The sequence below is a fragment of the Notolepis coatsorum genome (assembly GCF_963971535.1).
Source record: "Notolepis coatsorum genome assembly, chromosome: 13".
NCBI lineage: Eukaryota > Metazoa > Chordata > Actinopteri > Aulopiformes > Paralepididae > Notolepis > Notolepis coatsorum.
Window position 1 is genome coordinate 32215708 of NC_140177.1, and position 144179 is coordinate 32359886.

Consider the following 144179-nt stretch of genomic DNA (forward strand, 5'->3'; position numbering starts at 1 on the left):
GAACCAAGCATGTCACTGTAATGTTTAAATGTGACCAATAAAAACAAAACTTGAAAACGTGTAGAGCATCTATAACTAACTTTGTATTCGCTATGCCCGATATTCTTTTTACTTTTTTTTTTACTGTATGAAGCACAATCTCAGGGGGCTCATATTGATTGATTGATTGATTGATTGATTGATTGATTGATTGATTGATTGATTGAAAACTTTATTAACAGATTGCAGAATGGGTACAGTACAGCTCAATACATACAATTGTTAAGGGGATGCAGACCAGAGAAAGACTTTCGTCTTGTTTACATCAGGGTCCCCCATTTTCAATTCATCATAACATATATGACATACATGACATACAGATAGACAGTACTGCTACATCTATACATTTATGACATACCAGATTTGCAAATACAGTACTGTTTGTGATACGAAAAGAGTCCAGAAAAGAGAGTATATACATTTGATGTAGAAACTGTACATTGGAGGAGGTTGGGTAGGTGGGGGGGACTGTACATTGGAGGTGGTTGGGGGGGGGGGGGGGGAGATACTGTACAAGCAAAACTGTACATTGGAATATTGACAAAACCATACTTGGTCATTTACTGTACATTGGAGGGGGTTGTGTTAGGACATTTACAGGGGCCAGTTTCGAATTGCAGTCTCCCGTAGGCAGGGGTGTAGCTCCAGATTCTGGGCCCCATGAAAGAATGTATTTGTAGGCCCCCAGTGAATGCGAGCGCGTGTTAGCGGAATTTTTTTTGGCCATTTTTTTATTGATGAAAACACATAATATGGTTTTTACCTATACATTCGGATCAGCAGTTCAGCACCTGCACTGTTGGTGGGTGAGCCTAGTAAAGGATGTCGCATTGCGTTCATCTTCAATGAATGGACCAATGCAATAGTCTACCAAAGCCCCCCCCCCCTCTCTCTATATATCTCACACACACACACACACACTTCAGAAACAAACATAGTATCAATGAGAGCATCAATAATACACCTGAGTGATTTTGGCCCCCCCCCCCCCCAGTGCTGGGCCCTTGGAATCATCCTAAGCTACCCCCCCCAGCTACGCCCCTGCCCGTAGGTGTTCTTTGAGAGTGTTTTTGAAAGTGGTAGTGATTCACATTCCTTTACAGCTTTGGGTAGGGCATAATTGCGAAACGTGTTTAGTCCCTTGTTTGAGCCGAATCTGGGTTTAACATGATTTGTGGATCTCCCTCTGGTGTTGTGATCGTGGTATTCACTGACCTTTGGGAAGTATTTTGACATGTACATGGGTAGTGTATCTTGTAGACCAGGCCCATTGCAAGTTGCTGTACTCTGTCGTCTACTCTAAGCCATCCTAGGTTGTCAAAGTGGGCAGGGGTGAGGTGGATTCTAGGAGTAAGGTCAAGCAGTAGTCTGACCAGTTTGTTTTGAGATGTTTGTAATTTAGTTTTTAGAGCCTTTGAGGTGCTTTGGTACCATGAGGTGCAAGCATAGTCGTAGTACCCTTGAATGAGTGCTCCTGCCAGAGTCTTCAGGGTATTCTTGTTTACCAGTGAGGAGATCCGGTACAAGAATCGAGTTTGTTTGTTGACTTTTTTTTATTACATTGGATGCCATTTTGTCACAGGAAAGATTTGCCTCTAGGATGGAACCCATGTAGGTAATTTCTTCTTACAGAAATTCTTCATTTCTTCATACAGAACCAAGCATGTCACTGTAATGTTTAAATGTGACCAATAAAAACAAAACTTGAAAACTTGTAGAGCATCTATAACTAACTTTGTATTCGCTATGCCCGATATTCTTTTTACCTTTTTTTTTTTTTTTTTTTTACTGTATGAAGCACAATCTCAGGGGGCTCATACAGAACCAAGCATGTCAATGTAATGTACATTATATGTGACAAATAAAAACAAAACTTGAAAACTTGTAGAGCATCTATAACTAACTTTGCATTCGCTATGCCCGACCAACTGAAGTGCATGCATGTGGGGGTGCTGCAGGGCTGAAGTGCTGCAGCAGGGCTGCTGACTGACTCTCCACTGGGAGGGAGACTCCATCAGCCGCCCCCTCCTGCCCAGTATGCTGCCCCCGCCGCTGAATCCGATGCATCTCAAAATACATTAGCCTCCATGTTGCACACACAAGGCTTGTCGAACCCCAGGGTAGCTATGAACAATTCGTCTGAAACGCGTTTCCTTTAACGGTGGATTTACACAGTTTCACCTCACACACTTTTTTTGGACGATTTGTACCGCGAATCCGAACAACAGGAACCGTGTTCATCACGCCGCGCTCGGGTCGTGTTTCACCGCTTGTTCCAGCAGCAGGCAGGGCGTGTGGAGGGACTGGAGCTTCACAGCTAACGTGCTAATCGAGCTAGCCTGGCTATATAGCTCACCATAGCTACATCTTCTTTTATCTCACACTTTTGTCTTTGGATGTCACCAACGAATGAAACTATCTGCGGGTGTTTATAGTGATAAATGACTGTCCCCAACTGGCCTCAGTTGTTCTCTGTAACGTAGCGTAGCTGGCTAACAGCAACATCTCACCTCGGACGTTAGCCCGTTAGCTTCTTGGCTAACCGTCCGCTCGCCCAACGAAGCAAAGCTCGCCGCGCCAGTAGGACACATTCGGGGCTAAACAAAAGGAATTTACCATCCGTCTAAATGGACCACACGTCCATAATAACCCAAGTCTCCAATCCCAAAGAGGAGGAAATTATATCATTTAATCAGGAAAAAGGTAAGGAAAAAGTCGGGAAAGGGAACCGCTAGCTGGATGTATACTTGATGCCACTGGTTGCCTCAGTGTGTGGGATTTGGGATGGTCGTAGTAGTGGGGCCTTCTTCAGAAATAGCCAGGTGACGTTAGACTGGATGTTGGTGAGAAAACACAATATGGATGTGTTTTTAACATTGCATTATGTTATTAAATCATCTAGCTAACTGGCCGCTTGCGTAACTATGGCTGAACTACCATTAAACGTAGCTGGTTTTAGTTGTTGTCACCCTGTAGACGTTTTAAGCTGAGTCCAAAACAAGGTAACGTTAGTACTATTATATTCACTGTCGGGTCTTCAGCGTTGCCAACTTGCCACATTCCAGTTACTGTTTGTGTAACTCTGCTAACGCTACATATTTACATGATGGCTGGACAGTTAGCCTGTACTACGGACAGACTGAGGTAGGCGGTTTGAGGATAAACCAAATCAGCCCAAAGAGATGAGCCAAATTCTTGAATAAAATCGCATTTGTGATAGGCTACATGTAGTTATTATTGTCTAGGTCTTGCCTTCTTGTCAACATGGGCTTTTTGTGTTCACTAAGTTTAAATGGCCTTAAACTACCATATTTTGTGAGGTGTACAGTGCAGTCTATAAGTCATTTTTGTTGTTTTGGCTCTACTATGTACATATTTGAAATGGATCAATGACTATATGGTTAAAGTGCAGCCTTTAACCTTTACATTCACATGTGAACTGCGTAGGAACTGTAGCCCTTTTCATACATAGTCCCCCCCTCCCCTCTATTACCTCAAGTAATAGTACATTCACTTTTATAAAGTTGTCATATTTAGTCTAATTTGGATGCAATTCCAATGGCAGTCGATGACCGCCTGAAGTCTGCGACCCTTAAGTGGTCATTCGTGAAACAGGTGCAATTTCGGTTACTCAATTCCATTGATTTCCCTAGTAGACAGGAAAAAGTCAGTGAAATTGGACCCATCTGTACTTTCACTTGTAGCAACAGGAATGTGATAATTAATTAATATTTTATTTGAACCCTCGGGAACTAGAAAAAAAGAACACTCAGAAGTCAACTACATACTGTGTTCGAGTGTTCTGGTGTAGAATTTGCTGTACGCCGAGGGGCATTGGTCCCCGTTTTATTAGCAGAAAATACTATTATTTAGTCTAAATTAGTTCACGAATGACCAATCAAATGTTTTCAGACTTAAGGCAGTCATTGATTGGAAAGAATTAGCAACCAAATATGATTTTAAGTTAATGTTAATTTGTACAAAACTACTAAAATGGGCGATGTATAAAGGGCTACGATTCCTACATGGAATACGACTTATACACTGTACTGTAAGCCTATATGGTAAATGGAAATATTGGTGTGCAATGCTACCTTTGAGTGATCACCAGGTAGGCCTAGTGTGAAGGTGATGCAGATTGACAACACTTTTTATTATTTTTGAGTTACAGTTTTTTTTTACTGTAAATAATGAAAAGCCTGTTTCACTGAACCACTCACAAGTGCTGAGTTGAATTGTCACATAGTTTTCTTTCTAGACCGAAGGAGCTTTGCGTCTGCACACTACACTGGAATCCTTCTGACGTACCTATATCACAGCTCCGTTTTCTTTTGCATTACTATGTGGTGTAATCTGCATTGGAGTTCAAACCTCTCCATCAAGTCCATGGCTTCTCATTTCATTCATCCTCCTCTAAGTTCTGACTTCAGTGACTGGGTTTCCAGGTCACCCGGGCCCAGGAGGTTGCAATCAATATCCAAGTCTCAAGCTACACATGACAGATCATTAGTAATGTGAGAACCCACCGGTCTTTTAACCCCGAACAATGCGTTGTCCTCTGAAGGAGAGCATTGGGATCCCTCCACATTAACTCCTATGGATTCTGTATGCTTTGTGGAACTACGTGGCTATCATGGAGGGAGAGTTTACTTTAGGATTTCGACTCGATACATGCATACTACATAACATACTATAGGCAAAATATTTGGCAAGGAGAATTGTACACACTACTGCTTTGAATCTGTTCCATTTAGTAAGTGATTGTGTAAACAATCCACACAGCGCATGTCAGTCTTGACAATTAAAATGAAAAAGTCATGAACTCCTCAGTCACTAGTTGCCTTTCTATATGATCTGTGGCATGCTTTTTTCCAGACTTGAGGATTTGTGTTTTGTTGTCATTTGCTTGTCCTTTTCCATCTGTTTCGTCATCTTCTCGTGATGTTCATCATATGTTTTGTTTCTGCACGTCAACGATAACCACAGCAGCCTATAACCTAACCTGTGATTTGAAAGGTGACTGAACAACGATGAGTGTTTTGTCAGTGAGTTAGGCCACACTGGTTACCTACTCAAGGCTTTGTGTGTACAACGTGCCTCCGTTCTTCCGCTGGCCCCAAGGACCTAGTCGTTCAAACCGAACACGGCCATTTACAGGCATGGGGTCACGACATGTGACGTCAGTCTGGTAGTGACCGGCCATCAATGTCACTCACTCCTTGAAGTGACCTGACAGATGGACCCTTCCTAATCATCAGAGAATTGGAAGGAGCTGAAATAGCTGGAGGTGGACTTGTGTTGGCTTGTGTTCGCTGGGAGTCACACAGGTCCAGTCCTTGGCTTGGAGGCTTCATGTGATTGCTTGTGATCAGGAAAAAAATCTGTTCACTTGGTATTAGGGGGGGGGGGGTTACCACAGTCAGGAGTTTATTTTGATACATAGCGAGGAAGTACCCGAATTCCTTAAATGTTGAAATACCCTGAACCTTGAATGAATAGTCAAAGTAAATGTCGTCTTTTCAAAGTTCTACTTAAAAGTAATAAAGTGTCCAGTATCAAAAGTAAAAGTACTGTTTCAACATCACGTCCACATAATGTTTCTGTAAGAAGTCTAGTTCCCCCTACGAAGCGTTTAGCCTATTAATGCTCGCCCTGGTGGTGGTGTCTGTAAGTTGGTGGTGTGGTGGGATCAACATTAAGTCAAGTCAAGTCAAGAGTTTTATTTGTCACGGCATACAAGTATACAATGAAATGCGGGTGGTCTTGCCCGCAACGATGTGCAATAACATATAATAGAATCCAATAGAACAACATTGTGCATAAACAAGTAACATATTAGGGCATATCAGTATATGTACATAAGTTATTTACAGAGCATGGAGGACATGCTAGGTCCTTTGGTAGTGTTTTTCTGTACATGCTAAATTATACAATCTCCGGTTGTACTATTTTTAAAGTGACCTTTCCTTAGTGGCCATAAGTGTGGGCGTGTGCAGCATGAGTGTGTGCTTGCTCATGTTAAAGTGGCTGCTAGTGTGTGAGCGTGTACAGTGTGTGTGTCGTGTGTGTGCTCATGTGTGCTTGTGTGTGGAGAGTTCAGTGTTCAAGGCTCTGATGGCCTGGGGGAAGAAGCTGAGCCGAAGTCTCTCTGTCCTAGTAGCTGGTGCTCGCAGGCGTCTGCCTGACCTCAGCAGCACGAACAGGCTGTTATTGGGGTGGTGTGGGTCTTTCATTATTCTGCAGGCTCTGGATTTGCACCTCTTGTTGTATAGAACCTGCAGGGGTGGTAGTGCAAATACCCGTGGTACGCTCGGCTGAGCGCACCACTCTCTGTAGGGCCTTCTTGTCCTGTGCCGTGCTGTTTCCATACCAGGCAGTGATGTTTCCAGTCAAGATGCTCTCTACAGCTCCGGAGTAGAAGGACTGGAGTATCTTCCCAGATACTCTGAACTTCCTTAACTGTCTCGGGTGGTAGAGGCATTGCTTCGCCTTTTTTACGACTGAGTCTATGTGTGTTGAGTGTTGTCCATGTCAGGTCCTCTGCGATGTGGACCCCCAGGTACTTAAAGCTGCCCACCCTGTCCACGGTAGCCCTGTTTAAAGGATATCAGGAATTTAGGAATTAGTCAGATTTTCAACCTTCATTTGTGGAATATCATGAAAAAGGGGCAGCTAGCATGGAAGGTGGTGGTTCTGGGACGCTGGAACTAACTGTTGAGCCTTCCCGAGGTGTGTGGGCCTAATTTGACGAAACACCAGTGAAGGGATCTGTCCACTTGATAACCCTGGTGATATGCTGGCTGGCTCACACTGCCTATCTATAGCACGTTGTGTTGTGGTGGCCATTGGGGGCCATGTGGTAATCGGAGTATGTAGTATTGGCATAGTCAATTCCTGGAGCTCACATTTGAACCATTTCCTCCTGCACCCACAGCCCTTACCCTAAACCGGGTTCGTATCCTATTCCCTACCCTACCCCCCCCCCCCCCCCCCCCCCTTACTCTAAACACACACACATATACACATAATATGACCTTTTATTTGACCACTATGTAGCCTAGATACTTGGCAAGGGGATTGGGTTTCTTCATTGAGCACTTGTCCTTATTGTTAGGGCACAAGTATCTTGTGTTTTATTATAAAAACTCGTTCTGTTGTGAGGAGGACATGTGATAATGGGACATGTTCTGTGTCTCGAGAGCTCAGCCGCATTGCTCTTCTTACGGGTGATGTCATAGAGAGGAGAGCAGACCTCTTGCGAACTGCAGACACTATTTCCTCAACAGTTTCTTCAACTTTCCCTGGAGTTGGGCTCTACTACAGTTGCAACTAGTTGAGGAAGTAGTGTCTGCAGTTCACTAATAGGCCTTTCACACCGGCCGGGCTCCGTGCCGGAGCCGGTTCCCGAGCGTAATCTCGAACCGGCCGGCGCGTTCACACCGGGAATAATTGGAGGGCTGCAACGATTAGTCGACATAATCGACGATGTCGATTATAAAAAAATTGTAGACGAGGAATTGTTGCATCGATTAGTAATTAAAAAAATAAAAATAAAATTATTATATATATTTTTTTTATTTATTTTTTTTGTACTACCTATCTTTGTGAAAGTGGCTTCTCAGCTCTGGTCCAGCCAGCTGAAGACTTCTTAGCTTAACATAACAGACCGACAGTAAGTTTGGGGGAACTAATGGGATAACTGGGGATGTTGTTTGGTCCTGACGAGTCTCAAAGCAACTCTGAGGTCATGCTCAATTTCCAATCTGTTCCTCTGCTCTGTCTTCAGCTGGACCAGAGCTGAGAAGCCACTTTCACAAAGATAGGTAGTGCAAAAAAAATATATATATATTTTTTTATTTTTATTTATTTTTTATAATTTTTTTTATATAATTGTTTTTCGATTAGTCGACCAATCGAAAAAATTATCGACAGATTAGTCGACTACCAAAATAGTCATTAGTTGCAGCCCTAGTTCGGAACATGACGGAGGCTTTAGTTCGGCCCTCTAAGAAAACACTGAGCACCGATTTTTCATGTTCCGAACCAATTATTCCCGGTGTGAACGCGCCGGCCGGTTTGAGATTACGTTCGGAAACCGGCTCCGGCCCGGCCGGTGTGAAAGGCCTATATGCAGGCCTGTACATTGCGACATATATGTCGCACGTGCGACACTGACGTCAGTCTGTGCGATGAATGAATTGACTTCAGTAGCACTGGTGCGATGGCCCGTGGAGCAAGCAAAAAAAAATAAAGTGTGACGGTAAATTGAATGGACCACAGCGCCACGCTATCCACTTGGTACTTGTAGTCTCGTGCGATTAAAAACAATGTCCCGTCTCGCGTAGAGTCCATAATCAAACACCAAATCCCATAATCCCTAGCGAACAATATCCCCGCGACTAAGTTGCGAGCTCAATGTACACTGACTGGGTGACTTCGACAAGATGAAGCGCTTTTTTAAGGTATTAAATCCAACAAAAGAAGTACAAGATCAAAACCCCAAACGAGCCCGAGAGGGACCACCGTTAATAGAAACGAGACAAAAGGAGAAGATTAACAAGATGTACAGATATAACGCAGAGTGGGAAAATGATTTTCCGTGGATATTTTTTAATGAGGAAGCACAGCTATTATTATTCTGTCACTGGTGCCGGGAGACTCCGGAAAAGATCCGATCAGAGAATCCCTTGACTCGCGGGTAACAATATCCTAAAAAGGGATAACATTAATAAACACAATACGTCCCATCGACACATTCTTGCCCGGGATGCCTTCAACGCTAAACAAACTCCTGAGCGCGGGCCGGCACTCTCTTGCACTCGCTGAGTAAACAGACGACCAGAGCGGATGATGCTGATCTCCGTGAGGTAAAGTTTAAGATGAATGTGGCATATTGCATCGCCAAGGAAGAAATGCTGTTCACTAAATTTAAGTCGCTAATTTTACTCTGTAAAAAGAACTCCATCGTATGGCTACTTAAATTCCCCTCCGGGATCAATAAAGTATTAATTATCTATCAATCAATCTATCTATCTATCTAATAACGAGACAATATGCAAATAAGGTAATAATAATAATAATTCATTTTATTTATAAAGCCCTTTTCATTCATGCAGAGTTCCTTGTACTTAGTTCTGATTAATGCAATAGTGTGTGTGTGTGTGTGTGTGTGTGTGTGTGTGTGTGTGTGTGTGTGTGTGGATCTGAAAAAGTGGCCAGCAGACATGATGCTGGAACTGTGACACGTGTGCAGTGTGCACACACACACACACACGCACGCACACGAATAATTATAATAATAATAATAATAATAATAATAATAATAATAATAATAATAATAATAATAATAATAATAATAATAATAATAATAATAATAATACATTTATTTATTTGGTTCCACAAATATGTACAGGTGTTTGTATGCATTATATCTATTTGTTATGTTGGTTTCTAGGTGTTTCTAGGTTGGTTTCTAGCTTTCCCTGTAATCTGAGTCCACACCAGCGCTGCCTGGTCTCGGACTGCTTCATATCGGTTATATGGTTATGTCCTTGTTCTTTTTGTTTTACATTATGGGCAAATAAAGAAAGAATTTGTCTAAAAGCATTTCTTGTTAAAGTTTGGATTTTGTGTGCCCTGTATGCAAGATTCATGTCCCTTGCCAGTCACATACCTATTTAAGTAATGAACTGCACTACTTGTGGTTGTTTTTAGAGATTTTAGAGACGTTTTATACTCGTGCTACAAGATTTTGGCCTGTGCTACAAAACTATCAACCTCTGTAGCACCAGTGCTATGTGCAAAAAAAGTTAACGTACAGCCCTGCTATATGAGGTCTGCTCTCCTCTCGGTGATGTCACCTGGAAGATTTTATCGAGGTGCCTGCCTATGCGGCCGAGTCCTCGAGACACGGAATGCGTTGGTGAGTTACATGTCCGATTATCACGTAGGATTAAGGTTGAAACGGGCAGAGTGGGCCTTAAATTAAGGGTTGAAGTTGTTGTATGCCACTGTGGAGCTAAGTTAATAATATACTCATTATCACTAGGGCTGACCTTCGAAGCTTTTTTTGGCAATCGAAGCTTCGGGGCCGAGCTTCGATTTTAATTCGAAGCTTCGAGGAAAAAAAAAATATTTTTTATCTTTTTATTTTTTTTATTTTGTATCTTATGTTGTGGGACTTGTACAGCACTTTCATAAACTTTGTTGTTTTTAAATGTGCTCTATAAATAAAGTGGGTTGGATTAATTAATTAAGTAGCCCCTTTCGTGACTGAGCCAACAAGGTTTCACTCGGCTGTGTGATTTAATTCAAGGTGGATCGCTGTTGTCGTTTGAACAACTTCAGATTTCATGGGAACTACCAATCCCCCAAATCAAGAATGTTTAAGATGAATGAAGTAAGATTTTGATTATTTGAAATATGGCCTGTGTAAACTAAACTATGCACAGAATTATGTCAGTCTACAGGTCCGGATTCTACATGGTCCGGCAATGTAGACCTTGTAGACTCCACTACAGACCAATTATCAGTGAATGTTCATGCATTTTTAAGAAGGGCAACTTCCACAAAAAAACTAAGAACTCACCAAAACATCTCAGTAGCACCTTATCTAAATTTTATTTCCTATTTTGTTTATTCATCCCAGTATCTTTCTTTCTTATGTGTGGAATTCTACAAGGCATGTAGGCAGGGACCGAAACTAAAGCCCGCCGCCCGCCAGGGGCGGTCTGTTTTTACCTTTGGCGCATGACACTTAGAGGGCTGCCCGCCGTGTGGCGTGTAGACGTGTAGTTCATAAGCAGGCCCCTAAAAATATTTGTATGCAAACGGTAAAAATCAATTACGCGCACGCTGTGCGAATACAGATTATAGCCTCTCTCGTCTTTTTTTTCCTCCGCTGCGAGATCGTTAAAAAACTACAAGTCCCACATTGCACTCAAGCCAACGGTCCAATCACAGTAGAGTGAAGTGACTGGTTTCATGGGAAATAAAGCAAATGACCAATCGGAAGCTCTCATTTTTCTTGTTTACTTCCTGAAACTCCGCGATCAGGGCTCTCGTTTTCCGAGACACCAATTTATTATAGTCTCTCTTACCAATAGCAATAGATTTTAGAACACCTAGATTTATCGATAGCAATAGTAATATAACGTTAATGCAACAAAACGAATGCCTTGCTTTGTTAATCATAACGTTGATGCAGTAGCGTATGTCGGTGTGTTGGCTGTAACGGACATGACAATAACATAACGTGTACACATTAAAATTGCGATAATCTATTCTAACATTTTCAAATCGATGCAGTTGAATTTCCCCCTTAGGATCGATGCATTGTTACACCCCTACACCAAAGTCACTGGCCCACTGTGTATCTGTGTGTATAATAACTTGGCTAGCGTTATCAACAGCAGAGGTGGGCAATGGGTCCAGCTGCAGCACCGGAGTGCAAGCGATGTGATGTAATTGGCAGACTCGACTGTCAATCAATGGTCTACCTGACACGCAAACTCAAACAATGTTTCTGTACTGGAGGTGTGATTGATTGATTGATTGAAAACTTTATTAACAGATTGCAGAATGGGTACAATACAGTACAGCTCAATACACACAATTGTTAAGGGGATGCAGACCAGAGAAAGACTTTCGTCTTGTTTACATCAGGGTCCCCCATTTCAATTAATCAGGAAAGTGTACAGTAGGAAAGTGTACAGTATTTCAATAGGCAACCCTGAAAGGATTATTTTTCTAGAAGAGCAACACAGCCAAAACAGACAGTGGAGCTGTTTGCAGATAGCAAGCATTTTGACTTATTGCGTGGTGGCGATGTCTCGCAGATAATACAACTACAAGTATGATTATATAATATATATTTTATTTAAAAAAAAATTGTATATATAAAATATATATTGGCAGGTAAGAAATATGCTTGGCGGGTAGACTCTTCCCATCTACCCGCCACTGGCCGGTGAGTCAAAAAGTTAATTTCGCTCCCTGCATGTAGGTGTATATGTATTTGAGGATGATATCCTTCAAACAGGCAATAGTGATGATATAATTTGGGCAGTGCTGAGCTGGGTTACTTTCCTCCAGTGTATTTGTGCACACACACACACACACACACACACCACACACCACACACCACACACCACACACCACACACCACACACCACACACACATTTACATTTAGTCATTTAGCTGACGCTTTTATCCAAAGCGACTTACAAGTTCTGTACGACAAGACAGCAAGAAGGGTACAACTCTATCAGCTGAGTAACAATGTTTATCAAAGTGTTGCGTGTTACAGTGTAGGTTAGTTTATTAGGAAAAGTGCATGACAGTAAGGTTAGTCACGGTTAGATTTTTATTTTATTTTTTTTAATCATTTCAGATAATGGTTGAAGAAGTGAGTCTTTAGTCGACGGCGAAAGATTGGACGGGATTCGGCTGTCCTAACTGGGATGGGTAGTTCTCACACACGCACACGCACACACACACACACACATACACACACAAATCGAAGTAAAAAAAAATTGAAAAAAAAAATGTTTTTTTAACTTCGATTTTTTTTTAATGTTCGAAGCTTGTGCCATCGAACGAAGCTTCGAAGTATTTAAGACAGCCCTAATTATCACCATACATAATGCTTATATTGAAACACGTCGTTGACATTAGGGCCATTCTTTCAACCTAAAAGTGCACTTTCTTCAACCTCGAACCTAAATTCCTTAGCGACCCGTGTTGCCAAAGTAAACAAATCAGCGCGCACATTCGAGACACGCATATGAAACGAGTCATACGGAACAAATAACGTATAGGAGGCTGAAATTAGACCAATGTGACTCACAAACTCACGACAGTAGTACACAACTACACATACAGATGCACAAAATGTATTCTGTATTAATTAAGTGATAATCAAAACCCAGCTTAAGCCGTTAAACCCCTGTAGTGAATCGCGAAGCCAATACGCACACACACACAGTCGAACTGGAAAGCTTTACCAAACATATACTCCCGGCATTCATAACTCGTACGTTCATCTTCCATACGCTTAACCATAACATAACTTACTTACCGGTACCCAAACAACGTGTCCCCAAATCCATTTCAAAACGTTAGGAAAACGCTACGTTTCCCGATTCCTCAATCATCCAATGTCTGGAAGTGGACCCATGGTCCATCCATTCGATCTTAATAAACGGACGGCCATCGGTCCATAACCGCATTCTATAGAAGAATAAGTCTTTATTTGTCGTGCAGATTAACACATGCGAGATGGGCGACCGACAGGAACACGTGAGTTGCGTCACCTGCTCAGCTCAGCTCAGGTTTAGTGTGAGAGAGGGAAAGACAGACTGCCCTCTGCTGGCGCGTGCTGTGCACTATAACCAATGCCGTCCCTGTTATAACTCCGTGTCAGTGTAATAGAAGGAAACGCATCTGTGATTTGGCGCACAGTCTGTGACGTCACAGTATTGAAAATCATACCGATTTCGAAATACCCTGGTATACCGTCATACCGCCCAAGCCTAGTTGGCATTCAAATTCTAAATCAACATTCAAATTTGTAATAAAAAAATAAATAAAAAAATGATGTGTCTATTCATTCTGTTTAAACGAATGGGGGGTTTTCTTCACAGTTGCAGATAAAGATTAGGCTACACTAATATTATAGTATTAAAACTGATTCAGACTAATTTAATCAGATTAGTCACTTTATTCAAATTCAGGATTTAGTTTGAGGATATTTATAAATGTTTCTTTTTTTAAATTAAAAACGAAGGTTCAAACGTCTGTTAGAAAACCCCTGACGAAGTTTGAATCCCAAAAACAGACTTCGAGGACAGCCCTATCGTGTAGTGTACCACACATGCACACACACAGTTTGAATGAAGCTTGTTGGAGTTAGTGACTGCATTACCTCTTAAACTGCAACGTCCCTCATATGGGAAGTTTTTAGGATTCTTTGCAACCGGCACTTTGGTGACCCCTAGTGGCTCGGGTGTGCATATTTTGTAATACAATATATATATCGAATTGAAGGCTTATTTGTTGCCTGTCGATAGCGACAAAATCCGTTCAGCGGTTCTCGAGTTACATGCCGGTATTTGAGGCTTGTGCAAAGTACACGGTATTGCGCAAAATACCACTCCCGACTCAGGCTGCAGTAGCTCCGTCAATCTAGATCCGACCTCGAAAATGATTGTGGATCGTTGTAACCAATGAGTGTGGCTTTCCAATGATACCCCACATGGGGAACTAAATAAAAAACACTAAGAAACACAAACAGGAAGAGCAAAACAGCCGAATGAATTGAAGTCTATGAGAAAACTGAGTTTTTCTTTGTACACAGTTTACCAAAATCACTCCTATTTATCACTCATTCCCGAATGGATCTGTATGAAATTTGGATATGTACTACATAAGGCTTCAGGCTATTAGTGGTGTCACGATACTGGAATTTCGACTTCGATACGATACCTTGAAAAGTATCGATATTCGATATCATTTTCGATACCAAAATAATTTTTCTTTTAAATAAATAAATATATATATATATATTTTTTAACATTTTGCTTTTTTTGCTGGTTGATTCTCCTCAGCTTCTCTCTGGTACTATAAGAGAAGATAAATATAACACTTTTAAAACCCTTTGTTTATCTTTAGATCAGACATTTAAAAATAACAATGATCTAATCTAAATCAAACCCGGCCCCCTCTTAGAAACAAAAACCCGTTTAACCTAGCCATCTATAAAACATCATGCTAAAACTGAAACAAACTCCCCCAAAGAAAGAAATATATAGCAAACATGACTCGGAGAGAGAGAGAGAGATTTATTAACGTTACATTTTCAACAAGATTGCTGCTCATGAAGTAATTATAAAGGTGGCCAGCTAGCTAGCATAAGCTAACGGAGGAACGACTAGCTAACGTTAGCTAATAGCTGTATCGTTGGCACTGCTCTGTAACAACGCTTGCAAATGGGCATCGTGGCATCTTTAGCTTTTCCTTCGTCGTTTACTTCAAACCCGAAGTACTTCCAAACAGCACTTCAGCTGTTTTCTTTATCCACAAGCACAAGTTGCGGAGGCTCTGCACTTGCCATATTCGGAGCTAAAATCTTTGTTGACAAACTGTGAGGGGGAGGGCTGCAGCAGCGTATGTCTGTTGGTCTCTGAGGGGGAGGAGGAGGAGGGGCAAGCGTGCTCTGCAACAGCGTGTGTCTGTCTGTCAACAACTTGCGGTAGAACACTGCAAGCAAGCCAGCTGGTATCGATACCGCAGAAAGTATTGATATTGCGGGAAATGAGTATCGAAACCGTTTTAAATATTCAGAATCGATATGATACGACAGGCTATGGCTCTGTCTGGATTAAGCCATACCACCTTCTGGGGAAATACTACCTCTGGACTACTAACTACTACAGAAAAACTTGATTAACAAGTTTTTTTTACAACTCAAGTTCAGACCTATGTAACTCTATTACTTTAGCACTAAAAGTGATATTTTTTTGGAATCAGAAACTTCAGAATGTCATCTTTCAAAAGATACCAGGCTCATGCATGTGCTATAAATATAAAGTATGTTGTTTTGGTTTGCAAAAAAAGTATGCAGCCCTCAAGTTCAAATAAAAAAATTGCCACTTTTCTGCCCGCTTGTTAACACTTTGAGTGCCACGGGTCCGGTGCCCCGGAACCCTGTTGCGTGCCAACACCCACTTCAATGATAGAGCTCTCATTAGGGATGGGTACCGAATTCTGTACTTTTGAGGCACCGAACCGAAACACGTCGGTACTACCGAGTATCGAATCAAGTGAGAAACCGAAAAAAAATCTTTTATTATTTATTTTTTTACTTTCTTTAATTTTTTTTAACTTTTTTCTTTTCATGTCAACGTTCACACGCACAATATATGCTTACCTAGGATTTGACTTGATTCAACAACAAAGCAGTCGGAGCAATGACAAGCCGAAAACTGTCGAAATTGTAGTTATTTGAAGTTTGGATTTTCTTTTACGACTGAGGTAGGTAAATTTAATTTCTTGAGACTAAAGTACCGAAAAAAGGTACCGTTGGGTACCGGTATCGATTCACAGGTACCGGTACCGGTACCGGTTCAAATGTGAAAGGTACCCATCCCTAGCTCTCATATCTTAAATTATGGCTATGTGTATAATATGGCCATCGCTTATCAATGACTTGTTTGCAGTCAACATTGTCGAAACTGATTGTTTTTTAATCGGTTCATTTCCGTTTTATACCATTTTGAAAAACGCTAGTTTCTTGAAAGTTTCAGAAAATTTCAGAAGATTCTGTGATAATCGCCCTTTACTGGAATATACTGGAATACACAAAAAACGTTGTAATTTTTCGGTCTATTTATGAATAGTTTTCAAATAAACGCTAGATTATCGATAGTATGTACACACTTATGCACGGCTTGCACGCTATAGAAGCGGGCTGAAAAATCGATTATCCATTTCCTGATCAGCACACACACACACGCACACACACACATAGGGCCCACGTTGATATATCTGTGAAAAAAGCTCTGATTATCCTAAGACTGGTAAAATAGATTCCTTACCTCGGATCAGATGTTCTCCAAAAAGATTATTCCAATTCCTGATCGCCATTCCAAATATCGATCGCGTTTATTGATCCAACACTGGGTACTGGAAACACACATTATCCGCTGTTCTGCGGCTCGGCAATGACTTCGATCGTCTCGGGTTACTTGTCTGACAAGTAAAATGTGGAAGCAGGACTTTTTTTTCTCCATGCGTTTCATTCAATCCAATCCAAAGGGGTGCAGTACCATCCGGAGAGACGATAGGGGGCGGTATTTTCCCAATGGAGCTCAGAGAGTTCCAGTGGTAACGTGAGGCTAGATTGATGAAATATGAATGGAAATCGCTAATAAATAACTGTCTGGCACTGAACGGTTGGCATGAACTAACGAGAAGGTTGGCCTTAACACATTCCCTGCCATTGGTTATACCCATCAATATACCTAGTCTGCCACCACTGTAAGCCTATGGAGATGTTTACCTTCTTTGCAGGGCTATAACTTTTTAAATTGTATTGCTAAATTGACATTACTATGGCCCATTCAACATCGATTATCTATCGTTCAGGATGTAGGAACGTTATACTTTTTCATTCATACATTCATACAAAAATACCTTCTAGAATATAAGTGTTTTTATCGTTTTCTGCAGTAATTCCTAGAACGTGAGTTATAGGCCTAAACGCATAGATTATCGATTGCCGTTTGGCGTTTATTCCCTAGACGCTATATAAAAAAATTCAACTGTATATGATCGTATACGTTATGCTTCATCATGCGTGGAGGAAAGGGGGGGGGGTCGTTTATAATTCCCCGATCATCAGTAACGGCTTTATGTAGTATGGGTGAATAGCTGCCGCGGTATTGATGTTTTCCTTACCGCACACATTTGCAAAATATTTCCTACCGCCACGGTTATTACCGCACGCACACAAAAAATTAAAGAAAAAAGTTTGAATGCATTTTTTTTTTTTAGTAGTAGTCTACTCTTTATAGCATATAGCCTGCCTCTAGTCTAAATGTCTATCTTTAGAGGATGACTTTGCAGCATGAATATTGTTTGGGATTCGGCAAGCACGCATTAGTTATTGAAAGTGAAACACGGATTCGAAGTTTCCCCTCTGGTCGTGCGCAGTTCACTCGGTGTCGCGGGCAGGGGTGGTTACCCCTAACCCCCCCGACCCTTTCTTATTATTATTATTACTATAAAGTTACTACTTTATAATAAAGGCATTCGTTTTGTGGCATTGACATTATATAGTTATACGTTCAATAACATCAGCGTATTTACCGGACCATAGCAAGGGCAAGCAATACTCAATTCATATCTCAGTTCCTTTCTTTGCTCAGAGCGTGCTGAGTTGTCCCATTCTGCGGTCTGTTAATAAAGTTTTCAATCAGACAAGTGTATAGAACGATAAAGTTTTCAATCAGACAAGTGTATAGAACGAAGGGCTTTTATTATAACATTTGTTGCAGACAGTAAAATCATTATGTCTCGTTTAGTACTCCTTAGGAGCGATGGTAGTCCACTCCGGCGGAGAGTTAAAGCTAACGTTATTAGCCGTGTTGTGATGAGCTGGAAGTAAAAACCTAATACGCGCTTGCCGATTGGTGGTAACACACTGCATGACGCTACAACGTGTGACGCGTCTCTCTTCTGACCAATCAGTGGTCTGCAATGTTTCACGTGACTTTTCTGGTACCCAATAGGGTCGCTTGGAACCTCGATAGAGGAGTAGGGTATATCTGCAGAGCCGCAAGCCCAACGAGAGGAGGGTAATTTATTATTATTATTATTATAAAAAACAGCGGTGACGCGGTATTCAGCCTACTCTGCGGTGGCCGTGATGTAACAGCGATACCGCGGTAATGCGGTAATCGCGGCAGCTCTATGGGTGATATATTGATCAGATGGTTTGCAGTGAAATGAATAAACAATTGGGCTGAATATCACCGATGTTGCTTTGTTTGTGTCTGACCCCTTTCCCTCTTCCAGCCTGCCTTCCAATGAGTCATACAGAATTCTTCCCTCAGGGCCAAGTCAAACATTACCATGATTACAAGAATTGTATGTATGTCTGCACAGTCCTTACCTACCATTTGTGTCTGACATTTAGCAGACCGCCAGGCTTTTAAAGCGAGGGACATAGTTACAGACTATTAGGGTAGACTGTGACAAATATATCGGTCAGCAATGGCATATTATCAGCCGATCTCCATTTCAGCCAATATATTGTTAATGGCAAAAGAAAATTCCAAAAAGCACAGACTAGAATGTGTGCCGGCCGCAGGCAATATCATATGAACCTGTTTTTGTTTTTAAGATCAGCTGTGATCGGTCACGTAATCACTACTACTGTCAGGCAATGGCCTGATGGCATAATTCCTATATAATAATAATAATAATAATAATAATAATAATAATAATAATAATAATAATAATAATAATAATAATAATAATAATAATAATAATAATAATAATATAATAATAATAATAATAATAATAATAATAATAATAATAATAATAATAATAATAATAATAATAATAATAATAATAATAATAATAGTATAAGTATAATAGTCGGCTCACAAATATTCTACCATGTTGATCTTTCCTGTTTTAACAGGTAGGCTAGCGTTGCTTGAAAAGGCTCCAGATTGTGGGGCAGGAGTTGACCCTTAATTCACCTCTGCTGGCCGTCTTCCAGCAGGTATCTGCCTTTCACACTTTTGCATTTGGAATTGCAAAAAGTTGTATTGTATAAAACCTAGGCTGCTTGAGGTGAGGCCTAGTCCCAAGCAAGGTCTTGTGAATGATTGATTCAAGCTGGATTCATCTGGAACAATTGAAACCCTTGAGCATTTTTATTGAGGAGAGATACCAACTTGCTTAACTGAAAATGCCACAAGAAAGCACACCAAGGAAGCTTACTGGGAAGAAGAAATCTGAGCAAAGTAGGGCTGTCTTAAATGCTTCGAAGCTTCGAACGTTCGATTCGATGGCACAAGCTTCGAACATTAAAAAAAAATCGAAGTAAAAAAAAAAACGTTAATTTTTTTTTCATTTTTTTTTCATTTTTTTTTTTTTTTTTTACTTCGATGTGTGTGTGTGTGTGTGTGTGTGTGTGTGTGTGTGTGTGTGTGTGTGTGTGTGTGTGTGTGTGTGTGTGTGTGTGTGTGTGTGTGTGTGTGTGTGTGTGTGTGTGTGTGTGTGTGTGTGTGTGTGTGTGTGTGTGTGTGTGTGTGTGTGTGTGTGTGTGTGTGTGTGTGTGTGTGTGTGTGTGTGTGTGTGTGTGTGTGTGTGTGTGTGTGTGTGTGTGTGTGTGTGTGTGTGTGTGTGTGTGTGTGAACTACCCATCCCAGTTAGGACAGCCGAATCCCGTCCAATCTTTCGCCGTCGACTAAAGACTCACTTCTTCAACCATTATCTGAAATGATAAAAAAAAAAAAAAAATCTAACCGTGACTAACCTTACTGTCATGCACTTGTCCTAATAAACTAACCTACACTGTAACACGCAACACTTTGATGAACATTGTTACTCAGCTGATAGAGTTGTACCCTTCTTGCTGTCTTGTCGTACAGAACTTGTAAGTCGCTTTGGATAAAAGCGTCAGCTAAATGACAAAATGTAAGTGTGTGTGTGTGTGTGTGTGCGCGTAGGTGTGTGTGTGCGCGCACCTTGTAGAATTCCACACATAAGAAAGAAAGATACTGGGATGAATAAACAAAATAGGAAATAAAATGTAGAAATGCATGCAATACATAAATAAATATGAATCTCCATATATGAAATATAACATTTAGATAAGGTGCTACTGAGATGTTTTGGTGAGTTCTTTGTTTTTTTGTGGAAGTTGCCCTTCTTAAAAATGCATGAACATTCACTGATAATTGGTCTGTAGTGGAGTCTACAAGGTCTACATTGCCGGACCATGTAGAATCCGGACCTTGTAGACTGACATAATTCTGTGCATAGTTTAGTCTACACAGGCCATATTTCAAATAATCAAAATCTTACTTCATTCATCTTAAACATTCTTGATTTGGGGGATTGGTAGTTCCCATGAAATCTGAAGTTGTTCAAACGACAACAGCGATCCACCTTGAATTAAATCACACAGCCGAGTGAAACCTTGTTGGATGCGTCGGTCACGAAAGGGGCTACTTAATTAATTAATCCAACCCACTTTATTTATAGAGCACATTTAAAAACAACAACGTTTACGAAAGTGCTGTACAAGTCCCACAACATAAGATATAAAAAAATAAAAAATAAAAAATTTATTTATTTTTTATTTTTTTTTAAGCTTCGAATTAAAATCGAAGCTCGGCCCCGAAGCTTCGATTGCCAAAAAAAGCTTCGAAGGTCAGCCCTAGAGCAAAGGTGGCAAGTTTTTGCAGCTGAGGACCAAACCATCCCCAAAGAGAGCACGCTCTGACGTAGAAACCATCCCCAAAGAGAGCACGCTCTGACGTAGAAACATCCCCAAAGAGAGCACACTCTGACGTAGAAACATCCCCAAAGAGAGCACACTCTGACGTAGACTAGAAATTTAGAGCCATATGTAGAGCCAGTTTTTATTATTTTCCAAATTCCATTTTATTTTTTCCCAAATTCTGTTTTTTCCGTTTTAATATTTCAGAATTCTGTATTTTGCTTTTTATGCTCATTTTGCCACCAGAAATAGTGTCTAATAAGTGGGAATGAATAAATGTCCACAATTGAATAAGATATAACAGTCCATTTAATGTTTTTAAGTGCTGCAACTCAGAAATACAGTTAAATTTTACACAATATTTTTCAAATAATATTGTGACAAAATAAAAATGCACACAAAATAAAAATACACATTTCAAGTGTAAACAATAGATACAGCTACTACTGACATTATTAGTGATGCACCGATGTGAAAATTGTGGCCGATACCGATAACCGATATTAATATTGCTGTTCTGGCTGATACCGATATTTACCGATGTCGATATCTCTGTATAGAAAACACTTTTTTATGATAATCAAATAAAGAGCTATTTTCCAAAACGCATAATTTTTTTACTTTTGTAACTTATTTTCAAAAATGACTGATATTTTGAAACTATTTAAGGCCAAAACATGTAAAAAGAAAAAAGAAACATAATTTTTTTTTTAAATATCAGCCCTATCTTGATATCGGACCGATACCGATGTGTAAAAAAACGGCCATATCGGCCGATATTATATCGGCGGCCGATATATCGTGCATCACTAGACATTATCACAATGACAATGTCAGTAGCCTAGCTATATCTATTATATTGTGATGAAATATAGTAATGCATAATTTAGGCACCTTTAGTTTATTTCGTTTATAAAGGACAGTGTGTACTGACAATCATTTGCATTAAACAAATGGATGGGTGCACCAGATTTAGCTAGAAGCTATCATTTCCATCTATAGTCCTATGTACTGTAACATTATAGCTATTTAATCACAATAGTCTGCGGTACGTTGACAGAATGAGCAAAACACCTTATCGCCGGAGGCATAAAAGTCATTAGGATACTGCTCTGCTCTGAATTTAGGGCTTATTGCGGAATTTCTTAGCTTCTTGACGATGTTAACACCGAAGCAGTGAGACGGCAAACGCTTGGACACTGCTGTGTTGTGTGTAACACGCAGCGGTCCCCGCCTCCCCGGTCATGTTTGTTTTGCAACAAACGTTCCACCCAAAAACGGAATTTCAGTCCAGATTAGGCCAAATTCTGCAATATTCCACGTTTTGAAGTTGATTCCATTTTTATTGGTCAATTCCGTGATTCCGTCCGCGATTTTGTGAACGCGGATTTCATATGGCTCTACTAGAAACCACCCCCAAAGAGGGCACGCTCCAGGGTTAGAAAAAAAATTAAATAAATCTGGGCTTTTTTTGCCCCCCCTTAACCCTTTATCTGCCAGGGATTATTCTGATCTTAATCCACTGTCTGCCAGTACTGTAAATCTATGGAGATGTTCCCCTTCTTTGCAGGGCTATAACTTTTTTAATTGTATTGCTAAATTGACATTACTATGGCCCATTCAACGTCAAGTATCTATCGTTTAGGATGTAGCAACGTTCTACTTTTTCATTCACATATTCATACTAAAATACGGTCTAAAGTATAAATATGTTTTTATCGTTTTCTGCAGCATTCTGCAGAACGTGATTTATAGCCATAAATACATATATTACATCATCAAATGTAGTTTGATACCGATTGACGTCAGATTAAAATGTTCAATTGTACAAGGTCCTAAACGTCATGCCTCATCATCTGCTGGTGACCGGAGGGGGGGGGGGGGGGGGGGGGGGGGGTTATAAGTCCGTGGCCGACGTTAAATCATTTATGTAGTATGGGCGATACATAGATCACAGCAGTTTATATGGATCATAATAAGAAAACACGCTGAAACTTACCGCAGCTTCCTCTGACCGTTGGGTGGTCAGCGTGGAGCAGAAAGTTCGCTATTATGGGATGTTGATATATGCGATCCATTTCCAGGTTGTATAATAATATATACGTCCAAATCATGTTGTTTATCGAGTTATTGGCAACGGATCGCTATCCAGTGTGTCGAGTTCGAGTCGCGAGTGGCCGGACCGAATATGGATGAGCACCACTTCCTGCCGCTCATTTCCTGTTTGGGCGATCTTGAACCGTTGGAGAGTTGAGAGGAGATCAACAGGAGATCTCAAGTCTCCGTGGGTGAAATATGATTGACATGACAGATTTTTGAAATATTGATCTCAAAGACGCCTTACGGCGTCATTGGCAGATTACGCATGGCGGAGAATGACGTGGTAACACGTCATTGGCGAATAAATGGTTAATTGATTTTCGGGGGCTTTTTTTGTATTTCGGGGGCACATATTTATCATATTTTTATGATAAATTAACATAAACTTTTTTTTACAGTCTTCGTCCCCATGTTTGATAACGTAATGTTAATGTCTCCATATATAGGGCTCTACGCTAACCTTTTTCCCAAGGAGCACATGTGCTCCTAAATAAAATTTAAATAAATAAAATCTAAATAAAAATTTAGGAGCACACAAAGAAATTTAGGAGCACAGTGAAAATTGTTCAAGTAACACAAGTGTTTATTAACAAACGATTTAATTTATTTAGTGTGCCTGTGCATACTAAGGGATAAACATCTGTGCAAATAGCACATACCACCAAAATCACAAATTGGCCCATGCCTAGACGCAAAGGATATCGGTTGTCAAGCTGCGTTTGTATGTTGTAGTCTTGTCACGATACCAACATTTTGACTTTGATACAGATAGGAAAGGCAATGGAATATATTTTTAGATGACAGAATATGGAAAATTCTTTATACAATTATTTAATTCATTATAATTGAAACGCTATTGAATAATAGTTCATTAATAGTTAATACAATTATTCTGTTACAGCTACAACTGAGCTATAATTTATACATATATACTGTCCATCAATGTCTTCCTTTTGAATGAAATAGTTTCAGTAGAGAGATGTAGAGGGAGAGAGAGCGAGACACACACACAGATAGACACAGATATTCTCAGCCCCCCCGGGCCCTTTCCTCTGAGCGTTCCCAGTGATGGCTTACTATGTGTGTATGTGCGTGTGCAAACGGGAACGGGACACGCATCTGTGCAATAGCACACACCCGTCACACCACCAAAGTCACTGGCTGGCCCACAGACAGTGTGCGTGTATGTGCGTGTGCTAACTTCGCTAACGTTATCAGCCTCAGTAACATTAGCTGCCTCGCCGGATTCCGCTTTCTCCTCGTCTCTCTTTTGCTCAAAATAAAAATTAATGGCTTCATGGCTGGCTGAATCTTTAGCGTTGTCTGATTCTGAATGTATAACTTGGTGACTTTCTGTTCCAGCGTGTACTGTGTTTATCGTTTCATTTCTCTCATGAAACCAGCCGCATCACCGCAGGAAACTCTACTGTGATTGGACGTTTATGCGCCTTGTGGAATGTGGGACTTGTAGTTTCTGAACTATTAACAGCGGAGCTTGTAATCTTCACTCGCACACTGCGAGTAAATGATTTTTCCGGTTCGCACACACACATAGAGCTGCCGCGGTATTGATTTTTCCCTTACCGCACAAATTTGCTAAATATTTCCTACCACCGCGATAACCGGAAAAAAAAAAGAAAAAAAAGTTTGAAAGCATGTTTATTTTTAATTTTTTTTAGTCTACTCTTTATAGCATATAGCCTGCCTCTAGTCTAATGGCGCTTTTCCACTGCATAGTACCTACTCGACTCGACCCGCTTTAGGTACCTGGTACTTCGTTCCTTTTCCACTGCAGGTACTACTCTGTTTGTCTCCGTGTGGGGACGCAGGCGGGCCGCTTGTGTACAGCATGAAAGCTCCGTGAGCATAGCTATGTCCGAGGGCTTGCAGCAAGCCAGAGTTTAACACAGTTTCAATCAATCAATCAATCAATCAATAACAACATTAACCAGACTCTTGTTGTGTCTATTCTGCTAAAGCTAACGTTACCTCTCATTGTGTCTATTCTACAAGCTTTAACGTTACCTCTCGTGTCTATCTGCTGACGTTAGCGTTAGCATTAGGCTAACAACAACAACAAGCGTAACACATCAGCGATCTTTTTGTGACACTAAACTCTCCGCTCGGTGGTAAATTGGGTTAATGTCAGTTTTGTTTCATCAATAAATGAGGCAGAATACCAAGTAAATCCATCCCTTTTTGTTTATTGCACTTGATTGGTCCTGCTGCAAACAAATCCTGAATGAAATGAATCCTTAGCGAGGCGGCAGTAAAGATGGTGGCTTTCTGCTTTTGTGCAGGACGCTCCAACGTGTGACGCGTCTCTCTTCTGACCAATCAGTGGTCTGCAGTGTTTCACGTGACTTTTCTGGTACCACTTCTACCCAATAGGGTCGCTTGGAACCTCAACAGAGCAGGGTACTTTATTATTATTATAAAAAACAGCGGTGATGCGGAAAAAGAAATCTCAATTTGGTCAGTATTGTCATTTGGACAAGCAAAGCCATTACTTTAAGTTGCAGGCAAGAAAGACAAGTCTGTCCACTGTCTCTGGTTTTAAAACTGCCCTGTTGCAGGTCAAAATAAATAAATAAATAAAAAATTATTTTCGATATCGATTATTAACACTTTGGCTGCCTAAGGTTAAATTCATGATATACCATAGATTGCCAGCGCTATTTGTCTATGGAGAAAGTCCCCTTCTTTGCAGGGCTATAACTTTTTAAATTCTATTGCTACATTGCCATTATTAGGGCCCATTCAAAGTCCTATATGTATTGTTCATTGTGTAGCAACGTTAAACTTTTTCATTCACATATTCATAGTAAAGTATGGTCTAATGTATAAGTATGTTTTCATCTCTTTCTGCAGCTTTCTCCAGAACGTGATATAATAGCCCCAAATGCATTATATTGATGATGAAATACAGTTTGATGGCAATCAGCGCGATATAAAAAATTCCAACTAGACGTACTTCTAGAAGTTACTACACGTCATCTGATGTTGACCGGATGGGCGAGGGGGCGTTTATAATTCCGTGGGCAGCGTTATACCAATCATCTAATGTGGGTCAAATGTTGATAATAGCAGTTAGTATCGAAGACGGTAACGTTACACGCTGAAACTCACCCCAGTCTCCGCGCGCCGTTGGGCGATCATCGTAGAGTAGAAATCTTATCATTATGGGATATATTTTTACCCGGTCCATCTCCAGCTTGTATAATGGTATATACGTCCAAATCATGTTGTTTATCGAGTTATTGCCAATCGATCACGTGTAGCGTGACGAGCCAGAGTCCCATGACCTATAGCGAGCGCCCGGAAGTACTACGGACGTCTAGGACAACCTCTATGCAACATCCTGTTTGGCGATTGCGCCGATCGGCCACCAGATGGCGCTCCTGAACCGCCAGAGAGCTCAGTGGGTCCTGCTGGTGGATCTCAGGCCAGCGGAGGGGACATATGAATCCGATCGCAGATTTTTGAAATATTGATATAAGGACGACGTAACGCGTCCTCCGGCAACTTTAGCATGGCCAGCAAAGACGTCTAAAGACGGTTCCCGGCAGTCAAAGTGTTAAAATATATCGAGATAATTATCGTTATATCGCCCAGCCCTAATTTCAAGTGTAAACAATAGATACAGCTACTACTGACAATATCACAATGACAATGTCAGTAGCCTAGCTATATCTATTATATTGTGATGAAATATAGTAATGCATAATTTAGGCACCTTTAGTTTATTTTGTTTATAAAGGAGTGTGTGTAATGACAATCGTTTGCATTAAACGAATAGATGGGTGCACTAGATTTAGCTAGAAGCTATCATTTCCATCTATAGTCCCATGTACTGTAACGTTACATAGCTATTTAAGTTTATTTCGTTTATAAAGGACAGTGTGTAATAAGGCTGTCCCCAAAGCCTGTTTTTGGGATTCGAACTTCGTCAGGGTTTTACGAACGAACGGAAAAAAAATTTAAAGGTATAATTTTTTTTTTATAAATATCCTCAAACTAAATCCTCAATTTGAATAAAGTGATTAATCTGATTAACCCTTTAATCGCCAATGACGTGTTTAGATGTCATTCCTCGCCATGCGTAATCTGCCAATGGCGTTTTACAGCGTCTTTGAGATCAATATTTCAAAAATCTGTCATGGCAATCATATTTCACCCACGGAGACTTGACTGGTGCTGTAGATCTCCTCTCAACTCTCCAACGGTTCAAGACCGCCACATGGTGGCCGATCGGCGAGTTGCCAAAACCGGAAGTGAGCAGCCGGAAGTGGTGCTCACCCATATTTCGTCCGGACTCTCATCTCGACACACTGGACATGGATCCGTTGCCATAACTCGATAAACTACATGATTGGACGTATATTAGTATTATACAACCTGGAACTGGACCAACTAGAACGACATCCCATAATAACGATCTTTTTGCTCCAGTAGCATCCCCCATCGCTACGAGGAAGCTGCGGTGAGTTTCAGCGTGTTTGATTATTATTATCCATACAAACTGCTCTGATCTATATATCACCCATACTACATAAATGATTTAACGTCGGCCACGGACTTATAAACCCCCCCCCCCACTCCGGGCACCAGCAGATGATAAATCATAACGTCTAGGACCACGTACAGTTGAAATTTTTAGTATGGCGTCAATCGGTATCAAACTACATATTACATCTAATATATGTATTTATGGCTATAACTCACGTTCTATGGAATGCTGCAGAAAACGATAAAAACATATTTATACTTTAGACCGTATTTTTGTATGAATGTGTGAATGAAAAAGTAGAACGTTGCTACATCCTAAACGATAGATAATCGATGTTGAATGGGCCATAGTAATGTCAATTTAGCAATACAATTTAAAAAGTTATAGCCCTGCAAATAAGGTGAACATCTCCATAGACAAATAGAGCTGGCAGAGAGCCTACAAGAATGAGTCTTTTTTATTAAATCAACTTTCTTTAATGAATATAATGTTTTTTTTATACTATAATATTAGTGTAGCCTAATCTTTATCTGCAACTGTGAAGAAAAACCACATTGGTTCAAACAGAATGAATAGACACATAAAAGAAACGTAAAAAAAAAGTTATTAAAAATTCGAATTTTTATTTAGAATTCGAATGTTAACATAACGAACGAACGTTCGAACATTCGTGCTCAGCCTTAGTGTGTAATTACAATCGTTTGCATTAAACAAATAGATGGGTGCACTAGATTTAGCTAGAAGCTATCATTTCCATCTATAGTCCCATGTACTGTAACTAGGGATGCCCCGATCGATCGGCCACCGATCGTTATCGGCCACCGATCGTTATCGGCCGATATTCAGTATAAATATGCGATCGGTGATCGGTGGTGATGTTTTATTTTCACCGATCGCCAAACCCGATCACTCGCTGTCGCTGAGTTCTGTCTCAGACACCGGTGGTGCGGCGTCTGCTCTCAAGTCCAGCCCCTCCCGCACGCATGTAAACACGGGTCTAGTCTAGTGAGACACGGGAGGACGGCGTGTCGTCGGCGTCTCCCTGAGCTAACATTAGCTTAGCTACCGTTACAAAATGACCCAGTCAACTATTCACTTTTAGTTTAATACATGATGAGGCATTGTCTAACCGAACGGTATCTAGCCGGCCAGCTACCGATAGCTCCTGACATCAACAAACGCTCTAGCAAGTATAGTAGGTAGGTATGATACCTGTTAGCTGTTAGCTCACGTTAGCGCAAGTTAGTTCACTGTTAAAAACGAAATGTCCCATTGAACTAAATAATTCACTGAGGCGTTGTATTAACGTTATATATCCGGCTAGCAGTAGCTACAGATAGCTCCTGATATCAATGTCTTATAACACTGATTCGATGCGTATTCGAGCTGAGGGCTTGCTGAGCACAGTTAAGTAACGTTATACCAATAGGGTCCAGGTGCAGCGCCGGAGAATCCTGGCCGTAGCTCGAGGCTACTCGAGTATAGGTCCAGCTGCAGCTCCGGAGAATCCTGGCTGTAGCTGGAGGCTACTAGAGTACACACAGACAGTGGAGCTTGTTGCGTGGTGGCGATGTCTCGCAGATAATACAAGTACAAGTCTAATTATATAATATATATATTTTATATAAAAAAAAAATTATATAAAATTTTTTTTAATTTCTTTTAATCAAAAACGATCGGTATCGGATCGGTATCGGCCGATATGGCTCACGACGATCGGTGATCGGTATCGGTGGCAAAAAACGTGATCGGGGCATCCCTAACTGTAACGTTACATAGCTATTTAATCACAATAGTGTCGCACGTGTTTTTGCGGGTCCAGTCCACGGTACGTTGACAGAATTTGCAAAACACCGTATCGCCGGAGGCATAAAAGTCATTATGATACTGCTCTGCTCTGAATTTAGGGCTTATTGCGGAATTTCTTAGCTTCTTGATGATGTTAACATCAAAGCAGCCAGACGCTTGAGCACTGCTGCGTGTTGTGTGTAACCCGCTCTAGCGTCCCCGCCTCCCCGGGCATGTTTGCTTTGCAACAAACGTTCCACCCAAAAACGGAATTTCAGTCCAGATTAGGCCAAATTCTGCAATATTCCACGTTTTGCAGTTGATTCCATTTGTATTGGTCAATTCCGTGATTCCGTCCGCAATTCCGTGAAAGCGGATATCATATGGCTCTAAGAGAGCACGCTCTCATGTAGAAACCATCCCCAAAGAGAGCACACTCTGATGTAGAAACCATCCCCCAAAGAGAGCACGCTCTGACGTAGAAAGTGAGGAGGACCAAGCTGAACCGGTCTTGGAGGTTGAGATTGGGCTGCTAATAGGGATGCCCCGATCACGTTTTTTGCCACCGATACCGATCACCGATTGTCGTGAGCCATATCGGCCGATACCGATCCGATACCGATCGTTTTTGATTAAAAGAAATTAAAATTTATTTTATATATATATATTTTTTTTTATAAAAAAACTTGTACTTGTATTATCTGCGAGACATCGCCACCACGCAACAAGCTCCACTGTCTGTGTGTACTCTAGTAGCCTCCAGCTACAGCCAGGATTCTCCGGAGCTGCAGCTGGACCTATACTCGAGTAGCCTCGAGCTACGGCCAGGATTCTCCGGCGCTGCACCTGGACCCTATTGGTATAACGTTACTTAACTGTGCTCAGCAAGCCCTCAGCTCGAATACGCATCGAATCAGTGTTATAAGACATTGATATCAGGAGCTATCTGTAGCTACTGCTAGCCGGATATATAACGTTAATACAACGCCTCAGTGAATTATTTAGTTCAATGGGACATTTCGTTTTTAACAGTGAACTAACTTGCGCTAACGTGAGCTAACAGCTAACAGCTAACAGGTATCATACCTACCTACTAGACTTTGTGGAGCGTTTGTTGATGTCAGGAGCTATCGGTAGCTGGCCGGCTAGATACCGTTCGGTTAGACAATGCCTCATCATGTATTAAACTAAAAGTGAATAGTTGACTGGGTCATTTTGTAACGGTAGCTAAGCTAACGTTAGCTCAGGGAGATGCCGACACGCCGTCCTCCCGTGTCTCACTAGACTAGACCCGTGTTTACATGCGTGCGGGAGGGGCTGGACTCGAGAGCAGACGCCGCACCACCGGTGTCTGAGACAGAACTCAGCGACAGCGATCGGGTTTGACGATCGGTGAAAATAAAACATTATCACCGATCACCGATCGCATATTTATACTGATTATCGGCCGATAACGATCGGTGGCCGATCGATCGGGGCATCCCTAGCTGCTAATGTCAATTGACAATAGACTTTCTAAACTGAATGTGTCGGGAGGCTATGATTAAATACTTCAATCAAAGCAAGCAGTGAATACAGTTGATGGCAAATGTATATACTGTTGAGTGATAATAGGATCCTCACAACAATCTGTGCAAAATATGGAAAGCAAAGTTGATGTGCTTTAAATGGAGAACAAGCGCCTGACAAAAACCTTGCTTGACCAACAATGTCATTCAATGTGGGTCAACTTGGTAACTCTGCCAAGTGAAGTGGTAAAAACTCCTGAATCCATAGAATGGGTACGCTATTGAAAGACAGACCAAGAGCAATTCTTGCCAATCTTTTACTTTCTAAACACAAAAGAACTTGTTCAGGGAAAAGAACTAAGGGCACTACGTTTGGAGTAAGTGATGAATTTCCCCCCTAAATTATCAACAGGAGGAAGACGCTCTATCACACAATGAAAGAACACAGGCTTCTGGCTCTAAACGCTTCACAAAGTGTTCAACTGAAGTGACCAGCATGCTCCAATTAGGAAACAAACTGTTCAGGCCCGTTCTGCTCCACGGAGAGATGAGGAACTTGATGGAGAGAAAGGAGGCAAAAGCTGCATCTTCAAAAACAAATTTAGAATCAGGAGAATTTAGAACTTTTGCAACTGAATCGCAATAAGAAGGCTTCATTTTGTAAACAGGCGTTTCATGGAGTGCGGAAATTAGTATACTCCGTTGCAATACAGTTAGAGGCTTGCTGGGAACAAATATTGCACAATGCCCATCATTTGCTGAAAATCGATACGTAGTAGTATCTAGGGATGGGTACCTTTCACATTTGAACCGGTACCGGTACCTGTGAATCGATACCGGTACCCAACAGTACCTTTTTTCTGTACTTTATTCTCAAGAAATTTAATTTACCTACCTCAGTCGTAAAAAAAATCAAAACTTCAAATAACTACAATTTCGACAGTTTTAGGCTTGTCATTGCTCCGACTGCTTTGTTGTTGAATCAAGTCAAATCCTAGGTAAGCATATATTGTGCGTGTGAACGTTGACATGAAAAGAAAAAAGTTAAAAAAAAATAATAATAATTTTTTTTTTTATTTTTTTTTAAATTTTTTTCCCCTGTTTCTCACTTGATTCGATACTCGGTAGTACCGACGTGTTTCGGTTCGGTGCCTCAAAAGTACCGAATTCGGTACCCATCCCTAGTAGTATCGCGATACTTTGCGTGGTGATACTGTATCGATACAGGGACCAGCGTTTCCGTTAGAACATATTCGTGCCGGTCTGTTTGTCCTGCAAGATTTCTATCCCCGGACATATTCGAGAAATGCCGGTCAGCCTGGTTTTCCTTTTTACCAGCTGAATGCCACCATCGGCGCCAATGTTAACGTTAATATCGCCTAATCTATGTTTTAAATTATGGCTATGTGTCTAATCTGCCCATCGCATTATCAAAGACTATTTTCCAGTCAGTGCTGTCAAGGCTGTTTATCGCGTCGTTTCCGTTTCAGAGCAGTTAGAAAAGCCCCCGTTTTGATATAAAAAACAGCTCATTCTGGAGCATTCTATGAAAATCGTCTTTTAGTGGAATATTCCACAACGTTGATATTCGTCAGCCTTTTTATGAATCGTTTTCAAATAAACGCTAGATGATCAATATTTTTATATTATACGTGCACGCAAGCACATTACGGCCGCGCGTGGATAATCGCCCCGTTGATTTCCTCTCGGACTTTTAGTGAAAACGAAAGAAGACATTTCACAAAACAGCTTATAACTTCATCAAACTTACTCTGATTATCCTAACACTGATAACATAGAGTCCTTACCTGACATCAGATGGTATCCAACTGGTATATTCCAATTCCTGATCACCATTCGAAAAAATCGATACGTGTATGGATCCAACGCGATACTGTAGAACTCCATGATCAGCGGGGATCTGAGGTTCCAGAATGAACTGTGTCACTGGTAACCCTGGCTGGATCAGTGAACTGGAAAATGTGGATATAATGTCGCACCTCAGCCAGGATAATTAAACTTTCCACTCGGGCCTGATATACCTGTTTGTCGTTATGGTGGCCAGACAGGCTCAAAAAAAGAAAGAAAAAAAGATTCACATCCGAGCGGCGCCATCCGCGCTTTATCAGCGTGAAGCAACATGTAATGATTGTTTCGTTCATCGCATAGGCTATTTAATTTGAGCCTATTTTAATACAATTCAAATAATAAAATTGTGCTTAGAGAAATTATTTTCACCGGACATTATGACCGGAGATATTTAAATATTCGGACTTCAACATATTTTGCCAGTCAAATACCGGTAATTACCGGCTAACGGAAACGCTGACAGGGACGCCAAGTATCGATATTTAATTATTCATAAGATTTTTATTATTATTATTTTTATAAGGAAGTTGCATTGTTCATTTCAATACCTGTAATATTACAGTAGTCCACACACACATGTGCATTCAGTTAAGTTGGAATATGACTGTAATACAAACAGTTCAGTTTGTCAGGTACATGCAACACAGATTTGAGTGTTTACATCTGTCTGCTTGAGAAAATACCATGTTCTGCAATAAAAATGATTGAAGTGAGATGAACAGACTGAACTTTATTTTATTAGATAAAACATGTTGACAAAGTTTTACTTTGCAGTTGAAAAAAGGTAATAAATAAAAGTTGATAAAAAAAATGTATTAAAAATTAAAAACCTTCTTTTTGCAATACTCAGCGTATCGCGATATATTTAGTATCGCGATACTATCGTGACGCAAGTATCGCGATAGTATCGTATCGTGAGGTCTCTGGCGATTCCCAACCCTAATGATTCACAAAGCCTTCTGACACGGCCAATCATTATGCCGCTTGTTTTGAAAGCATAATTTACAGATTAAAACAATTAATATTAAGAAAATTACTGATTCTTCCGACTCCAAAGAATCTCATTAATCTGATTGACAATAATATCATGTCAAACTAAATGTGTAATTTTCCCTATCCTTGTTCACAACTGAAGAGGTTATGAAAGTGCTATGATTTAATGGACAAGAGTGTAGCACTCGAGCTCGGCATTGCTAGACGAACAATTTACGGTTACCATTAGCTGCCAGAGTTGTACCCTTCCTGCAGGGCTGTACGCTAAGCTTTTTCACTAGGGGCACACTTGCCCCTAAATGAGAAATTTAGGGGCAAAAAATATTTTTTAGGGGCACATTTTTAAATAACAATTTTACCATTATTAAAAAAATATGTTCCTCTTGCCTCATTACTGTGGTCCTTTTATTTAACATTTAAGTGCGTTTGTTTTCAGGTTTGTATCTTTTATAATGAACCAACTGAGAAAGTGTGTAAATCACTAATAGAACAAAAACAATGTGTGTGCGCGTGCTTGTGTAGTGCTCCTTGAATGAGATCACCACAACACACACACCATTGCATTAATCAGGAGGACAAGAAACTCTGCATACATTTGTTTCACAATGAAAAGTGCTTTAGAAATCAAATGAATTATTATTGTAAATAACCCCATGAAAGGTTTATTATTTGTATGGGTAATTACCTGCTTCATATTTGTGATGTTACTGGTTTCAGTGTGTGCCTAAAGTGATCAATGTGTTGGGCCGTTTATAGAGATCTATGCCAATTAATGTTTATGTATATCCGGGACTTTTTTTAATAAGAATTGAGAGGTATTTGTATATGTGACCTTTATTTTGAAAACCGTGTTGCGACGCAACCTTATTTACATTTGCGCTTTTGACAGTGAAATGTTCAGTCCAACTTAGCTCGAAGGAAAGACTAATCAAAAAGGTTTAATTGACCCGTATGAGGCTCTTACGGTAGGACTTTGATTGTTTATAGAAGTGGAATGTAATACTATGCTAAACGAGAAATAAACTGATTTTACCAGCAGTAAAGTTGCAAGCCACTTTCATTTCATATAGGGGAACCGTGACAATTATTAGTATTATCTTATTTGCATATTGTCTCATTATTAGATAGATAGATAGATAGGTTGATATTTTATAAATTTAAGTAGACAGTATTTCACGTCCTAATAGTGGGCTACTACTACTCACCTAATGAATGGCTGAACCTGAACGTTAGAAGTGTCCGTGTCCCCGTCAATCAATCATCACATCATCACGTCAATCATCATCATCTTATCATCTCTCCACGTTGGACGTGGTTGTCATAAGATGGACTGATCCACTCCGTTGTTCTTGCAGAGCAAAATTTGCATCTTAAATGTATTGAAAGGAGGTGCTTCTTTGGCGATGCAATAGCCCATATTGAAAGGAAGAGAGGCCACATTCAGTTTCGTTTTGCTAGGAATTATGGGATTTGGTGTTGGATGTATAGACTACGCAGATAGGGACATGGTCTTTAATCGCACGATAGACTACAAGTACCAAGTATATAGCGTGACCCAGATTCACTCCACACGCAAATCTTTTTTTTCACTCAGGCTATCGGTGATCGCAGTAAGTTCATTCATTGCCGACAGATTCTTTCATAGCACCACGACATTGTGTCGCACTGTACAGCCTTGGTTGTAGGCTAATGTTTTTTAAAAAATTTATCCAATTTGTATGGATTAATTTAGGAGTGAAATGCGAATGAAGGGTTGAAATCACAACTCGCAACGTTGCTCCCAAATAATATTTCCAACTCGCAACGGCCAAATTAAGGGGCAATTTACGACGAGATCGTCGCAGTGTACAGTTGTCCTGCTGACTTGTTGTACACAATTCGTAAGTCACTTTGGATAAAAGCGTCAGCTAAATGACATGAAGTGTTGAATGTTGTTACAGGTGTGCTGCTCCTTAGATTGCTGCCCCCTTGAGGTATTTGTATAATTGGTTAATTGAAATGGGGCAGTTCCCTAGGGCAGTGGTCACCAACCCGTCGATCTTGATCGACTGGTCGATCTTTGAGACTGTACCTGTAGATCTTTCCATGAAAATTAAAAATTAAAAAAAAAAAAAAAAAAAAAAATTAAGATCTTACCCTGAGAACATTACAGTTCTACTTTTGTTTTGATGTGAAAAGTGATGCTGCACTTAGCACTCACTGAGAAAGTACACATACAGTTCTACTTTTGTTTTGATGTGAAAATGATGCTGCACTTAGCACTGACTGCACTTAGCACTGACTGCACTTAGCACTGACTGCACTTAGCACTGACTGAGAAAGTAAACATTACAGTTCTACTTTTGTTTTGATGTGAAAAGTGATGCTGCACTTAGCACTGACTGAGAAAGTACACATTACAGTTCTACTTTATAAAATGCTAATTGTAAATATGTTTGTCAATGTTAATAATATGAGAAAGTCCACATTACAGTTCTACTTTTGTTTTGATGTGAAAAGTGATGCTGCATAAGATGACTGCACTTAGCACTGACTGAGAAAGTACATAATAGTTCTACTTTGACGTTTTAATGTTGGACCAAAGCATTGCATGTAATTAGAATACAGGCAAATAAAAGTAATTTAGTTTAAAGTACAATCTTGGCTGTCTTTTTCTCTCAACGCTTCAATAGGTAGATCTTGCCTTCATCAAAAAAAGTGATCTTGGGCTTAAAAAGGTTGGTGACCACTGCCCTAGGGTATGGAAGGAAGGTAAGCTTTTTTGTCCAACCCCCCCCCCCCCCCAAATAGCAAAGAACCTTTCTCACCAGAGAATAGTCGACCCATCAGTCTTTTACCCACACTCAGCAGCAAAATATTGGTACATATGTGTATGAGGTTACTAGAGTGTAGACATACAGACATTATTGCAACAAGACTTGGAAAGGAATGGGTTGATATTAACAAACTTGTTCTGAATATGAAGAAAATAAAAGTAATGCTTATGGGTTCTGTGAGGAATGTACGCCCCTGCTTACAGCTCATGGCAGATGGTGTAATGACTGACCAAGTAGACAGGAACAGACCGTTGGGTGTCCGACTTGATAGTTCATGGACACTAAGGCTGTCCCCGAAGCCTGTTTTTGGGATTCGAACTTTGTCAGGGTTTTTCGAACGGACGTTCAAACCTTCGTTTAAAAAAAAGAAATGATATAATTATTTTATATATATATATATCTCCTCAAACTTAATCCTCAATTTGAATAAAGTGATTAATCTGATTAAATTACTATTAATTAAATCAACTTTCCAGACCCAGACCCAGCCCAGGGAGAAGCCCCACCCCAACTAAATCAACTTTCTTTAAATACGGGCAGACAAGTGGCACTTTTTTAACTTGAACTTGAGGACTGCATACTTTTTTGCAAACCAAAACAACATACTTTATACTTATAGCACATGCATGAGCCTGGCCTCTTTTGAAACATGACATTCTGAAGTTTCTGATTCCAGAAAATAAATTCACTTTTAGTGCTAACGTAATAGAGTAACATAGGTCTGAACTTGAGTTGTAAAAAAAACTTGTTACTCAAGTTTTTCTGTAGTAGTTAGTAGTCCAGAGGTAGTATTTCCCCAGAAGGTGGTATGGCTTACAAATCCAGACTGAGCCATAGCCTGAAGCCTTATGTAGTATATATCAAAATCTCATAAAGATCCATTCAGAAATGAGTGATTACGAGTGATTTTGGTAAACTGTGTACAAAGAAAAACTCAGTTTTCTCATAGACTTCAATTCATTCAGCTGTTTTGCTCTTCCTGTTTTCGTGTTTCTTCAATCTTCATGTTTTATTTTTTTTATTTAGATCCCCATGTGGGGTATCATTGGAAAGCCACACTCATTGGGTACAACGATCCACAATCATTTTCGAGATCGGATCTAGATTGACGGAACTACTGCAGCCTGAGTCGGGAGTGGTATTTTGCGCAATACCGTGCACTTTGCACAAGCCTCAAATACCGGCATGTAACTCAAGAACCGCTGAACGGATTTTGTCGGATTTTGTCAACAGGCAACAAATAAGCCTTCAATTCGATATATATAATGTATTACAAAATATGCACACCCGAGCCACTAGGGGTCGCTAAAGTGCCGGTTGCAAAAAATCTGAAACACATCCCATATGAGGGACGTTGTAGCTTAAGACGTTTTAATGAATATAACTCATCAGTTTCTTTTAATACTATAATAATGAATCTAATGAATGAATAGACTTTTTTTTTTTTTTTTCAAAATAAAAAATTCAAATGTTGATTTAGAATTCGAATGCCAACGTAACGAACGAAGGTTCGAACGTTTGGGCTCAGCCCTAATGGACACCACATGTATGTTATCTTATGTAAGAAGGCGAGCTAGCTAGGATTGCTGGCACGGTTGGTAGAACAGCTACAGATTTACCCACAAGAATATTAACACTTTGAGTGCCGTGGGTTAATTCACATTTAGTCCCTTGAATGCCACCATCGGCGTCAATGTTAACGTTAATATCGCCTAATCTATGTTTTAAATTATGGCTATGTGTCTAATCTGCCCGTCGCTTATCAAAGAATCATTTTCCAGTCAGTGTTGTCAAGGCAGATTGGTTTTTTATCGCTTCATTTCCTTTTGAGAGCATTTTGAAAAGCACCAGTTTTCAGGTAAAAAACAACCTATTCTATGATAATCGCCTTTTACTGGAATATTCACAGAACGTTGATATTTGTCGGCCTATTTATGAATCGTTTTCAAATAAACGCTAGATGATCAATAGTATATGTGCACGCACGCACGTTCGAGCCGCACGCTGATAATAGCTGCTTTCATTTCCTCATGGATTTTACAGTGAAACAGCTAGAGCACATATCACAAAAAAGCTTATATCTCTGTGAAAACGAGTCTGATTATCCTAACACTGATAACATAGATTCCTTACCTGACATCAGATGGTATCCAAATTGTATATTCCAATTCCTGATCACTATTCGAAAAAATCGATAAGTATATTGATCCAACGTGTGTACTAGGGGTGCACCGATATATCGGTCGGGTATCGGTATCGGCCGATAAGTGCCTTGTTGACTGCAATCGGCCTGCAATCGGCCTATCGGCCGATAAGCTCGAATGTGCCGATGGCAGTAGCCGATAAATATCCATCAATTTGTGTCGCGTCAAAAGGCAAAACGCGTCGCGACCTGCACAACACCGCCCCCGGTCCCCGTTCTTTCAACCTAAAAGTGCACTTTCTTCAACCTCGAAGTAAACAAATCACAGAACGGTAGCCAGTTAGTAGGTATCAACGTGAGCTCCCGGGATGGTAGCTAGTTAGCTAGCACCATCCAGGCATCAACGTGAGCTCCCGGAACGGTAGCTAGTTAGCTAGCACCATCCAGGCATCAACGTGAGCTCCCGGTATGGTAGCTAGTTAGCTAGCACCATCCAGGCATCAACGTGAGCTCCCGGAACGGTAGCTAGTTAGCTAGCACCATCCAGGCATCAACGTGAGCTCCCGGTACGGTAGCTAGTTAGTTAGCACCATCCAGGCATCAACGTGAGCTCCCGGTACGGTAGCTAGTTAGTTAGCACCATCCAGGCATCAACGTGAGCTCCCGGTACGGTAGCTAGTTAGTTAGCACCATCCAGGCATCAACGTGAGCTCCCGGTACGGTATAATTAGTTAGCACCATCCAGGCATCAACGTGAGCTCCCGGTACGGTAGCTAGTTAGTTAGCACCATCCAGGCATCAACGTGAGCTCCCGGAACGGTAGCTAGTTAGTTAGCACCATCCAGGCATCAACGTGAGCTCCCGGAACGGTAGCTAGTTAGTTAGCACCATCCAGGCATCAACGTGAGCTCCCGGAACGGTAGCTAGTTAGTTAGCACCATCCAGGCATCAACGTGAGCTCCCGGAACGGTAGCTAGTTAGTTAGCACCATCCAGGCATCAACGTGAGCTCCCGGAACGGTAGCTAGTTAGTTAGCACCATCCAGGCATCAACGTGAGCTCCCGGTACGGTAGCTAGTTAGTTAATAACGTTATATAGTTAGTGTTACACGTTCAATATAACATCAGCATATTATTTACCCGAACACAGCAAGTAAGCAAGGCATTATTCTGTTCATAGCTCAGTTCCATTCCGTTGCTCATTCCGTACCCAACTACCCATTCTGCAATCTGTTAATAAAGTTTTCAACCAGACAAATGTATAGAAAGGCTTTGTTTTATTATAACATTTGTTGCAGTAAAATCATTATGTCTCATTTGGTCATGCTGTGGAGCGCTGGTCGGCGGGCCGGGCAGCTAAGGTATTGGCTACGTTAAGTTTGTTGTGCTCTCGAGTCGCAAGCAGATCAATGGCGGCATGCCAGAAAGTAGAAAATGAATAAACGCTTGCCGATTGGTAAGAACAGCAGGAGGTGGGTGCTAGCGGTGTGGCGTAATTGGCCGAATCGACTGTCAATCAAAATGGTTCTATTGCATTGGCTGAGAGCTCTGGTTGAGAGAATAGTATCCATCTGCAGGCCGCCAGACGATACTGGGAGAGAAATAGTGCTACATGGCATGGTGGAATTAATACCATAAACATATTTCTTGATGTTTCCTTTTTTTTAAGTAAAGAGGCCTACAAATACAAACATACACATACAAATATACAGTAGTTCCATTAAAAAAAAAAAAAAAAAATTACAAAAAATTACAAATACTTATATACAAATATACAAGTATCGGTATCGGCCGATAGTGTTAGTTGAACAATCGGTATCGGTGGCCAATTTTCATATCGGTGCATCCCTAGTGTGTACAGTATAACCCATACTCGCCGCGGCTCAGAGGCTCCAGAATGAACTCTGGTAACTCCGGCTGCATCAGTGGACTGGAAAATGTGGACTGGAATATCTTTTTTCCCCCATCCATTTTCATTGAGTCCATTCCAAAAGGGTGATTTACCATCTGGGAGACGATAGGGGGCGCTTTTTTCACATCTTATCGCCGGCGGCCCCTGGATTTCCAATGGTAGGCTCGGGTGATGCAATATGATTTCAGATCGCTAAAAAAAAAAAATCAGAGAAAAGCCGTGACGTGGCTTTCAACGTCACAATCGTAAACCCGAGATTAGCCGTGAGTGGCGCTCAAAGTGTTAAGACAAGTGAGTGACCCATGTTCTTATTGGGAGTCGAATTAATTATTGTGCTGCCGTTTGGGGTAATGCTGGAGTTGGAGAAATCAGCACCAAACTGCACAAAATATGATTATTTGACGTTCCATGCCCCTGTTGAAGAATGAGATAAAATACTGGCATGATCGCCAATTAAAGATATAATAGCCATGAGTGTTCATTTTATAACTTGCAGGTTAAAAAGAGGCCAAAACTGTTGAAAAGCGGGTTCCAGCAAATGAAAGACAGACATTTAGTTAACACAAGAGCAGATAACACAAGTGAGTATGTGCCACCCAGCACTAGGCTTGTAACTGCTAAAATAATGTTTTCCTATTGTGCCGTAAAGCTGTGGAATAGTTTACCTGATCCCATTAGGACCTTACAAAAAAGATTCTAAAATGCTCAGTATGACTACTATTATATTTTTGTAATATTTGTATTGACTGAGTACTGCTATGTAGGACCTTTTACATGGTATATTGGTGTGGGTGTATTTTAACTATAAGATTGAATGATTGGTGTGTCATGTATGCATTAGTATCCGTTAGGGGTGGAACGGTTCAGAAAATCTACGGTTCGGTTCGTATCACGGTTTTGGTTTCACGGTTTTTGGTTCGATACGTTACTTGTTTTTAATTGTTCTTTTAAATGTAACACTCCAAAAATACCATATACATCAGCATAAGATTTATAGCCTAAAGATAATCCAACTTTTCAGTTATTCTCAAGGACGTAGTCATGCAAAAACTGAAGGAATGAGGCAGTTTGACATCAGGCAAATTATCTTGACAGTGACGGTTGGAGCTAGGAGAGAGAGGGGAGGCATTGCTGATTTATACATGCTTCTCATTTATTTGGTAAAAAAAAAGGTTTACCTTTAATAATGTTTGGCACACAAAGACCGAACTGACTGAAAAATATAGGCAACATTTGTCAAAGTATTAACTTAGTGCAAACAAACAAACAAAATAATTAAACCTTTTCTATTTTTGTGGCCACATTATAGATAAAGGCAACATAAAGTATGCATATGCTCAACCAGCACTAGACTTTCTTATCAAAAAGGAAAAATCACTGTTATTTAAAATAAATAAATCATGTGTACTAAATTAGGGCTGGGCGATATGACTATATTATATAAATATCGGGTACAGTTCATTAACGATTAGGGATGGGTACCGAATTCGGTACTTTTGAGGTACCGAACCGAAACACGTCGGTACTACCGAGTATCGAATCAAGTGAGATACCAAAAAAAAAGAAATTACTTTTTTTCTTTTTTTTTTACTTTTCTTTTTTTCATGTCAACGTTCACACGCACAATATATGCTTACCTAGGATTTGACTTGATTCAACAACAAAGCAGTCGGAGCAATGACAAGCCAAAAACTGTTGAAATTGTAGTTATTTGAAGTTTGGATTTTTTTTTTACGACTGATGTAGGTAAAAAAAAATTCTTGAGACTAAAGTACAGAAAAAAGGTACCGTTGGGTACCGGTATCGATTCACAGGTACCGGTATCGGTTCAAATGTGAAAGGTACTTATCCCTATTAACGATACACTTTTTAAGCGTATCGTGGATATCGTGATGTTTTGCCCAAGAGGATTGTGTCGCGTCAATTCGGTCCACACCAGCGTTTCCGTTAGCCGGTAATTACCGGTATTTGACCGGCAAAATCTGTTGAAGTCCGACATATTTAATCTCTCCGGTCTTAATGTCCGGTGAAAATAATTCCCTGAGTCTAAGCACAATTTGATTATTTGAATTGTATTAAAATAGGCTAAAATTAAATAGCCTATTGCGATGAACGAAACGATCATTACATTTGTTTCCTCGTTGCTTCTAATAATGACAACGACGTTGTCAGCGAGAGCTTAGTGCTGGGTGTGCGAACTTTTGTGAAGCTTCAGAGCCGGAGCAGCAGCAGCACAATGCAGTATTCCAGCAGTACTCCAATTCAGCCATTTTCAATTCAATGTTGGGTGGGGGGCGCTGCTGTGCGGTCCCCAGAAAAGAGCCAATAACAGCTGAATCAGCTGCTCTGCAGCGCCATACTCTTTGCAAATAAGTCGTTGCGAGGTGGAGAGAGTCGTCACGCAAACCCACGATAATGTTGCCGTCTCTCTCTGCCAAATTTCTCAGTTCTTCGCTTGATATAATTAATACAAATGTCTAATATAACGGAATTCGTTAGCTCATAAAAATGTGATTATAACAGACTGTTGTTTATTAATGTCGGGCGACTGCCCACAGACACCTATTTGATTTAAAGTCGGCAGCAGCACGAGTCTCGGGACTTATTTTATTTGGAATATAATGACTTTATACGCAAAAGTAGCCTAGTTTTAAGTAAAAATATTATAAATCTAAATGCCTTGATGATGTCATTCTTTTGTTTTGTTGTCATTCTTTTGCCTATCAATTGTTTTTAAGCTCAATAAACTCTGACCGGAATTTCTGTCATTTGACCGGTAGATTGAAATCTACCGGACACTGAGGCCGGCAACAATTTTTTCTAACGGAAACCCTGGTCCACACGCTCAAACTTTTGAACAACGCCGCCCCACACACACACTACTGCATCAAAGTTACTACTTATGAAACAAAGGCATTCGTTTTGTGGCATTAACGTTATATAGTTACACGTTCAATAACATCAGCGTATTTTCCCGAACATAGCAACCTAGATAGATAGCAAGCATTACTCGGTTCATATCTCAGCCCGTGCTGAGTAAGTTGTGTCCATTCTGCGGTCTGTTAATAAAGTTTTCAATCAGACAGATATATGGAAAGGCTTTTATTATAACATTCGTTGCAGTAAAATCATTATGCCTCGTTTAGTCATCCTGCGGAGCTAAAAGCCAAACGTCGGCCGCGGGGAGCTAACGTTGTTGATGTTATTGAGCTGCTCTCGTCAAAATCAATGGCGGACAAAAGCGGAAGTAAAACATGAATACCCGCTTGCCGATTGGTGCTAAAGACAGCAGGGCGGGTGCAAGTGGTGTGACGTAATTGGCACACTCGACTGTCAATAAAAATTATTCTGTTTGCCGTCTGAATGAATGAATGAAAACTTTATTAACAGATTGCAGAATGGGTACAATACAGTACAGCTCAATACAACAGTGGACTGGAGGATGAAGACCAGAAAAAGACTTTCAGCTTTTTTACATAAGGGTCCTCCATTTTCAATTCATCAAAACATTTAGAGACATACAAATATACAGTAGTTTCATAAAAATGCTAAAATGCTATTGATTGATTGATTGATTGATTGATTGATTGATTGATTGATTGATTGATTGATTTAAAACTTTATTAACATATTGCAGAATGGGTACAGTACAGCTCAATACATACAATTGTTAAGGGGATGCAGACCAGAGAAAGACTTTCGTCTTGTTTACATCAGGGTCCCCCATTTTCAATTCATCATATTTCATATCTAAATCATATAATATCTCATTGCTAAATATATGCAATATATAATCTAATAATCCAATAATCTAAATCTAATATATAATATAAAAATGCTAAATGCATGGGTATTTTATTTTGTCTTTAATGTTAGCTTGCAAACTCAAATACTGTCTTGGTAAGCCTCATAATGAATTTTTTGGGGGAAAAAAGAAAAACATCGTGATGTGTATCGTGTATCGCCGAAAGGTCAGAAAATATCGTGATATCATATTTAGGCCATATCGCCCAGCCCTAACTAAATATATATTTACTTTTTAATTGCATGAAACATTATGAGGTATTCTCTTATGCTGCTTTTCACTGCATGGTACCTAATCGACTCAACTCGCTTTTGCTATTTGAGTGTCCTGGTAGCCGTATCTGAAGTGACGTAACACACAGCGTTGGAAGGAGAAGCCCTGATGATATACTATAAACCAACAGCCAATAAATGTGAAGTTATCTTACATTTACATTTACATTTAGTCATTTAGCTGACGCTTTTATCCAAAGCGACTTACAAGTTCTGTACGACAAGTCATCAGGAAGGGCACAACTCTATCAGCTGAGTAACAATGTTCATAAAGTGTTGAGTGCTACAGTGTAGGTTAGTTTATTAGGACAAGTGCATGACAGTAAGGTTAGTTAGGGTTAGATCTTTATTTAATAAAAAAAAATTATTCTTTGAACCTCTTGTCAAGCCTCGTCAATATACCCCCCCTTCCCCACTAATGGAACTAATTGAACACAGCGAAGTGACTCCACGGTTAGCTCACGGCTAACGCCAGTTAGCCTAGCTTGCGGCTATGTTATAACCGAACAATACCCACACGCCCAGAACCGCGGAGGTCGTATTGAACGGCAGGGCTTGACATTAAGGCTTGTCCTATTGTCCGGGACAAGTAAAAAAAAAAAATGGTCGGACAAGCATAATACAATTTAACTTGTCCGACTGGACAAGTAAAAAAAAATAAATAAATAGAAAAAAAAATATATATATATATATTCCCCAAATGAATAGTAACGTTATTCCATCTGATCAGAAAGTGCCTGTCTCACAGTGTCACACTGGAAACTAGGGGTGGGGGAAAAAATCAATACGTAGTAGTATCGCGATACTTTGCGTGGCGATACTGTATCGATACAGGGACGCCAAGTATCGATATTTAATTATTCATAAAAAAAATGTATATATATTTATTTATTTTTGTATAAAGAAGTTGCATTGTTCATTTCAATACCTGTAATAGTACAGTAGTCCACACACATGTGCATTCAGTTAACACTTTGATCGCCATGGTTAAATTCATAATTTACCATCCCTAGCCAGCTCTATTTGTCTATGGAGAAGTTCCCCTTCTTTGCAGGGCTATAACTTTTTAAATTCTATTGCTAAATTGACATTATTATGGCCCATTCAATGTCCTATATCCATTGTTCAGGGTGTAGCAACGTTATACTTTTTCATTCACATATTCATACTAAAATATGGTCTAAAGTATAAGTATGTTTTTATCGTTTTCTGCAGCTTTCTCCAGAACTTGATTTATAGCCCCAAATGCATTATATTGATGATCAAATACAGTTTGGTAGCGATCGGTGCCAGATAAAAAATTTCAACTGGAGGTACTTCTCGAAGTTACTACGTATCATCTTATGTTGACCGGATGGGCGGGGGGTCGTTTATAATTCCGTGGGCAACGTTATATCATTCACCTAGTGTGGGTCATATGATCATCAGAGCAGTTTATATGGAACCCGTTAGAAAATAACGCTGGATCTTACCGTATCTTCCTCGCGCCGTTGGACGATCAGCTTGGAGTAGACAGTTTTCGATTATGGGATGTTGATCTAGATGAACCATTTCCAGGTTGTATAATACTATATAAGTCCAAATAACGTTGTTTATTGAGTTAGGGCGAGCGATTGATTATCCAGTGTGTCGAGATGGAGTCCGGCTAACGATCGCGAGTGCCCGGACGAAATATGGATGAGCACTTCCTATTTGGCGCGTCACTTCCTGTTGGCCGATCTGTCGGCCAACAGCGCTCTTGAACCGTTAGAGAGTTGAGTGGAGATCAGCAGTATATCTCAGGTCCCCGGAGGAGAAATATGATTTCGATCACAGATTTTTGAAATATTGATATCAAAGACGTGTTACGGCGTCTTCGGCAGAATGAGCATGGCGGGCAATGACGAGTTACGGCGTTTCCGGCGATTAAAGTGTTAAGTTGGAATATGACTAATACAAACAGTTCAGTTTGTCAGGTACATGCAACACAGATTACAGTGTTTACATCTGTCTGCTTGAGAAAATACCATGTTCTGCAATAAAAATGATTGAAGTGAGATGAACAGACTGAACTTTATTTTATTAGATAAAACATGTTGACCGTTTTACTTTGCAGTTAAAAAAAATTTAAAAAAAAAATTGATAAAAAAAAACGCAATATTCGCGAAATATCGAGTATCGCGGCTCAAGTATCGCGATAGTATCGTATCGCGAGGTCTCTGGCGATTCCCACCCCTACTGGAAACTCTCGATCTCTGTACATCAATATTACTTGTCTTGGACAAACGGCGAGCGTCTTCTGAGTGCTCGCTTAGTTGACACTGTCAGTGGCACGAGACCGCGAAAATATCAGAATGTTTAATAGAATGTTTAATAAAAGTTAGTTGTTTTGTTGTTACCTGTTGATCTAATGTGCCTATTGTTAAAATAATTAATTTCAAATAAAAATACAATTATTTATTTGAATGGTGTTATTTATGGCAATAACAACTATACCGTAATAACAACTATACAACTATAGGCGTAGACCAGGGTTTAACCCCTGGTTGTCAAGAGAGAGGGGAGATGAGAAAGATGAGCTGGTGCTGATGGGGAGTGAAGATGAGCTGGAGGACTGATCATAAAGTATATACCCCACACACACAAATGCACACACGACTGTGTTTAAGTTATTAAATCATAATAATTGTCCAAATCTCTTGTTGGTTTAAAAAAAACTTTTTTATTATCTTTATTAGTTTTTCTTGGTCGCGCAGGACCGACAGCTTTTTTTGGCCACGCAGGACCGACAGAGGAGAGAGGGTGAAACGGGAGGAGAAGAGGGGAAGACATGCGGCATATGGCCACCGGGTCGGGGAATCGAACCCGGGGCGACCTCTTCGCGACTCAGTGTGCTATGTGGTGTGCTACTGGAGCACCCCATCTCTTGTCGGTTTTATACATTTTTTAATAGGCCTTTATTTTCACAAGTACATTTGTGAAAAGGACAAGTGGCTCAAAAAGTTAATGTCAAGCCCTGAACGGTGTACGGTTCGAATGCGTACCGTTCCACCCCTAGTATCTGTACAGGCTGTGTTATTGTGCGTATTGTGTACATGTATGCTTTTTCTGTACTTGTGTACTATATTCTGTTTGGTATTTGTATTAAATGTTGGAAGAATAGCCCGATACGGCTAAAAGAGATCCAAATAAACAATCAATCAGGCTGCCTTTAACTCTTTAAATGCCATGCCTGGTTTTCCATTTTACCGCTTGAATGCCACCATCCGCGCCAATGTTAACGTTAATATCGCCTAATCTATGTTTTAAATTATGGCTATGTAGGCTTGGGCGGTATCCTTATTTTCAAACCGGCAAACCTTTATGTTATAATACCCCGGTGCACGGTATTTGACGGTATGACTTTCATTTTCATCAGCGGGGGGGGGGGGGGGGGTTTACGTGTTACCAAGTAAACAAATCATCGTCAGCTCTCAGAATGGTAGTCCCGTCCCGCACCGGTAGAAGCCTGCACCGTTTTAGCGTTAGCATCTAGCCTATAGCCATGGCAGACTATTTGATTCCTTAAGGGCTAGAAATTGCCTGGGTTTTGGTGATATGCTCCCGAAATGCTCCCGTTGTTTGGCTACTTCTATGTGCAGTGAAAACTACTCGAATGCTTTATAACCTAGTCATTGATTTAGTTCAGGGTAATCTAAGATTAGCCGCAGAGCTAACGCTACTTAAACGTGAGCTAACGCTAGTTATTCAAGCTCAGTAGCTCACAGAGAGAGATAAACAGCTGACAGCGGATAGTACAGGACGGTACAAATACAATAAAAAGGCGGGTGGGGGCTGTTGTGTAAACCTTGTACTCTTTAGTTCACATAATTATAATAAGAGACGGATTGCCCCACAACAACACTGCTCTCGTCACAACGCTTTACGGTATTTTCACAGCACTGTCGTAACATTACCGTAAAACGTGAACACCGCTGTGACCCACTCGCTCCACTAGAGCGGTCTCGCCCTCTGCTGGCGCGTGTGTGCACTACACTCAGTGTGTGCACTACACTCAAAACTCCGTTTCACTGTTATAGAAACTGAAGCGCATCTGTGATTTTGACGGTGACGGACGGTATTGAAAATCAATACCGTAGGTATTTCTAAATACCCTGGTATACCTTAATACCGTCATACCGCCCAAGCCTATGGCTATGTGTCTAATCTGCCCATCGCATTATCAAAGACTATGTTCCAGACAGTGCTGTGAAGGCAGATTGTTTTTTTATCGCGTCGTTGCCGTTTCAGAGCAGTTAGAAAAGCCCCCGTTTTGATATAAAAAACAACTCATTCTGGAGCATTCTATGAAAATCGTCTTTTAGTGGAATATTCCACAACGTTGATATTCGTCGGCCTTTTTATGAATCGTTTTCAAATAAACGCTAGATGATCAATATTATACGTGCACGCACGCACATTACGGCCGCGCGCGGACAATCGCCTTGTTGATTTCCTCTCGGACTTTTACAGTGAAAACGAAAGAAGAGATTTCACAAAACAGCTTATAACTTCATCAAAATTACTCTGATTATCCTACCACTGATAACATAGAGTCCTTACCTGACATCAGATGGTATCCAACTGGTATATTCCAATTCCTGATCACCATTCGAAAAAATCGATACAAGTATGGATCCAACGCGACACAGTGGTTCTCCATGATCCGCGGAGATCTGAGGCTCCAGAATGAACTCTAGTAACCCCGTCTGGATCAGTGAACTGGAAAATGTGGAGTACCGGATTTTTTTCCCCATTCATTTTCATTGAGTCCATTCCAAAATCACTTATGTCATCTGGGAGACGACAGGGGGCGCTTTTTTCCACAGTGATCACCGGCGCAGCTCGGCAATACTCGGGTAGGCTCGGGTGATGCAATAATTTTTCAGATCGCAAAAAAAAAAAATTAAAAAAAAATCCGAGAAATCTCGTGAGTGGCTAGCAACCACCTATAAAAAAACACGAGAAATCTCGTGAGTGGCACTGAAAGAGTTAACACTGTTTGGGCTGCCAGGCAGCAGCCTAAATATAGATCCTCTGCCCTACTGGCCACGGTGCAGCTGACCTCACACTCACAGTCCAGGATAACTAGGTACTTGCAATGAGGACTGTTGTCATCATATTTATTCTTGCTTGCTAACTGCAGCTGGGCAAGTATAAAAAAAAACAATGAATGAATGAAACTCATAATATATAAATAATATTGGCTGTGTGACTTGTACAGATTTGCCACCTACTCTTCTGTCAAGTTGGGGTCCTTGTCTTACTGTTTCCTGGTATCAATCAAGACAACTATAAAAGAAGGAAGGGTCTTCAATAGGGATGGGTGTGAGTAATCGATTACTCACAGCTATGAGAAAAATCGATCTTAAATTAGTAATAACTTTTATGAAAAAAAATATTATTAAAAGAAATTATATAATATATATATATTTTTACATATTTGTTTCACATGTATGTGTAAGATTATAACTGTTTGTTGGTTTCATTAAACATATACGTGAATGAACAAAATTAAGTAAAAAAAATATATATAATTTTTTGTTTTGTTTGTTGTTTTTTTCCCCTTTACGAGTAATACATGACCACTCGAGTATAGCATGCAATCAATCTATCTGGATTTTTCTTTAAAATGCCAATCCCTAGTCTTCATTACGTCACTGTGTAGCACGGAAGCGCAAATTGGTGCCAAGTGTGGAAACTTTCATTTCGGCTGACATTGAGTTGAATGGGATCATGATTATGACCCGTCAATTACCTCGGATGTCAGAATCATCAGCAATTTGTTACATTGTTATTAGATAACCGGCTAACGTTTGATGTATTGGTTGATATTTCCTCAGAGGCTTCAATAGAACTGGCACCAACGTATGGCACCAAGCAGAGCATGGAACGCCGGTATATTGAGACGTGATGACCATTACTTCTTTTATAGTTTCCTTGTATGAATTGACCTATCTCAATCTCGGGAAGCAACTGTTGCGATTGGAGGATCAAGGAAAGAGGGCAGGGCATGATATAGGTCAATTGTGAGGTCTTTCAAGAGGCAGCTCGGGGATGAAGGGGGGTTCAGCTATTTAAAGCAGCTACTCCACTCGCTGGCCGGGACCTGGGTTTTGAATGGGCTCCTCTTACATGATCCCTTTACCCTTTACTCCTCTGTAGTAGAATAGCCTTCCTGAAATGTGTTTTAGGAGGAGCGGCATGTAACAAGCCCTCTGTGCTGTGGCCGCTCAGCCTATTGACTTTCCCTGTAGCACTTCCATAGCTTGAGTGCCCCGAGTCCCAAAGGCCAAGCCGACGTTCTGGAATAGGTTAGCCCAGGCTTCAAGCTATAGTCATTCTTAATCCTTTGTTTTTAAAGCAGTGATTGTTCTAATTGGGAACCTTTTAGCCTGGTTGAACTGGGGTGGGAATCGCCAGAGACGTCACGATATGATACTATCGCGATACTTGCGTCACGATACGATAGTATGGATCAAATTTAATTTATTTCCTTTTTTCAACTGCAAAGTAAAACTTTGTCAACATGTTTTATCTAATAAAATAAAGTTCAGTCTGTTCATCTCACTTCAATAATTTTTATTGCAGAACATGGTATTTTCTCAAGCAGACGATGTAAACACTCACTGTAATCTGTGTTGCATGTACCTGACAAACTGAACTGTTTGTATTACAGTCATATTCCAACTTAACTGAATGCACATGTGTGTGTGGTAGGGCTGCAACGATTAGTCGACATAATCGACGACGTCGATTATAAAAAATCGTTGACGAGAAATTGTTGCGTCGATTAGTCATTAAAAAAAAAAAAAAAAAAACTTTATTTAATTTTTTTTTTTTTTTTTTTTTTTGTGCACTACCTATCTTTGTGAGAGTGGCTTCTCAGGGTTCCAGACAACATCATAACATGATGATCCCATAGCAAATTTTGGACATTGAAAACATTGTTCCCCTGCAGGAGATGATGATCAGACTAGACACACAATACATTACACACGCACTCCTCTCACTCACACACAGCGATCAGAGTAAGACACACACATACACACTCCTCTCACTCACACACAGCGATCAGAGTAAGACACACACACATACACACTCCTCTCACTCACACACAGCGATCAGAGTAAGACACACACATTCACACTCCTCTCTCTCACACACAGCGATCAGAGTAAGACACACACATTCACACTCCTCTCACTCACACACAGCGATCAGAGTAAGACACAGACACATTCACACTCCTCTCACTCACACACAGCGATCAGAGTAAGACACACACACATACACAAATTACACAGTACACACCTCTCACTCACACAGCGATCAGAGTAAGACACACACACAAATTACACAGTACACACACTCCTCTCACTCACACAGCGATCAGAGTAAGACACACACACATACACACACACACGGACTCCTCTCACACACAGCAAACAAAAGTTATTTAAAGTACACTTCCACTTTAATTTGTATTATTTTATTTATTTATCTTGTTATGAGTGATTGCTGTATTGTTCTTCAAATACATTTTCATTTAAAGTGGCTTAAAGATCCAAATTCAAATGTTTCATGAGTCATTATTTTAATTTGCTATGGGATCATCATGTTATGATGTTGTTGTTTGGTCCTGACAAGAGTCTCAAAGTCTGGGGTGTAACTGCCCCCCGGCTTGGTCTTGAAATAAAGATGCGGTTATGTTTCGTACAGATGCTTTTATTTATTTTCTCTTTTTTCTCTTGCATTTCAGCTTAGCAGTACTGTAGCTTTTCTTTGGTACTTTGTACAGGTAGTGACGGTTGCCTCATTTGGTCCGTTTGCATCTCGTTTGCACCTCGTTTGCACCTCGTTTGCACCGTGAAAACGTATTCCGCTTTACCAAGGGTAGTTAATTTAACTGGAGTAAGGTCCTTCCATCATACAATTCGCTGCCTGCTCCGTCGTTATCTGAGTTACTTCCGCCTTGGTCACACAGAAAGCTGTGACCTTTATACTAAAGAAAGACGAGCTCTGCCCCCATGTGGACACTAAATGAAAGTGCACAAGTGGCTCCGAAATATTATTTTCTTAGATAGATAAATAGAGGGCTCAGTATTCTGAGCCCATACAGAGAAATTGATCATCTAGACCAACGCAAATCAAAGCTTACTGACCGTAAAGATGATAGGCATCTTTACCCTTGGCGGTCAGTTACACTCCCACCAAATCCTGCTATGACGGATAAGCACAAAAACAATTAATTTAGTCATACAGGATTTCCTGTTAGATTTCACATAGCATCAAAATAATATTTTTCAAGCATTTCTATACTAATTACTCTCGAGGAGGAGTACCAATTTCTGGATTGGTCGCTCGAGGACTGAAGGTCTGGTAGAGTGATCTTTTCGCTCCCCAGTCTGTATTTTTACTCGACGTACTAGACCGTCGCTCTCTGGAGTGGCTTCGACGACCCGACATAGTTGCCACTGGCTTCTTGGCAGGTTACTGTCCTTGAGGATGACTATGTCGTTCACCTTGAGGTTACGCCGTGGTACGTGCCACTTCTGGCGTGTAGAAATGTTCAGGAGGTATTCCTTCTTCCAGCGGCTCCAGAATTGTTCGATTAGGTACTGGACTCTGCGCCATCTCTTGGTTGCATACATGTCCTCTTTAACAAATCTCCCAGGGGGTGGAAGAGCGATTTTAGACTTCATCATGACGAGATGGTTTGGTGTTAAGGGTTCTAGCGCCATAGGATCGTTGATACCATCTACTGTCAGTGGTCGGCTGTTTACAATAGCTGTAGCTTCATAGAAGAGTGTTCTAAGAGAGGCGTCATCAAGTCTGCCTGGACACAGAGCGATAGTGGCGTTCAGCACATTTCTTACTGTCCTGATTTGACGTTCCCAGACACCACCTGCATGGCTGGCGGATGGAGCGTTGAAGACAAATTCACACTGTTTCTCTGCTAGAAAGATCTCCAGTAAACTGGCGTCACATTGTTTGAGTGCTTCTTTAAACTGGTTTCTAGCTCCCACGAAGTTAGTACCGTGGTCGCAATGAAGTTGCCGAACAGCTCCTCTGAGGCTGATGAAGCATCTCAAGGCGTTAATGAATGAGTCTGTTGATAAGTCTTCAAGCATCTCGATGTGGACAGCTCGTGAAGCTAGGCAAGTTAGTATCAGGCCATACCTTTTGTACTCCTTTCGAGCCTTTTTAATCAGAAAGGGGCCGAAGCAGTCCATGCCACTGTATGAGAAAGGCGGTGAGTCTTCCACACGCTCTTTAGGGAGTTCAGCCATTTGCTGCTCTTGAGTAGGTCGTCGGAGTTTCCTGCATCGTACACAGTTGTGAATCAGCTTGGCTACTAATTTGCTCCCACCAATGACCCAGAATCCATTTGCTCTCAGTTCCATTTGGGTTTGACTTCGGCCTTGGTGACAAACTTGAGCGTGGTGATGAGCCGTAATTAGCTTGGTGATAGGGCTGTCTTTTGGCAAAATGATGGGATGTTTCATTTCTTGACTGAGGGATGAGCGTCTCAATCTTCCACCCACACAGAGAAGTTCTTGATGCAGAATTGGATCAAGGGAATGGAGAGCACTTGAACTTGGGAGAGCATCTCCTTCCTGGCATCTCTTAATTTCCTGAGAGAAGGCTTGCTGCTGGACAAGCTTGATCACTATTTTGGCAGCTCTTTCTCGTTCTTCGACTGTCACCAGTTCGGTGTTGTGTACTTTTCCCGATCCCAGCCTCTTGATTCTTGCGACTACTTTCAGGATCTTTGACCATGAAGAGATCTGATTTAGGCGACTTAGAATGTCTGTACAACTGTTAACTTTGGTTGTGAAAGCTTGGACAGCCTTAACCTCAGGATCGCCTACGAGTAAGTCTGCGAAGGGATTCAGTTTGGGATGTACTTCTTGCTCCCAGAGAAATGTAGGACCTGACATCCAGTTTGTTGAAGGAATGTGAGATGCCTGAAGGCCTCTGGAGGCATGATCTGCCGGGTTCTCTGCTGTTTCGATATAGTGCCATTTACTTGGGTCAGTGTTTTCTCTTATCAGTTGGACTCTGTTCGCGACGAACACATGGAACCTTCTTGCCTCATTATTGATGTAGCCCAGAACTACTTGTGAATCTGTCCAGAAGAATTCTTCATCGATCTTCATCTGCAGTTCTCTTTTCAGCAACACACTTAATTTGGTTGCGACCACTGCCGCTGAGAGCTCTAGTCGTGGGATGCTTGAGACCTTGGTGGGTGCTACTCTTGCTTTGGCCATCACAAGACTGGAGTGTACTGTATTTTTGTCATTTTTGTACCTGAGGTAGGAACAAGCGCCATACCCCATGCTGCTGGCATCGGCAAAGTGATGCAGTTCCGTCTTGATGATGTTGCCGAAGTCATGTGGGTGATAGCATCTAGGGATTGTGAATTCCTTTAAGTTATGTAGCCCGATCTTCCATTCCTCCCACCGTGGCTTTAAGTCATCTGGCAGTGGATCGTCCCATCTTATGCCTCTGCGGCATAGTTCTTGGAGTATGCGTTTCCCGCTTAGGGTGAATGGGGCAACAAACCCGAGTGGGTCATAAAGAGAGGCGACGATGGAGAGGATTCCTCGACGGGTTGAAGGCTGGTCTTTCATGTTGACATTGAAGCTGAAGGTGTCGTTGTCTATAGACCACTGAAGGCCAAGTGCATGCTCAGTTGGGGTCGCTTCCAGCTTAAGTTCGAGAGGGTCAGTGATTGTTGCTCTTTCTGAGGGTTTCACACAGTTGAGGACGTCTTTGTGGTTAGAGTTGAATTTGTGGAGGCGCAGGCCTCCTCGTTTGCACAATTTTTGTGCCTCGATGATCAGTTTCTTGGCCTCTTCGACTGATGAAACGCTGGCTAACCCATCATCAACGTAGAAGTTCTTCTCAATGAAGGCTGAGGCTGCTGGGTAGTCTTCTCTATGTTGGTGTGCCATGTACCTTAGGCCAAAATTGGCACATCCAGGAGACGAAGCAGCTCCAAAGAGGTGAACTGCCATCCTGTATTCCTGTGGTTCCGTTTCCAAATCACCTTCCCTCCACCACAGGAACTTGAGGTATTTTCGAGAGTCAGGGTGGACGAAGAACTGGTGGAACATTCTTTCTACGTCGCAGATTATGGCCACGTCTTCCTTTCTGAAGCGGCATAGAACTCCTATTAGGGAGTTGATTAAGTCGGGACCGGTCAATAGACAGTCATTTAGGGAAACTGCACAGAATTTAGCTGAGCAGTCAAACACGACCCGTAGCCTGCCAGGCTTTTGAGGGTGGTAAATGCCGTGATGAGGAAGGTACCAAGCGGTCTCTCCATATGAAGTGGTATGGTCAAGTTCTGCGTCACCTTTCTCGATGATGTCTTTCATGAAAGCCTTATAGCGTTCGTTATACTCTTTATCCGTCTTTAGCTTCTTCTTTAGAGACTGGAGGCGGACTGTAGCTAGTCTCTTGTTGTTTGGTAGGGATGGTGGGCTGCTACCCTTGAAAGGTAGAGGCATCTCGTAGTGTCCATCTTCTTTCTGTCTGATGTTCTCGCTGAGGAATTGTATGAAGTGAACATCTTCTTGAGACACGTACTTGTCCTCGTAGTTCCTTTCAGAGAAGTCCGACTCAAGTACTTTAAGGACATCTGTTGTAGATGGGGCTGGTATTTCTTTTACTGACACTCTATGTACAAAGCTCTGGCTCCCTTGTCGGTCCAGATGAGGGTTAGATGAGCCTATTATGCTCCAGCCAAGCTCTGTCCTCTGTGCGAAAGGTTCGTTTTCACAGCCTGTGATGACTTCGAGTGGAGCTAGCGCTGAGGGACAATCACATCCTATTAACATACCCACTTCACAGTCTAGAAGTGTTGGCAACTTGTTTACGAGATGCTTGAGGTGAGGCCACTGTAGCGCTGTTTTACCAGTAGGAATGTAGGATTTGTCTACTGGGATGAAGCTACGAGTGTAGGCTTGTGGCACTCTGATGTTGTTTGCAGAATGAAGTCCTCTGATTTGTAGGCCGCTGACACTCTTGCTGGTTATAACTGTATTTACAGCAGTCATTGTACTGAGTCTCAGCTTCACAGGTTGACTTTCCACACTTAACTCCTTAAGCAGGTCCTCTAAGATAAACGTTGTATCACTATGTGTGTCGAGTAGTGCATAAGTGAGCACCGTTATCTGTGGCTCTTGAACTGAAGACACAAGGACTGGGACAATGCTTGAGGTCGCAGAAGCACATCGGGTTGTAGTGTGAGACACGACTCTGCAGACTTCTTGGCCCCGGTAGTTTGCAGTAGATGTGCCACTCTGGGTTGTCTCTGGTGCTTGTGACCTCTCTTCGTGCAGACACGTTGGATGACGACGGTTGCAGGTGTTGCAGGTATGTCGCCGTTTACAGTCCTTGCTGGAGTGTCCCTTCTTTAGACATCCAAAGCAGAGGTGATTTTGGTAGATGTACGTTCTCTTATCCTCTATAGACCTTGATGCGAAGTTAGTGCATGTAGCAATGCCATGATTCTCATTCTTGCAGATTGGGCAAGGTGGTCTGGCTCTATAGGGTGAATACTGTGTCTCCACGATGTTGCTCTTTATGTGAGTGCTTGTATTCAACGCTCTGGCTCTCTTGGAAAACCTCTCGTCTGAGGCTCTGTAGTTCAACAGTAGTGGGGTAGCGATGGGGTTACAAGCTATTCGTGCCTCTTTGTTCAGAAACTTTGAAAAGTGTGCAAGACTTGGATAGCTTCCAGATTTATCTAGCTCTTCTACGATGATCCTGCTCCATCTTCGCACAATCCACTCAGGTAGTTTCTTGAGCAGTTTGTGGTTCTCTTCACAGTCGTTCAAGATGTCCAGCCCTCGGACATGTGGAATTGCCTCTGTGCATCCCTGTAGGAAGTCTGCAAACTCTCGGAGCGCCAGAGGATCGTTTGTGTTTATCTTAGGCCATCTCATTAGCTTGTCTCTGAACGCCCTTTGTATAATGAAGGGGTTTCCATACCTCTCTTCCAACACTCTCCAGGCACCTTTATATGCTTCCTCGGAGTCTCTGTAAAAGAATCCTTCCACAGACTTACGAGCTTCTCCAGTAAGGTACATTTTCAGATAAAACATCTTATCACTTGTTGGGAGAGGCTTTCGATGTATCAGGGTCATGAAGGTCATCTTCCAATCAACAAATTTCATAGGGTCACCGTTGAATATTGTTGGTTCTGGTGTAGGTAGGCGATTCATGCTTAATGCACTTGTGATTGCTTCGGCTAGACTGAAGGCCTCTTGGTTTGCCGTCGCGCTGGGAGATGCTTGACGTTGGAATGCTGTAGGATGTAGCGGAGCACTATATTCAGGATTTTGGTAAGCAGTATTTATTTCATGGTCAGTGACTTCTTCTTCTTCGTTGTCTAGATCACTTCCCGAACTGTATGCCCTCACTCGGGCTGCTGCTACCTGGACTTCCTTCTCTGCTTGTAGCTGCTGTAACTTCATCCTCTCCTCCTCCAGCTTACGTCGACTCTGTACCTTCAACTTCTCCATTTCCATCAGCATGGCTGCCTCTTCCCCCTCTAGTTGGAGGAGACTGGTTTGCTGAGCCTGGATCACTTGCATGGCCTTTACCTCTTCCACTTTAGCCGCGAGTTCAGCTTCCCTCCGCCTGTTTGATGCCTTGGAACGTTGAGAGTGAATTGTTTCAGTATTTGTGTGACCATATACAGATCTGTACTCTTCTTTGTTCAGAGCTATTCTTACCCTCTCCTTCTCAAGTCTTTCATTAAAATCTTCCTCTTTTGTTTCCAGCTGCTTACACACAAGCTCTTGGGTGTCTGTCGTCAGCTGAATACAGGCGTCCATTTTATTTGCGATCTCAGGAGTCGTGGCATGGTTACGTAAAATGGACTCATATAAACTTCTTACTAAGTCACAACTTGCTTGAATGTCTTGTTTTAGTCTTTCAAGTTCTTCTGCTGGACAGAAGGTTCTTAGCTTCCCTCTTGCTTCCTTGGCTATCTTCTTCCACTTCTGATAAGCTTTGTTAAAAGCTTTCTCATTCCTCTTATCCTCCACTTCACGGTTTTCTTTTCCTTTCTCGGTTAGAGTTCTTTGGCGAGCACCCGTTCTGTTCTGTTCCAACTCCAAGAGGTTGCCAGCTTCGTCTTCTTGGGCCGACATTGTGCTTGATCACATACACTCAAAATATCAAATAACTAGATGGTATTTAAGAGTTCCACTTGCTGGGATGGATATCAGACAGCATAATATTCATTAAACATACAGGAGTTGCCACACGTCCGTGGTATTGCTGGGATGGATACTAGAGATGTTCCGATACCATTTTTTCCTTTCCGATCCGATTCCGATACCTAAGCTTTGGGTATCGGCCGATACCGATATTTATCCGATACCAGTGCATACATAAAAAAAACAAAAACGATATTATATAAATTTTTTATAAATATAATTTTTTTTTTTTTTTTTTACAAATACTGTTTTATATATACTGTTTTTTAGTCATAACTAGAAAGTAATGGTATTTATTCAACAACAGGTGATTGTATAGATTTGTATTAGTATCATTAATCAATGAGTATGGGGCTTCAGCACTGCAGATATACCCTACTCCAATGATCCACACGGACATTATACGTTGCTGCTAGGGGTGGGACGATACATCGATCCAGATCGATACATCGATGTAATTATCAACAATCGAATCGGATCGATGCGATGTAATAAGATCGATTCATATCGATACTCTTATTTTGAAAATCCTGTGGCGAGTCTCATATCTGCCCAAGAACAACAGCAGTAGCTCCGTGTGTGTAGATGTTACAGCATAGCATTCTCCCTTTCTGTGTGTGTGTGTGTGTGCGCGCGTCTTTGGAAAGACAAGATGAGGTCAGAGGAGTTTGATGTTTAAATATTTAAACATAAACAATATAATACATAATAAATGTAGGCCTATACATGATCATGCAACATCAACAAATTGTTGTAGGAACGGTTTGGGAGAGGGAGGTTGTGAGTTTTGAGTTCCAAAAAATGTAGCTTAAAGTTTAAAGCTCAATATATAAAAACGTGGCACTTTACAGTGAACAGGAGGTCTATTTGTATTAAAAACAATAGATTGATTTTCCTTTAAATGTCTGGAAGAGCTCAAAAATACAAATGTCAAATGATATTTTCATTACCTTTTTTTTGTTGATCTAAATGTTACCGATTGTGTTAAATGGGCATATGATATCATCTCATATCGATCGCAGGCACCTGAATCTAATCGTATCGTATTGTATCGTGAGAGACTTTGTGATATCGGCAAATATCGTATCGTTGTCCAAAGAATCGATATCATATCGTATCATGATGAAACTGGTGATTCCCACCCCTAGTTGCTGCACTCGCTACCCACTGGCTCTGCAGATATACCCTACTCAGTCTGTCTACAAGGCTCCGTTCAGTAGCAGTCGCATCTGTTGTGATTTTTGCACAATAAATATTCAACATTCTCTTTTGAGACTCCGCCTCAGACTCTTATCATTTGGCACTAAAAGCTAAACATTGTCGCCGATATGGCTGTCCGCAACATGTCATTAATTGTGTACGCGACGTGCAATTGTGCAATGACGACGTTACCGTTAGCTAGCATGAGCTACCGGTATATGGGAAGACCATAGAAGACTGTAACGTTACTGGTGACATTGTGATTTAACTTGGAATACTCCTTTGCCAACTTGCTGTACTTTGCTTGCAGGTCTGCAGCCATTATTGCTGGATTATATGAATAGCCCCAACTTTAGCCAAGGTAATGTTAAAGCTAGCTTTCGGTTAGCTGTTCAATGCTAATAGTAATAACACCAGCCACCAAGCGAACCCATGAGCTCTCCGTCAACACCGCTCTGTCGGGACGATGACATTTAAGAAAGTATCTGCTGTTAAAATGACAAATGGCATTGACACTTTAATCGATTAAGCACACGTTTGTTTTATAATGCTTACTCAACAGACCACAGTGTTGTTGATAAATTACGTCATATGGTATCGGAGCGCAGCATTAGAGGGTACTCGCCAATACCGATACCAGCATTTTAGCCAGTATCGGCGGCTTTTCCGATACTCGTATCGGTATCGGAACAACTCTAATGGATACCAGACAGCATGAGGGTAATTAAATATACAGAAGTTGCCACACATCCGTGGTATTGCTGGGATGGATACCAGACAGCATAGGGTTAATTAGATATACAGGAGTTGCCACACGTCCGTGGTATTGCTGGGATGGATACCATACAGCATGAGGGTAATTAGATATACAGGAGTTGCCACACGTCCGTGGGTTTGCTGGGATGGATACCAGACAGCATAGGGTTAATTTAGATATACAGGAGTTGCCACACGTCCGTGGGTTTGCTGGGATGGATACCAGACAGCATGAGGGTAATTAGTAGGTTCATTCTTCCTTCTCTTCATGCATGTATTTTCTTTAGTGTAGGGTCCTCAACATACATGTGTTCTCTTCGGAGTAAGATCTTCAACATACATGTATTTTCTTCAGAGTGAGGTCTTCATTGTACATGCATTTTCTTCAGAGGATGGTCTTCATTGTACATGCATTTTCTTCAGAGTGAGGTCTTCAACATACATGCATTTTCTTTGGAGTATGGTCTTCATTGTACATTTATCCACTTCAGAATAAAGTCTTCATAATACATCCATCCTCTTCAGAGTAAGGTCTATTTCACATTTATCCACTTCAGAATGAGGTTTCATAATACATTTATCCTCTTCAGAGTATGGGTTTTTACTCACTGTTTATCATCTTCAGAGTATGGGTTTTACTCACTGTTGCTCATCTTCAGAGTATGGGTTTTACTCACTGTTTATCATCTTCAGAGTATGGGTAAGTCTTCGCTCACCACTGGCCGGTAAGTTTTCACTCACCACTGGTCGGTAAGTTTTCACTGTAACTGCCCCCCGGCTTGGTCTTGAAATAAAGATGCGGTTATGTTTCGTACAGATGCTTTTATTTATTTTCTCTTTTTTCTCTTGTATTTCAGCTTAGCAGTACTGTAGCTTTTCTTTGGTACTTTGTACAGGTAGTGACGGTTGCCTCATTTGGTCCGTTTGCACCTCGTTTGCACCTCGTTTGCACCGTGAAAACTTATTCCGCTTTACCAAGGGTAGTTAATTTAACTGGAGTAAGGTCCTTCCATCATACAATTCGCTGCCTGCTCCGTCGTTATCTGAGTTACTTCCGCCTTGGTCACACAGAAAGCTGTGACCTTTATACTAAAGAAAGACGAGCTCTGCCCCCATGTGGACACTAAATGAAAGTGCACAAGTGGCTCCGAAATATTATTTTCTTAGATAGATAAATAGAGGGCTCAGTATTCTGAGCCCATACAGAGAAATTGATCATCTAGACCAACGCAAATCAAAGCTTACTGACAGTAAAGATGATAGGCATCTTTACCCTTGGCGGTCAGTTACATGGGGTGATGGTAGACAAGCAACTCTGAGGTCATGCTCAATGTCCAATCTGTTCCTCTGCTCTGTCTTCAGCTGGACCAGAGCTGAGAAGCCACTTTCACAAAGATAGGTAATTAAAAAAAAAAAAAAAAAAAATCGTTTTTTTGCTGTTGTTTACATTGGTTTTCGATTAGTCGACTAATCGAAAAAATAATCGGCAGATTAGTCGACTACCAAATTAGTCATTAGTTGCAGCCCTAGTGTGTGGACTACTGTACTATTACAGGTATTGAAATGAACAATGCAACTTCCGTATACAATTTATTAAAAAAAAATTATGAATAATTAAATATCGATACTTGGCGTCCCTGTATCGATACAGTATCACCACGCAAAGTTCATGCAGACACATAATAGCAATTTCATTACGAATTGAAAATGGGGGACCCTGATGTAAACAAGTCGAAAGTCTTTCTCTGGTCTGCATCCCCTTAACAATTGTGTGTATTGAGCTGTACTGTACTGTACCCATTCTGCAATCTGTTAATTAAAGTTAATTAAACTATCTTCCATTAGTTGGATGTATGGCCTCTGCAAGGTTGTGTGCAGCCATTTGTTTTTGTAACATCTGCTACATCTGTCCCACGTGTTCTTTGCAGCTCACAGTTGTTAGTTCTGCCCCTCTTGACTGTGACAAAAAGGTTTTGAACAAACTTAATGTCATAGCTTGTATTTGATGATCTTCTTCTTTGTTATTTACTTGAATGGTTTGATCATTGATTGATGGAGTAATACCGGGTTCTGATAAACTAACATTTAGTTTTTGTTAAAATAACATAAGCTAACATATATTTTTACATCTATGCAAATGCATATGCAATATGTATAACTTGAATAAGTAATAAATACAGAAACAACATGTTTAACAATATGTAAATGAGTACGGTAGCTACATTTATTTTACATTACATTAACATTTATACGGTCTTTGGCCCTTTGAGGGCAACCATAATGCTGATGTGGCCCTCTGTGAAAATGAGTTTGACACCCCTGGTTTAGAGCCTAGAGGCCTCAATGAGGAAAATGGTTTGACCCGTTTCATTTGATTATTTCATTTCATTCGATTGTTTATTGTTTATTTTCATTTATCATTCTTTATATTTATAATTGAAATATGGCTTATATGAGTCATGAGTGTTTATGTTTAGAGTTTAAGATGTAGGCCTACTCTGTATAAAATATATATAGATATATCTCTTTGTGATTTACATGTTTCTTTTTGATTTACACGCTTCTGAAAAGGTTGTGCTTGTAAGTGGTATTTTGTACTTTTTTGCAGATCTCTTGTGGGAATGTGTTGTCACTTCCTATGTTGTCACTTCCTGTTTGTCTTGTATATACTAGGGTCACTTACCCTTCATGCTTCATGCAAGCCATTCTGAAGAAGGTGTGTTCACACCGAAACGTCATGATTACAGGCTGCCAATACATTTGGAAAAACCTGGAGTGCGTGCCTGGACATTGTTTCCCTATTTTTATGTATGATATCAGAGGTTACAGCACCCAGTGTCAAGTCTAGTGAGGTGAGTGCGTTCTACTACTTTTTTTAACTACAACAAGCAATGCTGTTTGTTATTTAAGATGAGGTCGGACTCTGCACTGACAGATTTGTGTTCATTGTGCTGCTTTTATAAAGCCTCAAATGGCGGCTTACAATATTTCATGAAAGCAAAGTGTTTTGTTTGTCTAAGATTTAAAAAGGTTTAAACTTTACAGCACTGACAAAGTTGAACAAAGTGCTGTACAAGTCCCACAACAAACAAAAAAAATCTTTTTTCTTTAAGCTTCTAATTAAAATCGAATGTCAGCCCCGAAGCTTCGAATTCCAAAAAAAATCGAAGGTCAACCCTACAAAATACCATTCTAAATTGTGTATTGTGGTGCTGCAGAGATTACCTGGCTGATACCAATCATATTCTACAGACTGGTATAGAACCACTGCAAAATAGGGCTGGGTGATATTTTTTGGCTATGTCATACAATATATATCACGATATTTTTACATTTCCTCTAAGGCACTTAAAAATGCTTGATTTAATCCTTTGATGCATACAGTCACGCCAACATGATGATTATAATAGTCCCTACTAGTAGTCTGACACACAAATACAGATTTTTTTTTATTAACATCTAAGACAATTTATATAAAAACTCTTGGGTGCCTAAGCCTTTTGCACAGTACTATGTTTTCTATCCACTTTAGACAAAAATACACACACATAGAGATGCCCCCCGGACCCCGGTTCTAAACGGGAACCGGTACTAAATTAGAAAAAAACGGAGTATTGATAAGCTCCAACGTTATCGGTACTGCTATCGATACTCTAGAAATTATTATTACTATCTATGAGTTTTTTTTCGAGGAATTTAAACGTTGCGAACTATCTCTCCTCTCTCTGTCTCTGCACAAGAAGCGAGCAGCAGCGAGCCATTATTACTCACACTCACACATACACACACGGAAGCGCAGCACACACAGACCGAGCTCTGCGCTCATCATGGCGGAGAGAGCAAATCGCTCGAAAGTCTGGGTACACTTTACGAAAGTCGATGCCGACGACGCACGTTGCCACAAGTGCAATAAAACATTTGCCAGTAAGGGTGGCAATACAAGCAATTTGTCAAAACATCTGTTGTCAAAACATAACATTAGTCTGCAGAAAATGCGCCGTTTTCGACTGCTTTGCTCGCAGTGTTCCATCTCCATCCACGTCCACTGCAGGTAAGCCAAGATACAGAGTTAGCTAGGCTAATAACGAATTATTATGAATAGGCTAATAAATAAAATATAATTGCTTAGCTAATTGTTTAGCTACAAATATATTAGAAAGATGAAAGATCTTCAGGCTGAGGCTGCAGCCACCATGTCCCAGCCCACCCCTCCTCCCTCTACCACCACCGGTCCCAGCAAGCCCAAAGTCCCTTCACCCTAGCAGCTAGAGTGTCACAACCTCTACTAATAACATGGAGTATTGAACCGTTTTTAACAGCTGGGTATTGGGTGGGACATTCTGATTTAAGAACTTTCTAAATAAAATATAAAGTCCCAAAATAGTTAATTTATCTGACTGCTTGTATTAATTGATAAAAAAGTAGCCATGTGCAGTAATATAGTTATATAAAAGAATAATAAAGCAATGTCGATTCTGTTCTTAATAATTTTTTATAAATTTTTTGCTAAATAAAAAAGAACCGATAAGAGTATCGATAAAGTACTGAACCGTTAAGCAGTATCTATTAGTAGTATCGATAAAATCCTAACGATACCCATCCCTACACACACACTACTGTGAGAAAATAATATGAACTATTTAGTTTAGAGCTAACGTGAGCTACCGAGTCAACGGAGGTAACTTATCATGCACTCGACTATTGCTGGAGCATTTGTTGATATCAGCAGCTATCAGTAGCTAGCCAGCTAGATAATGTTAGACAATGCCTCATGTATTAAACTAAAAGTGAATAGTTGACTGGGTCATTCAGTTTAAACAGTAACGTTAGCTTGGTAGGTAGCCAACGTTAGCTCACGTCGCATGCACCAGAGCAGACTGTTGCCGGAGGCAGCTGGAGCCTCTTGTTTACATGGGTGCGGGACTCGAGGGCAGGAGGAGGAGGAGGGGCCGTACGCTGCAGGCAGCTCTGTGTGTCTGAGAGAGAAGTCAGCAGTGAGATCTCAGCTAAGAATTGGATCATGTTTTTCGATCGGTTTTGCCGATCGGCGAAAATAAAGCATTATCACCGATCTCATATTTATACTGAATATCGGCCGATACCGAACGCTGGCCGATCGATCGAGGCATCCCTAGGTGTAACGGTACGCGTATTCGTCCCACGAATTTATGGTACGGCTTAGGGCTGGGCTAGTAAATAAGGATATAAAAGCATGCTAAAGACGCATTTATTGGACGTGTTGCGCGCAGAGTTTACATAGAAACAGCGCGACTCCCGACAGCGCGACATCATCACAACAACACGCGTTAGGTTACAGGTTGTTTCTGTTTCGGGGATATATTTTCGGTGAAAAAACTCTTTCGGCCGAAAGCCGAAAGGCAATTTTTGCCATTTTCGGCCGAAAACCTTTGGTGGCCGAAATTTCGGTGCATCCCTAGTTGATGATATAAACATTTCATTTCATTATCTGAAATATTCTAAAATCATTAAGTCTGCTATAAGCCATTATCCATTTGTGTGATTATTATTGTGTATATATATATATATATATATATATATAAAACACAGTACTGTGCAAAAGTCTTGGGCACCCAATAGTTTTTATATAAATTGTCTTAGGGTGCTTTCTCACTCACCATTCGGGCCCGTTCCGGTCCGTACCGTCCTCATTCCGGGTTAGGGTGCAAACTTCTCCCCCCTCTAGTTTGTGTACACACTTCAGTCTTGGTTCGCTCCGGGTTCTGTTTACGGTTTGCATTTGGGCGTGTACGCTTGCCGTAGGCGATGATGTCACGCTCGAAAATGTAAACACAGGAAGTGTTAACATGGCGGTGGAGACTGGATGCTGATATAAAATAAACAAATAACCAATAAATATGAAGTTATATTTGAACCTCTGTTGTCAAGCCTTGTCAATATAACCCACCCCCTTTTCTCACGAATGGATGGTGTAGTAGAGTCCGCTTTTGAGCGTTTCCCAGGGCTAACGCTGTTCAGCAGCTAACATTATCCCATCGCTCGTGGCAATTATATTGAATGTCATTGATCTACCGGTCGATCACGGCCGACTGGTTGGGCACCACTGGTCTATAGAAATAAATGCATTCGAACAAGAAAGTATAGTAGACAGCAATGGCTAACGCTAACGGCTAACGCTAGTTAGCTTAGCCTGTTCAGCAGTTAACATTATCCCATCGCTTGTGGCAATTATATTTAGGGATGGGTACCGAATTCGGTACTTTTGAGGTACCGAACCGAAACACGTCGGTACTACCGAGTATCGAATCAAGTGAGAAACCAAAAAAAAAAAAATTATTAATTTTTCTTTTTTACTTTCCCCTTTCCCCTTTTTTTTTTTTTTAACTTTTTTTTTTCATGTCAACGTTCACACTCACAATATATGCTTACCTAGGATTTGACTTGATTCAACAACAAAGCAGTCGGAGCAATGACAAGCCGAAAACTGTCGAAATTGTAGTTATTTGAAGTTTGGATTTTTTTTTCACGACTGAGGTAGGTAAATTAAATTTCTTGAGACTAAAGTACAGAAAAAAGGTACCGTTGGGTACCGGTATCGATTCACAGGTACCGGTACCGGTATCGGTTCAAATGTGAAAGGTACCCATCCCTAATTATATTGCATGTCATTGATCTACTGGTCGACCACGGCCGACTGGTTGGGCACCACTGGTCTAATAGAAATAAATGCATTAGAACAAGAACCCAATGTATAGACATAGCAATGGCAAACAAAATTGCCTGGCCTAATGCGAGCCAGGGAAGTGTGCTTTGTGTAACGTGGCTTCATGTTTTCATCCACTGAGCTGTGAGGCTCCACATGCTTGTTTTTGGTTGAGGTCTGAACTCTCAAATTGCCCATAAATATTGTTTTTGTGGGTATTGTCCAGTTGTTGCTGTGTGGTTTTATCTGCCCAAAATTCAAGCAAGCATGAAAGCATTACAGTAACGACGTTGTGTGTGTCACGCCCCCCGCTCCCACTGGCCCGCACCCGAGACCACCTATTTCATCGGTCCAGGTTCAGCGTTCTCACTCAGACGGACACACCCTTTTTTGGTTCGACCCGGCGCTGATTCGACCCCGAATGGTGAGTGAGAAAGGGCCCTTAGATGTAAATAATTTTTTTTATTAGTGTCAGTAAACTACTCTTAGTACATTTTCATTTAATTATTTTTTAAAGCATCTTCATGGTTTAATAATGCAAACATATTTTGCAGGGACTTATTATAATCATCATATTGGCGTGACTGTATGCATCAAAGGGTTAAATCAAGCATTTTTAAGTGCTTTAGAGGAAATGTCAAAATATCGCGATATATATTGTGTATCGTGATATGGCCAAAAAATATCGCGATATCATTTAGAGGCCATATCGCCCCTGCACTAGTACGGCTGTCACGGTGCGGTATGTGCAGCCATACGAAGAATACGCCTCACAGCGCAAACACACCAGTCGCACATGCAGGCACTCGCGAGGTCCGTGCAAGAACAGCGTGCGTGGCCGGGCACACCGAGTCCGACTTCAGAGCGGCCGAAAGTGCACGGAGAAAGGCACTTTTACATTGGAACAGCTGCAGGGTCATTACAATTTTACAGTTTTCTTTCGTTTTCTTGTTCGCCCAATAATGTTAAACAAATGAAACCAATGGAAAGAAACACACCAACAAACACACCAACATTCTCCCCCGCCGGACTCGAGTAGGGTAAATCTGCAGTGCCGCAGCCCCATACATTGCCGGACTCACAGGCACAGCTGATCAAATAAAAAAAAGAAACATACTTTTCCTATAGAAAATTATTCTATTTAATAATAATAATAATTATCATAAATATAATATATAAAATAATAAATATTATATTAATAATCATTACTATAAATATTTTTTTTCTGTTGTACTGAACTTGTACAGAACCGTGACCCCAATACCGAGGTACGTACCGAACCGTGGCTTCTGTGTACCGTTACACCCCTAGCATGCATGTATTTTACCTATGTTGTGTGTGTGTCTGTGAGAGACGAGAGAGCTGCGCCAAAGTAAGTCTCATCTCAGCCGCGGTGGCTTAGAAACTGACATGAGGGTTTCTGCAAAACATCACGAAGTCCACGATACGTTTACAAAATGTTGTTAATGAACTGTACCCGATATTTATTTAATATCGTCATATCGCCCACCCCTACTGCAAAAATCACACCATGATCATTTGTAATGTTTTTCAGTGAAATGAAAAATGAAGTTCACACTGCAAGCCTTGGTGCTCAATTCTGATTGATTGCTCAGATCTCATCTTTTCAGACCTGAGCAACAAAGAAGATGGACTAAGAAATTGATGAATGTCAATCTAGAGTGACATAAAATTCGCATGACTGTTCAGACTGAGGTTGCATTGTGACCTGTATCTGATTTAGGACCACATATTATGAAGCTCCTCAATCAGAATTGAAAAGATCAGATTCCATGTGATATGTGCTGTTCACACTGTTGTGAAATAATCAGATCTGAGATCTGAGTCACATATCGGCAAAAAAAAGAAAATCAAGATTTGGGCCACTTTTGCCTGCAGTGTAAAGTTTGTGTGTAGACCACAAACGCTAATGTCCTACTTTGCAGGGAAGTGTGTGCTTACTTATAGGAAGTGGAGATCTTCAACGTTAAACTTGATTAATAAGAGGACCCTGGGTTTCGTTTAGGTTGCAGTCTGGTGAGAACTACAGCGCCACGACCCTCTGATCAGTTGAAGTGTACTACTGTACCCTCGGCCTCCACACACCCCAGGTGTTTGCTATTTTTAGAGCCAGTGATTCCGGGTCATTGTGAGGGTCTTTTGTGCTGGAATCGGTACAGAGGCAGGGTGTGGCGATGAGTCATAAGGACTGCCACACACTGTCACCTAATTTAACCGTTGACGCCGAGTTGAAATACGATGTCCGGCTTTGTTGAAGACTAAGTAGGACTGCTGCAGGCTACACAGCTTAGGGCTGAAATATACTTCCGCATAGGTTCTTTATCTGCGATGGTTGTGGGGTGGGGCCTGAGTATTGTTTCATGCAACCTTTTTGCTAATCTCTCCTACACAGTACACACTATGGCAAGTTAAAGGCAGAAATGGGCGTCTCAAGGCACATGATATTTCTTTATTGATCCCCTTGGGGAGATTCTGGTATCATAGCGGCATGGGAGAGGGGGGAGGGAAGGTAAGACATAGATATAGGCAATACATTTGATCTGAATATAAAAATATGAGGGGGGAAAAACGGCCCTACGTGCTGTTACATTTTGGGAGAGGTGCACGTAGGCTCTGCCGGAAGGCTCCTCTTGGCCTTATGCCGGGACTGGGGCTCCAATGGCAAATATAAATGACACTATAATAATGGTGAACATGGTCATGTTGTCCACTGACAGAAGCAAGAACATATGTGAGAGAGATACTGTATTAATTCATTCATTTTGCTACTTCCCCGTGTTGTTTAAGAAGGCGAAAGGCCTGTTAAATGTCTTGGAGCAGCATTATACTGTTGGATTCATTTTCATTCAAGTTTATTCTTATCATGCACCAGTGTGTCGGGAGTCAATGTGCATCAGTTGTTTCTAAGAAAGCTTCATAGATTCCATTACAGTTTTTCTATTCTGTACACCATCCCCTGGTCCAGGCTGTCCACTTCTGTCCATGTGGTGCTTTGGAACATGCCCACTGTTGGTGGTTTCAACTAAGTATTGCATTTTCCGATGGATTGGGTCAGATGGTGGGTTTTTTATACTGCGGAAACGTTTGGCAGTGTCAGGAATTTCCTATGCTTCCTGTTTTATTCCCCTTCTCTGTTTGCACTTGGAGCACGCCTCCTCTTGTTCTTGTCTTGACACCAAGCAGTATAGGCACAGCCGCACAGGCTTAGTTGAGCCTTTCTCTGGCCAGACGTATAAACGAAACCCAAGATCTTGTTTTTCGTTTGTGCATAACCCAGTACAGTTGTAACAAAGCCCAGAAATGCAAATGTCTGATTCCAATTATCACTGCGTGTTGCAGCAACATCTTGAATGCGTGCAGTTGTCAAGCTTCCTCGTTAATGGACGCCTACTGTAGTTCATGACCGTATCTGAGTCTGTCTTGCATTGAAGAAGCTTTGCTCGTGCCTCTGATTGGATGGTAATACCCAGCAGCACAGAGTGGCCCAGCGAGAGAGGCAGCCTCTGACCTATGTCGAACCCCGCCCTCCAGTCAGAGGGAAGCAACAGTTGTATTTGGAGGATCAAGAAAAGAGTGAGGGGTTTGAGATAGGACAAGACAGAAGTAAAGGAGAGTGAGGAGTTTTTTCTCCATGCGGCTGGGACGTCCCATTGCTCAGTCACACCATCTGATATAAGCCTTTCCCACCTTGTTGTGTCCTTACCAACTCCAGAAATATCTTTTTATTCGGTCATGATAACCGACACCTTTTAAAGGTGATAATGCAGCGTTTTAATTTCAAGCTTGACAGAGTAACCTACATGAAACTGGGATGCTATGAGGCTCAGCCTTAGTAACTCTACAACCATAATAACTATAACTATAAACCTTAGTTAGATACAACCATAGTAACTATAACTATACAACCTTAGTTACTCAACCATAAACTCTACAACCATAGTAACTATTACTGTAACCTTAGTTACTCTACAACCATAGTAACTACAACCATAGTAACTATACAACCATAGTAACTAACTATACAACCATAGTAATTATACAACCATAGTTAGTAACTATACAACCTTAGTAACAGTACAACCATAGTAACTATACCACTGTAATAACTATACCACCATACTAACTAATACAACCTTAGTAACTATTTCCGGAATTTCTCCAAGGGCATCAATAAAGGAATATCCTATCTTAAAATAATTATACAACCTGTCTTGAGTTTGTAGCCTCACAAAAGTGGGTATTTAATTTTTTTAGATACAAGATTGGTTTTCAAAGCTGAATGGGGCGTAGGAGTAATATTGATGTTCATGGGGTTGGTTTCTTGAGTGACCGGTATATTGCTGGGTTGCCTTTATGACAGCCTTGACAGGTAATTGCCAGGATGTTTATGTTCCGAAGCACAGCATTCCTCTGTGCAGGAAACATCAGGAGGCGAACGTACAGGGTCAGAAAGATAAGTAGTAGTAGTGGTAGTAACAGTAGTAGTAGTAGTAGTAGTAGTAGTAGTAGTAGTACCACAATATGGAGACATTTGATCGGATGAGGTAATAAGTCAGTGCATCTTGATGCTGGTCTACGTTTGAAAAGGCCTCCTCGGGTTGAGTGTGGGGGGGGGGGGGGGGGGTGGAGCGAGGCGGCTCGTCTGTCTGTGTCACCGCAGGGGAGGGATAAGAATGCAACCTTGTATAGGCTCTGAGGGGTCCCAGGGCCCCCCTGCTCCCCTCCCTGTGCCCCGCGCGACGACGATTGTGCAGCCTCCAACTTGTGACTATTAATAAAGCCCCCGTGTCTGATTCAGGCCCTGCTCCCTCGCCCTGGAATGACAGGGGGTTTGTAATCAGGGCAGAGCACTCTGGTGAGCTATGGTTATGTGTGTGACTGATGATGTCACTCAGCCAGCCAGGTTATTTTCTGAGCAAGTGGCTTCCGTCATGCCGGGTCAAAGGCGCCTTACTCTTAAATTAACCTAAATATGCAATTTAACCGATAGATACACAAAATGTATTTATTATTTATGTCAATTTAATTGTGTTGGTGTTTCCATTTCTGCAAAATAAGTATGTAAATTTTGTTTGGTTTGGTAAACATTGCACTTAGTCTATCAGTGTACTGTATGTGTGTAGGGGCAGGTACAATATGAATTTTCTTCTTCCTGTTCCTTTCGGCCATGGAATTTAGTGGAGCATATTGAGGGCGTTTTCACACCTGTAGTTTGTTTGCTTTGTTCCGATTCAGGGAGACACAGGGACTATAATGATACAATTGTTGCACTTGTCCTTTAGTTCGTTTGTGTTCACACGGCTGTGTTAACAGCGGACCAAAACAAACGCCCGCGCGAGCAAACTGTCACTCATTGGTCAGATTTTGGGGGGTGTCCCCCCCCCAACCCTGAATCGAGAGAGAGATACATACATACATACATACATTCCCGGTAACTGGAGAAAGGTATTCCCGTAACCTATGGGTAACCGAGAATACCTTGAGGTACCAGGAATACCATGCCTAGGTATTCTTGGTTACCTAAATAGGTATTCCCTTAACCTGATAGGTATTCACGGTAACTTTAGATATTGATATGTATTCCGGTGACTTGTGAAAAGGAGAGGTTACCAGGAATACTATTACCATATAGGTATTCACGGTAACTTATATGTATTCCGGTAATTAATTAATTGAAGCTAACACATCATGGAGGCCCAGGCCGTTAGCTACAAGCTAACAACACAACATGGAGGCTCGGGCCGTTAGCTACAAGCTAACGCATTAATTAAATGTATTAATATTATCAGGGGTAGGCTAGCATATATAATAGAATGGTGGTGTAGACTGACTAGGGGTATGGTGGTGTAGACTGACTAGGGGCAGGTTGGTATAGACTGACTAGGGGCATGGTGGTGTAGACTGACTAGGGGCAGGTTGGTATAGACTGACTAGGGGCATGGTGGTGTAGACTGACTAGGGGCAGGTTGGTATAGACTGACTAGGGGCATGGTGGTGTAGACTGACTAGGGGCATGGTGGTGTAGACTGACTAGGGGCATGGTGGTGTAGACTGACTAGGGGCATGGTGGTGGTGTAGACTGACTAGGGGCATGGTGGTGTAGACTGACTAGGGCTAGGGGCATGGTGGTGGTGTAGACTGACTAGGAGCATGGTGGTGGTGTAGACTGACTAGGGGCATGGTGGTGTAGACTGACTAGGGGCATGGTGGTGGTGTAGACTGACTAGGGGCATGGTGGTGTAGACTGACTAGGGGCATGGTGGTGGTGTAGACTGACTAGGGGCATGGTGGTGGTGTAGACTGACTAGGGGCATGGTGGTGTAGACTGACTAGGGGCATGGTGGTGGTGTAGACTGACTAGGGGCATGGTGGTGGTGTAGACTGACTAGGGGCATGGTGGTCATGTAGACTGACTAGGGGCATGGTGGTGTAGACTGACTAGGGGCATGGTGGTGTAGACTGACTAGGGGCATGGTGGTGGTGTAGACTGACTAGGGGCATGGTGGTGGTGTAGACTGACTAGGGGCATGGTGGTCATGTAGACTGACTAGGGGCATGGTGGTGGTGTAGACTGACTAGGGGCAGGTTGGTGTAGACTGACTAGGGGCATGGTGGTGTAGACTGTCTAGGGGCAGGTTGGTGTAGACTGACTAGGGGCATGGTGGTGGTGTAGACTGACTAGGGGCAGGTTGGTGTAAACTGACTAGGGGCAGGTTGGTGTAGACTGACTAGGGGCATGGTGGTGTAGACTGACTAGGGGCAGGTTGGTGTAGACTGACTAGGGGCAGGTTGGTGTAGACTGACTAGGGGCAGGTTGGTGTAGACTGACTAGGGGCATGGTGGTGGTGTAGACTGACTAGGGGCATGGTGGTGGTGTAGACTGACTAGGGGCATGGTGGTGGTGTAGACTGACTAGGGGCATGGTGGTGGTGTAGACTGACTAGAGGCATGGTGGTGTAGACTGACTTGGGGCATGGTGGTGATCCCTAACTCGGGTGACCAGGAATACCTGTTTTTTCCAAAATTCTGTTCAAATGCCATATTGGAATAACAAAACAACGATTGTGTGCAGACAATTGAAAATGTTGGGTTCCTTTCCACTTTCTTGAATATAGAAAAAATTTAAATACTTGTTCTAGAACTGTATTTTTTGCACTTGTTTGTTAAGTTACTGGGAATACCCTTTCCTTGTTTTTGCTCATTTTAACAGACAAAACACAACACATTCTAGTAATTCTGGTTTACACCTAACCCTTATTATTGCTGTTATGATTTCCAAAAATAAAATGTCACAATCTTTAGTAAAATAGGAGATTTAAGTGTTTATCTGGAATTGTGAGGATAGGTATTCGCGGTAACCTGGGATCAATATGTGAAACGTAATTATCTCTTAAAATAATTGGCCACAAAAGACGAAACTCATTTTGGTTGTTCATTGGGGTGCCAAGATCATGCCCAAAACATATCATGCATCTGCCATGAAAATTAAGCCTTTTATGTTTGTTATCAATTGAAGGCCATGAACTATGTTGACTCATATCCCATACCCGGATTTTTCCTTCAGATTCAGCTAAATTTGAATTCTCTTGAGATAACTCGGGGAGAACTATGGTATTATGTTACATGATGATGATATCCCTACAAAACAACCAAAACATTTGAATTCTCTCTTAAATTGGAGGAGATAGTGAATTGGTATTCCTGGTAACTTAGGTCAACTTTAGAGGTCCGCCATCCCTCATTACATGATTTTTTTTTAAAGGTGAATTATTTGGCATCTATAACAATCATTCTTGACATGAGAAAAGATTTTAATGTTGTTCGTATAACGTCCTGGGTTATATGGCTTAGAAATGGGGCAGGTTACCGGGAATACATGCGTTACCCATAGAGAGAGAACCCATAGAGAGAGAGAGAGAGAGAGAGAAAAACAGAGATAGAGAGAGAGAGAAAAACAGAGATAGAGAGAGTCCCGCACGGTGCTGCTGCTGTCGCTACAGAGACCCCGGCTCCTCTCTCCTGCGCGCGGCTGACTGATATCAACGACGCAGTGTACCTCATCGCTGCTCCACGTTGACCCACAACGTATTATTATTATTATTAATTGTGTCGGTTTGTTAAATCGATTGCATTCTCACAGCGTACGAGTCCGCTTTGGGTTCGGTTGGAACTGCGCCGAGACTACCCTCTCTATGTGGTCTCGGTCCGCTTGTTTTGTTCCGCAACAGAATGTAATTGCTGTGTTCACATATGCCCAACTGAACCGAAATAAGGGGTAAACGCTCCAGGTTCCGGAATAACAGCTCCAAACGAGCTAGGTGTGAAAACGCCCTAAGTGAACTATATTGTACTGTTGGACTGTAACAATTCCAAAATACGAATAAATAAAAATGAAATGAATGTCCATTTTGTGGCCTCGTCAATGTCTTACCTATTGTGGGACAAACAGAGCCCACTGGGGGGAATTATCATGGCCACGTTATGACCAGACTTGACGCCCGTCGGGTCTTCAGGGCTGTATGCTAAGCTTTTTCACTAGGGGCACACTTGCCCCTAAATTAGAAATTTAGGGGCAAAAAATATGTTTTAGGGGCACATTTTTAAATAACAATTTTACCATTATAGTGCAAAAAAATATGTTCCTCCTGCCTCATTACTGTGGTCCTTTTATTTAACATTTAAGTGCTTTTGTTGTCAGGTTTGTATCTTTTATAATGAACCAACTAGGGCTGGGCGATATGGCCTAAATATGATATCACGATATTTTCTGACCTTTCGGCGATACACGATACACATCACAATGTTTTTCTTTTTTACCCCAAACAATTCATTATGAGGCTTACCAAGACAGTATGAGTTTGCAAGCTAACATTAAAGACAAAATAAAATACCCATGCATTTAGCATTTTTATATTATATATTAGATTTAGATTATTGGATTATTAGATTATATATTGCATATATTTAGCAATGAGATATTATATGATTTAGATATGAAATATGATGAATTGAAAATGGGGGACCCTGATGTAAACAAGACAAAAGTCTTTCTCTGGTCTGCATCCCCTTAACAATTGTATGTATTGAGCTGTACTGTACCCATTCTGCAATATGTTAATAAAGTTTTAAATCAATCAATCAATCAATAGCATTTTAGCATTTTTATGAAACTACTGTATATTTGTATGTCTCTAAATGTTTTGATGAATTAAAAATGGAGGACCCTTATGTAAAAAAGCCGAAAGTCTTTCTCTGGTCTTCATCCTCCTGTACTGTATTGTACCCATTATGCAATCTGTTAATAAAGTTCTCATTCATTCATTCTGACGGAAAACAGAATAATTTTGATTGACAGTAGAGTCTGCCAATTACGCCACAACGCTTGCACCCGCCCTGCTGTTCTTAGCACCAATCGGCAAGCGCATTCGTTTTTGACTTCCTGAATGCCCTGTGTGTTGACAACAACAAAGCTACTAACATTAGCTCCCCGCGGCCCACGAGTAGGAGACCAGTGCTCTGCAGGATGACTAAATGAGGCATAATGATTTTACCTCAACGAATGTTATAATAAAAGCCTTTCCATACATCTGTCTGATTGAAAACTTTATTAACAGACCGCGGAATGGGCATATCTCAGCACGGGCTGAGATATGAACGAGTAACGTGTGGACCAGATTGACGCGACACAAGGTTTACACAACAGCCCCCACCCCTTGTTTTATTGTATTTGTACCTGTACTACCTGCTGTCAGCTGTTTATCTCTCTCTGTGAGCTTGATTAGCTCACGTTAGCTAGTGTTAGCTCCGCGGCTAACCCTGAACTAAATCAATGACTAGGTTCTAAAGCATTTCGAGTAGTTTTCACTGCACATAGAAGCAGCCAAACAGCGGGAGAATTTCGGGAGCATATGGCCAAAACCCAGTTAGGAACCATCGATTCCCATCCCTACTACTAACTTTACTTTTCTTCATAGCTAAATCAGACAGTCAGCCAGTCTATCAGAGTGAGTGCTCAGTTGATTTTCCCCGCTGATCATACCTGAGTGCTCAGCGTCATCACACGCCTTGGATCATTTAGGAGTGAAATGCGAATGCAAGGCTTGAAATCCCTACTCGCAAGCCCGCCCCCAAATATTATTTACCAATCGCAACGGCCAATTAAAGGGGCAATTCGCGACGAGATCATCGCAGCGTACAGCCCTGACTTCTATTGTTTACGCCGTGCGGGTGTCAGCCACAGTTCAGTGGGCGGCAGGATCCAAAATAGAACACTTTGATGTCCTCCCTCCTCGCCGGCGAGCGCCCGCTCCTGGTTTCCACGGTGTGTGAAGAGTTGTTGTTGTTTGTCTCCACAGCGTCGCAGTCCAACAGCCTGAAGAAGCAGAGGAGTCGGAGCATCTTCAGCACCTTCTTCTGCTGCTTCCGCGACTACAATGTGGAGCCGCCGGCCTCCAACAACACCAGCAGCTCCCTGCCTCCGCTGGTCGAGGAGAACGGAACACCGCCCAAAGTGAGCTGCACACACACATGCACGCGCACACACACACACACACACACACACACACACACACACACACACACACACTAGATGTATTGTAGAAGGCACAAGTGGACAGAGACCGGCTTAACTACGACAAACGCATACTTTTCGAAAATGGTTTCAAGCTAACTAAGGTATTGCATATTACAAATCCACAAGAGATAGTATGGTAGCATAGTAATTCCGGTTACCAAGTCAGCCGGTCGTCTTTATAACTCTGTGATTACATCAACAACAATTCTTCTTCTAGCAATGTTTTAGACTTTTGTTGTGTTTTGTTGTAAATGTACCTTTTGTGTGACACAGGGTTTTTCTCTTTTTTTTCTTTGTGGACCCCTGTGTTGTTCTACTTCCTCCTGACCCCTCACCCTGTCTTTGTTTGTGTGTCTGTGTGTGTACGTCTGTCTCTCTCGTGTCGTAGTGTGACCATGACCATGACCAGGTCGAGGTCATCCCTGTCCCTAGTGTATGTATCGCCTCCTCCTCCTTCTCCTCCTCTGCATGCGGGCTGAGTGGGCTAGCGCTGCCTGCCTGCCCGGCACGTCCCGTCTTGTGTGTGGAATCGCCTCGGCTCTGCTGCCATATTGCATTGTCGGCAGCGGGTAGCGCCACGAGCAGAGCGGGTCTATATGATGCGCTTGGGGGTTTAAGCGGTGTCTCAGTGCCTCACCACCTTGCATGCGTGCAAATCAGCGCTTCGTATGCTTCGGAAAACCCTGTGACACTAACAGTCTAACCAGTCAAGTGTAAAGGTATTCATGCTGTTTATTTAGCTTGATTGCTTCCAAGCGAGACGTGGATTGTGTTTACTCGGTTGGCCGCCCCCTCTCCGTCGCTGAAGGAAAATGCCACTTCGGCTCAAAGAGCTGCCCGGCGAGAGCTACAGCGCCAGGGTATTTCCTGAGTCTTCCTTCTCGTCCGCTCTCGCTCTCTCTCTCGCTCTCGCTCTCGCTCTCGCTCTCTCGGTGAAGGATGGATCTAATTTATCCTATTAGTCAAAGAAGGACTTAGAGGGTGAGCTGGGTATCTCTTAACGAGCCCTCAAGTTGAGTCACACATCTATGTCCAACTCCAGATTCCTCCTGAATGAACTGCTCTGATGAGGAACCAATACGAGTCTGTTTTTAGATGCTGAGATGACTGTTTTCATATCTTGTTATTTAATAACCGTAAGCTTGAGTGATGTGTTAATTAATTTTTAAAAGACGGGAGAGGTTAGTTGCAGGGATTATTTCACATGTCAGGGAATGCCCAAAGAAATTGTCTGTTCGAAGATGACTTCTATGGTTCTTCGTCTGGTGGTTTTGTGAATAGCGTCGTAAATAAATGACCTGATGACCACAAAGACGACACGTTTGTTCAGACTTGTTGCCGTCTGATTAGGAACCCCGGCCAGAAGCCTGTTTGACGTCTACGGAACTTCATCAGAGAGTTACTGATCATATTGATATGAATATTATTGATCATATCGATATCGCAACATGAAATAACCCAATATGAGTGTCTTTCATTTGTGTTTAAATTGCACAAATACATTAGTCATCACAGGGAGATCTAGTAAATGACGACACCATAGTGTTATACTTACATGGCAGGCAAATAAATTCCCACAATTGGGGATGCTCCGATCGTATCGGACAGATTGTAATCGGGGCCGATCACGTCATATTCTAATGCATCGGTATCGGCTATATTAAGCCAGATCAAATTCCAATTCCTATTTTTTGTTAAAAAAATTTAATCCATTATGGGTTATGCTGTGATGTTTTCTTTAAGCAGAGATATTCAATTACCAAGCATATCTTACCTATATATTGGATTGTTTAATTTTTTACTAACTTTTGTTTTAATATGCTTGGAAGTGTGCGCTGTGCAGATGGATTATCTACGACAGATACTCGATATTAAATTACTCAAACCGGGTTTGGGGCAAAAAAAGAAAGTATTAAACTAATGTACTTTCTAAATTTAAGACTACAGTTTAAAAAAATGTACACAAGTTACATGGCAACATCTGCTAAAATAATCACATTATCCGCTTCCTCATCTCCGCTCGCAAGGATCAATGAAGTCAGTGATTTCCGTGAAAGTGGGGCCGTTCTGCAGCAGCAGCAGCTAACCTTTGCATGACCCCCAGTCTGAGAATGTGTGAAAATGGTTTATTTAATCCCCGCAGATTAGACATCAATCTGGGGGGATTGAAAGAAGGCATTACATTTTCTGGGTTAGCGCACAGCAGCACGGGAAAAGGCCTGCCTTGTCGAAGGGGATTCCTGCTTACAGATGAGACCTAATAGAGACTGGCCCCATTATGAAGCACGGCCCTTTCTCCGTGCTGTCAGCTCCATCATTCTCCATGAAGGGCCGCCTATTAACACGGGCTCTAGTTTATCTGCTCAGTCTCGCACATTAATTTATGCAATCAAAGTGTGTCTTTATTTTCTCTCTTTATCTCCATCTCTCTCCTCCTTCTCTTTCTCTCTCTCTCTTTTTCTCTCTCTTTCTCTCATGGCTCATTCTTTGCTCTCTCTGACATTATCTTCTCTGTCTTTCCCCGTAGCCTCCAGCCAAATACCTCCTATCAGAGATGACCATATCTGACTATGGAAAAAAGTGTGTTGTGATCGACTTGGACGAAACCCTTGTCCACAGCTCATTCAAGGTAAAAAATAATAATAATCTAATTAAAATAAAAAGATGTCCTGAGAAATCTTAGGTTTACTTGTATAGTCGCTTGGAAATAAAGTCGCCATATGACATTGTTCTTCCACGGTATTGTATTGATATGTGACGGATAGTATTGTTATATTTTATTGATATGTGACAGCCAGTTTCATGATTTCTTTATTGATAGTATTGTGATATTTTATTGATTTGTAACAGCCAGTATCATGATATTTTATTGATATGTGACGGACGGCCAGTATTGTGGTATTTTATTCATATGTGTCGGCCAGTATTGTGATATTTTATAGATTTTCTTAAAATTTTATTTAGCTTGTATTTAACCAGGTTTGTCCCATTGAGATCCAGGATCTCTTTTACAAGGGAGACCTGGTCAAGAATAGCAGCAACACAAAGTTTCAAAATAAACACATAGACATTACAGATAAAAGTAACGTTACAAAAGGATCAGATAAAACATTTGCACACAGAAAACCTAGCCTTAAATACATTCAGGGTTACCGAGCTTTGAATTTTCAGATCGGACTGGAGATTGTTCCATGCAGTAGGGGCGGAAAACCTAAAGCGTTCTTTCCCATTTCTGTTCGGACTTTGGGAACAGCAAAGTGCAGAAAATCCTTCGAACGGAGCTCGTAATTTCCACCATTCAAATTTAAAAGAGACGATAAATAAATCGGAACCATACCAAGAATGGCCTTGTAAATCAAAACATACCAATGACTGAACCGACGTGCAAGTAAGGAAGGCCAGTTCACTTTTTAATATAATACACAATGGTGAGTAAGAGATCCACAGTTCATAATAAATCCCATGATGCACGCTATCCAGCATGTGGAGACAGTGAGCAGAGGCATTCATATATAACACATCACCATAATCAATCACAGGTAGAAAGGTAGACTCCACCAGTTTCCGTTTCACACCAAAAGAAAAGCAAGACTTATTTCTAAAGTAAAATCCTAGTAAATGCTTCAGCTTCTTTGTAACATAATGGATATATGCTTTAAAAGACAAGTGGTCATCAACCTAGGTATTTAAAAGTAGATACCAACTAAATTTGTTGACCATCTCTGGTAACAATTGTATCGGACAATGTTGAGCTTACTGTTCTAGAATTGGTAACAAACATGAGTTTTGTTTTTTCTGCTTTTAGAACAAGTTGCAGTTGACAAAGCTGCTCTTGTACTCTATCAAATGCATACTGAAGATACACAAAAGCTTTAGCAGGAGTAGGTGCAAAGCAGTAGATGACAGTATCATCAGCATAGAAATGAAAGACCGTGTTTGGAATATTCTGTCCAACAAAATGTATAGAGTAAACAATAATGGGCCCAGAACCGAACCTTGTGGGACCCCCTTGTGGACTTTCAGTACCTCCGAGGTAGCACCCTCTAACTCAGGGGTCGGGAACCTATGGCTCGCGAGCCATATATGGCTCTTCTGGTGACAGCATATGGCTCCCAGACATATTTTTTTTTTTTTTTTTTTTTTTTTTTTTAATAAATACTTGTGATATTTCTTAATAATACTGTGTCATTTTAAAGTAAACAGAAATTAGTTTTGAAGATACAGCTAATAGTATCTGTAGCTGAAGATATAGCGAGCAGAGCTGGCGAGGGAACACAAGTGGACAGAAATTAAAAATCTTCAACCTGAAGACCAGCTGATTCTTAAAACTTGGAACGAGCTTCCTGTGACATACCACACAATGCAGCGTGAGTATTGCCGTATTGACCATGTTTGGCTCTACATATGCATGTGGGCAGTCATTCTCGCATATGAGGAACATTAAGACCAACCTACGCTCACGTTTAACTGATGGAAGCCTCAACGCCTGCATGAAGCTCAATCTCACTACGTATGAACCAGATTACAAGGCCATCAGCTTAACCATGCAGCACCAGAAGTCGCATTAAAAGTAAGACATATTTAATTTATTATGTTAAAAATACTATATGGCTCTCAATGAAATATATTTAGAAATATTTGGCTTTTATGGCTCTCCCAGTCAAAAAGGTTCCTGACCCCTGCTCTAACTGAACAGTCTGGGTTCTGTCATATGTGATGGCCAGTATTGTGATATCCTTCTGTGTTATTTATTTATTTATTTAGTCTTCACAAAGATCTGTGTATATTTGATTCTATAAAGAGTACATATTAAACTGTGCATCCAAATACACACCAAGCTGGTGTTAAATGTACAAAAATACACTGCAACTTAACACAACTCTAGCAGTGTTTCTCTCTTAACACTTTGAGTGCCAGCGACGTGTTATGTCGTCTTTTCATGCCCCCCGTTGAGTGCCGACGACGCAAATTGTCGTTTGATTTTTTTATTAGCGATCTGAATTCATATTTCATCAACCGAGTCTCCCGTTGGTACAGCAGCCCCTCTAGGAGCTCAGATGGGAAAATACCGCCCCCTATCGTCTATCCCTGTGTAACTGCAGGCCATTCGATTAGACTGGTGGATCTGTGTGGGGGAGCCTACTGGCTCCATTATGCTGGCGAGGGATCTGATGAACATGGAAGTGATCGCGAGTTGGAAAGCAGCCGGCAATATATATTTACAGCAGCCAATAATCAATCAATAAACGCGATCGATATTTGGAATGGCGATCAGGAATTGGAATAATCTTTTTGGAGAACATCTGATCTAAGGTAAGGAGTCTGTTACCAGTTTTAGGATAATCAGAGCTGTATTCACTGAGATAACAGCGTGTCCTGTATGTGTACATATGTGTGTGATGTTGAGGAAATGAGGTAATCGATTTCTCAGTTCGCTTCTTTAGTACACATTACACATTATACTATCGATAATCTAGCGTTTATTTGAAAACTATTCATAAATAGGCCGACAAATGACAACGTGTCTAGTGTATTAGAGCAGGGGTTCCCAAAGTCGGGGTCACGACCCACAGGACTGTCGCGAGCCGCGGGGGGGGGGGGGGGGGGGGGGGGTCGGCAGATGATTTCCCAAAAAAAAAAATTTGCAGTCAGGCCACTGAACTTAGAAGCAGGCCAGGACAGTGTTTCTAGTTGCAGCAGTGCAATAGTTGGATAACCTAGGTGGGGAACAACCAGGAGATCACTGCAACTCACACAAGTTGGAGAATTATCTCTCTCTCGTTCTCTCTCTCTCTTGCTCTCACTCACACACACACAAAAGGAGCCGCATGTGATTGGTGGAGGCGGGACCCTTACAAAAAACTGTTGTTGCTAATCATTGACACATGCTAGCCTGTAATAATCCCCCCCAGAAAAATCTACTTTGCATTTGATATATTGCAAATATATGCCATCACACACACTGGCATTTAAAGGGTTAGAAGAATTATACAATTAATATGTGGTGGTATGATCAGGGCTGAAGTTGAATAAAAGATTGTATTTTCAATCTGACATTACAAAAAAACTGAAAATCCATCAATCAGTGTTGTTGCTAATCATACATATGCTAGCCTGTTTTTTAACAATAATTTGTGATGCCATCACAAACACTGGCATTTAAAGGGTACAAATAAAAAAAATGCCTGCACCGTGACCAGAATGCAGGAAATCAAGTCTTTGTAACAAGAAATGTCCTGGTGGGGGACCCCCAGACCCCCTGCTTAAAAAGTGGCCTGACTGGGGCTATATTTTGCACTATATTTCCTGGCCTGAATGATTTCCCCAGTCTGGCCCTGGTTAAAAGCCTCCAATCTCAATGCTTATTAGTAGGGATGCTCGATATTGGCTTTTTTACCGATACCGATATTCCGATATTGTCCAACTCTTAATTTCCGATACCGATATCAACCGATATCAACCGATACCGATATATGCAGGGTTTCCCCCCCCCCAAAAAACTGAATAATTTCAGGTAACTAATAATTTCACTGGATATATATATAACAAATATTGTTATTGTTTTTTTTTTTTTTTTAACCGATACCGATATTTTCCGATATCACATTTTACTGCCGTATGTTTCAACCATACATTTCCATTTATATAAAAAATATATATATTTAAATTTAAAAAAATGTTTTACCTCCTATAATAGTGGGGGTCGCGGCTCTCTGACCCCGTTATTTTTGGGTCGCGGCCTGAAAAGTTTGGGAACCCCTGTATTAGAGAATATTCCATTAAATGCCGTTTATGAGGGAATCTTTCTATTTTCCGGAAATTTTCGAGAAAACGATAGCTTTTCGAAATGCTATAAAAAGGATATGAACCGATTTAAAAAAAAAAAGAAAAAAAAAATCCGTTTCGACAATGTTGACTGCAAACAAGTCATTGATAAGCGACGGGCAGATTAGACATAGATTATGCGTTTTTAACGCTATCATTGAAGTGGATGATGGCACTCAAGGACATTAATCAACGTTATGGCCGGCACTGAAAGTGTTAATGACTTGTATTATATAGAGTTGTTGACATTGTTGCCACAAATGTTGACGTAAAGCAACATCTTTATCATAGTGTTGATAGTTTTGCAGTATATTTAACGGGGACCCGTGTAATATGATATGTATCGCCGGGTTCCTGTTATGCTCAGCCCTGATCTTAAGTAGAATTAGAGGGTTCTAGACGTGATCTGGATTCCTGTGATGCTTAGCCCTGATCTTAAGTAGAATTAGAGGGTTCTAGAAGTGATCTGGTTCCTGTGACACTCGGCCCTGATCTTAAGTAGAATTAGTGTTGTGTTCTAGTGATCTGGGCAGAGGCACCAGCTGTTGTTGATGACATTCCTCGTCCACCTCCACCAGGGCCATTGTTGATGCTCTCGTGTAGACACAATTTCTCTGGGTGATGTGAGACATCACCACTAAGCCATAACTCTGTCGTCATTTTCACCCAAGAAGTATTTTATAAACCTGTCCACGACTTTAACCTCCTGCTCACAGACGATATTCTTTTGGGCAATGGAATCTGGACACTAGCCGTCTGACATGATAATCCTCCATTGTCTTTGTTCTCCTCCCCCATGACCCCCCTCCCACACCCCCGCAATCCCCTTCTTCCATCAGACCAGTGTGTCTGGCTGGCTGTCTGTCTGTCTGTCTGTCTGGCCTGCGAACTTGCTGTCTGGTGTGTCTGTTGTGTTAGATCATTAGAAAAGTAGAGTAAGAGAAGAGGGGTTTGTTTTTAGGGGTAAACAAGGTGGATTATTTCCCTTCCCTCTTTGTGGTGTGTGTGTGTGTGTGGAGAGCAGATTGAGTAGCGCTAGTGATCCCTCGGCTGTTCAGATGTGGTATTACAGCAACATGTGTGAGTGATATACTGATGCTGTTTTGGTCTCTTCTACAGCCCATCAGCAACGCTGACTTCATAGTTCCGGTGGAGATCGATGGCACCGTTCATCAGGTACTATACATGAAACCTTCCCTTTGATAGTGTTGAGGATGCACCCTTGTTCCAGAGGACTAGGGTTGGGTACCGGTCACATTTGAACCGATACCGGTACCTGTGAATCATTACCGGTATCCAACGGTACCTTTTTTCGGTACTTTAGTCTCTAAAAATGCTATCTACCTACCACACTTGCAATAGTTTTCCGCTTGCCATTGCCTTGACTGCTTTGTTGTTGTTGAATCAAGTCAAATCCTAGGTAAGCGTGTATTGTGCGTGTGAACGTGCGGCACACACACTTTTATTTTGCATTACCAAAATGTGGCACCGGTGGATCTCACGTGAATCGGTAGTAGTACCGACGTGATTCGGTCGATACCCTTAAAAGTACCGGATTCGGTACCCATCCCTATTGAGGACGCACCCTTGTTCCACAGAGATGATTCCAGTAAGAGAAGGCTGTGACCCTGTTCAAGTAATCCAGGATAGGCTGTGTGTATCCTGGTTGGCCTATTCATGATTACTTGCCCTGGGTTGCAGCCACTGGACTAGTGAAGAACAAGGAGAAGACGTGTGATGCTGCCTTCTTCCTAGAGATGCTTGACGCAGTGCTGAGGACTTATGATTAAAACATTGAAATAAACTCAAATAGAACGGAGTGGAAGAAGCCAGTCAGCGACTGGGACTCTCACCGTTCCTTATCTCCATGTGACCATGTGGTTATAGTCAACCCACTTGTGCTGTACTGCCCTGCAGTAGCTGTTCATCTGCCAATTTTGTCCTGTCTTTTTTACTGTCTATTTTGCTGCCATCTATTTTATGCTCGTTTTATACTTATTATATGTCTGCTCTTGCTATGCATTGCTCTTGATCTGCCAATTCTGTGTTCAGTTTATGCCTGTCTTTTATTTTTTACTGCTGTGAAACACTTTGAGCTGCAATTCTTATCTGAAAGGTGCTGCTATACAAATAACGTTTATTATTCTTTTCACCATAGGCAGGGGAAAAAAACATCAGAGCTTTGCTTATTCTTTCCTTCAAAAAGACAACACTCGAGAGGTCTATTATAAACGTCTATTCTGACGTCCTGTAACTGTCCGACCGACACTCATCAATGACACACTCCATCTGCGTGTCTCCACTCTCCTCTGAACCTAAACCCCCGTTGCGTTGCCACACAGGTGTATGTGCTAAAGAGACTTCTGTCCTGCTCTGTGTCTCCACTCTCCTCTGAACCTAAACCACACAGGTTAAAGAGACCCTACGTGACTTCTGTCCTCCTCTGAACCTAAACCACACAGGTGTACGTGCTAAAGAGACCCTACGTGACTTCTGTCCTGCTCTGTGTCTCCACTCTCCTCTGAACCTAAACCACACAGGTGTACGTGCTAAAGAGACCCTACGTGGACGAGTTCCTCCAGAAGATGGGCGAGCTGTTTGAATGTGTCCTCTTCACAGCCAGCCTGGCAAAGGTTTGTCCCTCACCTTGCCTCTCCAGCTCGCTCACGAGCCAGCAGCGGCCGTGACCCGTCGAGCATCATTCTCTTGTGTCCTCGTTACGCTCCGACAGTCTGCCTCTTTCTGTCCTAACTTGTCACATTCCTCTGTCTTTAATGTGCACCGGCATGTTAGCCACCAATGCCATGGGTGAGTTTACCGAACAAGGCCAGAAGAAATTAACATGTTAATGTGCCCAGTGCATCTGTTGCTGAACTAGCTGTTAGTGCGGTAGTGGTAATCTAGAGTAGTAGCTCCAGAGGTACTCTCCCCTTTTTTAGGCAAACATCACATTAAACCGGTTTGCTTCCCACAAGCACACTAGTGTAGTGCTTTTTTGTTCTTGCATGATTTGATAGCATTGTAAATGATATGCTTATGGATTAGCGAGAGTTATGTGAGAATACAAGCATTATTTGCGAAACCTGACGACAACTAACACTCAAATCGATTTTTTTTGTGTAATCGGGGTGGTAGAACCGAGCCTGCTCAAATATTTGTATGGTTAACAGTTTAACATTTGTCCTTTGTGTGTGTGTCCTGGACAGTATGCTGACCCTGTGGCAGACCTGTTGGACCAGTGGGGGGTGTTCCGCACACGGCTCTTCCGAGAATCCTGCGTGTTCCACAGAGGGAACTATGTTAAAGACCTGAGCCGGCTTGGGAGAGAACTAAACAACGTCATCATCGTCGACAACTCGCCAGCCTCCTACATCTTCCACCCAGAAAATGCTGTGAGTTCTCTGCACCATTAGAGTAGAAAAGTGTCCTAATAGTTATAAGAGCCTGCAGTCGAACAAACCGAACGTGTTCCGGCGTTCAACTGCTATCAAGTTGATACCCGCAGCCAGTGTATGAATGAATGAATGAACAAACAATCATTTAAAATCATCTTCCCACACTTTTCTCACCAACATCACATGCAGTGCACTGTGCATACATTTAAAGGGGAACTATTTTACTATTTCTTTCACTATTTGGGCACTTTTACTCAATTCCTGTGAGTCTATGGAACACCTCTGTAATATATATATTTTTTTTATTCATTGTTTTGTATTTCTAATCAAGTCCTCAAAAACAGCATTTTTCTACCTCAAGATCTCGAGCTGTTTTGAGCCTGGGACACAGGTGCAGGTGCCACCTAAACCACTGTGCAGCGGCGTCGTCCGCCTGAACATTAACATGCAGCAGTGACTATATGACATCACATATAGGCACATTTTCAAACGACTCAGTTCAGTGAGGGTGAATATTGTGAGAGGAGAATTGGAAGAATGCGCCAATATGAGAATTTTGAGACATAGATCATATTAATATAAGTTCACATAGCTAGGAAACAATGCTAAACACTCAAAAAGGCCATTTATAAGATAGTTCCCCTTTAATGAAATGGAAATAACATTTGGAAACACCCGTCATTCACGGGTCCACTCTTACCCACAAACCCAAGACCCCGAGGTGGGTCTGGGTCCAAAATCCTCATTTGTCTGTTGGGCAAGCGTAGGGTCTGACATTATTGCCACAGGTCTCAGGTAAGCATAACTGAAATTTATGGATCTGAGAGGAACCTATTTTCAAAATTGGATTTATTTACTTTTGACTTTCCAAAATCAACAGTACGTAGTGTTAATTTTAATGTGTGTGGTCAATCACTGTTCCTCAGATTTCCTCAGTGTTACATTTTTTTTGCATAAAACATACTGAAGTGCAGCCGCCTGCCACCAGCACCAGAGCTGGCCAGATATATCAAAGAAGCCTCAGCATCTCTGTCCCAGACCTGATATAGGGTCCATTAGCACAAGCATGATTACATCTGTTTACATTTCTTTCAGGGGGGGTCTAATTTTCCTTGGGTCTGCTTAGGGTAGGGTCTCTGTGTTTGAAAGTTAATTTATGCATGTTGGTTCTGGGCAAGAAAGCCCTTTTTGAACTTGTGATGGCCTCTGGTGCTTCCCCACATGAAGGCCTCTGGTGCTTCCCCACACGAAGGCCTCTGGTGCTTCCCCACATGAAGGCCTCTGGTGCTTCCCCACACGAAGGCCTCTGGTGCTTCCCCACATGAAGGCCTCTGGTGCTTCCCCACACAAAGGCCTCTGGTGCTTCCCCACACGAAGGCCTCTGGTGCTTCCCCACACGAAGGCCTCTGGTGCTTCCCCACACGAAGGCCTCTGGTGCTTCCCCACACGAAGGCCTCTGGTGCTTCCCCACACGAAGGCCTCTGGTGCTTCCCCACACGAAGGCCTCTGGTGCTTCCCCACACGAAGGCCTCTGGTGCTTCCCCACACGAAGGCCTCTGGTGCTTCCCCACACGAAGGCCTCTGGTGCTTTTCCACGTGAAGGCCTCTGGCTAACTGATTTCTCCTCCCCCCTCAGGTCCCAGTCCAGTCCTGGTTCGATGACATGAATGACACGGAGCTCCTGGACCTGCTGCCTTTCTTTGAGGGACTAAGCAGAGAGGAAGAGGTCTACGGGCTCCTACAGGATCTGAGAGGCAGGTAGCAGGACACACCACCACCCCCATCTCTCTCACGCTCTGCCCCTTAACTTCGCCACATCTCTCTGCGGGGTCCTACGGGATCTGAGAGGCAGGTAGCAGGACACACCACCACCCCCATCTCTCTCTCGCTCTGCCCCTTAACTTCGCCACATCTCTCTGTGGGGTCCTACGGGATCTGAGAGGCAGGTAGCAGGACACAACACCACCCCTCGCCGTCTGCCCCTTAACTACGCCACGTCTCTCAGACTCAGGCAGAACCTCCCACCCCCAAGCGCCCTCTTGCCTCTGCCCCAAGGGGGCGCCCTGGAGTCTCACTGTGGAAAACCTTCCAAGCAATCCCCTCCCCTTCCCTGCTCTCATGTCCTGGTGACTGGCTGCCTTCGGACCCACGGTCAGAAAACACTCTCAAGCCCCAGGACCACTGTGTTTCACAACAACAACAACAACAACAACAACAACAACGACACAATGGACAGAAATAGTGTAAGAGCGCCATAAAGCGTCGCTGGATTTGGGGGACGAGATGCGAAGAGGAGACGAACTCTTTAGGTCTTTATTTTCAAACGAACAGACAAAGAGTTTTACTATTCGGTAAAGTGCTTCTTTTAAAACCAAAAGAGAAAAACTTTTTTTTTTGTCTGAAATTCTTTTGTGATACAACACAGAAGTCTGAAGAAGAAGAGAGAGAAAAAGAAAAAAAATATTTTGTCCTTGTATTGTTGCTATGCAGGCAGTTTCTGATAGTAGAAAGGACTGTGGTTTTCTCTTTCCTTACTGAATGAAGTGCCTTGTGTGAATGCTGTTTTTACAGGGAGATATTTTGTACATGGCATATTTCCAGAGTACTTCGATCTTTTAAACAAAACAAATATGCTTTAAGAATGGATACAGAGAGGTGTCTTTATATATAAAGCTCAGTTTTATTTTAGCTGGTGGTTTCTATTTCCTCCAACGCTGGGTACATGTCTCCATGAAAATGTATTATTTTATTTTAATTTCTTTTCCCAGTTTGCTTGTGCCATTATATAGAAGTGATTTTTGTTTCCTTTTTGCTCTCATTCATTATACATAGAATAGTGTTTGTTTTAAGCAAAGGAATATGTTTGCAATTGTGAACAGTGACTTTAGGCCCCAATTTGCAGGTATGTTCTTCATCTGTGATACAATTTATATCTTAACAAAGATAAAATTGTGCCAATTTATTTTCCCATTTATTATTTGCCAAATAAGATATTTCAGTGTAATTTTAGTAGGTTTAACAACTTTTAATGGGAGTTGAGGTTACAAAAAAAGAAAATACAAAAAAAAACGTTTTAAAGCTGTTAGCGAGTATAATTATGTTTTTATTCTTTTTGACGACTAGACGTCAAATCCTGTTGTATGTTTTAAAATCGACCGGGTCCCACTTTGTTTGTGATCCACGTCAATATTTTAGCTAGGTTTTTTTTATTTTTTTTTGCCGGCATGCAAAGGATTTTCTTGTATTTTGCACGCCGAACAGGTGTCGCAATTCTAACTGTCTCACCCATAGGGGGTGGTCTCCCTCCAAAACGCACCTCTTGATTGTAACTCCATTGCGAAGCTATCCCTTTTCATTGTTTCAAATGATCTGGCGTTTTACAGTAAAAATGGGTAGAGTGCCATGTTTTTAATACTATTGATTTCTTTTTCCGCGAGGGTAAGTCTCTCTTAAGAGAAAACGGGGTATAGGAGCAGACCCGGAGTCTGTACGGTGTCGGCGGTCCCACCGCTGTTCCCGGTTTACACCCAGTGGCGGCCCGGCCCGGTATGGTTATATAACACTGACACGGGGGGCGGACTGGTTTACCTTCCCAGACCATCCTAACTGATCTTCACCTCAGTGCCTAAGTTGAGAGGAAATAGTTACCATGGCAATAACCTTGTTTTTTTCCCTGGGGGAGACTCCATCTTTGGGGGGGGGGGGGTTTGTTTGTTTCCAGGAGTCTGGAGCGCTTCACGAGGCTAGCCATACAGGTTTGGTTTTAGGAACACTACCCGCCCCGGTGGGGGGGGGGGGGGACTGCAAACGGACCCGTCAAGCACCTCATCCTGGCATCGACGCCTTACAGCCTGTGGAGGCATAAAGCAATTATCATTCACGGATTCCGAAGGTGGCTACTGTATGTCGCGGCGTCGCCGGTGACATTAACTCGCCCTCTTATGAAGTGTAATAAAGGCTCACAACCATATTTGTACAACCGGTATTGGACCCGACTTGGCACGTGAACCGCTGCGGTGGAGTAACGCAGTGCGAAGAGACTCGTTGGCTGAATGTCCTGTCCGTCAAGCCTCCTCGCGCTTCCTTGCTCCACTATGGGGTGTGGTGGTGCTCTGATAGAAGAGACCTCTGTTGCTTCATAACGGAGTGCTTCCAGGGGTTCCTACGGTGGCACATTGAACTATGTTCCGTCAGTGGCATATAGTCCTTTGAACATGTCTGTGTTGTCGGTGAGCGTAACGCTCGTCGCAATGGTTTCAATGCAATGTCCCTTTTTATTAGAAGTGTTGGGCCTAACTCTTCTCGACCTCCTCTCTCGACAACCTTTCTGAAAACGTTAGGTCGTATCATTGTGATATTTTTCTAGTTACCTTTGTCAGTATTTGGTTTTGAAAAGTTGCATGTTTACCCACTGTATCCTACTGGTGTTTTTTTTTCTTTTCTGCTCAGTAATGTCCCTCACATGGTCTTTGGTGACAATTGATCTATCTCAAACCCTGCCCTCTTTTCTTTATCCTCCAATCACAACCGGTGCTTCCCTCTTGACAAACCTCACAACCGTTGCATCCGAGGGAAGCAATGGATGTGATTGGGAGGGTCAAGAAAAGAGGGCGGGGTTTGAGCTCAGGTCAATTCTGTCAGGTTTTCTCTTCCCTTTGGATGTGTGTGCTGTTTTTGTTCTGTGTGTAGGTGTATGTATGTGTGTGTGTATGCGCGCACATCCGCTACTGATGTGCTTTTTTGTTCTGTGTGTGTTCACTTTACATAGGGTTTCCTGGGTTACCGCTCCCTCTCATTATCACAGTCACCTTCTCTTATCGTTTTAACACCAAAGTTCCAACACACTTGAGTTCTCAGTCACCATGCATCACCAGGTTCTTCTTCACTAATTGTTCATTTAACACGACCTTCTGTCATCGGTTACATTTTACGTGTTCTTCCCCCCAGATCCCCCGATCTCTTGTTTTTTCTCTTTCAACGGTAATGAAAAATAAAGGGTTTTTACTGAAACCATACCTTGTTCTTAATGCATGTGGTGTGAAGTTAATTTCCAGTTGTCCGACATGGTACATTAATTGAGGCCAAAGGATCATCATCATCACCTCAGACGGCTGTGAGAGATTTCTGTTTTAATTCCACAAGTTGTGAGAGGGATGTTACTGTGCCCTGTTTGCAGTATATTTTTACAGTGAATTTATTCATAATTTTGCCGCATATTTCCTTCCAGACATGTCACAATAAAGCACCTTTTTATGGAAAGAAATACTCTTTTCTGTCTTGTTATTGTAAAGGTTACATGACCCTTTTTCTTTTTTTTTGTACCGATTTTATGTATCCAAAATGAAGAATTACTCTTACAATCATGATTACAGGTTTTATTTATTAGCTGTGACCAGCAGCTCTATGGTTTGATTGGTCCACAAAAGTGTCCCCACCCTCTAGTAGCCACAGTCTTCAACCTAGGAGGCTGAGGCAGGTGTGTGTCTGAATGCATGCATGTGTGGATTCATGTACTACATACAGTCACAGCTATTGCGGATTAGCGCTTTTTAAATATGGATCTCTTGTACATGTAATCAGAGGTCTGCTCAGGTTTAGACTTGTCCTTTCCCTCTTCAGCAGACTCAAGACACTCTGTATCCTGCGAGGGGAGAAAGGGAGGGGTTTCAGCCAATGAAATGGATAAAGGGAATTCTAATACAGTATGACGATACAGCTTCACTCCTTCTATTTACCCTGTTGGAGCCAATAGTTCTTTGTTTGTTTCTGAGGTCGTGGTTGCGTGACCATGGAGAGGATAATGATAATGTCTCCCCATCTGTAGTGTGGTAGTGAAAGGGTTAACCTGTAGTGTGGTAGTGAAAGCATTAACCCTTTGTGGTGTGGTAGTGAAAGGGTTAAAATTCTGTAGTGGTAGTGAAAGCATTAACCCTTTGTAGTGTGGTAGTGAAAGGGTTAATATAGGCATTGTGCATAATGTTTGTGTTGTCTTTCTTCCAGCATGGCTGCCTGTAACATGACAAAAAGAATGCCGTACATGGCTGTAGAACAATGGTTGCTATGTGATCATATATCAAGTTTCAAGTTTCTTTAATAGTTGTCATACAGAAGTACAGAATACTTTTATACAAAATGCTTCTTACTGTTACACTCCATATGAGAAATATATAAACAAAAACAATCATTTGGTGTCTTATTACTGGATCTTGTAAACAAGTCACAGTAGAATGGTAATATGTTTTCCATACTCTACCACTGCACACAAATTAGGCATTTTCTTTTTAAATTGGTTACCAATGGTTACAGGCAGCCATACTGGAAGAAAAAGAACTAGACAAACATTCCGTGCAAGGCCTCTGTCCGTGTCTTCTCTGGATGCTGTGAGCTGTAGCCAGTGCATGTGGCAGTTGCCGTATCTTGTTTACAGTGAGGCAGCTTACATGAGATCTTCTGACAGGATGCTGCTCTTATCCCAAATCCAAACCTTTGATGCTGACTGGAACATCGGGCCCTATTTTTAGTGGGTTGAGAAGCAACTCTACAGTCTACACTCACTATCTCAAGAGTAGGATACTAACCACTACCCTCTACATCTACTAATAATAGTAATAGAATAGAGGCGTCAAATGGTGACTCGTTATAACTCTTCTGTTCCATAATGCTGAACCTGGGGTGACAGGGCACTGTTACTGCCCCCTCTCTGTGGAAAGCACTTTCAATCCACATAGAAAATGCCCCCACACTGTCAACAGCCCTCAAAACACACCTCTTCACACAGGCTTTCCCTCCTAAACTGCTGTCACCCCCCCCCCCCCCCCCTGTTTTAGAGTCTTCCTGAGTTTACCCGAGTTTACCTGAGTTTACCAGAGTTCCATTCATGCCCATCGCCTCCTTGACTTCCTTGTGGCTGATGGAGATGCAGTAATATTTCACACATTTCACATCTACTGGGTTACAATAGTGTGTGAGGAGCTATAAGAAGCTCTTGTCAACAGCTCTTATAACATGTTATGTCTATTCATCATGCAAATTAGAAATGGGCCCATCATGGCTGTAGTTTAGTTTAGTCTGATTAGATAAGATAAGATATTCCTTTATTGATCCCCATGGGGAAATGTGGGCGTCATAGCAGCATGGGGTAGGGGAGGTACAGGTATGGGCAGGGTAATAGAAAGAAATACATAAATATAGGCAATAGAATTTGATCTGAATATAGAAATATGAGAAAAATAAACAATGTAAACAAAGGTGCAGATGAGTCTATATGCCCCATCGGTTATATCATATGTTACAATAAAGAATTAGAATCTGAATATACTTTGAGTAAGAGTAAAAATATAGGTAAAAGTAATTATTTTAAGTAATTATATTGCTGATATAGGTGATTATTGCATTGTTATGTACCAATGGGTATCTGATTTGGTTATTATACTGTTTCTTTCTTTGATTTTATGTCTGCTGTCTGAAATGATCACAGAAATAGTTCTCCAGACTCCTGCTGCAGATTTATATCATAGACCCAGAACCTTAGTGCAAGAATCCTCTGTGCTACATCACCTCCTGGTGGCCTGATACGATATTACTGTATAGGAGACACTTCAAACTAAAGCATCATATTTACAGCAATGCATAGATTCCAGGGAGATATTAATCATGTTGGATATTTTATTGACCAAGTGGTAATGAAGATAATGTTTTTTCCACATACAAAATAATTTGGACAAAGCAGAGGAAACAGGGTTAAAACAATGTCCCTAGAGAGAGCATCAAAGTGGGTATCAAACAAGAGGGGAGACTGTCAGGTTTTAAACTGGGGATACCAAACAGAAGGTAAAGACGTTGAAGAGTAATCCAGAAATGTTTTATTGCACTGTAGAAAACTGTGATTTTATAGTATGTCTGCACTTTATGTGCTCATTTTCATCATTCATGTATTTTCTATTCTACTAAAACTGAATCAAACCATAAACAAGGTGGCCTGTTGGGATGTTAGATCCTAATGTGATTTTATATGTCTGCTCATTTTACCCTGCTATTATTTTACTTATTTTTACTTTTATCTTTACGCCCCACTATCCGCTGGGTGCATAATATGACCTTTATCGTGTTTTGTAACAGATTACAGAAATTCAAAAAGCCTATTGGTACACATGAGGTTCTGATATGATTTGATTAATATATCTGCATTATTTTATCCCACTTTATGCTTTGCTCTTGCTGCTTGTTTTACACTGATTTTATGTCTTATTTCTTTCTGATGTAAAGCACTTTGAACTGCAATCCCCTGTATGAAAGGTGCTATACAAATAAAGTTATTATTATTATTATCAACGTTGTCCATCAGGGTGATCTGCCTGAGACAGGAGCACAGGACGGAGAGGCAGGCTGCAGGCCAGGCACACTCAGCAGAGACGGGAGCACAGGACAGAGAGGCAGGCTGCAGGCCAGGTACAACCATATACAGACTATAATTAAGGCTGGAGGTATGGACCTGTTCGCTGTTTACAAACATACCATGTTGGAGCCAATCAGCAATACCAACTGAGTCACGTGACTAAGTTGCCCCGGACCTGTGCTAAAAGAATACGACAGGGCTCTATGGAGAAACCATGGCACTCCCCTGGATGACAACCAACCACCTCAAACTGAACCTAAGCTAAACAGAATTACTCCACCTGCCCGCCAAATCCTCCCCCCTGACCGACCTTTCCATCACAGTCAAGAATGCAGCTGTGCCTGTGTCCCCGACCGCCAAGAACCTTGGTGTTGTCCTCGATGACTAGTTGAACTTCTCCGCTCACATCGCAGCGACAACCAGAACCTGCAGATTCCTCCTGAGCAACGACAGAAGGATCCGCCCCTTCTTGACAAAAGAAGCCACCCAACTCCTCGTCCAATCAACAGTCATCTCCCGCCTCGACTACTGCAACACACTGCTTGCTGGCCTTCGGGCCACTGCCACCAAGCCTCTTCAACTCATTCAGAATGCATCCGCCCGCCTGATCTCAAACCTACCGAAGTCAGCCCATGTCACCCCACTTCTTAGGGACCTGCACTGGCTCCCCATTGCCGCACGAATCCGCTTCAAGGCCCTCGACCTGGCATACCATGCGGCAAAGGGAACCGCTCCCTACCGCCTACCTCCGGTCAATGGTCTCTAACTACACACCCTCAAGACCCCTACACTCTGCATCTTCTCGCCATCACAGACCCACTCTTATCCAAGCTCCGGGAAGGTCATCAAGGAGAAGCCGCCTATTCTCAGTCCTTGCCCCACAATGGTGGAATGAACTGCCCACCAGTTAGGAGAGCCGAAACCCGTCCAATCTTTCGCTGTCGACTAAAGACGCACTTCTTCAACCATTATCTGAAATGAAAAATATATGTTACAGTTACAGTAACATTTATATATATATATATATATATATATAAATAAATAATAATAATCTAACCCTAACTAACCTTATTGTCATGCACTTGTCCTAATATACTAACCTACACTGTAGCACTCAACACTTGAACATTGTTACTCAGCTGGTAGATTTGTGCCCTTCCTGATGACTTGTCGTACAGAACTTGTAAGTCGCTTTGGATAAAAGTGTCAGCTAAATGACTAAATGTAAAATGTAAAACGAAAACGTCTGGATGTCATTTAGCCAAATCAGCATGGCTGTGAGTGTGAGTCTTTCACCTTTTACATATCTAGCCTTGGCATGGATTGATTGTTTATATCGCTAGTATGGCTAACAAATGCAAATATATTGTAGTCTGCCCCGTTGTTCTGACCAGGATGACGTTCCTTTCTGCCCCGGTGATGCATGCTGAGTTTTTTTTTATTATTATTATTATTATTTTTATATATATATATATATATATTAATTTGCCAAGGTATGGTGAGTGCCATACCAAAACGACGCCCCTGGACAGGTAGCAGGTAAGGTATAAATGTGAGTATATTAGGTTACATTTCGTCTACTTTAAGCCATCCTAGGTTGTCAACATGGGCAGGGGTGAGGTGGGTTTTAGGAGTAAGGTCTGACCAGTTTGTTTTGCGATGTTTGTAATCTTGTTTTTAGTGCCTTTGAGGTGCTTTGGTACCATGAGGTGCAAGCATAGTCGTATACCCTTGAATGAGTGCTCCTGTTAGAGTCTTCAGGGTATTCTTGTTTACCAGAGAGGAGATCCGGTACAAGAATCTTGTTCGTTGGTTGACTTTTTATTACATTGGACCATGGCTGCTCTGGCCTCCAGTGGCCTCTGTGGCTATTGGGCTCTCAGACGTGGACTGGCTGTGGTTGTCGGAGGTATCTGGTCGTCGTCGATATCCGGAGGTAGCTGTTACACAAATACAATGTACTTGACATTGACAACAAGCCTACTCCTACTCCTGTATCTAGTTTCCAATCAACATCATAGCATTTAGGGGTCATGCTAAATCTGAGCACCATTCCAATAACTGATGCTATCGCACATATCTGGACACATTTAAAATTTAAAATACCAATTGCACAAACATTTCAATATTAGGATTCAAGTGTGTCGGAGCATTGTCGCTATACACGTCAGAACTTGTTTGTCAAAAGTAAATTCTTTTTTTTTTATCCACTTTTTCTCCTTATTTTTCTATTTTTCTCCCATCCCAATTTCGTAATTCCAATTCTCCCCTCCCCTGTCTTGAACGTTGCTCGACTATGCCTCCCACTGGTCGGCTGTAGTGAGGATAGAAGCCTTGCATCACGTGTCCCCTCCGGTACCCGAGGAGGCAGCCTGTCGTATCTTTTCACCAGACAGCTGGAACTCTCAGTGGTGAGGAGTAACGCGTGGGAGGCTCACGCTGCCCCCGATACTTCCTGTTTCTGCTGTACAGGCGTCACCCAACCGGCCTGTAGAAGTCGCTGTCCACAATGTCCAATCCCCACCCACCGGCTTTCCCACCCTCTAACACTGCCAATTGTGTTAGTATGACGTCTGGCCAAGCCGGAAGCAACGCCAAGAGCTGGGCTCGATACCAGCATCTCCTGCGTTAGTGGCGAGTGCCTTGCCCACTGCACCACCCAGCCGCACTTCAAAAGTAAATGTTGAAGCTTAAAACAGATTTTGAATATTACAGGCATCATGCATTTTCCCAATCCCTTCTAACGTCAGGCTTACAGGCTACGGTCATGTGCAGCCAATGCTAAAGACAGGTTGTTCAATCAACTTACCATAAAACTTAAAAACAGTGAGGTAAGTTTGTCTTCTTGAAGTTGTTTTGCAGTGCACCCGGCTTCTCAGTCTGTCATCGTTGCACTTCCAAATTGCAATTAGCGCTGGAGTTGTCTCGGTTTGCTTCTTGAAGCAGTCAAAATGAGCTCCATGGCTACAATGGTTGTCAATCATTTCGCCATCAGCTGTGACTGGTCGGTTCAGAAGAACCCACGTTGAACTTGAGAGGTTATGTATCCTTCCGCGCCAGCGAATTATAGTCCCCTGTGTAACTAACCAGAGTGCTACGGACTGGTTTAAATTCGCATCAGCTTGCGCCAATATGGGCAGGGGCACATACATTTGGTCATTTAGCTGATGCTTTTATCCAAAGCGACATACAAGTTCTGTACGACAAGTCATCAGGAAGGGCACAAATCAGCTGAGTAACAATGTTCATCAAAGTATTGAGTGCTACAGTGTAGGTTATTAGGACAAGTGCATGACAGTAAGGTTAGTTATTAGGGTTATATTTTTTAATAATAACTTGAGATTTCAGCAGGGGCATGTGCCCCAGTGGTAAAATCGCCCATGCGGGTGGCACAAAGTGACTTTATTTGGTCTATCAATCTACTTTATTGATAACCACCTGAAATTTGATTCCAACACTGAAATGGTGTAAAAGAAATAAGATAAAAAAAATAAACTGCCTTTTTTGCTTAAGGAAACATGCTAAATTACAGATTGATAGGACTCTAATGACACTGTTCTATAGAGCTGTGTCTTTTTCTATCATCTGCTGGTATGGTAACCTTGGTAACCTTGGTACCACAGAAGAATGCCCTGGATACGATTGTGAAGGTGACAAGTAAGACAGTGGGAGTACAGTTCAGTCTAAATCACATATTCAACAAGCAGGTGCTTAAAGCTATAACCATCCCTTCAGAACGCACCCATCCTCTTCATTCAGAATACAAGCTGTTACCATCAGGCCTACGTTTAAGTTCCCCTATGGCCACAAACAATAGGTATAAGAATCCCTTCATCACGTCTCCATTTGTGCCCTGAATGCTGTTGGCAGGTAACTGCTGTGGTTGATGTTTAGCCCATAACCTCTGTGATAATGATGACGATGATGATGATGGTGATAATGATGACGATGATGATGATGATGATGATGATGATAATGAAACAGAGACTGTGACTGGAATGATGATGATTATTATGATATAGAGACCGACAATTATTAATATGAGGTGCAATATATTATATTTGTAGAAATTATTTGCACGGTTTGTGGAATTTGCATGCAATGCTGATAAGGGTTACGAATCGATAGATTTATGTTGTTTATATAAACTGTTCTATGTGTTGTGGTATATTGTATGTTTTTAGCACAAATTGCCCATTTTGGGACAAATAATAAACTTGAACTACTCTATTGTACATACAAGGGTCATACAATCACCCTGACCCTTGTGTTTATGTTAATAGGTTGCCAGCTCTTTGCCATCCAGCTGCTGCTAGTCCCTCAGTGTGGAGTGTGGACCCTCTGGTGATCAGTGTCTGGGCACCCTGGTCTCAGACCAGCCAGCAGCTCCCCTCTACCTCTAATGTTTTAACTGTTCCCTGGTCTCAGGCCAGCCAGCAGCTCCCCTCTACCTCTCTTTAATGTGTTAACTGTTCCCTGGTCTCAGACCAGCCAGCAGCTCCCCTCTTCTACCTACTGTACCGCTACCTCTAATGTTTTAACTGTTCCCTGGTCTCAGGCCAGCTAGCAGCTCCCCTAAAAGAAAGGGGCTTTTTCTTAGGGCCATTTGAGACCTTTTCGGGCAAGACATGTGTATGGCGACTGACGACTGTCCAAACAAACTGTAGTCACCGAGAGACTACATCGGGGAAATAATGATACCTGCCAGACACGTAAAGATGTTGCCCAACCCACTTTCAGTTTCGCGTTCGGGATCCGCGATCTGATTGGCCACTGACGTTTCTCTCAGCGCCAATCGCGTTACGCCTAGTTCTAAAGCTGGGAACGAGGTTAATGCGGCAGGCAGCTCTCTCTACGCGCAACTCCTTTATGTGCGTTACGTTTTCAGTCACTTTCAACTTGTTTTCTTCGTATATAAGTTAGCTAATAGTCCTATACTCCACTCCATGTAAGTTGGGCCCTGCTAATTGACAACACCTGTCCGAATACTCATGTCATCCTTGAATCCTTCCTTCCTTCGTTTCAAGGAAGGACACACGCTTTTACACGTGCTACGTCCACCCACCCTCGTGCTGGAAGATGGAGGATCACTGCTATTCAGCCAAGCAGAAGCAGACTAGGTACATTTTAGTACATAGTTATTCCGTGGTTTATGGTGTTTTTTATAACAGCTAAGGGGTGTTGTTACCCTAGCAATCAGAGTAATGCATTTTATTCATGAGGCACAGTTCTAAAACCTGGTGTGCTGTTGTAGGCTACATCATAAGCAGGGCTGAAAATTAACACCTGCCACCGGCCAGATGCAGGTAAAGATTTCAGAAGGCTACCTGCCACTCTGGCAGGTAAATGTGTGTACCAGTCACACAAAAACAAATAGTTTGACAGACTAGTGGAGCAAAGCTTTCAGTAGGCTATGTAATTGAACGCATATAATGCTAAAAAATAATTAGCCTACTAAAACAGATATTTGTGACAAATACAATTTACTATTATTTGGCCAGTGGATTATTTTCATCTACCAGTCCCACTGGCGAGCCAAAAAGTTAATTTTCACCCCTGATCATAAGATATACAGTATTTCATTTGTATACCTAAATAGCTAGCCTGCTAAGAGAATCAAAGACTCCAGCCACCCAAACAACTGCCTCTTTGAACTGCTGCGGTCAGGCAAGCGATACCGGAGTCTCATGGCAAGGACATTGAGACTCAGAAGAAGCTTCTATCCTCAGGCCATCAGAATGCTAAATGACAATAACACTATGTAACAACCATCAAATGCACGCACAGCACACACATCCACACGCACACACTCACTTTAAACAAACAACTCACTGCAGCACCCACTTTACCCACTTTAGAACACCTAAACAGACTTTATATTTATTGGTAAAGAATTTGCACTACACCCATACCTCATTACACCTAGCCCCTTCCGTGACTGCGATGTGCAAGCCAGGGGCTTTTGAATCCGCAGTCACTCGCAGCTCCATAGCTCGCAGGCTAATTTGGACCACCAAGCACTGCTTATAAGCTCGGGGTGGGTCCGAAATATATCAGATATGAATTTCAAAGGTACCCAGCGTACAATTAGGGGTTCACACACAGCCGCGCCGGGGTCTGAAATAGAGTTGTTCCGATACCGATGCCAGTATCGGAAATGCCGCCAATACTGCCTAAAATGCTGGTATTGGTATCGGCGAGTACCCTCTAATTCTGCGTTCCGATACCATATGACGTAATGTTTAATGCCGCTTCTTCTTATATTTTGTATACTATAGCAACCATCTCCTTGGACTTCCTTCAACCCCTGAGACTTGCTCAGCCAGCATGCCAGTCATTCCAGGGTAAGTAATACCACCCTTGCACATACACACACACACACACACACACACACACACACACACACACACACACAAACAAACAAACAAACAAACAAACACACACACACCATAAGATGTGAAATACTGTAGTTGTTGATATGTGGATGTCTTTTGTGTCAACAGAAGCCACCCCCCCTGGACCAAGCAGTACGCCCATGGAAAAGATGCACCAAGCCGGTTAGTTATGAACTGTCTGTTTCCATCATTCTCTCTCTCTCTCTTTTCTCTCTCTCTCTCTCTCTCTCTCTCTCTCTCTCTCTCACTCTCACTCTCACTCTCACACACACACACACACACTGCAGTCTGCTGAGTGAGCATTATAAAACAAACGTGTTTTGAACCGACCGTGAATTAAAGTGTCAATGCCATTTGTCATTTTAACAGCAGATACTTTCCAGATACTTTGCCATCGTCCCGACAGAGCGCTGTTGACGGGGAGCTCTGATGGGTTCGCTTGGTGGTGTTATTAGCATTGAACAGCTAACCGAAAGCTAGCGTTAACTAACGTTAAAGTTTTAGCTTTAACGTTACCTAACTTACCTTGGCTAAAGTTGGGGCTATTCATAATCCAGCAATAATGGCTGCAGACCTGCAAGCAAAGTACAGCAAGTTGGCAAAGGAGTATTCCAAGTTAAATAACATTTTCACCAGTAACGTTACAGTCTTTCCATCTACCGGTAGCTCATGCTAGCTAACCTAGCTCACGTTAACGTTGTCACTGATCGACCACCTCGCGTACACAATTAATGACATGTTGCGGACAGTCATATCGGTGACAATGTTTAGCTTTTAGTGCCAAATGATAAGAGTCTGAGGTGGAGTCTCAAAAGAGAATGTTGAATATTTATTGTGCAAAAATCCCAACAGAGCCTCTGCTACTTAAACGGAGCCTTGTGGAAGCAAGTGCAGCAACGAATAATGTCCGTGTGGAACTAATGTGCCAACAACCTTTCCGTGGGTGAACTCATTGAGATAGTTTTCAATTACTGATACTAATACTAATCTATACAATCACCTGTTGTTGAATAAATACCATTACTTTATAGTTATTACTAAAAAAACTATATATAAAACAGTAGCTGTATAAAAATATTTTTTTTAATTTAAATTTTTTTAATGTATGCACTGGTATCGGATCAGTATCGGTATCGGCCGATACCCAAAGCTTAGGTATCGGGATCGGGAAGGAAAAAATGGTATCGGAACATCTCTAGTCTGAAAGCTCGGCGTTGCTAATAAACATTTTAAATCATTTTTATAAACTGGTCAACACGGCATTATTTCCGGCGTTGGGTGCATGATGCGCATGCGCTGTGATCACAGTGCAGGCGCACCAGGCAGCCAAATACGGAAATACACGGCTCGCTCTGTGAGTACTACTTGTTTTATAAAAATGATTTAAAATCTTTATTAGCAACTCCGAGCTTTCAGACCCCGGCGCGGCTGTGTGTGAACCCCTAATTGTACGCTAGTGGGTACCTTTGAAATTCATATCTGATATATTTCGGACCCACCCTGAGCTTTTAAGCAGTGCTTGGTGGTTATTGCCCAATTCTATTAACGCCACTATTTTTTTTAACTCACGATTAAAAACTTTTAAGATATATTTTTTTTTACTAGACTTCACTCTGGTGTATTATTGATGCTCTCATTGATACTATGTTTGTTTCTGAAGTGTGTGTGTGTGTGTGTCACTGTGATATATAGAGAGAGGGGGGTGAGAGAGATGAGGAAGGGGCAAGAGAGAAAGAGAGCTGGGAGAGTGTGTGAGAGCGAGGGGGGGTTGATTAATCAGCCCTTGTGTGGGTGAATGTAACAAGTTCCTAACATTTTCTTTCCCCTATTATTTCATGCACTCTTTATTCATTGTTTTAAATTATTATTTTCTTAAGTTATTTTGTGCATCACTCTGTTTTGAATTTGATGCAAATTTGCAATGCATGAGGGTCATCCTTTTGTGTTAAATGGCTGCATAAAGCAAGCATTTGTTGACTTGCATGTTGATAAGAGTATTAAAACTTGGAACTTGAAAAAGATCCGTTTAAGGTTAAAAAATATGCGATTAATTTGCGATTAATCGCGAGTCTATGGACACTCATGCGATTAATCGAGTTAAATATTTTAATCGATTGACAGCACTAGTATAAAACTATTCTGTACTTCTGTATGACAACTAATAAAGAAACTTGAAACTTGCTGTTTTTGCGTTCATTTGGACTTTAGACTTGGTGGTGGTGGGGTTTGTGCAAGAGCACAAGACAAGAATATAGAGGACTACCCACAGTTAAAGGTAATCCCTGTCGTGAATTATGATCATTCCTGATCTTTATGTGGGGGTCTTAAATTACCAGTAGGCTAATTTCATGTCTCCTGTAGGGTTGGCTGCCTGACAAGTTTCCGCTTCATGTGTGCGAGTATGAGGAAGAGGTGGCCCCGTTAGGAGACCACACTGGTTTCATGTCTACGGTACGCGTGGATGTCCACACTGTGGAACAGGCCAACGAGTGGGTGGCGTTGGTGAATGAGTCATCTGGGGTGACATGGAGAGTGGAGGCTACCCGACCAGCGGTGGGGTGCTCTGTCCTATTCAAGGTAAGAATTGTGTTGTCAAAACGTCTTACTGTCATTTGTTAGAGTACCATTTCTGTCTTTCACCCATACGCATACTGCTAACCCATACTGCATTCAATCAAAATGTTGTGCAGAAAAGTTACAGGTGCCAGCATAAGGTGATCGGGGCGAGACAAGGCAAGCAGAAATCCAAAAACACTGGCTGCCAAGCTACCATGGCTGTTACACTGAAAAATAGAGGAATGACCCGGTGAGTTTGAACTATACAATACTTATAATTCAATTGTTTTTATGGACATAACAGTTGGGGCCTAGTTTTTATTGATAAGTTGATTTTGATTGGTTTTACAGGAGCAAAGACCCACACATCCCTCATTTCCCAATGCAAGTTCGCATTGCGAATTGGCACAATCACAATCTCCATGTTGCAGATGCCATTCGCTATAGAGATGTTGGACAAAAGGCCATAGACACATTGATGGGATTATTCGCGATTGGCCACACGCCTCCTTCTGCTTTGGCTGTGCTAAAGCACAATATCAAAATTGAACATGGAGACAAATACGTCTATGCTGCAGCCAACAGAGAGATCTGCCCAGACCTGTCCTATGTGCAAAGGTAGACGTTCAATTATAAACTACAGTACTGCCAACATATGCATAACCATGTAGATGTTCATTGAATTGGAATTTTATGCAGTTACAATTCCACCAACTAAATTAGTGTTCTATGCCAGATTATTCAGAAAGGTGTCCAAGGACCAATTTGGCACCCAAACTGAAATGTCCAGCACTTTCCACCCCACAAGGCCGGAGATGAGAGCAGAAATGCTCAAATTAACATCAGGAGGTAAAGCTAATACCTTTCTTTTCACAATAAACCGTAATAGACCTTTCCTACACTGAACGCAAGTCCCGCCCCCCCTTGTTACTGTTGCTATGTCCCACAATTAGAGACGGGGAGAATCTCCCATCTGACCAGATCTGCCCTTAGTTCCTTGATTAACTTTCCATAATTGGCGTCATATAATTTTGTTGTGGTGGGAGTGATTACAATGCTTAGATATCGGAATCCAGCTTTGGACCATTTTAACTTGACCTCGTCCTCTAGTTGTGATGGCCATTTACCTGACACACTGTGTCATGTTTAATGCCGCTTCTTCTTATATTTTGTATACTATAGCAACCATCTCCTTGGACTTCTTTCAACCCCTGAGACTTGCTCAGCCAGCATGCCAGTCATTCCAGGGTAAGTAATACCACCCTTGTACACACACACACACAAACACACACACACACCATAAGATGTGAAATACTGTAGTAGTTGATATGTGGATGTCTTTTGTGTCAACAGAAGCCACCCCCCCTGGACCAAGCAGTACGCCCATGGAAAAGATGCACCAAGCCGGTTAGTTATGAACTGTCTGTCTCCGTCATTCTCTCCCCTCCGGTACACGAGGATGCAGCCGTCGTATCTTTTCACCTGTACAGTGCGATCTCTCAGCGGCGAGGGTCTGCGTGGGAGGGACGCGTGATTACGAAACCTAGCCGCATTTCTCTGAGACGCTCTCTGATTGGCACTGACTGACGCTCTCTGATTGGCCACTGACGCGTTTGCCCAATCCGTGACGAGCTGTGTCTTTGCCCATTTCCACGTCAAACAGCCTGCAAACTACCTGCCGTTCTATCGCCATGCTCTAAGACAAACTCTAACCTTAACCAACTTCGAAAGAGTGCCTAAGCTTAACCGTTGAAAGAACTTGCCGTCACGCTCTAAGACAAACTCTAACCTTAACCAACTTCGAAGAGTGCCTAAGCTTAACCAGTGTAGAAACAGGCGTCGGCCAATCAGGGAGCGTCTCCGAGAAATGCGGCTAGGTTTCGTAATCACGCGGGAGGGACACGCCGCCCTCGTCGCTTCCTGATTCTACTGCGCAGGCGCACCAACCAACCTGTAGGATTTGCTGTCCACAATGTCCGATCTGCACCCACCAGCTTCCCACCCCCTAATACTGCCAATTGTATTAGTATGAACGACCAGCCAAGCTGGTAGCAACGCCGAGAGCTGGGCTCGAACCCAGCATCTCCTGCGTTGGTGGTGAGCGCCTTGCTCACTGCGCCACCTAGCCGCCGAGATACTGTAGTTGTTGATATGTGGATGTCTTTGTGTCAACAGAAGCCACCCCTGGACCAAGCAGTACGCCCATGCCCATGGAACAGCTGCAAGAAACCGGTTAGTTATGAACTGTCTGTTTGTGTCACTTTCTCACTCACACACCAGTCATTCCAGGGTAAGTAATACCACCCTCGCACATACACACACACACACACACCATAAGATGTGAAATACTGTAGTTGTTGATATGTGGATGTCTTTTGTGTCAACAGAAGCCACCCCCCCTGGACCAAGCAGTACGCCCATGGAAAAGATGCACCAAGCCGGTTAGTTATGAACTGTCTGTCTCCGTCATTCTCTCTCTCTCTCACACACACACACACACACACACACACACACACACACACACACACACCATAAGATGTGAGATACTGTAGTTTTTTTATTTTTAATTTTTTTTATCTACTTTTTCTCCCCATTTTTCTATTTTTCTCCCGTCCCCAATTTCGCATTGTTCAATTCTACCCTCCCCTGTCTCGAATGTTGTTAGGCCATGCCTCCCACAAGCCGGCCACAATGTGGACGAAGCCTTGCATCTAGGGCTGACCTTCGATAATTTTTTTGGAATTCGAAGCTTCGGGGCCGAGATTAGATTTGAACCCATTCTCCGCCATTCACGTGTTAAGGCGGGTTTCTCCGCCATGTGTTGTCTGCCAATAACTCCGTAAGGCGTTTTTGAGATCAATATTTCATATTTTCGTCATGGTATTCATATTTCACCCACGGAGTCTTGGGTGATGCTGTCTGGGCCATCACAACTCTGCAACGCTTCAATACCGCCACCTCGTGGCCGATCGACGAGTTGCCAAACTGGAAGTGGCCGGAAGTGCTTGGTCCGTCCCCTATTTTCGTCCGGCCACTCGCTTATCGTCCCGGGGCTCAATACAGACACGTGGATATTGATCTTTGCCATAACTCAATAATCAACATGATTTGGACGTGTATTAGTAATATACAACCCGGAAATGGATCGCATCGATCAACATCCCATAATAGCGATCTTTTTGCTCCACTCTCATCGCCCAATGCTACGAGGAGACTGGGGTGAGTTTCAGTGTTTTTCTTTACCATTTTCGATACAAACTGCTCTGATCAATATATCACCCATACTACATGAATCATTTAACGTCAGTCATTGAATTATAAGCGACCCCCCCCTCCGTTCACCCGCAGATGACCAGTCATGACGTTTAGGACCATGTACAGTTGAAATTTTTAACATAACGTTGATCGGTATCAAACTGCATTTGATCATCTAATATATGCATTTATGCCTATATCTCACGTTCTATGAAATACAGCAGAAAACGATAAAAACATATTTATACTCTAGACGGTATTTTAGTATGAATGTGTGAATGAAAAAGTAAAACGTTCCTACATCCTGAACGATAGATAATTGATGTTGAATGGGCCATAGTAAGGTCAATTTAGCAATACAATTAAAAAAGTTATAGCCCTGCAAAGAAGGTGAACATCTCCATAGACTTATAGCGCTGGCAGAGAGGGTACAATGATGGGTACAATGCCCGGCAGAGAATGGGTTAATTCAAAGCTTCGAAATAAAAAAATTAATTAAAATTAAAATTAAATAATTTTTTTTTTTTTTTTTTTTAATGTTGTGGGACTTGTACAGCACTTTGTTCAACTTTGTCAGTGCTGTAAAGTTTAAACCTTTTTAAATCTTAGACAAACAAAACACTTTGCTTTCATGAAATATTGTAAGCCGTCATTTGAGGCTTTATAAAAGCAGCACAATGAACACAAATCTGTCAGTGCCGAGTCCAACCTCATCTTAAATAACAAACAGCATTGCTTGTTGTAATTAACAAAGAGAGGCAGAGTTGATTTAGCAAAAAAATTTAAATCTTTTTTTTTTATTTCTTTTTTTTTATAATCAATTTTTTTTTCATATTCAAATCCCATGCCCATCGAACGAAGCTTCGAAGTATTTAAGACAGCCCTACTCAATACACACAATTGTTAAGGGGATGCATACCAGAGAAAGACTTTCGTCTTGTTTACATCAGGGTCCCCTATTTTCTATTCATCATGACATTTATGACATACACGACATACAGATATACAGATATATCATGACATTTATGACACAAATTGATCTCTAAACAATGTTTGTATGTCTCCGCAATGGTATGATTCTGGCCTGGTAAGTTAAGCCACCGTTCTACACAGTTTCTATATCTATCCCACCGTGTCTGTGTAAAATCTTGTACACGTTCTTTCTGAACGGACGTGAGATGCATATAACATTGTTTAGAAACCTTTTTGCGAACTTTAGAAGGTGTTTTTTGTCCATTTTCGTCCGTAACGTTACTCTGTGGATGTCATTTGTTGTCACCTGATGGCCGTATCCTCGCAACAAAGAGAGCTGCTATTGGTCGAGCGCAAGATACGTGACCGAACTCGCACCAATTACGTCAAATAAAACTCTTTGGTGACCAAGTATCCTTTCGCGAGGAAAGATCTAGTCTCGACTTTAAAATTATGATTGCGCAAAACGGGCAGGGTTGTAAATGGAGAACTTTTAATTCCTAAATCTACACCAATATATCTTTCACCCAGAGTGAAAATTGTGTAGTCTGCCGAGGTGGGAACGGGATGAAACGATACAGCCTTCACCTTACGGCCTACATAGCACTTTAGCCTAGTACAGTCATCTAGGCTGCATATTGTGCAATTCAGTTTTTCTTTTTTTCGTTGTGTGAGTGAATGGGTAAAAATGTGAGGATCAAATTGTAAATCGCTTTGGATAAAAGTACTATATAAATGCAGCCATTTACCATTGACCATTTTTACTTCAATGCCAGTTGTAACAGTGAGATTAAAGGTGGGTATGTTTGTCTCTGCTTCTGTCTTTCCTTCCAGACCCCTCACAGCACTTGATCCCCAGTCTGGGCCAGGAGGAGCCAGAGCCTCCACAGGTTAAAGAGGAACAGGAGGAACTCTGGAGCAGTGAGGAGGATGCTGATACCAAAGACGGTTTCTTCTCCAGGATCAACATAACCAGTGTGAGAAGTCTCCATGAGCAACACCAAAGTTAGTATCATAATAATAATAATAATGTTTAAACTTTATTAAATACAGAGATGAACTTGTGACCTATTGGCGGAATCCAGGGGGGGGCAGTGCATTTACAACACAAGACAACATTTTGATTGTTTTATCTATCAATCGAAATTATTGTGGCGGGCCAAATCGTAATTGAAATTTAAATTGTATTAATCACCCAGCCCTACATACACTCTCAACGTGATCACATCTGTCCGAATCACAGGTTTGAATGGCATGGAGCTAGCTAGTTAACTAATCTTCAAACACTCAATTTTAATACTTTCTCCTGTTCGTTCAGCCCTTTCTCCCGTTAATCTGCTGTGATTCTCATCACTTGTTCTCTTCTGCATTCTCTATTCAGAATATAAATACCATGAACGATATGATCTAAATAATGCAGTCATAAGGAAATCATAAAAAAAAATTGTTAGGGAAAGTAATCATAAGTAGTCAGTCACAGGAGTCGCCAATAACGTTGAATGGTAAATAGGCTTGGGGGATAGGACGATAGTATCATTTATGTATCGTGCACCACAATAATGGCCCTCACGTGTCCCTGATAACAGAACGATATTCAATTATTCAACATTATGAATATATTAATGAATTAATATATGAATGATATAGTCAGTCTCTCTCTTTCCCTTTCTCCATGCTTCACTGCATTGTTGTGTCAAAAAAGGTAACATTATCTGAGCCTACATTCTGACCCTATACATAACGTTACCCCATGAACTCTGAGTCCCTCTTACGGTAGCCTCCTAGCTCTCCAAACTGTGCAATGTAAAATACGGTAAACCATAGGCACAAACTACTGATTCTATATTCTAACAGAACAATCACCAACCGAGTCAACGTTTAAGTAAACACAACACATTGGAATTGCAACATGACTTACATTACACAGATTATCCTTACACAGATAACATTACTTAATTTCCAATGTGGAAAACACAGTCAGGGATAGTGCTGATCACAGACATGTGGTCAAGTGTTAATTCACAGTGAGATATGTCCATCACTGCTCACATTATCAATTCTGATTGAAAGCTGGAATTAAAATGCTTGAATCTTCCCAGCGATTGTAATTTTAATTTTGCAGCAAAGGCCTGTGTCAAGTAGTGACAACAATAAGTCTTAAATATACAACTATACAGCCAAAAATATACAGTAAAGTGTACAGTAATAAGTGTAAAAATGTAAAGTGTAAAGTGTCCAAGAAGATTGTGAGAAGTGTAAAAAGGTTTTAACTGTCCAGGAAGATTTCGCCAGGCTGTACTGACCCTGTGCTCAGTGCTGCAGTGAGGCACAGTGATGCATTATAGAGTCGAATGGCTGTCGGAATGAAGGACTTCCTGTGCCGTTCAGTGTTACATCTAGGGAGTCTTAGTCTAACACTGAACGTGCTTCTTCTTTCAGCCAAGTCCGTGTGTAGTGGGTGGGAGGGATTGTCCATGATGGCGTGGAGCTTAGCAAGGCTCCTCCTCTCCGCCACCACCGCTAGAGAGTCCTGTTCCACCCCTACCACGTTACTGGCCTTCCTGACCAGCTTTTCCAGCCTGTTTGTGTCCCCCGCTCTCAGTCCGCTGCCCCAGCAGGTCACAGCGTACAAGTAGGCGCCCGCCACCACCGACTCATAGAACATCCTCAACATCCTTGTACAGATGTTGAAGGATCCCAGCCTTCTGAGGAAGTAGAGTCGGCTCTGGCCCTTCTTGTAGAGGGCCTCTGCATGTTTTGACCCGTTCAGTTTGTTGTCGATGTGGACTCCGAGGTATTTGTAGTCCTCAACCATGTCCACATCGACTCCCCTGATGGAAACGGGGGTCACATATGTACTCCAACTCCTCCCTAGATCCACAGCCAGTTCCCTGGTCTTCGTCACATTTAGCTGGAGGTGGTTCTTTTTGCACCATGTGACGGATTCCGCTACCAGTTCCCGGTATTCCTCCTCATCACCGTCCTTTATACATCCCACTATCAGAGTCATCAGAAAACTTCTGAAGGTGGCAGGACTCTGGTGGAAGTCATTGGTGTCTGTCTGACACACAGCCTTGTAGGGCTGACCTTCGATTTATAAATTATTTTTTATTTTATTTTAATTATTATTATTTTTTTATGTTGTGGGACTTGTACAGCACTTTGTTCAACTTTGTCAGTGCTGTCAAGTTTAAACCTTTTTAAATCTTAGACAAACTAAACACTTTGCTTTCATGAAATATTGTAAGCCGTCATTTGAGGCTTTATAAAAGCAGCACAATGAAGTGAACACAAATCTGTCAGTGCCGAGTCCGACCTCATCTTAAATAACAAACAGCATTGCTTGTTGTAGTTAACAAAGAGAGGCAGAGTTGATTTTTCCAAAAAAAAAAAAAAATCATATATATATTTTTTTACATAATCGAATTTTCTTTTCATATTCGAATCCCATGCCCATCGAACGAAGTATTTAAGACAGCCCTACTTGCATCACGTGTCCCCTCCGGTACTCGAGGAGGCAGCCGTCGCATCTTTTCACCTGCACAGCGCAATCTCTCAGCGGCGAGGGTCTGCGTGGGAGGGACACGCCGCCCTCGTCGCTTCCTGATTCTACTGCGCAGGCGCACCAACCGACCTGTAGGAGTCGCTGTCCACAACGTCCGATCCCCACCCACCAGCTTCCCACCCCCTAATACTGCCAATTGTATTAGTATGAACGACCAGCCAAGCTGGTAGCAACGCAGAGAGCTGGGCTCGAACCCAGCATCTCCTGCGTTGGTGGCGAGCGCCTTGCCCACTGCGCCACCTAGCCGCCAAGATACTGTAGTTGTTGATATGTGGATGTCTTTGTGTCAACAGAAGCCACCCCTGGACCAAGCAGTACGCCCATGCCCATGGAACAGCTGCAATAAACTGGTTAGTTATGAACTGTCTGTTTGTGTCACTTTCTCACACACACACACACACACACACACACACACACACACACACACACACACACACACACACACACTAGTTTAACTATGATTCCCTACTCCAGCCACAAGTGTTAAATAGGATATAATAATATGAAGGATGTACATCCTTGAAGTTGTTCAAACCCTGTGACTACCATACAGACAGACCATTCTAGTTCTCCTTGGTTCAGCAGAGAGCAATGTGCATAATGGTAATTATTACCTATACTTTACTGCATGTACAATACCAGCATACACATTCAAAATAAACCTATTCCCTTTGTAAGGGCAACCGAACAACAAAAAGATGCCAGTGAGGGAATAAGTAAGAAGCTCTTTCCAACGCGTGGTGCTTGATAGTAAACCAGGTCCTCTCGTTGAGTGCATTTAACAAGTTTTATTTTCTCTTGCAAGGTGGAAAAGCAAAGCATAACATAAACTCTGTGTTTAACTGTAACCTAAACAAATAACTAGTGCTGCAAAATAAACCTGAAAAATAACTCAAAACAACTGAGAACAAACAAACAACACACCGGCCCCTAATTGCTACTGTATAAAAACACAACAATTTCAACAGATGCAAATAATTGTAGCCAAGCAAATAGTCCACATTAGTATTCAATATTCAGTATTCAGCTCATAATGTTCATAATTAATGTAGTTCATAATGTTCAGGTAATCCAATAGGGTTGGTAACCCCATTAATAGAAAATGGGTTTCAGTCTATTCAGCTTCCAATAGAAGACAGATCTTTGTGATGGGTCGCTCCAGGACGTTGTACTTGATCTGGACTTTCAAACTGCACAAGTCCATGTCTGTCAGGAAAGGTTTGCAGTACCTTTCCCAACAGCCAGGATCCACGAGGCGCATTAGAGTCCGCTACCATGAAAAACGTCTCCTACGAAAAGTTCATCTTGTTCTTTGGCCACTGTTGTCTCTTTGTCTTTTTCTCGCTGGCATCCCTCTTGTCCGACAGCTCCTGTTTCTTTTTATTTTCCTGATTAGAGTCAACTGACATTGTCTTTACGTTCCTTGTGTTCCTTGTGTGTGTGTAGCATCCACAGAGTCTCTTATCTTTGTTGTGTTTCTCCAGGGAGTCTTTCCTCTCTTTATGGTCTTTCTCTTTTGTTTTTTCTGTTGGGAAGTGGTCCAGTTCATCCTGATCAGGTGTTGAGTCTTTCCTATGGGAGTCAGAGAGGCCTGGAGAATCACTTAACTTAGCTACACAGCGTTTGTGGGATTTGTATTCCTTGTACTCCTTCACAGGACCGTCCCAACTGTCGTCCCCGTAGAGGGAGGAATCGGAGGAGAGGTCTGAGGTCCACCTGTTGTGGTGGTCATCGGAGGCACTGAGCTTGGTATCTTCCATGTTCAGGAAACGGTTGTTGACGTCGTAACCTTCATGTTTCGGCTCCTCCTTTGGTGCCTTTTCCTTTTAGATTTCTCCTCCTCCCTGGTGTTCTTCTCCTTGTCCACCTGCAGATGTTTCTCCTCTTTCTGTTCACTTTTCCTTTTAGATTTCTCCTCCTCCCTGGTGTTCTTCTCCTTGTCCACCTGCAGATGTTTCTCCTCTTTCTGTTCACTTTTCCTGTCAGCCTTTGAGGAGGACTTCTTCTTGGACCTTTTCTCCTCTTTGTGAGTCTTCGGTTTCTCCTCCTTGGGCTTGTCTTTCTCTTTGAGGGTATTTTCCTTCTCAGCTTTTACAGGTTTCTCCCTCTCCTCCTTGACAGGCTTCTCCTTGGTGGATTCTTTAGCTTTCTTAATTTTCTCCTCCTTCGCCGTTCTCTGCAGCTCTTCAGGTTTGATTTTTGAAAGCCGCTCCTTTTAATGATCTTTCTGAGAAATGGAAATGCGGTTGGCTGTGAGTGACTGTGGGGCAGCTAATCCCACTCTCATTGCCTCCTCTCAATGGTCCGTTGACAACCCATCCCAAAAGGGTTCTAACAGCGTAACGTCCTCTACTCCTGCTGTTTATCACCTCCCATGGCTCCATTGCTTCTGGAATGTTCGTTCCAATTAACAGCTCCACATCAGCATCGATAGCAGGAATTTCTACAGTGTTCAAGTATGGCCAAGCACACAAGTCTTCCTGTCGTGGGATGTTATTGCGAGTCACAGGCATCTTACGTTGTGTGTACACATCAGGCAACTCGATGTAGGTGTCACCATTTAGTGCAGCGACCTCTAGTCCCGAGATGACGTGACTGTTGACAAAGCTTTCTTGGTTCATCGTTTTCATTAGGAATCTAGTGTTCCTTCCTCTCACATTGAGCTTCCTCATCAGTTGCTCAGAGCAGAAAGTGGATGAACTGCCGGGATCTAGGAATGCATACGTTTTTAAGATTGTGCTGCCTTTCTTTGCCTTGATCTTTACAGGCACAATAGACACAACGCAATCCTGTGCTCCGGCCCCTATATGGCCACAAGTCTTGGGAATGGTGACTTGACTTATTCCGTTTTCATCTCGTGTGTCATTTTGTCGTGATTTTATTTCTTTCCATTCCCTTTCATGGATATGGAGAATGGTAGGGTGTCTCAGGTTACATACCCTGCAAGACAGCCTACTGTGGCACTGTGAACTTATGTGCCCGACAGATAGACATCCAAAACAAGCACCCGTCCTTTTTAGAAAGTCAATTTTGTCACAATGCTGCTTCTTCTCCATCTTGGGGCATGCTTCCAATCTGTGGCCCTCTTCACACAGCAGACAGGATCCTCTTGTTGGTTTATCAGGTAAGTCTCTCTCTTCTTGATTTTCAGACTCAACAGATGCCACAGATGTAGCAAAACTGCTTCCTTTCTCCTGTATGCGTCCCTGTGATGCTTTATTTCCAATCTTCAATTTTGACATTGAGACAGCAGTGTCTTGAATGTCCCCATATAATGGATCAGATGCAATAGAAACTTGTCTCTCAATGAAGTTGACAACGTCACTGAAACCTGCTTGACAGTGATGTTTCTCCTGATGCTCAAAAGCAATGTTTCTCCATCTGTCTCTGAGTTTGTATGGTAACTTCATGATTATTGCACGTAGGTTGGATGGCATATTCATCTCTGACATGTAGCTGATGTCCTCCATAGCATTACAGCAGATGCATAGGAATAATGAAAATGCTTGTAAAGCCTTGATATCCTCTGATTTCACAGGTGCTCATCCAAATGCTCTCTCCATCAAGTTGATACCCGCAGCCAGTGTATGAACGAATGAATGAACAAACAATAATTTAAAATCATCTTCCCACGCTTTTCTCACCAACATCACATGCAGTGCACTGTGCATACATTTAATGAAATGGAAATAACATTTGGAAACACCCGCCATTCACGGGTCCACTCTTACCCACAAACCCAAGACCCCGAGGTGGGTCTGGGTCCAAAATCCTCATTTGTCTGTTGGGCAAGCGTAGGGTCTGACATTATTGCCACAGGTCTCAGGTAAGCATAACTGAAATTGATGGATCTGAGAGGAACCTATTTTCAAACTTGGATTTATTTACTTTTGACTTTCCAAAATCAACAGTACATAGTGTTAATTTTAATCAGATAAGATTAAAATCGTGTGTGTGGTCAATCACTGTTGCTCAGATTTCCTCAGTGTTAAAAATGTTTGCATAAAACATACTGAAGTGCAGCCGCCTGCCACCAGCACCAGAGCTGGCCAGATATATCAAAGAAGCCTCAGCATCTCTGTCCCAGACCTGATATAGGGTCCATTAGCACAAGCATGATTACATCTGTTTACATTTCTTTCAGGGGGGGTCTAATTTTCCTTGGGTCTGCTTAGGGTAGGGTCTCTGTGTTTGAAAGTTAATTTATGCAGGTTGGTTCTGGGCAAGAAAGCCCTTTTTGAACTTGTGATGGCCTCTGGTGCTTCCCCACATGAAGGCCTCTGGTGCTTCCCCACACGAAGGCCTCTGGTGCTTCCCCACACGAAGGCCTCTGGTGCTTCCCCACACGAAGGCCTCTGGTGCTTCCCCACACGAAGGCCTCTGGTGCTTCCCCACATGAAGGCCTCTGGTGCTTCCCCACATGAAGGCCTCTGGTGCTTCCCCACAAGAAGGCCTCTGGTGCTTCCCCACACAAAGGCCTCTGGTGCTTCCCCACACAAAGGCCTCTGGTGCTTCCCCACACGAAGGCCTCTGGTGCTTCCCCACATGAAGGCCTCTGGTGCTTCCCCACATGAAGGCCTCTGGTGCTTCCCCACATGAAGGCCTCTGGTGCTTCCCCACATGAAGGCCTCTGGTGCTTCCCCACACAAAGGCCTCTGGTGCTTCCCCACATGAAGGCCTCTGGTGCTTCCCCACACGAAGGCCTCTGGTGCTTCCCCACATGAAGGCCTCTGGTGCTTCCCCACACGAAGGCCTCTGGTGCTTCCCCACATGAAGGCCTCTGGTGCTTCCCCACATGAAGGCCTCTGGTGCTTCCCCACATGAAGGCCTCTGGTGCTTCCCCACATGAAGGCCAGTGGTGCAGTCCTAATATGGGAACTGGTAACACGCCACGTGCACGCGCGGGTACGTGCATGCGCACATAACTGATTTATACACACACGCACGCACACACACACACACACACAAGCGCATATACGCAAGTGCAATCTTTCTATCATACAAGCTCTTCTTGCTCTCTATTTGTGTGAATGTGCGCGTGGAAAGCTGGCGCGCAGCACAGACGCTTGATTCAATATCATAAGCAGGTAGACCCCCATCACGAATTCCGAGCCACATTAGTATTCACCTCCACTGCCTGTGTCACACAGAATGAAGGGGGAGATGCATTCAGATATCCAACACCCAGACACTTAGTCTACCTGCGCTTTTTGTTATGTAAAACGGTGGCCGGGTACTAGTCACAACGAATGGATACAGCGCATTTTTGTGTGCGCGTACACGCGAGTACACATCCGTGCGCGACCGCGCGTACTTCTGCCTTCTGTAACCGGGTGTGACCGCGACTGCACCACTGATGAAGGCCTCTGGTGCTTCCCCACACGAAGGCCTCTGGTGCTTCCCCACACGAAGGCCTCTGGTGCTTCCCCACACGAAGGCCTCTGGTGCTTCCCCACACGAAGGCCTCTGGTGCTTCTCCACGTGAAGGCCTCTGGCTAACTGATTTCTCCTCCCCCCTCAGGTCCCAGTCCAGTCCTGGTTCGATGACATGAATGACACGGAGCTCCTGGACCTGCTGCCTTTCTTTGAGGGACTAAGCAGAGAGGAAGAGGTCTACGGGCTCCTACAGGATCTGAGAGGCAGGTAGCAGGACACACCACCACCCCCATCTCTCTCACGCTCTGCCCCTTAACTTTGCCACATCTCTCTGCGGGGTCCTACGGCATCTGAGAGGCAGGTAGCAGGACACACCACCACCCCCATCTCTCTCGCTCTGCCCCTTAACTTCGCCACATCTCTCTGCAGGGTCCTACGGGATCTGAGGGGCAGGTAGCAGGACACACCACCACCCCTCGCCGTCTGCCCCTTAACTACACCACGTCTCTCAGACTCAGGCAGAACCTCCCACCCCCAAGCGCCCTCTTGCCTCTGCCCCAAGGGGGCGCCCTGGAGTCTCACTGTGGAAAACCTTCCAAGCAATCCCCTCCCCTTCCCTGCTCTCATGTCCTGGTGACTGGCTGCCTTCGGACCCACGGTCAGAAAACACTCTCAAGCCCCAGGACCACTGTGTTTCACAACAACAACAACAACAACAACAACAACAACAACAACAACGACACAATGGACAGAAATAGTGTACAGAGCGCCATAAAGCGTCGCTGGATTTGGGGGACGAGATGCGAAGAGGAGACGAACTCTTTAGGTCATTATTTTCAAACGAACAGACAAAGAGTTTTACTATTCGGTAAAGTGCTTCTTTTAAAACCAAAAAAGAAAAGCTTTTTTTTTGTCTGAAATTCTTTTGTGATACAACACAGAAGTCTGAAGAAGAAGAGAGAGAAAAAGAAAAAAAATATTTTGTCCTTGTATTGTTGCTATGCAGGCAGTTTCTGATAGTAGAAAGGACTGTGGTTTTCTCTTTCCTTACTGAATGAAGTGCCTTGTGTGAATGCTGTTTTTACAGGGAGATATTTTGTACATGGCATATTTCCAGAGTACTTCGATCTTTTAAACAAAACAAATATGCTTTAAGAATGGATACAGAGAGGTGTCTTTATATATAAAGCTCAGTTTTATTTTAGCTGGCGGTTTCTAGTTCCTCCAACGCTGGGTAGGCCTACATGTCTCCATGAAAATGTATTATTTTATTTTATTTTAATTTCTTTTCCCAGTTTGCTTTTGCCATTATATAGAAGTGATTTTTGTTTCCTTTTTGCTGTCATTCATTATACATAGAATAGTGTTTGTTTTAAGCAAAGGAATATGTTTGCAATTGTGAACAGTGACTTTAGGCCCCAATTTGCAGGTATGTTCTTCATCTGTGATACAATTTATATCTTAACAGATAAAATTGTGCCAATTTATTTTCCCATTTATTATTTGCCAAATAAGATATTTCAGTGTAATTTAACAACAGTGTAGGTTTAACAACTTTTAATGGGAGTTGAGGTTACAAAAAAAGAAAATACAAAAAAAACTTTTTAAAGCTGTTGTTAGCGAGTATAATTAAGTTTTTATTCTTTTTGACGACTAGACGTCAAATCCCGTTGTATGTTTTAAAATCGACCGGGTCCCACTTTGTTTGTGATCCACGTCAATATTTTAGCTATGTTTTATTATTTTTTAGCCGGCATGCAAAGGATTTTCTTGTATTTTGCACGCTGAACGGGTGTCGCAATTCTAACTGTCTCACCCATAGGGGGTGGTCTCCCTCCAAAACGCACCTCTTGATTGTAACTCCATTGCGAAGCTATCCCTTTTCATTGTTTCAAATGATCTGGCGTTTTACAGTAAAAATGGGTAGAGTGCCATGTTTTTAATACTATTGATTTATTTTTCCGCGAGGGTAAGTCTCTTAAGAGAAAACGGGGTATAGGAGCAGACCCGGAGTCTGTACGGTGTCGGCGGTCCCACCGCTGTTCCCGGTTTACACCCAGTGGCGGCCCTGCCCGGCCCGGCCCGGTATGGTTATATAACACTGACACGGGTGGCGGACTGGTTTACCTTCCCAGACCATTCCTAACTGATCTTCACCTCAGTGCCTAAATTGAGAGGAAATAGTTACCATGGCAATAACCTTGTTTTTAACCCCGGGGGAGACTCCATCTTTGAGGGGGGGGGGGGTTTGTTTGTTTCCAGGAGTCTGGAGCGCTTCACGAGGCTAGCCATACAGGTTTGGTTTTAGGAACACTACCCGCCGCGGGGGGGCTACAAACGGACCCGTCAAGCACCTCATCCTGGCATCGACGCCTTACAGCCTGTGGAGGCATAAAGCAATTTATCATTCATGGATTCCGAAGGTGGCTACTGTATGTCGCGGCGTCGCCGGTGACATTAACTCGCCCTCTTATGAAGTGTAATAAAGGCTCACAACCATATTTGTAGAACCGGTATTGGACCCGACTTGGCACGTGAACCGCTGCGGTGGAGTAACGCAGTGCGAAGAGGCTCGTTGGCTGAATGTCCTGTCCGTCAAGCCTCCTCGCGCTTCATTGCTCCACTATGGGGTGTCGGGGTGCTCTGATAGAAGAGACCTCTATTGCTTCATAACGGAGTGCTTCCAGGGGTTCCTACGGTGGCACATTGAACTATGTTCCGTCAGTGGCATATAGTCCTTTGAACATGTCTGTGTTGTCGGTGAGCGTAACGCTTGTCGCAATGGTTTCAATGCAATGTCCCTTTTTTCTCCCATTTTCTATATTTTTTCCCATCCCAATTTCGTATCATCCAATTCAACCCTCCCCTGTCACGAACGCTGTTTCTTGCCTCCCACAAGCCGGCTGCAATGTGGACTAAGTCATACATAGCACAAGTCCCCTCCGGTACTTGAGGTAACAGCAGTCGCATCTTTTCACCTGCGCAGCTCGATCTCTCAGTGGCGAGGAGTAACGCGTGGGAGGCTCACGCTGCCCCCAACACTTCCTGATTCTACTGCGCAGGCGCTCCAACTGACCTGTAGGAGTCGCTGTCCACAACGCCCGATCCCCACCCATCAGTTTCCCACCCCCTAATACGGCCAATGTGTATTAGTATGAACGACCAGCTAAACTGAAAGCAATGTGGAGCGCTGGGCTCGAACAGGCGAGCCCAGCGTCTCCGCATTCGTGGCGAGCGCCTTGCCCACTACGCCACGTAGCCGCCCACTGCAATGTCCCTTTTTATTAGAAGTGTTGGGCCTAACTCTTCTCGACCTCCTCTCTCGACAACCTTTCTGAAAACGTTAGGTTGTATCATTGTTATATTTTTCTAGTTACCTTTGTCAGTATTTGGTTTTGAAAAGTTGCATATTTTCTGCTCAGTAATGTCCCTCACATGGTCTTTGGTGACAATTGATCTATCTCAAACCCTGCCCTCTTTTCTTTATCGGTGCTTCCCTCTTGACAAACCTCACAACCGTTGCATCCGAGGGAAGCAACGGATGTGATTGGGAGGATCAAGAAAAGAGGGCGGGGTTTGAGCTCAGGTCAATTCTGTCAGGTTTTCTCTTCCCTTTGGATGTGTGTGCTGTTTTTGTTCTGTGTGTAGGTGTATGTGTGTGTGTATGCGCGCACATCCGCTACTGATGTGCTTTTTTGTTCTGTGTGTGTTCACTTTACATAAGGTTGCCTGGGTTACCGCTCCCTCTCATTATCACAGTCACCTTCTCTTATCGTTTTAACACCAAAGTTCCAACACACTTGAGTTCTCAGTCACCATGCATCACCAGGTTCTTCTTCACTAATTGTTCATTTAACACGACCGTCTGTCATCGGTTACATTTGACGTGTTCTTCCCCCCAGATCCCCCGATCTCTTGTTCTTTTCTCTTTCAACGGTAATAAAAAATAAAGGGTTTTTACTGAAACCATACCTTGTTCTTAATGCATGTGGTGTGAAGTTAATCATCACCTCAGACGGCTGTGAGAGATTTCTGTTTTAATTCCACAAGTTGTGAGAGGGATGTTACTGTGCCCTGTTTGCAGTATATTTTACAGTGAATTTATTCATAATTTTGCCGCATATTTCCTTCCAGACATGTCACAATAAAGCACCTTTTTATGGAAAGAAATACTCTTTTCTGTCTTGTTATTGTAAAGGTTACATGACCCCTTTTCTTTTTTTTGGTACCGATTTTATGTATCCAAAATGAAGAATTACTCTTACAATCATGATTACAGGTTTTATTTATTAGCTGTGACCAGCAGCTCTATGGTTTGATTGGTCCACAAAAGTGTCCCCACCCTCTAGTAGCCACAGTCTTCAACCTAGGAGGCTGAGGCAGGTGTGTGTCTGAATGCATGCATGTGTGGATTCATGTACCACATACAGTCACAGCTATTGCGGATTAGCGCTTTTTAAATATGGATCTCTTGTACATGTAATCAGAGGTCTGCTCAGGTTTAGACTTGTCCTTTCCCTCTTCAGCAGACTCAAGACACTCCGTATCCTGCGAGGGGAGAAAGGGAGGGGTTTCAGCCAATGATATGGATAAAGGGAATTCTAATACAGTATGACGATACAGCTTCACTCCTTCTATTTACCCTGTCGGAGCCAATAGTTCTTTGTTTGTTTCTGAGGTGGTTGCGTGACCATGGAGAGGATAATGATAATGTCTCCCCATCTGTAGTGTGGTAGTGAAAGGGTTAACCTATAGTGTGGTAGTGAAAGCATTAACCCTTTGGTGTGGTAGTGAAAGGGTTAAAATTATGTAGTGGTAGTGAAAGCATTAACCCTTTGTAGTGTGGTAGTGAAAGGGTTACAATAGGCATTGTGCATAATGTTTGTGTTGTCTTTCTTCCAGCATGGCTGCCTGTAACATGACAAAAAGAATGCCGTACATGGCCGTGGAACAATGGTTGCTATGTGATCATTTATGAGAAATATATAAACAAAAACAATCATTTGGTGTCTTATTACTGGATCTTGTAAACAAGTCACACTAGAATGGTAATATGTTTTCCATACTCTACCACTGCACACAAATTAGGCATTTTCTTTTTAAAGTGGTTACCAATGGTTACAGGCAGCCATACTGGAAGAAAAAGAACTAGACAAACATTCCGTGCAAGGCCTCTGGATGCTGGATGCTGTGAGCTGTAGCCAGTGCATGTGGCAGTTGCCGTATCTTGTTTACAGTGAGGCAGCTTGCATGAGATCTTCTGACAGGATGCTGCTCTTATCGCAAATCCAAACCTTTGATGCTGACTGTAACATCGGGCCCTATTTTTTGTGGGTTGAGAAGCAACTCTACAGTCTACACTCTACACCCACTATATCAAGAGTAGGACACTACCCTCTACATCTACACCCACTATCTCAAGAGTAGGACACTAACCACTACACTCTACACCCACTATATCAAGAGTAGGACACTAACCATAAGAAGCACTCTACACCCACTATATCAAGAGTAGGACACTAACCACAAGAAGCACTCTACACCCACTATCTCAAACAGTAGGACACTAACCACAAGAAGCACTCTACACCCACTGTCTCAAACAGTAGGACACTAACCGCAAGACCGTGAATTTGTGGTTCAGTACAAGACACACTGCCGCCACTAAATAAACGAGAAAATTAACGGCTCATTTTATCTTGTCCAAATCTGTCCAAAATAGGTTTCTTTTCTGCGTGCAGTATACAGGTCTAGCATGCAGAATGTATTCCCTGAGGTGGGCTCGCTAAATTCGCTACCGACGAGGCACAATCTACCTTTATTGCCTCCTTGAAGCTTGTCTCCAGTATATCAAAGGCCAGGCAGCGTGAATGCCTTCTACAACAGAAGGCATTCACGCGGCCAGGCAGCGTGAATACTTTCGGCAGCCAACATGCCCTTCCGCGTTTCTCTGATTGGCCGAGCGCGCGCATGAGCCGCGACAAGCTCCTCAGCCTCCTAACGCAATTTATACAAATGGAAGTATTGATTACGCCGTAACGAATCATTAAAAAAATATACCGTTAACTGGAATATGTTGTTTCTTTACACATATGTTGGATTATGTAATTGGTTTGTAATTCGTCAAAATGTAAGTCATTTTGACGAATGACTCCCGGGCATGTTGTTACGTAATCAGCATTCCTTTCACATCCGAATTAGGCATAATCTCTCAATTTCCAAATCACATCCTTTAAATATACAATGGCATCATGTAATTTTTTTAAATCTATGTATATCTTATTTGAAGAAGTTGAAAAAGAGGGTCATGCTAATTTTCAATACAAAGTTTTTGTAAATAATTTTTGTTAAGTTTATTTTAGTTAAGTGTTTAATTAAGAAATATTTCTTTAGCATTTGTGTATAGACCATGGTGTCTAGATCCCACCACCAGGAAGGACCTTCCCTGTGAGCTGTTAAAAAGGTAAGAGACAACTTTTTGGGTGAAAATTATTATTAAGTTAACTAGTTAAGCCGTTATGTTTTGGCCAACAAGTAACAACCAACAATTCACAAGAAGTGTCTAGATCTCATGGCCAGGAAGGTCCTTGGCTATGACATTTCATCCCACCTCCCTTCAGCTTTTTAGCTATGTTTCTTCTTCTGCAGATTGAATGTCACGGGAACATGGAGGTGTGTCTCTCCCATCATGACAGAGTTAGGTAATAGAATAGAGGCGTCAAATGGTGACTCGTTATAACTCTTCTGTTCCATAATGCTGAACCTGGGGTGACAGGGCACTGTTACTGCCCCCTCTCTGTGGAAAGCACTTTCAATCCACATAGAAAATGCCCCCACACTGTCAACAGCCCTCAAAACACACCTCTTCACACAGGCTTTCCCTCCTAAACTGCTGTCACCCCCCCCCCCCTGTTTTTCGTCATGACAAATCTATTTTAAGTATCTATTTTAATCATTTTGTCAATATGAAAGAATGTTTATTTGTTTTTAATATATAACCCCACCATGTAAAGTGTCTTTGGGTACTGTGGCAAGAGGGGGCTCCTTGGCTCCATTAAGTCCCCCCTCCTCAACAGGCGCACTGCACCGTGATTCGATAATCACTCCTGATGATTCTCTAGCGACAGGTGCGTCCGGAAGCGGACGCCCAAACATGGGCAGCGCCCAGCCATTGGGTCGCTACGTAACGTCCATCAATCACCAAGCCCAGGGGTGGCTTGGGATTGCCACAGTACCCAGAAAAGTGCTATATAAGTGTAATGTATTATTATTATTATTATTATTATTATTATTATTATTATTATTATTATTATTATTATTATTATTATTATTATTATAATTATAATTATAATAATAATAATAATAATAATAATAATAATAATAATAATAATAATAATAATAATAGTGTTGTTATTATTAATGTGATACAACAGTTGACTTGGTCTCCTACTGAAAGAGTTGCAGTTTATTTTATGCTAAAACAGCAACATAGAAGTGATTTCTTCAGGATAGAGGAGCCAACAGCCTCTTGAGTTTACCCGAGTTTTCCTGAGTTTACCCGAGTTTACCTGAGTTTACCCGAGTTTTCCTGAGTTTACCAGAGTTTTCCATTCATGCCCATCGCCTCCTTGACTTCCTTGTGGCTGATGGAGATGCAGTAATATTTCACACATTTCACATCTACTGGGTTACAATAGTGTGTGAGGAGCTATAAGAAGCTCTTGTCAACAGCTCTTATAACATGTTATGTCTATTCATCATGCAAATTAGAAATGGGCCCATCATGGCTGTAGTTTAGTTTAGTCTGATTAGATAAGATAAGATATTCCTTTATTGATCCCCATGGGGAAATGTGGGCATCATAGCAGCATGGGGTAGGGGAGGTACAGGTATGGGCAGGGTAATAGAAATAAATACATAAATATAGGCAATAGAATTTGATCTGAATATAGAAATATGAGAAAAATAAACAATGTAAACAAAGGTGCAGATGAGTCTATATGCCCCATCGGTTATATTATATGTTACAATAAAGAATTAGAATCTGAATATACTTTGAGTAAGAGTAAAAATATAGGTAAAAGTAATTATTTTAAGTAATTATATTACTGATATAGGGGATTCTTGCATTGTTATGTACCAATGGGTATCTGATTTGGTTATTATACTGTTTCTTTCTTTGATTTTATGTCTGCTGTCTGAAATGATCACAGAAATAGTTCTCCAGACTCCTGCTGCAGATTTATATCATAGACCCAGAACCTTAGTGCAAGAATCCTCTGTGCTACATCACCTCCTGGTGGCCTGATACGATATTACTGTATAGGAGACACTTCAAACTAAAGCATCATATTTACAGCAATGCATAGATTCCAGGGAGAGATTAATCATGTTGGATATTTTATTGACCAAGTGGTAATGAAGATAATGTTTTTTCCACATAAAAAATTATTTGGACAAAGCAGAGGAAACGGGGTTAAAACAATGTCCCTAGAGAGAGCATCAAAGTGGGTATCAAACAAGAGGGGAGACTGTCAGGTTTTAAACTGGATACCAAACAGAAGGTAAAGACGACGTTGAACTGTTGAAGAGTAATCCAGAACTATTTTATTGCACTGTAGAAAACTGTGATTTTATAGTATGTCTGCACTTTATGTGCTCATTTTCATCATTCATGTATTTTCTATTCTACTAAAACTGAATCAAACCATAAACAAGGTGGCCTGTTGGGATGTTAGATCCTAATGTGATTTTATATGTCTGCTCATTTTACCCTGCTATTATTTTACTTATTTTTACTTTTATCTGTACGCCCCACTATCCGCTGGGTGCACAATATGACCTTTATCGTGTTTTGTAACAGATTACAGAAATTCAAAAAGCCTATTGGAACGTGAGGTTCTGATATGATTTGATTAATATATCTGCATTATTTTATCCCACTTTATGCTTTGCTCTTGCTGCTTGTTTTACACTGATTTTATGTCTTATTTCTTTCTGATGTAAAGCACTTTGAACTGCAATCCCCTGTATGAAAGGTGCTATACAAATAAAGTTATTATTATTATTATTATTATTATTATTATTATTATTATTATTATTATTATTATTATTATTATTATTATTATTATTATTATTATTATTATTATTATTATTATCAACGTTGTCCATCAGGGTGATCTGCCTGAGATGGGAGCACAGGGCGGAGAGGCAGGCTGCAGGCCAGGCAGCATGAATATTTTAGGCAACCAACTTGTGTTTAGCGTTTCTCTCATTGGCCAATACGCCCATGTGACCACGGCAGCGCGAGAGAGCTGCAGCGCGGAAATAGGCTGTCTATTGCCATTCTCTAAGACAAACTCTAACCTTAACCAGCTCCTTAACAGCGCCTAAACTTAACCCTTCTAACCTTAAGCAACTCCGAAACAATGCCTAACCTTAACCAACTCCGAAACAATGCTTAAAGTTATGCCTAAACTTAACGGCGAAAGAATGCGAATGCACGTTAAAAAAAAAAAAAAATGTAAGGGAATCGAACTTGCCAGCAACAGCAATGCAGCGCTGCCAATTGAGCTAGTTCTGGATAGTAAAAAAGGGGGGATTACTGCTACATAATGCTGCCGCAACGGAGCTGCTGCCGCGTCGCCGCGGGGGCGTGGCTAGACGCAAGTTGGGCGGGGTTAGACACAAGTTGGTTGCCTTTAATATTTAGGCGGCCAGCCACACTCAGCAGAGACGGGAGCACAGGACAGAGAGGCAGGCTGCAGGCCAGGCACACTCAGCAGAGACGGGAGCACAGGACGGAGAGGCAGGCTGCAGGCCAGGCACAACCATATACAGACTATAATTAAGGCTGGAGGTATGGACCTGTTCGCTGTTTACAAACATACCATGTTCGAGCCAATCAGCAATACCAACTGAGTCACGTGACTAAGTTGCCCCGGACCTGTGCTAAAAGAATACGACAGGGCTCTATGGAGAAACCATGGCACTCCCCTGGATGACAACCAACCACCTCAAACTGAACCTAAGCTAAACAGAATTACTCCACCTGCCCGCCAAATCCTCCCCCCTGACCGACCTTTCCATCACAGTCAAGAATGCAGCTGTGACTGTGTCCCCGACCGCCAAGAACCTTGGTGTTACAAAGGATCAGATTAAACCGAATATATATATTTATTGATTGATATATATTGCATAATATTTGTATATCGTTTGATATCCCTTGTATATTCCTTGTACATATACACGGAATATCCCTTTAGCCTAGTACAGACCATAATATTTCATTCTCCTATTGGACAGCGGTCCACAGGCGCCAAGGCCATGCCTCCAAAGTCAGGTTCAAAGTCACCGCCGGGGATATGCCTGGACATGAACGGTATTGCGCAAGGATATGAGACAGGAATAAAGCTGGTACTAGTTTATTCCCCTAAGCGTATAAATACGGCGCAGGTGAATACAGAAGCACTTAGTAACTAAAGTTGAAGCCTCACCCACGATACGACGTGCGGTGAAGTATGGCCTGTTTGGCCCCAAATAGAGCATTGAGACCGCGTGCGAATTAATAACTGAATTGTCACAGTTTAACGCTGTACCGTCGAGTGCGACCTATTCTATTAAGTCAGTAATAGTCTATTTGTGTATAGTGTATCGTGCGGCTAAAGTTCTACAGTGACCAGCATCACCAACGTTTCTTCGTATCAGCTAGAGTGCTTATCCAGGCTGGGCTGCTTATCATGGCGCTTTCACCCGAGGAGCCCTAGACGAGGACCGTGTGGACATGTACACTGGATTATCTACCCGACGACTGCATAGCCCTTTTCGGCTGGATTATATTTGCTTTTGGTCCTGTAATTAATGGAGCGGAGAATCGCCGACACCCACAAGTGTGTGGGATTTACCCTGTGAGGAGCCACGTCGAGTCTGCCCCTCAGAAGCCTGAGGCAGGCTAGCTTTCTTCCATGTGGAGCTACATGCTACGGAGAACAGCTGTATTCGTCTGTGGATCAAGATCTTATTGCACCGTCTCCTGTACTCGGAGTCTCCTTATCATCGTTGACCCAGGCTCTACTACCGACAGACCCTCTACCCTTGCTGGCTTACAACCGGGGGGACCCTTCCAGTATCTCCCGCTATATTACTAGTGTACCATAGATATAATTCCCTAAGATTCAGGTTGTATGATTACCTCCTGCGTAATATGAGAATGGACATTCGTTATTGATTTGCCTACGCACATTCCTTTGCCTTATAAGCGCATTCAAAGTGAAGTAAAGTAAAGTATATTATGTACCTTTTGCTGCAATAAATACTTAAATACAACTTTGTGTAGAACCGATTCATTGTGGGGAATTGTTCATCATTAGATACCTGTGTACTGTATGGCCAGTAGGAATGTACATAAAGACGGTAGTGGTTTAATGATACCATACTTATCAATACAGTCAGGGAAGCACTCATTCAGGGGTACTACGACTATGCTTGCACCTCATGGTACTGTCGTGGAATATATTATCATGTCATTATGAGTCTCTGTTATTTTATCATGTCATACAGCTTGAGTTTCAGTCCAACCAGATTTACTGGTTAATGTGTGTATGTCTCTTTAAGATTACTCTATCATTCTCTCAGTCATAACGAAGTTGCTGTTTCTACCAGCCATAGAGCCATAACCCAAGGTCATGGGAACTGTAAGATGGAGCTGTTTTTCCTTCCAGGCTTAGCCATAACATAGTCGTATTATTAATTTCTCTAACCAGCCATTTTGTTTGCTTCTACGTAATTTCATGTATTCAATTGTATGTCTGACCAGGCCTCTAGGTCAGTCCCTGTCAGACGCTAGGGGGTAAACATGTCTGTCTCTGGCGGGTGACTGGCCTGGCAGCGTGGCCACGCTGTCATGAACTTTCTTTATTAAATAAACCTTCTTATTATTACTAATAATGACTCAGAATGATTAATGTAAACGGCTCATCGTTTGTCCTTTAATAATTCCCATTACAGTACCAAAGCACCTCAAAGGCGCTAAAAACAAAATTACAAACATCTCAAAACAAACTGGTCAGACTATTGCTTGACCTTACTCCTAGAACCCACCTCACCCCTGCCCACTTTGACAACCTAGGATGGCTTAGAGTAGACGACAGAGTACAGCAACTTGCAATGGGCCTGGTCTACAAGATACACTACACGACCAAGGTACCCATGTACATGTCAAAATACTTCCCAAAGGTCAGTGAATACCACGATCACAACACCAGAGGGAGCTCCACAAATCATGTTAAACCCAGATTCGGCTCAAATAAGGGACTAAACACGTTTCGCAACTATGCCACATCAATGTGGAACGCCCTACCCAAAGCTGTAAAGGAATGTGGATCACTACCCACTTTCAAAACCTCTCTCAAGGGACACCTACGGGAGACTGCAATTCAACACTGGCCCCTGTAAATATCCTAACCCAACCCCCTCCAATGTACAGTCATTTACCTAGTATGGTTTTGTCAATAGTCCAATGTACAATTTTGTTTGTTTGTACAGTGTCCCCCCCCCCCCCCCCCCCTCAATGTACAGTTTTGCTTGTATATACAGTGTGCCCCCCCCCCCCCCCAACCACCTCCAATGTAGATCACCCAGTATGGTTGTCAATATCCCAGTGTACCCAACCCCCCCCCACCCAACCTCCTCCAATGTACAGTTTCTACGTCAAATGTATATACTCCCTTTTCCTGACTCCTTCTGTATCACAAACAGTACTGTATTTGCAAATCTGGTATGTCATAAATGTATAGATGTAGCAGTACTGACTATCTGTATGTCATGTATGTCATATATGTCCAGATGAATTGAAAATGGGGGACCCTGATGTAAACAAGACGAAAGTCTTTCTCTGGTCTGCATCCCCTTAACAATTGTGTGTATTGAGCTGTACTGTATTGTACCCATTCTGCAATCTGTTAATAAAGTTTTCAATCAATCAATCAATCAGAATTGTACCCCTCAGTTACACTTGGTGTTGTCCTCGATGACCAGTTGAACTTCTCCGCTCACATCGCAGCGACAACCAGAACCTGCAGATTCCTCCTGAGCAACGTCAGAAGGATCCGCCCCTTCTTGACAAAAGAAGCCACCCAACTCCTCGTCCAATCAACAGTCATCTCCCGCCTCGACTACTGCAACACACTGCTTGCTGGCCTTCCGGCCACTGCCACCAAGCCTCTTCAACTCATTCAGAATGCAGCCGCCCGCCTGATCTCAAACCTACCGAAGTCAGCCCATGTCACCCCACTTCTTAGGGACCTGCACTGGCTCCCCATTGCTGCACGAATCCGCTTCAAGGCCCTCGACCTGGCATACCATGCGGCAAAGGGAACCGCTCCCTACCGCCTACCTCCGGTCAATGGTCTCTAACTACACACCCTCAAGACCCCTATGCTCTGCATCTTCTGGCCATCTCAGACCCACTCCTATCCAAGCTCCGGGAAGGTCATCAAGGAGAAGCCGCCTATTCTCAGTCCTTGCCCCACAATGGTGGAATGAACTGCCCACCAGTTAGGACAGCCGAAACCCATCCAATCTTTCGCTGTCGACTAAAGACGCACTTCTTCAACCATTATCTGAAATGAAAAAAAAATATATATATATATATAAATAAATAAATAATAATAATCTAACCCTAACTAACCTTATTGTCATGCACAATATACTAACCTACACTGTGAATGAATGAATGAATGAATGAATGAATGAATGAATGAATGAATGAATGAATGAATGAATGAATGCAAACTTTATTTAACAGATTGCAGAATGGGTACAATACAGTACGGCTCAATACACACAATTGTTAAGGGGATGCAGACCAGAGAAAGACGTTTGTCTTGTTTACATCAGGGTCCCCCATTTTCAATTCATAGACATTTATGACATACACAACATACATGACATTTATGGCATAGGGACATACAGGTGCCCTGGTGATGCACGCTGAGTCTGACGTGTACGGTGAGCAGGTCTATAGTGAGGATGGCTGATTTAGGCAGCCACACTTGGCCCTGGCTCAAGCTAATTAGGCAGTAGGAGTGTTAGGACCTGTTAGATCGGTTAAATCTCCCCCCAGAATTTGTCAAATCAGTTGTGCAATAGTCACTTTTGGTAAGTTGTTTCTATTTGAATTCACTTATATGGCATTTAGGTATGAATGACACAGGACTACAAAAGCATTTAGTATAGAAATGTGTCAACAGACTAAAGCAGGGAACCACAATATTTTGCATACAAATTATGCTGAGCAGAATGTAATATCATAACTGTCTATTCTTTTTTTGAGGTTTTGAGGTGTGTGTTCAACAGAATGTAGTATCAAAAACACGTTCATAAAAAGTATGGGTTACTGAATGCTGAACTGCACTGTTATAATCACTAAGCCATTGTAAGACCTTACCTGTGTCCCTGTATCACTTGTCTCTGCTGCCCTTTGACTAAAAAACGTCTGTCCATTTTCCTTTTATTTTTTTGGTGGCATATTTGAGTTAGTCACCTAGTAAAAGTCACCTAGTAAAAGTGAGATAATTGGCTATATCAAAACATGCTAGGGCTCTGTACCGAATAGTTCGAAGCTTCGTTCATAATGTTGACATTCAAATTCTAAATCAACATTCGAATATATTAATTTGCCAAGGTATGGCGAGTGCCATACCTTACCATACCAAAACGACACCCCTGGACAGGTAGCCTAAGTGTAGCAGGTAAGGTATAAATGTGAGTATATTAGGTTACATTTCGTCTACTCTAAGCCATCCTAGGTTGTCAAAATGGGCAGGGGTGAGGTGGGTTTTAGGAGTAAGGTCAAGCAGTAGTCTGACCAGTTTGTTTTGCGATGTTTGTAATCTTGTTTTTAGTGCCTTTGAGGTGCTTTGGTACCATGAGGTGCAAGCATAGTCGTATACCCTTGAATGAGTGCTCCTGTTAGAGTCTTCAGGGTATTCTTGTTTACCAGAGAGGAGATCCGGTACAAGAATCTTGTTCGTTGGTTGACTTTTAATTACATTGGACCATGGCTGCTCTGGCCTCCAGTGGCCTCTGTGGCTATTGGGCTCTCAGACGTGGACTGGCTGTGGTTGTCTGAGGTATCTGGTCGTCGTCGATCTCCGGAGGTAGCTGTTACACAAATACAATGTACTTGACATTGACAACAAGCCTACTCCTGTATCTAGTTTCCAATCAACATCATAGCATTTAGGGGTCATGCTAAATCTGAGCACCATTCCAATAACTGATGCTATCGCACATATTTGGACACATATTAAAAAAATTTAAATACCAATTGCACAAACATTTCAATATTAGGATTCAAGTGTGTCAGAGCATTGTCGGTCGCTATACACGTCAGAACTTGTTTGTCAAAAGTTAAAAAAAGGGGCACTTGAGATTTCAGCAGGGGCACGTGCCCCAGTGGTAAAATCGCCCATGCGGGTGGCACCACTAAAGTGACTTTATTTGGTCTATCAATCTACTTTATTGATAACCACCTAAAATTTTATTCCAACACTGAAATGGTGTAAAAGAAATAAGAGAAACAAAATAAAAGGCCTTTTTTGCTTAAGGAAACATGCTAAATTACAGATTGATAGGACTCTAATGACACTGTTCTATAGAGCAGTGGTTCCCAAAGTCGGGGTCGCGACCCAAAGGTGGGCCGCGAGATGATTTACATTTTTTATTTTTTTTGTCAGGCCACTGAACTTAGAAGCAGGCCAGGACAGTGTTTCTAGTTGTATTCTATAATACAAATAAACAAAAACGAAAAATCTACTTATTTCAACGAACATTTCAAACTAAATAACAGATTATGCACATAAAACGCTGAAAACAACCGAAGCAACAATAGTATTTTAATGAGGCTATTATTATTATCATTATTATTTTGCAACAAGTTAGCCCTCTCATAAATAGCACATATAAATGAATAACTAACTTGAACTAACTTAATAGGATTGAAGTGATATTTGGCTTAAAAAATCGGTCGCCTGGCAAAAAAAAAGAAAAAAAAAAGCCAGACGATGTGCATTGGGCCGCGGCTCTCTGACGCCTTATTTTCTGGGCCCTGGCCTGAAAAGTTTGGGAACCCCTGCTATAGAGCTGTGTCTTTTTCTATCATCTGCTGGTATGGTAACCTTGGTAACCTTGGTACCACAGAAGAATGCCCTGGATACGATTGTGAAGGTGACAAGTAAGACAGTGGGAGTACAGTTCAGTCGAAATCACATATTCAACAAGCAGGTGCTTAAAGCTATAACCATCCCTTCAGAACGCACCCATCCTCTTCATTCAGAATACAAGCTGTTACCATCAGGCCTACGTTTAAGTTCCCCTATGGCCACAAACAATAGGTATAAGAATCCCTTCATCACGTCTCCATTTGTGCCCTGAATGCTGTTGGCAGGTAACTGCTGTGGTTGATGTTTAGCCCATAACCTCTGTGATAATGATGACGATGATGATGATGGTGATAATGATGACGATGATGATGATGATGATGATGATGATAATGAAACAGAGACTGTGACTGGAATGATGATGATGATTATTATGATATAGAGACCGACAATTATTAATATGAGGTGCAATAAATTATATTATATTTGTAGAAATTATTTGCACGGTTTGTGGAATTTGCATGCAATGCTGATGAGGGTTACGATAGATTTATGTTGTTTATATAAACTGTTCTATGTGTTGTGGTATATTGTATGTTTTTAGCACAAATTGCCCATTTTGGGACAAATAATAAACTTGAACTACTCTATTGTACATACAAGGGTCATACAATCACCCTGACCCTTGTGTTTATGTTAATAGGTTGCCAGTTCTTTGCCATCCAGCTGCTGCTAGTCCCTCAGTGTGGAGTGTGGACCCTCTGGTGATCAGTGTCTGGGCACCCTGGTCTCAGACCAGCCAGCAGCTCCCCTCTACCTCTAATGTTTTAACTGTTCCCTGGTCTCAGGCCAGCCAGCAGCTCCCCTCTACCTCTCTTTAATGTGTTAACTGTTCCCTGGTCTCAGACCAGCAGCACTGCAGCAGCTCGCCTCTTCTACCTACCTCTAATGTTTTAACTGTTCCCTGGTCTCAGGCCAGCTAGCAGCTCCCCTAAAAGAAAGGGGCTTTTTCTTAGGGCCATTTGAGACCTTTTCGGGCAAGACATGTGTATGGCGACTGTCCAAACAAACTGTAGTCACCGAGAGACTACATCGGGGAAATAATGATACTTGCCAGACACGTAAAGATGTTGCCCAACCCACTTTCAGTTTCGCGTTCGGGATCCGCGATCTGATTGGCCACTGACGTTTCTCTCAGCGCCAATCGCGTTACGCGCGCCTAGTTCTCAATTGTAAACTAGATGCGGCAGGCAGCTCTCTACGCGCAACTCCGTTTATGACTTTATGTGCTGTACGTTTTCAGTCACTTTCAACTTGTTTTCTGCGTATATATAGCTAATAGTCCTATACTCCACTCCATGGAAGGTGGGCCCTGCTAATTGACAACACCTGGGGGCTGGGGCCTATCCGAATACTCATCTCATCCTTGAATCCTTCCTTCCTTCGTTTCAAGGAAGGACACGCACTTTTACACGTGCTAAGTCCACCCACCGGTCCCACCCTCGTGCTGGAAGATGGAGGATCACTGCTATTCAGCCAAGCAGAAGCAGACTAGGTGAATGAATGAAAACTTTATTTAACAGATTGCAGAATGGGTACAATACAGTACGGCTCAATACATACAATTGTTAAGGGGATGCAGACCTGAGAAAGACGTTTGTCTTGTTTCCATCAGGGTCCCCCATTTTCAATTCATATAGACATTTATGACATACACAACATACATGACATTTATGGCATAGGGACATATAGGTATTTAGTACTGATACATTTGTGACATAAACGGTATTCCAATATACAGTACTGTTACCCCTAGATCCTGACAGAGTATATACATATGATGGGGAGGGGACTGTACATTAGGGGGGGGTGGGTGGGTGGGAGAGAAATATATATATACGGCGGGGAGGAGACTGTCTATTAGGAGGTGGTGGGTACATTTTAGTACATAGTTATTCCGCGGTTTATGGTGGTTTTTATAACAGCTAAGGGGTGTTGTTACCCTAGCAATCAGAGTAATGCATTTTATTCATGAGGCACATTTCTAAAACCTGGTGTGCTGTAGGGCTGTAGGCCAGCGGTTCTCAACAGGGGTGCTGCAGAGAGCTGCCAGGGGTGCTGCAGAGATTTACATTTTTTATAAATTTTTTTTATTCTTTTTGGATTACAGAAAATTATCACTAAAGTGCTATCTGTTGCAGCTGCACTGTTTTCCATTAAAATACCATATTTGGATAAGTTTGACCATTTCTCAAAATCTGAAAATCATTATTTAATAAAACACAGAAAAGCATCACCAAGTTACTCTGGATAAAAAAATACTTTACAGACAACATTGAGACAAAGCTTCCTGACACATCTCCATCCAAACTCTTGGAAGAACTCATTGAAATCTCATCTGATACCACCTGGAGGCCTGAATACTTTAGACAACAAATGTTTGTTTCCGCGTCTCTGATTGGCCAGGTCATTTCTGGTCATGTGACATGTACGCCCAATCGTGGGACCGCAAGTGTCTACACTGGTTAAGCTTAGGCGCTCTTTCAAAGTTGGTTAAGGTTAGAGTTTGTCTTAGAGCGTGACGATAGAACGCCTGCCCTTCTTTCGACGGTTAAGCTTAGGCACTCTTTCGAAGTTGGTTAAGGTTAGAGTTTGTCTTAGAGCATGGCGATAGAACGCCAGGTAGTTTGCAGGCTGTTAGACCCGGAAATAGGCGCAGAACTTGCTGTCCCACGATTGGCTCACATGACCTGGCCAATCAGAGCGCAAAACTCGCACGCGGAAACAAACATTTGTTGTCGAAAGTATTCACGCCACCTGGAGAGCTAGTTTCAGAGTGTGGTGCTGAGTACCAAATATCTCATGATGCAGCAGTTAAGGTGTTGATACCATTCAGCACCACATATCTGTGTGAAGCTGGCTTTTCATCCATGACAGCTCTGAAAACAAAATATAGGGCCAAGTTGAGCCTTGAGGATGACATGCATGTTGCCTTGTCAAAGATCTCCCCACGTATTGACCGTATTATTAGCCAGCAGCAGCAGACCTCGCATTGAGCTAGAAATGTCCACTGAGTGAACGAGTGCTTATTTTCTGTATTTATTTATATTTTTTGAGAAATGGTAACTTGGTGATCATTTTCTGTATTTAAAAAAAATACATGATTTTCTGTTTTTGAGAAATTGTCAAACTTATCCAAATATGCTATTTTTATGGAGAACAGTGCAGCTGCAACAGATAGCACTTTAGTGATCCTTTTCTGTATTTAAAAAAATATATACATGATTTTCAGTTTTTGTCACACTTATCCAAATATGCTATTTTTATGGAAAAGTGTGCAGCTGCAACAGATAGCACTTTAGTGATAATTTTCTGTAATTTTATTTAAAGAAATATGCTATTTGATTTACTACTACAAGCAGTGTAATTTCAACAGTACTAAGCCATTTAGACCTGAAACACCTGTTAATAATGCATTATATAGCCTGCATATACACACAAATGTGTTTCCCGGTTTCTTAAATACACATTATTTTGAAAGCAAGCACTTTTGTCATCATTGTAGCAAAAAAGACAGGACCGGAAAAGTCTTTATCGTATGTAGGGGTGCCCTGGAATATTTTATTGAACACAGGGGTGCCTTGGCAGCAGAAAGGTTGAGAACCCCTGCTGTAGGCTACATCATAAGCAGGGCTGAAAATTAACACCTGCCACCGGCCAAATGCAGGTAAAACTTCCATTTGGCGACTAGATTTCAGAAGGCTACCTGCCACTCTGGCAGGTAAATGTGTGTACCAGTCACACAAAAACAAATAGTTTGACAGACTAGTGGAGCATAGCCCCTTACATGACTGCGATGTGCAAGCCTGGGGCTCGCAGTCACGTAAGGGGCTAAGTGGAGCAAAGCTTTCAGTAGGCTATGTAATTGAACGCATATAATGCTAAAAAAAAAAATAGCCTACTAAAACAGATATTTGTGACAAATACAATTTACTATTATTTGGCCGGTAGAAAATATACTTGGCCGGTGGATTTTCTTTCATCTACCAGTCCCCCTGGCGGGTGAGCCAAAAAGTTAATTTTCACCCCTGATCATAAGATATACAGTATTTGTAGGTATACTAGCCTGCTAAGAGAATTATCAAAGACTCCAGCCACCCAAACAACTGCCTCTTTGAACTGCTACGGTCAGGCAAGCGATACCGGAGTCTCATGGCAAGCACAGAGAGACTCAGAAGAAGCTTCTATCCTCAGGCCATCAGAATGCTAAATGACAATAACACTGTAACAACCATCAAATGCACGCACAGCACACACATCCACACGCACACACTCACTTTAAACAAACAACTCACTGCAGCACCCACTTTAGAACACCTAAACACACTTTATATTTATTGGTAAAGAATTTGCACTACAACCCATACCTCATTACACCTTACTGTAAATTGCTTCCTGATTCTACTGCGCAGGCGCACCAACCGACCTGTAGGAGTTGCTGTCCACAATGTCCGATCCCCACCGACCAGCTTCCCACCCCCTAATACTGCCAATTGTATTAGTATGAACGACCAGCCAAGCTGGTAGCAACGCCGAGAGCTGGGCTCGAACCCAGCATCTCCTGCGTTGGTGGCAAGCGCCTTGCCCACTGCGCCACCTAGCCGCCGAGATACTGTAGTTGTTGATATGTGGATGTCTTTGTGTCAACAGAAGCCACCCCTGGACCAAGCAGTACGCCCATGCCCATGGAACAGCTGCAAGAAACCGGCTAGTTATGAACTGTCTGTTTGTGTCACTTTCTCACTCACACACGCACGCACGCACGCGCACACACACACACACACACACACACACACACACACACACACACACACACACACACACACACACACACACACACACACACACACACACACACACACACACACACACACACACACTAGTTTAACTATTTAGGATTCCCTACTCCAGCCACAAGTGTTAAATAGGATATAATAATATGAAGGATGTACATCCTTGAAGTTGTTCAAACCCTGTGACTATCATACAGACAGACCATTCTAGTTCTCCTTGGTTCAGCAGAGAGCAATGTGCATAATGGTAATTATTACCTATACTATACTGCATGTACAATACCAGCATACATCGGCCTGCCGCGATAAGCAATAAATCGATTAATTGCCGCGATAATTAAAATTAATGCAATGATTTTGACGGGCGCGATTAATTGCTATTTGCGCGTTTGTTTTAATGAGGCGGAACCAGTCCAGTACCCCTCGTCAGTCACTCCGTGTGGGGGGCCGCTGGCCTTACTACAGAGCACAGCACGGGAGCTCCGTGGGGCACTAGCAACGCCACATATAGCTTAACTACATTTCTCAATAGTGTTGCTCCTTTTAACCAAATAGCGTTCTTTGTAGTGTAACGTTAGCTATTTTTAGACCCAAGTAGTTACTCGCTACTGCCCGGAGAAACTGGACTGCTAAATAAAGATTAAAGATCTAGTGTTGATGCTCATTCAATGCCAACAACATTAGCTAAATAGCTAACAAACGAAATACAACGTATAGCATAGCTACAACACAGAATAACGTTAATACAATTACATGCATCATTGTTTACAATGAACGGGTGGGACTAGTCAAAGGACTGGACACAGGGACAAGTTAAACATGAATACATTTATTATAACAGGTAATCGAGTTGCGCTCCCGTGCCTACGCACCACAGGGCTATTCTATTCTATACGGCTTTGACGCTTCCTCCTCATCGTTGATTGCCTGTAGTAGCTGCATCTAATGTTAGTAGCTAACGTTAAAACTAACCTAAAGTTAGTTGCTCACCAACAATCTCAACATTTGTTTTATCATTAGCTCAAAAACACAGAACCGGACGAGATGCTGCTAGGATAATAACAACAATACTTCCGCTCCGGTCGGTGGGCTTCAAAATAAAAGTCTAAAACCGGAAAAGACGGAGCGGTGGGCTTCAAAATAAAAGTTTTGGGAAATAAATTTCTCAAAAAAAATTCTCTAACCGGTCGCAATAATATCGCTTATCGCGATATTTTCGGGGGCAATTAATCGCCCAGCAAAATGTGTTATCGTGGCAGGCCTAATGCATACACATTAAAAATAAACCTATTCCCTTCTTATTGTCACACATTCAGATGATGACGACTCTGATCTCGAGGAGGTGTGTCACACTGTGTCATGTTTAATGCCGCTTCTTCTTATATTTTGTATACTATAGCAACCATCTCCTTGGACTTCCTTCAACCCCTGAGACTTGCTCAGCCAGCATGCCACTTCCTTCAACCCCTGAGACTTGCTCAGCCAGCATGCCAGTCATTCCAGGGTAAGTAACAAACAAACAAACAAACAAACAAACAAACAAACAAACAAACAAACAAACAATCAAACAATCAAACAATCAAACACACACACACACCATAAGATGTGAAATACTGTAGTTGTTGATATGTGGATGTCTTTTGTGTCAACAGAAGCCACCCCCCCTGGACCAAGCAGTACGCCCATGGAAAAGATGCACCAAGCCGGTTAGTTATGAACTGTCTGTTTCTGTCATTCTCTCTCTCACACACACACACACACACACACACACACACACACACACACACACACACACACACACACACACACACACACACACACACACACACACACACACACACACACCATAAGATGTGAGATACTGTAGTTAAAAAAAAAAAATTATCTACTTTTTCTCCCCATTTTTTCTATTTTTCTCCCGTCCCCAATTTCGCATTGTCCAATTCTACCCTCCCCTGTCTCGAACGCTGTTAGGCCATGCCTCCCACAAGCCGGCTGCAATGTGGATGAAGCCTTGCATCACGTGTCCCCTCCGGTACTCAAGGAGGCAGCCGTCGCATCTTTTCACCTGCACAGCGCGATCTCTCAGCGGCGAGGGTCTGCGTGGGAGGGACACGCCGCCCCTATTGCTTCCTGATTCTACTGCGCAGGCGCACCAACCGACCTGTAGGAGTCGCTGTGCACAACGTCCGATCCCCACCCACCAGCTTCCCACCCCCTAATACTGCCAATTGTATTATTATGAACGACCAGCCAAGCTGGTAGCAACGGCGAGAGCTGGGCTCGAACCCAGCATCTCCTGCGTTGGTGGCGAGCGCCTTGCCCACTGCGCCACCTAGCCACCGAGATACTGTAGTTGTTGATATGTGGATGTCTTTTTGTCAACAGAAGCCACCCCTGGACCAAGCAGTACGCCCATGCCCATGGAACAGCTGCAAGAAACCGGTTAGTTATGAACTGTCTGTTTGTGTCACTTTCTCACTCACACACCAGTCATTCCAGGGTAAGTAATACCACCCTCGCACAAACACACACACACACCATAAGATGTGAAATACTGTAGTTGTTGATATGTGGATGTCTTTTGTGTCAACAGAAGCCACCCCCCCTGGACCAAGCAGTACGCCCATGGCGTGTGTTTGTGTCACTTTCTCACTCACACACACACACACACACACACACACACACACACACACACACAGTCACACACACACACACACACACACACACACACACACACACACACACACACACACACACACACACTAGATTCCCTACTCCAGCCACAAGTGTTAAATAGGATATAATAATATGAAGGATGTACATCCTTGAAGTTGTTCAAACCCTGTGACTACCATACAGACAGACCATTCTAGTTCTCCTTGGTTCAGCAGAGAGCAATGTGCATAATGGTAATTATTACCTATACTATACTGCATGTACAATACCAGCATACACATTCAAAATAAACCTATTCCCTTCTTATTGTCACACATTCAGATGATGACGACTCTGATCTCGAGGATGTGATCTCAGATATGATGCGACGCAGTCGGGACCCCTTCTTCACTGCTGGATTCAAGGCCATGTCAAAACAGTATCTGCTGCTGAAGAGAAACCCTTCCGCAATGTTGTCAGCCCTCCACACATTCGGCAAGTCCGGGAGCCTGTCGACGAGGAGGGCTGCAAAGCGCCAAGGCCCGATCATTGGCTGCCAGGAAGTTGGCAGCCGGCTCAAGGAGGCCGCGAGTTCCAGCTGGGCGACCTGCGAAGCAACACAACCTGAGCTTGTCGGTGGCTTTGAACACTAGTGGGGCAAAAAAACATTGAAGCCGAGTATTGCGAGAAATTATTTTTTTATTTTTATTTTTGGATCAAATTTAATGTATTACCTTTTTTCAACTGCAAAGTAAAACTTTGTCAACATGTTTTATCTAATAAAATAAAGTTCAGTCTGTTCATCTCACTTCAATAATTATTATTGCAGAACATGGTATTTTCTCAAGCAGACAGATGTAAACACTGTCTGTGTTGCATGTACCTGACAAACTGAACTGTTTGTATTACAGTCATATTCCAACTGAATGCACGTGTGTGTGTGTGTGTGGACTACTGTACTATTACAGGTATTGAAATGAACAATGCAACTTCCTTATACAACATTTTTATTTTTTTATGAATAATTAAATATCGATACTTGGCGTCCCTGTATCGATACAGTATCGCCACGCAAAGTATCGCGATACTACTACGTATCGATTTTTTCCCCCACCCCTAAAGCTCTAGTTCTTCAAACTAGAAATGGTAACAACCGATGAGGTACTCAAAAAAACTGAGCGCCCTCCAACCTAACAAGGCCACTGGCCATGACAACATCCCCTCCAAATTCCTCAGAGACGCAGCAGCCGCCATCACCCGAGTCATCACACACATAATAAACCTCTCCATAAAACAGGGACACGTCCCCAAGGACTTCAAAATTGCGAGAGTGACCCCTCTGCACAAAAATGGCAGCGAATTAGACCCAGGCAACTACTACCCTGTTTTTTTTTTTTTTTTTTTTGGTCTTTTTCCCCCTCCATTTTCCTCCGATTTTCTCCCATCCCAATGTTAGTCGTATGCCAATTCCCAGTCCCTTCCTGGTCGCTGCGCTTTACCCCCCACAGTC

The 144179-nt window shown here is 42.2% G+C and overlaps 1 protein-coding gene across 2 annotated transcripts; it reads left to right on the forward strand.

Moving 5' to 3' along the window:
- The first annotated feature begins 2118 nt into the window (after positions 1-2118).
- LOC311238784 (CTD small phosphatase-like protein) lies at positions 2119-91887 on the forward strand. Of its 2 annotated transcripts, XM_084326977.1 has the most exons (8): positions 2119-2742; positions 78047-78201; positions 78653-78697; positions 80792-80893; positions 86209-86265; positions 87630-87722; positions 88296-88481; positions 90121-91887. In XM_084326977.1, exons 1-8 carry the CDS (start codon positions 2667-2669, stop codon positions 90244-90246), a joined length of 840 nt encoding a protein of 279 aa, XP_084183103.1. In that variant the 5' UTR covers positions 2119-2666; the 3' UTR covers positions 90247-91887. The 2 variants fall into 2 exon arrangements, with proteins under 2 accessions (XP_084183103.1, XP_084183104.1); XM_084326978.1 differs by lacking the exon at positions 78653-78697.
- The last annotated feature ends 52292 nt before the right edge of the window (positions 91888-144179 follow it).

Coding starts and splice junctions, on each gene's coding strand:
- LOC311238784 (XM_084326977.1), top strand. CDS start 2,667: ATGGACCACACGTCCATAATAACCCAAGTCTCCAATCCCAAAGAGGAG. Junction 2,743..78,046: donor ATCATTTAATCAGGAAAAAG/GTAAGGAAAAAG, acceptor TTGTCTCCACAG/CGTCGCAGTCCAACAGCCTG. Junction 80,894..86,208: donor TTGTCCACAGCTCATTCAAG/GTAAAAAATAAT, acceptor TCTCTTCTACAG/CCCATCAGCAACGCTGACTT.